General features: G+C 37.5%; 3 protein-coding genes across 3 annotated transcripts; all 3 read right to left on the bottom strand.

Moving 5' to 3' along the window:
* Positions 1–21,094: 21,094 nt before the first annotated feature.
* LOC111188555 (antigen WC1.1-like) lies at positions 21,095–50,453 on the bottom strand. The gene is made up of 40 exons (XM_049474217.1): positions 50,156–50,453; positions 49,058–49,366; positions 46,745–47,062; positions 46,313–46,618; positions 45,913–46,236; positions 45,424–45,735; positions 44,957–45,262; positions 44,729–44,794; positions 43,877–44,185; positions 43,712–43,771; positions 43,458–43,616; positions 43,230–43,328; positions 41,680–41,742; positions 40,798–40,860; positions 40,437–40,499; positions 40,280–40,342; positions 39,967–40,044; positions 39,257–39,319; positions 39,096–39,158; positions 38,934–38,996; positions 38,483–38,595; positions 30,567–30,969; positions 30,148–30,462; positions 29,698–30,021; positions 29,187–29,516; positions 28,666–28,971; positions 28,459–28,524; positions 27,853–28,161; positions 27,690–27,749; positions 27,436–27,594; positions 27,211–27,306; positions 25,313–25,375; positions 24,000–24,062; positions 23,618–23,680; positions 23,473–23,523; positions 23,147–23,224; positions 22,483–22,545; positions 22,321–22,383; positions 22,159–22,221; positions 21,095–21,820 (listed from the first exon to the last, which is right to left on the bottom strand). The coding sequence occupies exons 1-40, from the start codon at positions 50,382–50,384 to the stop codon at positions 21,705–21,707; spliced, it is 6,420 nt and encodes a 2,139-aa protein (XP_049330174.1). The 5' UTR covers positions 50,385–50,453; the 3' UTR covers positions 21,095–21,704.
* Positions 50,454–55,194: 4,741 nt separating this feature from the next.
* Positions 55,195–103,404, bottom strand: tmtc2a (transmembrane O-mannosyltransferase targeting cadherins 2a). The gene is made up of 12 exons (XM_007252413.4): positions 102,968–103,404; positions 69,553–70,138; positions 63,757–64,615; positions 63,535–63,649; positions 62,621–62,706; positions 62,296–62,480; positions 61,243–61,321; positions 59,738–59,859; positions 58,358–58,439; positions 57,165–57,279; positions 56,085–56,148; positions 55,195–55,926 (listed from the first exon to the last, which is right to left on the bottom strand). Exons 1-12 carry the CDS (start codon positions 103,048–103,050, stop codon positions 55,750–55,752), a joined length of 2,553 nt encoding a protein of 850 aa, XP_007252475.3. The 5' UTR covers positions 103,051–103,404; the 3' UTR covers positions 55,195–55,749.
* Positions 103,405–114,902: 11,498 nt separating this feature from the next.
* mettl25 (methyltransferase like 25) lies at positions 114,903–135,935 on the bottom strand. Its single transcript, XM_007252414.4, has 12 exons — positions 134,773–135,935; positions 133,383–133,541; positions 133,132–133,250; positions 131,468–132,088; positions 129,221–129,368; positions 123,730–123,824; positions 123,527–123,556; positions 122,973–123,046; positions 120,852–120,945; positions 120,197–120,271; positions 118,831–118,902; positions 114,903–115,081 (listed from the first exon to the last, which is right to left on the bottom strand). The coding sequence occupies exons 1-12, from the start codon at positions 134,975–134,977 to the stop codon at positions 114,983–114,985; spliced, it is 1,791 nt and encodes a 596-aa protein (XP_007252476.3). The 5' UTR covers positions 134,978–135,935; the 3' UTR covers positions 114,903–114,982.
* Between the last annotated feature and the right edge of the window lie 137 nt (positions 135,936–136,072).

The following is a 136,072-nucleotide window of genomic DNA, read 5'->3' as shown; positions in this document are numbered from 1 at the left end:
TTCTCTCCCAGCATAGGGTGTGTTTTTTTTTCTCATCAGCAGTTCAGCTGTGACTTTTGGAAGAAACCAAAGTCAAGAGGGGGGGGGGGGGGCGGGGCGGGGGTCTGAGATTTAATATAACAATATTATTTTAAAATAACTGTTCATAGTTAATTATTATACTTACTCTGAATTACATAAGCGTGCTAATAAAATATATATATATATATATAAAAAAAATTAAATAAACATTTCGGGCACCGTAGCCCCCACACCTAGTTTTGAATGGTCGTGTCTTCCCCGATTCAGTCAGTAACAACAAGACGGTCGCCCTTTTCTTCTGGATCTTCAGGGAGTATGCAGGAGGTTAAACCCTCGGTGTAATTTTGGGTCAAATAATCTAGTGTTTTTTCACTCTGGTGCTGAAGGTCCGCTGCGCTGCTCTTTATTGTGTTTCCCTTTTACTCTGTTTTCATTAAAAGCCCCTCAGTCTTAAAACAGCGGCAGTAAAACAGGCGGAGCGGTGGGCCTCCAGCAGCAGTAGTGCCGGATTAGAGCGAAGCAGCGCGAAGGGAGCTCTTTCAGTCCCGGTGAGTAATTTAGCTAGCTGGCTGTTTTAGCTCTCGGTGAAGCGCGGTCTTATTATAATACTAAACTACAGCGTGGTGAGACTATTTAAACTGAGTTATGGCGAATAACGCTGTAAGATAGCTTAAAGCTAGCGAGCTACGGTGGAGCTGGCTAAGCTAATTAGCTTAGCCAGCTCCACAGTAGCTCGCTAGCCTTAGCTTCAGTTAGCCCGATTACCTGCAGCAGCTGCCCGTTCAGAAAAAAAAAACACAACCAGCGCTGTTTAAGAGCTGCTTCACGAGCTTCTCTCCCAGCATAGGGTGTGTTTTTTTTTTTTTTTTTCTCATTCAGCAGCTGCTTTTAAACCACGCTGTAGTTCAGTAATAAGATCGCGCTTCACCGAGAGCTGAAACAGCCAGTTAAATTACCTAACAGGACTGAAAGAGCTCTTCTCCGTTCTCCGGTCTAATTTGGTTTATTTAGATTTAAGTTAGCAGTTTGTTCCCTCTAGACAAAAAATAAGAAAAAAAAAAATAAATAAAATATAAAAAAAAAAAATAATAATAATAATAATTAAAAAAAAATAAAATAAGGGGTGCGCAGTCTGCGCATGCGCCAGATTTTGCGGCCGCGCATGCGCAGTGGACCGAATTTTTTGCGGTCTTCTGCGCATGCGCGGCCGCAAAATTTGGCGCATGCGCAGTAGACCGCAAAAAAATCGGTCCACTGCGCATGCGCCAGATTTTGCGGCCGCGCATGCGCAGTGGACCGAATTTTTTGCGGTCTTCTGCGCATGCGCGGCCGCAAAATCTGGCGCATGCGCAGTGGACCGATTTTTTTGCGGTCTACTGCGCATGCGCCAAATTTTGCGGCCGCGCATGCGCAGAAGACCGCAAAAAATTCGGTCCACTGCGCATGCGCGGACTGCGCACCCCTTATTTTATTTTTTTTTAATTATTATTATTATTATTTTTTTTTTTTTATATTATTTTATTTATTTTTTTTTTTCTTATTTTTTGTCTAGAGGGAACAAACTGCTAACTTAAATCTAAATAAACCAAATTAGACCGGAGAACGGAGAAGAGCTCTTTCAGTCCTGTTAGGTAATTTAACTGGCTGTTTCAGCTCTCGGTGAAGCGCGATCTTATTACTGAACTACAGCGTGGTTTAAAAGCAGCTGCTGAATGAGAAAAAAAAAAAAAAAAACACACCCTATGCTGGGAGAGAAGCTCGTGAAGCAGCTCTTAAACAGCGCTGGTTGTGTTTTTTTTTTCTGAACGGGCAGCTGCTGCAGGTAATCGGGCTAACTGAAGCTAAGGCTAGCGAGCTACTGTGGAGCTGGCTAAGCTAATTAGCTTAGCCAGCTCCACCGTAGCTCGCTAGCTTTAAGCTATCTTACAGCGTTATTCGCCATAACTCAGTTTAAATAGTCTCACCACGCTGTAGTTTAGTATTATAATAAGACCGCGCTTCACCGAGAGCTAAAACAGCCAGCTAGCTAAATTACTCACCGGGACTGAAAGAGCTCCCTTCGCGCTGCTTCGCTCTAATCCGGTGTTGTGCCGAAATCCGACTCCCCGCAGAATCCGACTCCCCTTCGCGGGCGCGCGCATGACGTTAACTTGTTGGCGCAACTAAGAGACTCGCGATTTTGGTCACTTCTGTGTGTTAATTACGCTTTATCTTTCATTTTCCTTCACATCAAACAGCACAGTGTAATCAAAAGCCAAACGAGGACTCTCATTGTGATTAGTTTGGGTAAACCAGGTCAGTTTAATATAAGGAACTATACACAATGTTTCTCGCAGCATGCTTTTTAGTCATAAAGATGAGTTTTACATATTAAACACTGTTTTAATCCACAACTGTGAAGTGAAAACACAGCCGACGGTGTGTCATTGCACTATACGCAGACTTTTTTTATTCTAGTTCACACTTTACTGCATAACAAAGTCGCCTGAACCTAAAAATGATAGTAGCAGATTTATGTAAATAGATTTGTTTTGAAATGCTAGTAGCTTTCACATTCACTAGGATAACTTGTTAAAATGATGTTCATCTTTTGCATTAACATATGAATGATTCACTTTTGGTGTCTTATCTTTCCTTGTATAGTAAACAATACATACCAAAGGCTTTATTGGGGGTTGTATAATTTTGGCAGTAGAGTATGTCCTGTGATGGATTTTACTCTTCAACAGAGGGGCTTCAAATGGGGGGAGTATAATTTTGGCAGCATAATATTTTTATGCCTGCCGAAATTAACCCCCACCCCCTATGATCTCAGCTCTGCAGGGTTCTAAATGTCATGTAATTCATTTTACATACATGTCCTGGTGTGTAGAGTATGTCCTGTGATGCATTTCACTCTATCTTTAATAGGGGGGCTTCCAATGGGGGGAGTATAATTTTGGCAGCATCATTTTTATGCCTGCCGAAATCATACTCCCCCTATGATCTCAGCAATGCAGGGTCTCAATGTCCTGTAATTTATTTTACATACATGTCCTGGTGTGTAGAGTATGTCCTGTGATGGATTTCACTCTATCTTTAACAGGGGGGCTTCTAATGGGGGGAGTATAATTTTGGCAGCATTATTTTTATGCCTGCCGAAATCATACTCCCCCTATGATCTCAGCAATGCAGGGTCTCAATGTCCTGTAATTTATTTTACATACATGTCCTGGTATGGAGAGTATGTCCTGTGATGGATTTCACTCTGAGTTTAACAGGGGGGCTTCTAATGGGGGGAGTATAATTTTGGCAGCATTATTTTTTATGCCTGCCGAAATCATACTCCCCCTATGATCTCAGCACTGCAAGGTCTCAATGTCCTGTAATTTATTTTACATACATGTCCTGGTGTGTAGAGTATGTCCTGTGATGCATTTCACTCTATCTTTAACAGGGGGGCTTCTAATGGGGGGAGTATAATTTTGGCAGCATCATTTTTATGCCTGCCGAAATCATACTCCCCCTATGATCTCAGCACTGCAAGGTCTGAAGGTCATGTAATTTATTTTACATACATGTCCTGGTATGGAGAGTATGTCCTGTGATGGATTTCACTCTGAGTTTAACAGGGGGGCTTCTAATGGGGGGAGTATAATTTTGGCAGCATTATTTTTATGCCTGCCGGAATCATACTCCCCCTATGATCTCAGCACTGCAAGGTCTGAAGGTCATGTAATTTATTTTACATACATGTCCTGGTATGGAGAGTATGTTCTGTGATGGATTTCACTCTGAGTTTAACAGGGGGGCTTCTAATGGGGGGAGTATAATTTTGGCAGCATTATTTTTATGCCTGCCGAAATCATACTCCCCCTATGATCTCAGCACTGCAAGGTCTCAATGTCCTGTAATTTATTTTACATACATGTCCTGGTATGGAGAGTATGTCCTGTGATGCATTTCACTCTATCTTTAACAGGGGGGCTTTATTTCGAGAATTGCAATTCTTGGAGTATTATTTGATAATCTGTATGTCTGAATAAGTATGTTTTTATAAATAAAGAATAGTATTTATATACTACAATGTAATATTGTGTTTTTTCAATCATGAGTGTCCTTTAATTAATTACTTTGTATTATTATAACTGTTATTAATTCATATTTTACTTTAATATTTATCTTTTGTATTCCATTGATATATTTACTGACAACAATAACAAATAAATCACGTAAAAAAAAAAATCTGGCTGCAGTAAGTTTCGTGACGTCAGTTGTTGTGATTGATGGGACAGAGCAGAGTGACAGTTTTCAGTTTGTTCAGCTTTTACTTATTTACCTGCGAAGCTATTTTTGTACAATTTCAACAGCTATTCTTTTGTTCATTTATCCGTAATTCGTCTGTTAGTTTTTCCTTAACTTGGAAAATGGATCCCGTTATTTATAAACAGATCGTCGCATATAAAACACATGGTACTTATCCCGTCGGCCTCACAAAAGTGGAAAGAAACACTTTTAGGAAGAAGGCTCACACATATGATATTGAAGGTAAGATGATATTTGCTTCTTTTTGGATTACATTTTGTTCTATATTGGTCTAGAAGGTCTAGAAGGTGATGTGAAGAATCGTCATGTAGGTCCACCATCCTCTTATGATGCGTCTTTCAATATGGCTATGGCTGGGGCCTACAGCTTTATTTTCAGTTTGCCTTTAAAGTGGACCTTACACATTATAGATATTGTATTGACATTATTTTTTAAAACCTTTAAGGGACATGTCTGTCTGGACAGTTGTGTAATACCTTTACCTATATCAGTGGAATCCTCTGGAACAGTTTTCATACATGTTTTATTCTGGAAAATATGGAAATGTGGCTGAACTGACTTTTATATTCCATTTACATCAATTACTTCACAGATGGGGAATTATACTATAGCCGACGCAAAGGGACTTCCTTTGCTTTGAAAACAAAAGTTGTTTGTGGCGCAGAACAAGTAAACAGCATTTTCAAAGATTTTCATGCTAGCAGCATCGGAGCCCACTGTGGGCAAAGAAAGACCAGAGATGTCATCTCCAGGAGGTTTTACTGGCCTGGCATGTCCTCGGACATCGACACATGGGTGGTTATACTTTGTCTTATTTTAATAGCAAATTACTACAAAACTGTAATGTTCAACACAAATACACAAAGTTATTATTTGTTATTATATATACACTGATACACCACATTGTTCCTACACTGTAAACGGAGCTACTGTATCTGATCCACTCATACCAGCCCAACACACAATAACACCAGCGTGTCACTGCAATGCTGAGAATGATCTTGACATTTCATACAGTCATCTTCGACTTGTGAGCAGCTGCTCGGCCATGAAAATGCATTTCATGAAGCCCTTAATTCACAGTTCTGGTGCTGATGTTACATTCAGAGAATGATATAGCTGAGAATAGCATTTAATGTTCTATGCATTTCAGCTCTTGGTGCCTTGCTCTCTTATTTGAGTGATCTTCATAGCTGAGTTGTTGCTCTTAGATGCTACACTATAAAGCATACTTACAATTCACTGGGGCAGAGGAACCAAAGCAAAAAATGTACTGATATTTTCAGATTTAATGTCACAGGTCTCTTCAGTACAACCCATTCTAGTCCTTGTGTTTGTGTAAACAGTACGAGTAGGTGCTTGATTTTATACACCTTTTAGCAATAGGTGGGCTGAAAAACATTAACTCAATAATAATATGAGTATCCACAATAGTTTAGAGGTGTATCATATTTAATGTATTTCCACACTTTCTTATAGTGGGTATAGCCATATAAACATTGTAATTAAATTATCCATTAGAATTCCATGTCATAGCACTGTTCCATGTAATTTGTGAAAGCCAAGCAATTATAAATACCTATGTTAACATTTGAAATGTCTGTATTTTAAATAAGGTGGCACAGTGTGTTCCATGCCAGGCCAGCCAAATCTCCATAAAGCAGGAAGTGGAGTACACACCTATTGTGGTATGACTAATTTTCTGCATGTCCTATTTCACAGGTGTCAAACCTGTCCTCAAAGGGCCGATGTGGCTGCAGGTTTTTGTTTCAATAAAGAAGGATTTCTATCCTGATTAGTTGTCTATAGACTTAGGCTGATTGATTAAATTTGGTGTGCTCTCCTTGCTTGAAAAAAAAAACTGCAGTGCCACTGGCCTATTGCAGACAGGATTGAAACCTATGTCCTGTTCGAATGTCATGTAATGTATTTGTTTTAATAGTAACAACATTAAATACAGATGTTTTACAGTTTTAGAAACTTTCATAAATCACAACAATATAAATTAGACACGGATAAATAATAAAAAAAATTATGTATTTACGTGTTTAGCACATTCATATATGGAATAAAATGCAGCATGCTTTACACTGAAAAAATTGTGATATTTGAAATAAGATCAGCAGATATAATGTTAAATAAAAAGAAACAGTGTTTAGATATGGTCAGATTGATAAGAATAATATAATAAAATTTATGATTATGTTGTCATCATCACAAATGCAATAATTTGTTTTCCTGTCTTATTTCTTTAAGGTAAAGCAGCCATTTGAACTAATTGGGATGGATCTTATTGGCAAACTTACACTGACAGTGGCAACCAGTATATCTGTGTCATAGTTGATTATGTCACCAAATGGCCACAAGCGTACCCAATAAAAAACAAATCTGCTAAAGAAGTCACTGACTGCTTGCTGAAATTTGTGCACCAATTCGAGACACCCAAAAGAGTGCTGACTGACCAGGGTAAGGAGTTTGTAAACGAGGTAAGTGTTCACTATGTTTATATTTTCGAATACTACAATAGTTACCTAAAAACTGTCTGTATTCCTATTATACTAGGGCGATCACGATAACAAAACTTCCAGTTGATATATTGTCCCAGAAATTATTGCGATAACCGATAATATTGTATTTCACAGCACCAGGGAGCATTAAGACAATGTACCAAATTAATAATATAGTAGCATAAAAGTACAATTACACAATTATAAAATGAAATGAACATTCACACATTAGGCTTCCAATATAAAAATATTTTAGTATCATAAATAAATTAAACATAATAGAAGTACAACACATGTAAGTGGACTGTCAGGTTCCGTTGAGAAAATTGCACTAAATACTAAACCGATATTTAAACAAATTCTTTGTTAACAAAAAAGTGCAAAATTATGATATTGTAAGTTTAAGTGGCAACAAATAGAAATTAAGTAACATACAGGCCACGAGAAATGTTTTTATGGACAGAAAAATTGTCCCTTAAAAATGTGCGTAAAATATGTAAAATAAATCCTTATTATTGGTGTGTTAATAATTATTATTTTGTGTGTTTTAATACATATACATACTGTTTATAAATGAAGTCGACATATCAGCTCAGTCACGTTAATGTGATTTCCTCTTACTGACCATAACAAATTCTGGGTTTAGAGTCACAGATCAGATTATATTTACGATATAAATGTCACCAGTCACCTGTGCTGGTAAAGCTGTTTGCTGGAGCGATGAGCTGGGGAGAGGAGTCTGCTTCCCCATGAGGCTCATTCACACAGCCTGATTCAGAAAGGGTAAATAGCTTACTGACTGATCACATATTTTCAGTCTTCTCATGTGTAAAGGTCCAGAAATTTCCTGCATTGCGGCACGGCACATGCAGGAAAGCAACAACAGTTTTTACTTGTGTTGAAACATAAATGATGTCCATGTATCCCTTGATTAAACAGAGCAGAACACGCAAAAATGCACAATGACAAAAAAAGCATTCACTCTAGGCAGTTTATTTGGTACACCATATTCATGACTTATATCCTTTTGATTTTCAGCTCAACAAACATGTCTGTGAAGTTCTGGACATCAAAAGGAGCCTCTGTGCACCCTATCATCCACAGACCAATGGTTTGGTGGAAAGAATGAATGGAGTAATACAGAGGTATGATAGTATTTTTTTTACTTCACTGATAATGATTATTTTTTAATGGCACCAAGTTAGGCTTTGTAATCACTGTAGATTTTGTGTTGTTGCAGTTCTTCTGTTAACTCTTACACTATTTTTCCCCATATAACACAGAATACGTACAAACTAAATTTAATCCTTTTTTTATTGTTATTATTAGAGCCCTTTCCAAGCTGGTTAGCAAAAAGCCAAAAGAATGGGACAAGCACCTTGATGCCGTAATGTTTGGGCTTAGAACAAAGAAGCAGATGACCACAAAATACTCTCCTTACTTTCTTATGTTTGGGAGAGAGGCCCGCTACCCTTCAGAGGTCCCTGAGCAGTACAAGGTATGGACATGACATTTAAATGACCATGTTAAATATCCAAAAACGAATACATATTAAAGTTTTACTTTTTTTAAAACTGTTCCTTCATTTAAAACTATTTTTCAGATTGACAGCACAGTTGAGGAAATGGTGGCATGTGAAGAAGTCACAGAGTCTGCATTAAGGCTGAATGACATTCTCACCCAAGCAAAGGCAAACATTGAAAAAACTCAAGAAAAAATTAAGAAAGGCAAGCAAAAGTCACCACTTCCTAAATTCAGTGTGGGGGGCAGGGTGTGGAGGCTCAATGTCAGAAGCCAGCAAAGGAAAGGATTGTGGCTGTTACATTAATACCATTGCAACCGAACCTCCTTATTTGTGTCTTTAGGCAACAAATTATGCGTCTTTTTTATTTTTTCCATCAGGTCATGAATGCCTACATGCGCCTCATTGTTGAAGATTATAATAGGCAGTCCCCTGACAAAGTTGTGGCGATAGATACATTTGAAATGGCAAACATCTGCAAGCGGGCAAAAGTGAAAGTTAGTGGATTACTTTTTTGTTGTATTTTGTTGTATGTAATAATGAAGTGACTTTATATTTAATGGGTTAATACAATTTTGGATAATCAATAACTATGTTTCACTTTTAGTTGGATCCGTTGATGTACAAATATATCATTGGAATTATCAACCAGAACCACCACTGGACACTGATGGTAACAGTTTCTAAAGCACTAAATGTACAATGTCTAATATTACTTTCTAATGGCCATAGAGTATTTATTGGTTCAATTTAACTATTTCATTTATACATTTTTGACCATTAATAGAATGCTAAAAGTAATTAAGTAAGTAAGTGCATTTTTTAAATTTGAAAACATTTAATGTATTATATGTTCAAGGTTGTGATCCCTTCGGAGAAGAGGGTTCTCTACTTAGATCCTTTAGGAGAAAGTAGAAACAACCTCAAAAGGTGTCAGGAGGTTACAAGGTAGGTCTAGATTTCTGTATGAGAAAAGGGAATACATTAGGTTTCTCTACTTATCAGTGTTGTAATTTCTATTATTTCAGATCTTTCATGAGACAGAGAGGGCTGAATGTTTCAAGGTGGGCATGCAACACAGTCCCACATCCACACCAGAAGGACAGCAGCTCCTGTGGGCCCTTTGTGCTGAAAGTAAGTATTACTATACTGGATAGGTCAAGAGCAATACCTGGTATTCTCAGCACTGTTGTAAATTCAGAAAGGGATGGGGTACCTATCCTTTCCACTTTTTTAAATAAACAAGATAATTTTAGGTGTTGTAGGGTGACAAACGAAGTACACAGCTAAGAGAAGCACTGAGATATCCATTAATTTCAATCTCATGGTTTTCGGTCATGTGGTTGTGGATGCATCCTTCCATCAATCCCTCTTATATGGCTGTCAATTTCACTGAATAATTTAAGACAAAATATACTGTTCTGATGTGTAGTTATAGCTATTAATGACAACAAATAAAGAACCACTTATCTTTTATGGAACAATTTCCATCATTTAAACTTTTTATAGACTATTATTACAGTGTGTTGAATTACTTTAATTAACAGTCCTTACTTCATCCTTCATCATTATTGGGGTCTCATGCAGATCAGAGTTTAGCAGTTATCAGACTTTTAGCGAATCAATGGAAAGCAAAAGCCGTATTTTTATAGGCAACAAAAAAAATCACCTATATACTAAATGCATATAATATTTCCATTTTTGCTGGGAATTACTTTCCTGGTGCTTTGTTTTTGTGTATAAATATGTATTTAAAGACATAAAGCTGTAGAACATAAAAGTGTGTACTCAATTTAATGTGTAGGTTTGAATATTGTGCTGTGTGCAGCTACATTTTTAACCCTCCCACTATTTAGATCAATTTGCACCACTGGTTCTAAGTAATAGTTAAATGAACAAAGTAGAAAAATATGATTAAGTACACTTGTATTACAAAAAATGTTTTATGGCAATTTTAAGTTTTATTTATACACGGTTTATTGTTGTCACTCTATCTATTAGATTACATTGGAAAAAATGCATTGCCGAATGCATCCTGAAGGACAAGCCTATTTCCTTTTCCACAAATGTCAAGGATGTGGAGGACCTAAGAAAGGAAATAGCTATTGTGCTCCTTCAAAGAACTGGTAAGTGTACTTCTATTGCAACTAGTTCAAACTAGTAGCAAGTAGTAATAATTGAAACCACCATTAAAATGTTAAGTCTACAGTTATTCTAAAATTGACTACCCACCTCTTTTGTTCTTTTGTGTTTAATAATGTTTTATAAGATGCCCTGACTGAGCTGTGCCATTTCTGTGGAGAAATGCAAAATGCCCAAGAAGACACTGACTGGGTAAAAGTTCTTAAATACTTTCTTTACAATCAAACTCAGTTTACATGTGACACATTATTCTGATATAAGGTAGTCACAATGCTAATACCAACAATGCTAATACATATGTCTGTATTCAAAATTTTAGATTGGCTGTGAGCTTTGCCCACGGTGGTTTCATTACAGCTGTGTTAAAAAGCCTGCCGGGGACACGGACTACATCTGTACTGCCCCCTTGTCTAATGGTTATTTGAGCATGATTATAGTTCATTTAGAACCCTGCAGTGCTGAGATCACAGGACAAAAATACATCACAGGAGTAAAATACATCACAGGACATACAGGACATACTCTACACACCAGGACATGTATGTAAAATAAATTACATGACTGAGACCTTGCAGTGCTGAGATCATAGGGGGAGTATGATTTCGGCAGGCATAAAAATAATGCTGCCAAAATTATACTCCCCCCATTAGAAGCCCCCCTGTTAAACTCAGAGTGAAATCCATCACAGGACATACTCTACACACCAGGACATGTATGTAAAATAAATTACAGGACATTGAGACCTTGCAGTGCTGAGATCATAGGGGGAGTATGATTTCGGCAGGCATAAAAATGATGCTGCCAAAATTATACTCCCCCCCCCTTAAGAAGCCCCCCGTTAAAGATAGAGTGAAATCCATCACAGGACATACTCTCCATACCAGGACATGTATGTAAAATAAATTACATGACATTGAGACCCTGCATTGCTGAGATCATAGAGGGAGTATGATTTCGGCAGGCATAAAAATAATGCTGCCAAAATTATACTCCCCCCATTAGAAGCCCCCCTGTTAAACTCAGAGTGAAATCCATCACAGAACATACTCTCCATACCAGGACATGTATGTAAAATAAATTACAGGACATTGAGACCCTGCATTGCTGAGATCATAGGGGGAGTATGATTTCGGCAGGCATAAAAATGATGCTGCCAAAATTATACTCCCCCCTTAAGAAGCCCCCTGTTAAAGATAGAGTGAAATGCATCACAGGACATACTCTACACACCAGGACATGTATGTAAAATAAATTACAGGACATTGAGACCCTGCATTGCTGAGATCATAGGGGGAGTATGATTTCGGCAGGCATAAAAATGATGCTGCCAAAATTATACTCCCCCATTAAGAAGCCCCCTGTTAAAGATAGAGTGAAATGCATCACAGGACATACTCTACACACCAGGACATGTATGTAAAATAAATTACAGGACATTGAGACCTTGCAGTGCTGAGATCATAGGGGGAGTATGATTGCGGCAGGCATAAAAATAATGCTGCCAAAATTATACTCCCCCCATTAGAAGCCCCCCTGTTAAACTCAGAGTGAAATGCATCACAGGACATACTCTACACACCAGGACATGTATGTAAAATAAATTACAGGACACTGAGACCCTGCATTGCTGAGATCATAGGGGGAGTATGATTTCGGCAGGCATAAAAATAATGCTGCCAAAATTATACTCCCCCCATTGGAAGCCCCCCTGTTAAAGATAGAGTGAAATGCATCACAGGACATACTCTCCATACCAGGACATGTATGTAAAATAAATTACAGGACATTGAGACCCTGCATTGCTGAGATCATAGGGGGAGTATGATTTCGGCAGGCATAAAAATGATGCTGCCTAAATTATACTCCCCCCTTAAGAAGCCCCCTGTTAAAGATAGAGTGAAATGCATCACAGGACATACTCTACACACCAGGACATGTATGTAAAATAAATTACAGGACATTGAGACCTTGCAGTGCTGAGATCATAGGGGGAGTATGATTGCGGCAGGCATAAAAATAATGCTGCCAAAATTATACTCCCCCCATTAGAAGCCCCCCTGTTAAACTCAGAGTGAAATCCATCACAGGACATACTCTCCATACCAGGACATGTATGTAAAATAAATTACATGACCTTCAGACCTTGCAGTGCTGAGATCATAGGGGGAGTATGATTTCAGCAGGCATAAAAATGATGCTGCCAAAATTATACTCCCCCCTTAAGAAGCCCCCTGTTAAAGATAGAGTGAAATGCATCACAGGACATACTCTACACACCAGGACATGTATGTAAAATAAATTACAGGACATTGAGACCTTGCAGTGCTGAGATCATAGGGGGAGTATGATTTCGGCAGGCATAAAAATAATGCTGCCAAAATTATACTCCCCCCATTAGAAGCCCCCCTGTTAAACTCAGAGTGAAATCCATCACAGGACATACTCTACACACCAGGACATGTATGTAAAATGAATTACATGACATTTAGAACCCTGCAGAGCTGAGATCATAGGGGGTGGGGGTTAATTTCGGCAGGCATAAAAATATTATGCTGCCCCCATTTGAAGCCCCTCTGTTAAAATCCATCACAGGACATACTCTACTGCCAAAATTATACAACCCCCAATAAAGCCTTTGGTATGTATTGTTTACTATACAAGGAAAGATAAGACACCAAAAGTGAATCATTCATATGTTAATGCAAAAGATGAACATCATTTTAACAAGTTATCCTAGTGAATGTGAAAGCTACTAGCATTTCAAAACAAATCTATTTACATAAATCTGCTACTATCATTTTTAGGTTCAGGCGACTTTGTTATGCAGTAAAGTGTGAACTAGAATAAAAAAAGTCTGCGTATAGTGCAATGACACACCGTCGGCTGTGTTTTCACTTCACAGTTGTGGATTAAAACAGTGTTTAATATGTAAAACTCATCTTTATGACTAAAAAGCATGCTGCGAGAAACATTGTGTATAGTTCCTTATATTAAACTGACCTGGTTTACCCAAACTAATCACAATGAGAGTCCTCGTTTGGCTTTTGATTACACTGTGCTGTTTGATGTGAAGGAAAATGAAAGATAAAGCGTAATTAACACACAGAAGTGACCAAAATCGCGAGTCTCTTAGTTGCGCCAACAAGTTAACGTCATGCGCGCGCCCGCGAAGGGGAGTCGGATTCTGCGGGGAGTCGGATTTCGGCACAACACCGGCCTAAACAGCAGCAGCATGTTAATAAACTCACACACGTCGGTGAGAGAATTTACTTAACAGTGATTAAAGAGAAGAGTGAATCTACACTCACACAGATGTGCTTTTGAGGTTTAAGATTTCAGAATCCATTTCTTTAACTCTTATAAACTGGATTTAGCTATAAAGCTATAATGTCATATTCAGGTTTTTACTTTCTGTACTTTAGCTGAACTATAGTTGAAAATCGTAGTCTGGACTGCAGCTAGAGGAGACTGAATTTCTCAGATATTATGATGATGAAAGCTGTTTAGCTAGATGCTTTAAATATATTTATTTTATATTTAAAGCATTTTTACGTTATTAATTATAATTAATAAAGACAGCTGGAAACAGTCACGCAGGTGAATATGTGATAAAGAAAGCCGCCAATAAACTACTGTGTTTATTACAAGCAAGCTCAATGTAAAAAACTACAATGATGAGTCAGTAAAATAATCTATTAATTAACAGATATTTGAATGGATAAACATATAAGAAGTGAAACTTCTTGTTGGTTATTAATATAAATATAAACACTAATCACTTCACCCTCTGTTTAATAAGAAGCAGTTAGTGCACAGTTATAAAATCAGCTTTGTACAAATGACCAATCATCACTAAACACTGTACTTAACTTTGGAACTCTTACAACATACAGTTATTAATAACTGATCATTAAAAAAACTCTTAATTAACTTAATTAACCAGAGAGTGTAATCAATGTTTTGTTAACTTGAGAATTATTTATCATGCTTAATGTAATGTTATTTATCTTGCTTTTTTATCCTTTTAAAATCTATAACTCATCACAGCACTGTAAATGATCAATTTTGTTAAACTTTAGGAAAATCCTAATAAAAAAAAATTATTAATTATTTTTGAAAATGAAATGAAAATAAACACACTCTGTTAGTGATCGTTGGAGGTAAATAAACACAGCAGCACAGTTTAGAGCTGTCACTGATTAAACACACTGACTGAACCTGTTTATTCACAGATAAAGTGAATCAGGTGTGTGAGAGCAGAGATATGACCAGACTGTGCTGGACATCACCAGACCTTCAGACCTAGAATGGAGTAACCGTGATGTAGTGTGTTATCTATTATAATGAGTAATATTAGTTTATTTTTAAGAAGTGAGATCAGCGTACCTGAACAGGTGACTCCAGCATCGTAAGCATGAGAAGTGCAGTATCGTGCAGTCATATCTGAATTAAAATTACATTTATTCAGTGAAGACTCTGATCCTCTACAGTTCACAAATCCCATCAATATGGATCCTGATCCAGGACCAAACTGATTCATATTCAGAGCCTCTCCACAGCCCAGCTCTCTACACACCACTCCAGCATCTGTCAAATCCCAGCTATGATAACACACTGTTCCCCACTGATCATCACGATGAACCTCCACTCTCCCAGCACAGCGACTCCCACCATCCACCAACCTCACACTCACCTCTGTACAACAGAGAGAGAGAGAGAGATTTTTACCAACCATTACATATTTATTTATTAGCTAAACAAATATTTTGTTAACTTTTTTAAATTCTTTCAATAAATAGGAAAATGACTAACAAAATTAATAAATGATAAAAGTTTAATATAAACATACTTGCATACATACAAACGTGAATATATCAGATTTTTGTAAATTTATCTGAATTTATTTCTACATTTTGATCTTATATTCTATAGTTCACTTACCCTTACCAGCTGTGGAGAGTGTGATTGTGGAGGACAGAAGAATGAGAAGCACACAGCTGTCCATCTCCCTCTGACCTGCACACACTCCGTTCAACTCAGCAGCAGAACAAGCTTCACCTCCACTCCCCCAGAGAGACTGAAGAACCTGAGAGAGAGAGAGACAGAGAGAGAGAGAGAGAGAGACCCCACAGCCGCCAATCACACTCACTATGACCTTATTAGAAAGAGGAGAGGAAATCATCAAACATTTTCAGTGACAAATCAGAGGAGGCATTTTTTTATTTCTCCATATTTATCAAAAGTGCGTCAGCACAATCCCTCCTCTCTCTATATAGCTGTGAGAGAGTGTGTGTGTGTGTGTGTGTGTGTGTACAGGAGACTGAATTTAGAGACAGGAAACACTCCAATGTAAAACAGCTTTAATGTTGCACCTGCAGAGAGCTGATCCATACACTGATAAAGATTCTCCTAGCACATATTTACACACACAGTCGTACTGTGAGGGCTCATATAAAATAAACACATATTTACCACTCTTTAAACTTTATGACACATTAAACTAAATAGAATAAGTTTTTTTTTATTAAGGTAGGTGTAGTTTTCTTTATGATTTTGTTATGCAGAGAACGCTGTGAAAGAAAATCAGGATTAATAAAGAAATAGAGAACAAACTATAATTTACATACATAATAAACATACCAATAAAAAAAGTATTTTTAATTATAATAATACATTGTAACACTCATATTTTACATTATAAAGAGTTCTTAATAACGCTGTACAGAATCAGTGTATCAGTAACTGCAGTACTACAAATTCTCCACTAGATGGCAGATAGAGCATTTTTAATGTCTATGTTCAGGCCTGTAAAGTGTCTCTTTATCTTTACTGATCTGCTGATGATACTGATGGTTTCTATCAGATCTACAGAGATGTATCTTGTAGCTCATCTCTCCTCCTGTGTCTTTCAGAACATAATGAATTAGTGTTAGAATGGATTCTACATTATGTTGGATGTGCAGTGCAGGAATGTTGATCTATGTTTGAAGGACTGCAGGTGGCGCTATGGGCCGCTGACGGCTTGTACTCATATAAATACAGTTAATTCTATAAAACTGCTGCTTGTGTTATTCTGCACTACAGTGATGAACTTATGATCTGTGTCCATTTGCACAACTTTGACCTCTGACCTTTCTGATCCACAGGCTGTTTCTGTGCACAGGGTTGCCAAATCCTAATATTTTCTCACTTTTACTTGTATTTTCAGTGAACAAGAAGCTGTTGTGTGTCTAAAGCCCAGGTGTTTTGTGGTTTGTGTGTGAATTTCTGTGTTGATATGAATAAAGGTTTCTGTACATTTAGTTTGTTTAAAAAGTGAGGCCTATGTACATATGCTTTATAGGTTAATGGGCGATGTAGATCTGGCTGAAACTTTGAAATCAACATTGTATTTTTATTAAATATATGTGTGTAAATTGCTTTGTTGATATGAGTAAAAGATCCTGACTTTTAGCTCCACTTAGTTTAGTAAAAACGATATATGCAAAGAATGATGTGGGTAATAACATGTCTTCCAGAGGTTAATCTAGCCGAAATTTTGCTCTGAACATCAGGTTGTTATTATATGTTTGTATGTGATTTTTGTGTTGATATGACCAAAGGATCCTGACTTTTGTACACTTAGTTTGTTAAAAAAAACGAGGCATTTGAACATTTTCTTTATAGGTTAATTGGCACTGTAGAGCCTCCTGAAAGCATATCTGGCTGAAACATTGAAATCTACATCGTATTGTTATTACATATATGTGTGTATATTTCTGTGTTGATGTGAACAAAGGTTTTTGATTTCTGTACATTTAGCTTTGAAAAAATGAGATCTGTGAACATACGCTACACAGGTTACTGGACACTGTAGAGTCTCCCAAAGGTCATTCTTGCTCAAACTTTCCCTTTTCAGTCTAGATTATTTGGTCATTACATGAATGTGTGCAAATATCTGTGTTGATATAACTAAAGCTTCCTAAGCTTTGTACATTTAAGTTAAGTAAAAAACAAATCCTCTCTGCTTATTTTACTATCCTTCTTTCACTTTGTTCTTTAATGGTCAGGACCGCACAGGACCACCACAGAGCAGCTATTATTTGAATATAATGGGTCATTTTCAGCTCTGCACTGCAACTGACCAGGCGGTAATCAGTTAGTGTGTGTTGTGCTGGTACCAGTGGACCAGATACATCACCGTCCCATGATTTTTGGCATGCATGATGTAAATAAGAAAAAGCTAGATGGCCATCATTTTACTAATAAAAGTTTATTATTTTTTAATACAAAGTACAACTACTGAGTTATAATAACAACAATATATACCAATCTAACAATCTATATATTACATATAAAATCAAATACAATATAACTTTAAGTCAGATCACTGTTGTTTGAGTCCAATTTTATGGATTAGTGAGACTAATTTAATGTAATTTAACCATAAATAAAGCCTTGAAACACTCTTTATAAGAGTACTTACATCGGGCCTTAGATCTACTGCACAACTATAATTTCTTTCAGCTGTTTTATTCAGACTGGCCTGCCTGGAGCCAAGATACAGAAGATACTAATAAAAATCTACAGTAGTTTAAGACATGAAAATGAAGCAAATAACTTTCATCATTTTACAAACATAAAATGTTTTGCAGTGTTCTGTTATTTATGGCAGTGACTCCAAACCCTGGGCCTAGAGGCCCCCCTGCCCTGCACATTTTAGTGTTTACCTGCACACAACACACTAATCAGATAATGATCAAGCACTTCCTCCTCTTAAGATCAAGTGTTAAGATTAGAAAACCATTAACATTTGCACAGCAGCGGGTGATCCAGGTCCAGCATTGAAAACCACTGATAAAGCAGGAAAATATTAAAATAACATTAGCTTTATTGTAATAATAACTTTAATTTTGCCCCAAAAATTGTCAGTGCGTCTTATAATCTGGTGCGCCTTATGTATGAATTTTACCAGTCAAAAATTGTACTGTAATGATCAGCAAAGTTATATAGCAAGCTGTATATAACGCTTATAGCGCTGTGCAGGAGTTTCAGTTTAGTTCCCAGCACGGAGCCTAGAGAAGTATTAGCATGAGCCACTAACCGTGCTAAGTGCAAGTCTTTCGCCACTCAGAGGGGAGTATTATGCGCCTGTAGTCCGCTTCTAATGATATGGGGGTTGGGGGGCTGCTGCTGTTCTCCTTCAGTTGTTTACCGACCTGTGTTTCAGAACTTTCGAATCGGACAGTTCTTTGCGCCTGACTCTCTGGCTGAAACTCCTCCCTCTTTGACTAGGTCTGCCTAACAACAGAGCGATCTATATTTTGATTGGCTCAACGACAGTACATTATAATATACAGCCGATGGATTGGCAAGCGTGAGAAGTACCATGTGTGGCGTGTGAGCGTGTGAACTCGCTGAGGTGAGTGTGTCACACGCTCAAAGCGTGAGACTTGAGAACACTGGTTACCACATACCATCATGAGAAAGGTCTGCCATCATCTGCATGATCAGGTGATTTCCACTGTGAGAACGACATATTAAACTATAACTTACTTAAAATTGTTAAATAAATAATCAGTTTTTTGTTAAATAAATAATAATAAGATATAAAAAATACTAATAAAATACAGTAAAATGTAATAAACAAATCAATAACACTTAAATATGTAGAGTCATTTTACAACAATGAATTTGGAGGTGTTGGCACTATGCCAGCCAGCAGGTGGCAGCACCATCAGACAGCAGGTGTCAGATATCAGAAATAAAAAGGGTAAATATTCACTAAAATGAGCTCAGTGTAAATCTCCAGTCTACTCTGGACAGACTTGTTGTCTTTATTTGCACATTAGTGAAAATCCACATGAGTGTAGTGCTGCCTAAATCTGCTCCCCATCCAGACTGTAAGAGGAATAATGCAGAGTTTCTATGAGCTTTACTGAACATCACAGTCTAAACCAGGGGTCCTCAAACTACGGCCCGCGGGCCGCATACGGCCCCCTGCGCTCATTTGACCGGCCCCTTTAGCTCCAACAGCAGTACCTGCTCCCTGGCCCCTCACGCAAGCAGCATTAGCTATACGGGGGGAAAAAAACAGTAAAAAAAAATGACAATTGGCCATCGAGTGTCTCCGTAGACAGATGAAAAAAAACAGAAGGCTATTTCCCACGGTAATCAGACAACATACTACCACTCGCTCTGTGCTGTTCGCATGAGCTCTGAGACTCACATCTGACGGAATGTCGAGGAAAAGAAAAATCGACTCTGAGTGCAGGGTATTTAATCAACAGTGGACCTCTGACTACCTTTTTGTGCAATGTAAAGAAAAGGCTGTTTGTCTCATATGCCAGGAGTCAGTCGCCGTGTTTAAGGAATACAACCTGCGCCGCCATTATGAATCGCGCCATAAAGACAAGTTCGGCTGTCTGACGGGGCAGGTGAGGACAGACAAAATAGCAAAACTGAAACATGTGTTGGAGACTCAGCAAAATTCTTTTATAAAGCAAAAACACCTAAATATATCATCAGTTCGAGCTAGCTTTCAAGTGGCCAAGCTAATAGCTAGCAGTGGAAAGCCGTTCACCGACGGAGAGTTTGTAAAACAGTGCCTGACGGCGGTTGTCAAGGAGGCGGACCTGTTCAGCGCGGTGAGTCTATCCGCACCCACAGTTACACAGAGAGTAGAAGAAATGGGCGACAATTTGCACCTTCAACTGCAAACTCAGACAAAAAGACTTTGCTCCTTTTCACTGGCTCTTGACAAAAGCAACGTATGCGTGACACGGCGCAACTGTTGATTTTCATCCGCGGAATTATGATAAGTTCGAAGTCACAGAGGAGCTTGCTGGACTACAAAGCATCAAGGGAACGACAACAGGAGAGGACATCTACAGGAAAGTTCACCAAACGGTGGCGGATTTAGATCTGGACTGGGCTAAATTAGTGAGTGTTACCACGGATGGTGCGCTTTGAAGTAAAACTGGGTCTCCTCCTTAAACATGTGAAGGAGAAAAAATTCTGCCATTTTCCCACTACACAGAGTAACAAACATGGAACCTGACATTGACAGTCTTGTCAGCCAGAAGCAGGCTCACAGTTCACATTAACTTATGGAAAAGCATGTTGAGGTAGGATAATGGAAATTATTACTTAATAAATCATTAAAATGTCTGCATTGTGAATTACACATATAGCATATATTATGCAACCAGTATCACATGATAAATAGTTTTTAATGTTTATTTTTAGTCCGGCCCCCCAGAAGACTGAAGAACAGTGAGCTGGCCCTTTAGTTTAAAAGTTTGAGGACCCCTGGTCTAAACTCTGACTCCAGAAGCCATGTGGAGTCTGGAGATTTACACTGAGTAACCTGCCTGGAGTCTAGTACTCTAATACTGTAAAACTGAAATTATGCAGATTTTAATAAGTTTAGCTTTATCATTACAACAGGAGATACATCTTAGAAGTGAAGACAAAATAAAAATAACTTTAAAACTTATAATATTGCATGTGTTCATTTGTAATAAAGGGTCTACAGTCTTTAACAATTAAATATTATTTAGACATATTCACATTAGTTTTATCAGAACATTTTATAACAAAACAGAAAAAATGGAAAATTGGAAAATAGCATTATATATATATATTAAAAAAAAGTACAATCCTTAAAATAAACACTTTTCACTGAAGTTCAAGTCACTGTCAAGTATATGTCACAGAACCTTTACATAACTGTACCATATTCTTTTAGGATTGCATTGATAAGTCTTGAAAGCAAGACTTTTATTTTTAGTTTATTTTATCACTATAAACAAATATGCAAATAAAATCAACAGGCACTTATTTTTATGATTAGTTAATTAAATAATTAGAATATTAAGTACATGATAATCACCAATCAATCCTTCAGTTTGTATTTGAGTGTTTGATAAAAAAAAAACACAAAAAGCTGCTGATTTAAAAAATCAACACTGATCAAAAAGTTATCTCTCACCAACAGAGGATCAACAGAGGATCCTCTTAAACTAATTAATTTCTTACCAAAACATATTTCTCTACTTTACCATTATAAACACAAAAAACACTATCAGAGTTTTAAACTATGATTCATTTTGCAGCTTTTAAGGCAACAAAAGTTTTCATAAAGATAAAAACATAAAAATAAACACATTTTAAAAGCTTGAATAAACTAAATATTTTTGCATGTATGAACTTTGATCTATAACAGATCATTTGTTGTGTCTGAAGAGGTTTGAATGTAATTTCCTGAGGAAGGACAGTGGGTGTGGTCTCTCAGTCACATGATTAATCTCTGTCTGAGGCTCCTCCTTCACGTCTTCATAATCTGTGAGATAAAAGAGTCTCAAAATCTCAGATTCTCTTTTACAGAAAAAATACATATATAAGAACAAACCAACATATTTAATCAGATTTTTCTCACTATTAATTAAAACATCATTATAATACTGTGATCTGTTTTGTGTATTAGAGGGTTTTTAGATCCAGTTTAACTCAAATTCTGTTTCTTTAAACATTTTCTTTACTTTTCCTCATTAAAATAATGAAGATCCTGATTTGTAATCATGTGACGTGAGTAAAGTAAACATGTTTTATGTCAATAAAATCACTTAAACCCCTCCACACATCTGTAATGTAGCAGTGAACACAAGCTCCGCCCCTCACCTTTAACTCCTCCCACGTCCTGTTCAGCAGTAATGACATCATCATAGTCCACTGGTGTTTCCCCTGCACCAACATTAGAAGATCCGTTACACCAGGAACTTAATATTTTTCCAGTGTTGAACCTAATTTTAAAATGATTTCTCTACATGAATAAAATCTTACTGGTCATAATGGTGGAGTTTGGTTCAGTGGGAACAGCATCATCATAGTTATCTGACACGTCTTCTGTCAGAATGTAGAGATAAATGTCATTAAATCAGCTTCAGTATCATCAGTGACTGTGTTCATGCTGGAGATTACAGTACTGTTACATTATAAACATACCTGTTACATCAGCTGACTTCTGATCAACACTGATGACATCATCATAATTCTCTGCGGCATCATCTAAAATAAAATACATTTAAAAGACATTTAAAACATATAAATGCACTTTTTGGACAGCTGTGTTTCTAATGAGTTTCAGACAGAACCACTTAACATGGTGATTTATCAACCCTTAGGAGCCCTAAAAAACCTACAGTGTAAAATTTGAGGGTCCCTGAAAAATATTTTTTTAAATACATGTTGGAAAACCTTTGCCTATCTTTGTTACTCCATATTACTCATAATTTAATGGGTATTTATTTCCCTTTCCCATGTTTAAAATTGTGTGTTTAAAAGCTTGTTAAACATGAAAATACAAGTGTAGAAGTGAGATTTGGGGAGTGTTTTAAAGAGCCATTCCAGTGATATCAGCTTCTGTACTAAAGGTTTTACAGATTCTGAGATATCTGAATCACTTGGGTAAGATCATAGTGAATCTCCATTGTTGTTTGGTATTACACACACTGCTGAAATCTGGTCTTGGTCTCGAGAACAGTCTCTACATTCATTTCACTTTTTAGATAAAAAAAGAGCTCTTAGAAATTTACTCAGGATCAGTTCAGTTCAATCTCAGGTAAGTCAGCTGCAGTTTTCACTAACAATGTAAAATGTAAAAACACACCTGCTTCACTATCAGGGATCTGCTCAGCAGTGATGACATCATCATAGCTCTCGGCTAACTCCTCTTTTTCTGCATCACCTGAATCAAATAAAAGCATAAAGTCTATATACACAGATTAATTTAATATAAAGATTAAATGTAAAGAAAAAATCAATGCAACAAATCACTGTTAAATCAATAATTTTAGAATTAAATCAACACTGTTTGTGTTAAATTAACATTTATTTAAAAAAAAAAAAACACAATCTAACTATAAAACACTAGAACATTTAACACTGGGAAATTTAATGTGAGGAGATTTATTATTAACACACTCTTTAGATCACCTGTGATGACATCATCATAGCTCTCTGCTGTATCCTCCTTTTCTGCTTCACCTAAATTAAATTAAATTAAACTGTCTTTATAAACAGAGCACAAAATTTGTACACTACAGATAAAATCAGGAGATTAATTAAGAAAATAACTCACTTATCAGATCACTGATGATGACATCATCATAATATTCTGTCTTTACTCCAATCAAAGACTTTTCTAGAACAAAACGACAGAATCTTTTATTACAATTAATTATATTTGGGGAAAAAAATAAAAATAACGGCTTTATTGTAGTTAATTTTAAATTAAGTAAAAAACATGAAATCAGTGGAAACAGGCTGTTATTAATATGATGCAATTATGAAGAAAGGACGCCTGTTGAAATGAAATTATTCTTATACTGTGTCTACTTTATTTAATCAGATAAATAAAGTAGACACAGTATAAGAATCATTTCATTCTAAAACAGAAGGGAACTACAAACATTATAGAAAAATCACATAAACTCAACCTGGATCAAAAGACTCTTTCTCACCTGAGAGAAGCTCCTCATCCACATCCTCATATCCTGAATGCTGATCTTCAGAGAGGATACTTCCTGTTAGAGGAGATCAGAACAGTCCTGTTCACCTTCATCAAAATCAGCACTGAATCATAAAGGTTTTCAGAGCAGCAGCAGCTCCTGTATTAAACCAGGGCTGTTAAACACAAGACCTTCTGCATCTAAAGCAGTTACTGTCAGTGACATTAGCAGCGTAATATCAGATTTTATGCTTTCTGCTCTGAATTCTTTCTCAGCAGGATAATAAATAAATAAATAAATAACTCAGAATTAAACAGAATGAAACATGTTCAGAATGCAGTCTCTGAGTGTTATGATCTCTGTTAAATGAGCTGATTACAGGTAATAACTCAGTTCAGCCACTAGAGGGCACTCACACACAACACTCAAACACAGGTCCAGAACAAACCAGCACATATGAAGAGTAGCAGCTCTTCTACCAGCCCAGGGGTGGGTAATTAATTTCCCCAATTTGTCCACATTAGAAATAGGAACGATTTAAAAGGGCCAGACTAATATACATATAATTTATAATAACTCTTTTATATAAAATAAAACAGTAAATGAAGCATTACAATGATACAATAAATTATGGTGGATTATACATTTTTAAATAAACATGTAATGTAAATTTGTATGTTTTATTTAGCCTGTTTTGGGCTTGGGCACGTGCATTAAAGTAAGGCTGAATATCTGATATGGAAATGCAGAGGACAGCACACAAGTAATCAAATCTGTTTTATGAACAACTGTATATAGAAGTTTGGTATCCCATTACTTCAAAATGATGCAGTAATGCAGTCACTTGAAACATTTATCTTGAGTACAAGAGAAAGAGATCTTTAAGAATGTAGTGGTGTGATATAATAACCCTTTCATTTTCCTGTTTTTTGCTGAAAACATACAATTAGAAATGATGTTCAAGACTTCAGGTGTATCATTTGATAGCCATTTGATTTGCTTGTTTTATAGGACTCCAACCATTTCAAAAACGTTACACTGTTCTACAGATAAGTAGTTGTGTTTCTGGTGTATATTTGTTGATTATACCGGGTTATATCATTTTTATTCAGCTGTAAAACTCGTTTCTGTTCCATTTTTAGTCTCTGCACGAGAAGCGCGAGCCTCTGTTCCTCCTGGTCCGCTGTGCACGCGGCTACCGTAATACACCGTATAGACGCGCATAAGAGTTTTCGGAGCTTCATATTTGGTATTAAATATGAATGTTGTATTATTATTATAATTATTTTCTAAATAGCTAATGTAACAGAAACTGATCTTCTTACCTGAGAGAAGCTCCTCATCCACATCCTCATATCCTGATTGTTGACCTTCAGAGAGCATTCTTCCTGTTAGAGGAGATCAGAACAGTCTCAAATCACGTTCAGATTACAGAACCTCCCACAAGCCTCTGAATAACAACTTCAGTAATTACACTCACTTTATTTTATTTTAAATATAAATCCATCTGTTCTGTCTGTCTCACTAATCCACATATTGGCCCAACCTTATATGTCACCAGATAAATGAGACTGCACTTCAGGTCATTAATCATAAAAATGTATTTTATTCTTTTTAAATACTTAAAATATGTTCCTGTGACTTTCTAAATGTGGTAGAAATCAGCAATGTAATTCAATCACATAGATTTTCTAATTGGTAGATTATATAAGGGAAAACATGAATTAATAGGTAAATATTCATATATCTGATTTGACTGACAAAATGCTGAGTTTATTACAGAACTAGTATAGATATAGTATAGAACTAGAGCTGTACAGGGGGCTCAGAGAGCAGGGGAGAGTGTTTGATTGTGTTTGTATTTTTTTTTGACAGTGAAGATCATTAAAATAAATTGTAACTATTAATAACATTAAAACTATTTTTGCTTTTTAAAAAAAAAAAACACATCCACACTGGCTCACTCACAAGCTCACTCAATTGTTCACTGTCTGATGTAGACCGTGTCCCAAATCCTGTATTAAGCCCTAGGGGGACACTTCACCTCACTTCTCTTTACCTGTATTGGACACTGCTGCTTAAATGCTAAATACTGCAGTTATATAAGTGAGATTTCACTCCAAATCTAAACTTTTTTTTTTTTTTTCATTTTCTGCTAGGTTGTCTTGATGCAGAATAAAGTAAGGGGCAAATTAAGTGATTATTGTACACTATTGTACACTTAGCAGACACAGGAAAATGAGAGACACTATTGAGCAAATCTGTGTAATGAGACAAAGACTTATTCTCTTATTCAGTTATTCATTCAATCAGTTACCCGTCTTTCACTTACTAAATGTTTCACTCATTCTCTTTCTCATCCTCTTTTTATTCAGTCAGTCACGTTAACCTCTATTATTTAGTCATTCATTCACATCTATGGTATCTATGGCCGAAACACTGTATTGCTGTACTTGTCTGGCTGGTGAATCAGAAGCTGTGCTATTCTGCCACAGTCGAGGCCGTTTTATCTCCCAGTACATCAAACCAGTAGCTCACCCCTCCTTCACTCCCTCACTCACTTATTCAGTCAGTCAGTCATACATTCACTCTTCCATTCAGCAACATATTTACCCACCTGTTCACTGACTTACTCACTTTTTCCTCCTTTGCTAAACATCATCATACACACACGCAAGCATAAACACACACATTCTAACACCCCATGCACCCCATGCTCTTCACCCAACCACCCCCCATGCACACACACATATGTATAATCACTTTATATTTAATAATCACCAACACACACACACAAACATGCACACAGTCTTACTTTATAACCCCCTCCTCACTCTCTCCCTTTCCACCTTCCTGTCTTAACATCACCCCTCTCACACACACACACACACACACACACACCTGCAGCTATGTGGTTTTCTCTGTGTGTCCATAAATGGAAGTTGTACAGGAGTTATAGAGTTTAGCTGCTGCTGCTAATAGATGCTTAGCAGCAGCTACACTACATGTAGATCTACTCTAACTGCACACTTCATTTAATACACATTTCACACTCCTTTCCCTGATACTGTCTTATTACTAATACACTGAGAAATACAATAAACTGAATAAATAATAAATACATATTCATTGCTATAATAGCTTCAGAATATGATGTGTTTATTTTATTTCTTGAAATATAATAATATCTTTAACACAATACACTTTAGCATATATCACTCACTCCGCTGAGTTGAATAATTTCTGGTGGTGACGTATCTGGGGTCGATCTCCTCATAGATGTCCTCAGGCAGAGTCTTCCTCCTCCTCTTAGAGATCACTGTGAGAGAGACAGAGAGAAACATGGAGTCAGTTCAGTAGAAGAGAAGACTGATGACAGATTGAAAGATTAATGATGATTAGATAAAGTACAGAAAGTGGATTTTAGATGATCTCTGAATCTCCCTACCTCTCCTGAGCACTCTGTTCTGATAAAACAGCACAACCAGAAGCACTAAGGCCAGGAAGAGCACAGATCCCAGAACCAGGAGAGACACTGGATAGATGGAGGGAACAGCTGGTGGAGGAGTTTGTGGAGGAGGGTCTGTTCTCTTCACTGTCTGAATAACTGGAAATAAAAACACACAGAACTGAAACTGTGTAGAGCTGAACAGTCTATTTATCTTACATTTAGAATAAGTACCCAAGAGGCAAAAAGAGTACCTGTGGTGGTGGAGGTGGTGGTTGTTGCTATGGGTGTTGTAGTTGTAGGCACGGGTGTGTCTGTAAATATATAATAATAATACTATTAATAATTAATGTACTTCATCAGATTCTAAACACTGAGTTAAAAGTGCTTAAATTGTAGTCATTCGGCTCCTCTGACCTGCACAGGTGACTCCAGCACTGTGGGAACAGTCAGTGTGGTTCTTCAGGGAATGAGGACAGTCCCACAGGTGAATCTCATTCCCTCTACACTTCACTCTGTTCATCCAGATAGTTCCTCCACCAGAACCATCAGCAGCACTTGTATTAGCACTCAGCGCCGGCCCACAACCCAGCTGCCTGCAGACCACCTGAGCATGCCTGATGTCCCACAGATCACCACATACAGACCCTGGTGTTTTATTATAATACACCTCCAGCCATCCAGAGCAGCTTCCCGCTCCTCCCTTCAGTCTAAGAGGCAGGTGATCTGCATCACACACACACACACACATACATGAATTGTCAACAATGCCATATACAGCCCTTTACCAAAATTACATAATCACAAAAAATGTGTTAAAATTAAGGCTGATTAATTGCCTTCCTTGGTGTCCTTTGACCCATTGCTATAGTTCTGGTTTTGATTTTAGTGTTTTGACCATTATAAGTGAAGACCAGAGTATCACATACATAACAGATATAGTACATTAACATTTTATTTTTAATATCTGCAGAAATTGTACAAAAATTGAGCTTAATAGATTATTGAAATGTCAAGCCTTACCTGAACAGAATTTTTGGTAGCGAGATGAAGAGCATATTCTTTGACTCTGAGGCTGGTTTTGGGATGCTGTGACAAAAATGTGTAAACCAAACTCATCACTTCATTTAAGACAGACTGAAAATTATGTTCTAATGGCAACATATTAACTCCCACTTATGCATTAAACTTACATAAATTAAACCATCTCTAATCTGAGTAATTGCCTACCTGAGCAGGTAATCCGAGACACCTCATTATTTTTGTCACATTCGTTTTTATCCCAAAGAGAAGATGGACAGTGCCACAGAGTGGAGTCATGTTTCCTACATTTCACATCATCCAGCCAGTTAGGAGCTGATTCCACTCTTGCCTTGGTAGCTCTCTCACTCCCAGATCTTCCACAGTTCAGCTCTCGACAGATCAGATTCACTGTTTCATCCGTCATCCCATTTACACACACATTCCCCCAGGTTCCATTATAGAACACCTCCAGATTCCCCTCACAGCCCTCAGTCAGGCGAATCTCTTTATACTCTGGTGGGAGAGATTTGATTCTACTGTACATTAAATGAATAGTCATGTACGGTTTAAATTTAAAGGTTTAAATATAAAGTTATTTATAATATTTAAAATGACCACTGTATAAATACTATTGATGAAGTTTAAAATATGCTGTAAGCAACTTTATAACAGATTTCAGTATGAATATGAATCATTTTCAACTATATCTAGTATTCTGAACACGTTACCTGAGCAGACGACTCCTACATCATCCTTGTGTCCACATTCATCCTCTCCACACAGCTGATATCTGCAGTTCCACAGAGACGCCTCGTTCCCCTCACACTCCACCTCATTCAGCCATATGGGTCCAGTTCCAGATCCAAACCGGGCTGGTACTGGAGCACTGAGGGCCACTCCACACTGCAGCTGTCTGCAGACCACCTGCGCATCATCAATATCCCACAATTCATCACTCACTGTCCCCCACGATCCATTGTGGAAAACCTCCAGCCTTCCTGCACAGCCTTCCCCAGAACCAACCAGCCTGATGGAGCTGTGGACCCGGTTAAACTTACCTACACTCACACACACACACACACACACACACACACAAACACATTTTTCACAGAGCAAATAAAAGTTCTAAGACTAAAAATAATTTTTCAAATAACTTCAAGCTCCTGACTGTAAGAATAATGATAATATAAAACAATAATAGCTATATATATTTTGATTCCGATTCAGAATATTTTTTACCAGAGCAGGTGATGTAGAGCTGTTCTGTGGAGCTGCAGTTAACTGCTTGTGAGCTGCTGCAGTTCCTCAGATGAGCTTCACTCCCAGAGAAGTTGAAACCTGTCACATTCATGTAGCTGTGTTCAGGACTGGATGAAGAGGAGCTGGAGATGTTGAGTACAGAACCACAGCCCAGCTGTCTGCAGACCACAGAGGACTCAGACTGACTCCAGGAGTCCAGCAGAACTCTCCTCCAGTCCTGCCTGAAGAACACCTCCACCTCCCCCTCACACTCCATCCCCCCAGACAATCTCACTGCACCCTCATGAGACGCCAGAGAAGAACCTGAAGAGGGACACGATGACTTAACTAATGTATAATTCATTTTATAAACAGTTTTAGATTTACTCTGCCCTATACTATAGTGGAGTATGTGACTCAAAGACGCAGCGTACAAATTGGGGATCTCACCACTGCAGATAAGTCCAACGTCCTGTATATGAGCGCATGCAGTTCGACTCCATGATGAAATGGGACATTTTGACAGGTGTGTTTCATTCCCCTGACAATCAAACACATCAGCCCAGATCCGGCCACTCCCCTCCCCAAACCAGTCTGACCCCAACACAGCCACAGCACTCCCACACTTCAGCTGAGCACAGAGGACACTGGCAGCTCTCATATCCCAGCTTACATCACACACTGTACCCCACTCACTGAGGTACTGGAGCTCCACTCGACCAGAACAGGAGTCTGAGCCGTTCATCAGCCAAGCCTGAGTGTGACCTGAATGAAACATCATATTATAGGAATGATCATAGTGAACTTTTTTTGTTTATTGAAGCTTCAAATAACTTTTTTTAAAGAGAGTTTAAATATTTTTACTGTACCAGAACAGACCAGTCCCACATCATTATCATGGGAGCAGTTGCGTTTGAGTGAAGGTGATTTTGGGCAGAAGTGAATCTGAGATTCGTTTCCTCTACACTGAAGCTCCTCTGACCACACATGACCCTCCCCTCTACCAAAAGCAGCTGCTCCCAGAACCTCCACAGGAGAACCACAGCCCAGCTCTCGACACAAAACTTTTGCATCTTCCTGGTCAAAGTCAGCATCACAAACTGTTTCCCAAGTCTTCACATACACCTCGACTCTTCCAGAGCACAGGTGGAAACCATCAGCAAGTCTAGAAGGCTGACCTGTGTGTGTATTTGAATTATATTTAAACTGTGTACAGCAGAAGAGCAGATATAGAGAAACACATTGGTAGAGTTGTTTGAAATAAAGCTTAGCCTGGGAATAACATGTTAGAAAAGATTTCACTGAATTACAAATGGAATTTAAAAAGAAAATGTGGCGCAAGGCATCCCAGCATGCTGTTGCTAAGCAGTATAATGTGGTCCAGATGACTGCTACTTGGTTGCTTTGATGTACTAACTGGTTGCTTTGTAATTTTCTACATGTCTGCTATGCTGTTTTTTGTGGTCACTATGCTGTTTGGTAAGCTGTTACTGTTCTGTGCCTTGTGACTCTTAGATGATTGATAAGGTGTTGGTGACCAGTTGGTATGTCATGTCTGCCAGCTGCTAGACTGTGCTAGGTTGTGAGGTGGCTGCTCTATGGTCTCTACTGTGTCACAGGTGGTTGCTAGGATCTTGCTAGATGGTTATTGTAAGATCCCACATGGTTACAGGAGTGTTGAAAGTGTAAAAGTATCATGAAAACACAAGACGTGTTCAGGCTTTTCCACAAGATTCAGTCTAGATCATAAGAAGCTGCTGTATTAGACTCTTCATCAGCTTAGATTCACAGAGACTCAGAATTTCCTGCAGCTCTGCATGTTTGGAGCTGCTGCTGTTTTATTGTAAACTGTCACTTTTATTCAGAAAGCAGTTCTGATCTGAGGAACTGATCACAGAACTGATTCCTGCATGTTTATTACAGTCAGGCTTAGAGAAAACTGATCATCTAGATAAGCTCCTGATTTATTCCTGAGTAGACAGACCTAAACAGCAGCAGCATGTTAATAAACTCTCATACATCTATGAGTGAAGTGATTTAATTCACAGTGATTAACGTGCAGAGTGAATCCATACTTACACAGATGTGCTTTAAGGTTCTCTAAGAAACCAGTGCTTTAACTCTAATAGACTGGCGTTATCTATAAAGCTATAATGTCAAATTTAGTTTTTTACTTTTCGTACTTCAACTCTGAACTATAGTTGAGAGTCATAGTCTGGACTGCAGCTAAAGAAGACTGAAATACTCAGATATTATGATGTTTAAAGCTGTTTATCTAGATGCTTTAAATAAATTTCCAAGTGTGATTTGTGTTTTTTTTGGAGAAATGTTGGTTTAATCATGTTGGCATTTGTTTTTTATCTTTATTTAAAATCTAAATAATGCAATAAAATAAGTGCAATTCATTTATTAGAAACATTTTATGTGTATGAGCATCTTAAGCAAGCTTTTTGGTCTTCAATAATTATAAATAAACGATCTAATAAATAGTATTGTATTGGATTAATTATATAAAGAAATGTTATGCTAAACACAGTTACATAATATAAAATAAACACTATTCATTACACTGCACAAAATTCAACCAATTCAGTTTTGAAATATTTAACTATAAGATAAAATATTTCTGTATTTTATTGTTGATTATAGATGATTATTCACTTGTTTTAGCACTATTTAGTTTGTTTAATATATTTACTGTATTTGCTCAAGACGTTTTTAGACAAAAAAATTAAGTATTATGAGAATTAATGTTTTTCGTAGAAGGACTACAATTGGACACACCCAGAGAAATGGCTGCTACTATTTATTATTTATTTTATGTTTATAATCATTTTTGCAATTCAGAGGAGGAACTTGTGTTGAAAAAAGTGAAGGAAATGCACTTGGAGGAGTGCTAGCCAGTCTGCTGTTTTTAATAGGAACAATTGAATTAGTGAACACAACAGTTTTACTAATTAGACTAATCTTTATAATTTACTCTCTGTTCTTTAGTATACATTCAATCACATACTATCATCGAAGAACCAATTTAAAAGATTCAGTTTATAAAATCAAAACTAATAACACTTAAAATATTCATTAAAATGAAGCTGGTGTAGTGGTACTGGTAATATCTGGACAGACTGTTATTCAGGACGTGATGGCTGAGTGCAGTTTACCTGAACAGATAACTCCAGCATCATACCTATGATCACAGTTATGTTTACCCCATCCATTTGATCTACATTTCTTCAGTGTAGACTCTGATCCATTACAGCGCACATCATCCATCCAGATTTGTCCTGATCCTTGTCCAAAATGACCATATTTTGGTGCATTTACAGCCTTTCCACAGCCCAGCTCTCTACACACCACTCCAGCATCTGTCAAATCCCAGTAATCACCACACACTGTTCCCCACTGATCATCATGAAGAACCTCCACTCTCCCAACACAGCGACTCTCACCATCCACCAACCTCACACTGTCTGTACAACAGAGAGAGAGAGAAAGAGAGAGAGAGTATATTCAGTATTGTTGAGAAAACTTTGTTTAGAATTGCCCAAAAAAGTAGTTAAACAACATATTAAACAGCACTGCGTTAATTTCTCCACTTACTGTTCAATCCTTTGTAAAATAGATTGAAATCAGCAGATCAATGATTTAAAATATTGATCAGCATCAGACAGATGTTTAGAATGCATGCTGTATATTTCTGTAATGTTTCAACATCAGCAGATAAGTTCACAATTCATATTACGCGGCATCTTTATTATTTTATTGTATGTAAAATGGATTAACACATAAGATTATTAATGGAAATACTGCTGTATGTTTTTGAGTAAAGAATAAATCTGACTTTACTCTAAAGAACTGTAAAAATAACTGACGTAAAGAAACACTTTCAGGAAAATCGGTCAGACGGACTTTAATCTGTAGTATTTTGAGTTTTGGGTTAAGGATAATCTCATGTTGATGACATTTACTGTTTTCACTGATGAATTTATTTCAATTTAAATCAGAAATGTGAGTTTTTACCTTGTGATGATGAAATAGGCCGCTTTTCTAAAAATGATAAACTGATCTCTGACATTTCTTCATTAAAACTGTGATATAAATTCAACTTTAACACTAATGCTGACACATTTCTTATGATTTCTCTGCTGATACAGATCCTAACATCACATTCTAATATCAAAATATTCCACTTTTCATCTTTGTGTAACATTATTCTATGTTTTAATACAATATTTACTAAAAATGTAGTAAGATCATTTAAACAGAACACATTTTTGTAAAGAGGAACAATGATAATTTTATAGTGAGAGTTTACTTACCAGCTGTGATGAGCGTAACTGTGGAGGACAGAATAATGAGAAGCACACAGCTGTCCATCTCCCTCTGACCTGCACACACTCCGTTCAACTCAGCAGCAGAACAAGCTTCACCTCCACTCCCCCAGAGAGACTGAAGAACCTGAGAGAGAGAGAGAGAGAGAGAAAGAGAGAGAGATAGAAAGAGACCCCACAGCCGCCAATCACACTCACTATGACCTTATTAGAAAGAGGAGAGGAAATCATCAAACATTTTCAGTGACAAATCAGAGGAGGCATTTTTTATTTCTCCATATTTATCAAAAGGGCGTCAGCACTGATCAACACGACCCCTCCTCTCTCTCTAGAGCTCTCTGTGTGTGTGTGTGTGTGTGTGTGTGTGTGTGTGTACAGGAGACTGATTCAGAGAGAGGAAACACTCCAGTGTAAAACAGCTTTAATGTTGCACCTGCAGAGAGCTGATCCATACACTGATAAAGATTCTCCCAGCACATATTTACACACACAGTCGTACTGTAAGGGTTCATATAAAATAAACACATATTTATCACTCTTTAAACTTTATAACACATTAAACTAAATTGAATAAGTTTTTTTTTTATTAAGGTAGGTGTAGCTTTCTTTATGATTTTGTTTTGCAGAGAGCACTGTGAAAGAAAACCAGGATTAATAAAGAAATAGAGAACAAACTATAATTTACATACATAATAAACATACCAATAAAAAAGTATTTTTAATTCTAATAATACATTGTAACACTCATATTTTACATTATTAAGAGTTCTTAATAACGCTGTACAGAATCAGTGTTTCAGTAACTGCAGTACTACAAATTCTCCACTAGATGGCAGATAGAGCATTTCCAATGTCTATGTTCAGGCCTGTAAAGTGTCTCTTTATCTTTACTGATCTGCTGATGATACTGATGTATCTATCAGATCTACAGAGATGTATCTTGTAGCTCATCTCTCCTCCTGTGTCTTTCAGAACATAATGAATTAGTGTTAGAATGGATTCTACATTATGTTGGATGTGCAGTGCAGGAATGTTGATCTATGTTTGAAGGACTGCAGGTGGCGCTATGGGCCGCTGACCGCATGTACTCATATAAATACAGTTAATTCTATAAAACTGCTGCTTGTGTTATTCTGCACTACAGTGATGAACTTATGATCTTTGTCCATTTGCACAACTTTGACCTCTAACCTTTCTGATCCACAAGCTGTTTCTGTGCACAGGGTTGCCAAATCCTAATATTTTCTCACTTTTACTTGTATTTTCAGTGAACAAGAAGCTGTTGTGTGTCTAAAGCCCAGGTGTTTTGTGGTTTGTGTGTGAATTTCTGTGTTGATATGAATAAAGGTTTCTGTACATTTAGTTTGTTTAAAAAGTGAGGCCTATGTACATATGCTTTATAGGTTAATGGGCGATGTAGATCTGGCTGAAACTTTGAAATCAACATTGTATTTTTATTAAATATATGTGTGTAAATTGCTTTGTTGATATGAGCAAAAGATCCTGACTTTTAGCTCCACTTAGTTTAGTAAAAACGATATATGCAAAGAATGATGTGGGTAATAACGTGTCTTCCAGAGGTTAATCTAGCCGAAATTTTGCTCTGAACATCAGGTTGTTATTATATGTTTGTATGTGATTTTTGTGTTGATATGACCAAAGGATCCTGACTTTTGTACACTTAGTTTGTTCAAAAAAATGAGGCATTTGAACATATTCTTTATAGGTTAATTGGCACTGTATAGCCTCCTGAAAGCAGATCTGGCTGAAACATTGAAATCTACATCGTATTGTTATTACATATATGTGTGTATATTTCTGTGTTGATGTGAACAAAGGTTTTTGATTTCTGTACATTTAGCTTTGAAAAAATGAGATCTGTGAACATACGCTACACGGGTTACTGGACACTGTAGAGTCTCCCAAAGGTCATTCTTGCTCAAACTTTCCCTTTTCAGTCTAGATTATTTGGTCATTACATGAATGTGTGCAAATTTCTGTGTTGATATAACTAAAGCTTCCTAACCTTTGTACATTTAAGTTTAGTAAAAAACAAATCCTCTCTGCTTATTTTACTATCCTTCTTTCACTTTGTTCTTTAATGGTCAGGACCCCACAGGACCACCACAGAGCAGCTATTATTTGAATATAATGGGTCATTTTCAGCTCTGCACTGCAACTGACCAGGCGGTAATCAGTTAGTGTGTGTTGTGCTGGTACCAGTGGACCAGATACATCACCGTCCCATGATTTTTGGCATGCATGATGTAAATAAGAAAAAGCTAGATGGCCATCATTTTACTAATAAAAGTTTATTATTTTTTAATACAAAGTACAACTACTGAGTTATAATAACAACAATATATACCAATCTAACAATCTATATATTACATATAAAATCAAATACAATATAACTTTAAGTCAGATCACTGTTGTTTGAGTCCAATTATATGGATTAGTGAGACTAATTTAATGTAATTTAACCATAAATAAAGCCTTGAAACACTCTTTATAAGAGTACTTACATCGGGCCTTAGATCTGCTGCACAACTATAATTTCTTTCAGCTGCTTTATTCAGACTGGCCTGCCTGGAGCCAAGATACAGAAGATACTAATAAAAATCTACAGTAGTTTAAGACATGAAAATGAAGCAAATAACTTTCATCATTTTACAAACATAAAATGTTTTGCAGTGTTCTGTTATTTATGGCAGTGACTCCAAACCCTGGGCCTAGAGGCCCCCCTGCCCTGCACATTTTAGTGTTTACCTGCACACAACACACTAATCAGATAATGATCAAGCACTTCCTCCTCTTAAGATCAAGTGTTAAGATTAGAAAACCATTAACATTTGCACAGCAGTGGGTGATCCAGGTCCAGCATTGAAAACAACTGATAAAGCAGGAAAATATTAAAATAACATTAGCTTTATTGTAATAATAACTTTAATTTTGCCCCAAAAATGGTCAGTGCGTCTTATAATCTGGTGCGCCTTATGTATGAATTTTACCAGTCAAAAATTGTACTGTAATGATCAGCAAAGCCACTCTGCTGAAGTTATATAGCAAGCTGTATATAACGCTTATAGCGCTGTGCAGGAGTTTCAGTTTAGTTCCCAGCACGGAGCCTAGAGAAATATTAGCATGAGCCACTAACCGTGCTAAGTGCTAGTCTTTCGCCACTCAGAGGGGAGTATTATGCGCCTGTTGTCCGCTTCTAATGATATGGGGGTTGGGGGGTTGCTGCCGTTCTCCTTCAGTTGTTTACCGACCTGTGTTTCAGAACTTTCGAATCGGACAGTTCTTTGCGCCTGACTCTCTGGCTGAAACTCCTCCCTCTTTAACTAGGTCTGCCTAACAACAGAGCGATCTATATTTTGATTGGCTCAACAACAGTACATTATAATATACAGCCGATGGATTGGCATGTGTGAGAAGTACCATGTGTGGAGTGTGAGCGTGTGAACTCGCTGAGGTGAGTGTGTCACACGCTCAAAGCGTGAGACTTGAGAACACTGGTTACCACATACCATCATGAAAAAGGTCTGTCATCATCTGCAGGATCAGGTGATTTAGTAACCTGCCTGAAGTCTAGTACTCTAATACTGCAAAACTGAAATTATGCAGATTTTAATAAGTTTAGCTTTATCATTACAACAGGAGATAAATCTTAGAAGTGAAGACAAAATAAAAATAACTTTAAAACTTATAATATTGCATGTGTTCATTTGTAATAAAGGGTCTACAGTCTTAAAAATTAAAAATGCTTTTATCATATTTATTTAGACATATTCACATTAGTTTTATCAGAACATTTTATAACAAAACAGAAAAAATGGAAAATTGGAAAATAGCATTATATATATATAAAAAAAAGTACAATCCTTAAAATAAACACTTTTCACTGAAGTTCAAGTCACTGTCAAGTATATGTCACAGAACCTTTACATAACTGTACCATATTCTTTTAGGATTGCATTGATAAGTCTTGAAAGCAAGACTTTTATTTTTAGTTTATTTTACCACTATAAACAAATATGCAAATAAAATCAACAGGCACTTATTTTTATGATTAGTTAATTAAATAATTAGAATATTAAGTACATGATAATCACCAATCAATCCTTCAGTTTGTATTTGAGTGTTTGATAAAAAAAAAACACAAAAAGCTGCTGATTTAAAAAATCAACACTGATCAAAAAGTTATCTCTCACCAACAGAGGATCAACAGAGGATCCTCTTAAACTAATTAATTTCTTACCAAAACATATTTCTCTACTTTACCATCATAAACACAGAAAACACTAAACTATGTTTTAAACTATGATTCATTTTGCAGCTTTTAAGGCAACAAAGGTTTTCATAAAGATAAAAACATAAAAATAAACACATTTTAAAAGGTTGAATAAACTAAATATTTTTGCATGTATGAACTTTGATCTATAATCAGATCATTTGTTGTGTCTGAAGAGGTTTGAATGTAATTTCCTGAGGAAGGACAGTGGGTGTGGTCTCTCAGTCACATGATTCATCTCTGTCTGAGGCTCCTCCTTCACATCTTCATAATCTGTGAGATAAAAGAGTCTCAAAATCTCAGATTCTCTTTTACAGAAAAAATACATATATAAGAACAAACCAACATATTTAATCAGGTTTTTCTCACTATTAATTAAAACATCATTATAATACTGTGATCTGTTTTGTGTATTAGATGGTTTTTAGATCCAGTTTAACTCAAATTCTGTTTCTTTAAACATTTTCTTTACTTTTCCTCATTAAAATAATGAAGATGCTGATTTGTAATCATGTGACGTGAGTAAAGTAAACATGTTTTATGTCAATAAAATCACTTAAACCCCTCCACACGTCTGTAATGTAGCAGTGAATACAAGCTCCGCCCCTCACCTTTAACTCCTCCCACGTCCTGTTCAGCAGTAATGACATCATCATAGTCCACTGGTGTTTCCCCTGCACCAACATTAGAAGATCCGTTACACCAGGAACTTAATATTTTTACTGTGTTGAAGCTTCATTTAAAATGATTTCTCTACATGAATAAAATCTTACTGGTCATAATGGTGGAGTTTGGTTCAGTGGGAACAGCATCATCATAGTTATCTGACACGTCTTCTGTCAGAATGTAGAGATAATGTCATTAAATCAGCATCAGTATCACAAGTGACTGTGTTCATGCTGGAGATTACAGTACTGTTACATTATAAACATACCTGTTACATCAGCTGACTTCTGATCAACACTGAGGACATCATCATAATTCTCTGCAGCATCATCTAAAATAAAATACATTTAAAAGACATTTAAAACATATAAATGCACTTTTTGGACAGCTGTATTTCTTAGGTGTTTCAGACAGAAACACTTGACATGGTGATTTATTAACCTCTAATGAACTAAAAAAAAACTAACAGTGTAAAACCTGGGGGTCCCTCACAAATACATTATAAATACATGTTAGAAAACCTTTGCTTAGCTTTATTACTCTATATTGCTCAGAATTTAACAATTAATTGTTTAACTTTCTCTTAAAACCCCCATATTTAACACAAAGAGTTCAAAAGCTTATTAAACCTGAAAATAAAAGTCTAGAAGTGAGATTTTGGGAGTGTTGAAGAGCCATTCCAGTGACTTAAGCTTATGTACTAAAGGTTTTACAGATTCTGAGATATCTGAATCACTTGGGTAAGATCATAGTGAATCTCCATTGCTGTTTGGTATTACACACACTGCTGAAATCTGGTCTTGGTCTCGAGAACAGTCTCTATATTCATTTCACTTTTTTGATGAAAAGAGTTTTTAGAAATTTACTCAGGATCAGTTCAGTTCAATCTCAGGTAAGTCAGCTGCAGTTCTCACTAACAACAAATCAAATTCAGCATCAACATCATTCTGAATCTGTAATTTTAAGATATAAACACACCTGCTTCACTATCAGGGATCTGCTCAGCAGTGATAACATCATCATAGCTCTCTGCTAACTCCTCTTTTTCTGCATCACCTGAATCAAATAAAAGCAGAAAGTCTTCATAAGCAGATTAGTTTAATATAAAGATTAAATGTAAAGAAAAAATCAATGCAAAAAAAAATCCTCACTGTTAAATCAATAATTTTAGAATAAAATCAACACTGTTTGTGTTAAATTAAGATTTATTTAACAAAAATGTAATCTAACTATAAAAGATAAACATTAAACACTGGATTATTTAATGTGAGGAGATTCTTTAATAACACACTCTTTAGATCACCTGTGATGACATCATCATAGCTCTCTGCTGTGTCCTCCTTTTCTGCTTCACCTAAATCAAATTAAATTAAACTGTCTTCATAAACAGAGCATAAAATGTGTACACTACAGATAAAATCAGGAGATTAATTAAGAAAATAACTCACTTATCAGATCAGTGGTGATGACATCATCATAATATTCTGTCTTTACTCCAATCAAAGACTTTTCTAGAACAAAACGACATAATCTTTTATTACAATTAATTATGTTTGGGGAAAAAACAAAAATAACAGCTTTATTGTAGTTAATTTTAAATTAAGTAAAAAACATGAAATCAGTGGAAACAGGCTGTTATTAATAGGATGCAACTATGAAGGAAGGATGCCTGTTGAAATGAAATTTAATTTAATCAGATAAATAAAGTAGACACAGTATAAGAATCATTTCATTCTAAAACAGAAAGGAACTACAAACAATATAGAAAAATCACATAAAATCAACCTGGATCAAAAGACTCTTTCTCACCTGAGAGAAGCTCCTCATCCACATCCTCATATCCTGAATGCTGATCTTCAGAGAGGATGCTTCCTGTTAGAGGAGATCAGAACAGTCCTGTTCACCTTCATCAAAATCAGCACTGAATCATAAAGGTTTTCAGAGCAGCAGCAGCTCCTGTATTAAACCAGGGCTGTTAAACACAAGACCTCCTGCATCTAAAGCAGTTACTGTCAGTGACATTAGCAGCTTAATATCAGGTTTTTGCTTTCTGCTCTGAATCCTGGTTTTAATTCTTTTAAAGCAGGATGATTGATTGATAGATAAATAGATAAATACATACATAAAATGAAACATGTTCAGAATGCAGTCTCTGAGTGTTATGATCTCTGTTAAATGAGCTGATTACAGGTAATAACTCAGTTCAGCCACTAGAGGGCACTCACACACAACACTCAAACACAGGTCCAGAACAAACCAGCACATTAAGAACAGCAAGAGTAGCAGCTCTTCTACCAGCCTGATGCTCACTTTATAACTTCAGAATAAGATAATTACAGTAGAGAACATGTTAAATATCATGAAACTTTGAGTCTGAGGAGCTCCTCAGTTTTGAAGAAAATTGACTGTATAATTACAGTATATCATATGTTGTTAATAACAATATTAACAATATTAATTAATCACAATATTAATTTTATAGGTTTGTCCCTCAAAATTATTACATTGGACTGTTTTAGATCCGTGTTTAATGAGTTTAAATATGTATGTTCATGTACCAAAAAAATTCCATGGTTATTTTTATATTTTATTATTATTATTATTATTATTATTATTATTATTATTATTATTATTATTATTATTATTATTATTTTCTAAAAGGCTAATGTAATCAAAAACTGATCCTCTTACCTGAGAAAAGCTCCTCATCCACATCCTCATATCCTGATTGTTGATCTTCAGAGAGTATCCTTTCTGTTAGAGGAGATCAGAACAGTCTCAAATCATGTTCAGATTACAGAACCTCCCACAAGCCTCTGAGTAACTACATTCACTCGCACATTTTATTTTAAATATAAATACATGTGTTCTATTTTTTTCATTATTCCACAACTCCATATAATAGCTCAACCTAATGTGTCACCAGTTATATCAGGCTGCAATTCAGATCATTAAAAAAAAAATGTCTTTTATTGATTTTTAAATGCTTAAAATATGTTCCTGTGACTTTCTAAATGTGGTAGAAATCAGCAATGTAATTCAATCACATAGATTTTCTAATTGGTAGAAAATTATATAAGGGAAAAAATGAATGAATAGGTTGATATTCATATATCTGGTTCGACTGACAAAATAGTATAGAACTAGTATATAAACACTGTACAGGAAGGCTCAGAAAGTATTGTTTGAGTATGTTTGTATATTTTTTTTGACAGTGAGGATCGTTAAAATAAATTGTTAAAATTATTAATAACAAGAAAACAATTTTTGCTATTTTATAAAAAAGCTATTATTGTGTGGGCATCAAAAAAATTTCTGCTAGGTTGTCTTGATGCAAAATAAAGTAAGGGGCACATTAAGTGATTATAGGAGGTGCTTGTGAGCACTCTTTCTGAGAAAACACTCCACAGCCTTGTACACTTAGCAGACACAGGAAAATGAGAGTGATGCGAGTGTGCAAATCCGAGTAATCAGAAAAACACCATCTCTCTAATTCATGTGTTCAATCAGTTACATAAACTTTCACATATTAAAGTTGTTCACTCATTCTCTTTCTCATTCTCTTTTTTATTCAGTCAGTCATGTTTCCCACTATTATTTAGTCACTCATTCACATCTATGGTATCTATGGCCGAAACACTGTAATGGTGTACTTGTTTGGCTAAAGAATCAGAAGCTGTGCTATTCTGCCACAGTCGAGGCTGTTTTATCTCCCAGTACATCAAACCAGTAGCTCACTCCCTCCTTCACTCCCTCACTCACTCATTCAGTCACACATTCACAAACATGCACACAGTCTTACTATATAACCCCCCTTCTCACGTTCTCCCTTTCCATCTTCCTGTCTTAACATCACCCCTCACACACACACACACACACACACACACACACACACACACACACAAACACCTGCAGCTATGTGGTTTTCTCTGTGTGTCCATAAATGGAAGTTGTACAGGAATTATAGAGTTTAGCTGCTGCTGCTAATAGATGCTTATCAGCAGAATCAGCAGCTACACTACATGTAGATCTACTCTAACTGCACACTTTATTTAATACACACTTCACACTCATTTACCTGATACTGTCTTATTATTAATACACTGAGAAATACACTAAAATGAATAAATAATAAATAAATATTAATTGCTGTAATAGCTGTATGAATGTGATGTGTTTATTTTATTTCTTGAAATATAATAATATCTTTTACAAAATAAACTTTAGCATATATCACTCACTCCTCTGAGTTGAATAATTTCTGGTGGTGACGTATCTCGGGTCGATCTCCTCATAGATGTCCTCAGGCAGAGTCTTCCTCCTCCTCCTCTTAGAGTTCACTGTGAGAGAGACAGAGAGAAACATGGAGTCAGTTCAGTAGAAGAGAAGACTGAAGACAGATTGAAAGACTAATGATGATTAGAGAAAATACAGAAAGTGGATTGTAGATGATCTCTGAATCTCCCTACCTCTCCTGAGCACTCTGTTCTGATAAAACAGCACAACCAGAAGCACTAAGGCCAGGAAGAGCACAGATCCCAGAACCAGAAGAGACACTGGATAGATGTAGGGAACAGCTGGTGGAGGAGTTTGTGGAGGAGGGTCTGTTCTCTTCACTGTCTGAACAACTGGAAATAAAAACACTCAGAACTGAAACTGTGTAGAGCTGAACAGTCTATTCATCCAACATTTAGAATAATGACCTAAGAGACAAGAAGAGTACCTGTGGTGGTGGAGGTCGTGGTTGTTGTTATGGGTGTTGTAGTTGTAGGTACGGGTCTGTCTGTAAATACAAAATAATAATAAAATTTAATGTACTTTTCAGCTTTTCAGCAGATTCTCAACAATGAGTTAAGTGTTTATATTGGAGACAGGCAGCTCCTCTGACCTGCACAGGTGACTCCAGCGCTGTGGGAGCAGTCAGTGTGGATCTTCAGGGAATGAGGACAGTCCCACAGGTGAATCTCATTCCCTTTACACTTCACTCTGTTCATCCAGATAGTTCCTCCACCAGAACCAACAGCAGCACTTCTATTAGCACTCAGCGCCGGCCCACAACCCAGCTGCCTGCAGACCACCTGAGCATCCCTGATGTCCCACAGATCACCACATACAGACCCCCACTCAGCATTATGATACACCTCCAGCCATCCAGAACAGCTTCCCTCTCCTCCCCTCAGTTTGAGAGGCAGGTGATCTACAGATAAACATGAAGACAAACATGAACCTACTAGCACCACATCTAATGCCAGTTATGGGCAAAAGATGTACAAACATTGCGCTGTGGAGCTGTGGAACTGTGTTTTCTGGAATTATGGTGCTTCATTTAGTACATTTCTGATAAACTGGGGAGTTGGGGATAAGGTGGGGTGATGATCATTCATCATCCTGACCTCACTTAAGCTTTAGTTGTTTAATGCAATCAAATCCTAACAGCAATGCTCCAAAATCTAGTAGAAAGACTTTCCTGCACAGTTGGGACAGTTACTCCAACAGTAGGAAAAGACCCTTGAAGAGACCGTGCATGATGAGAGACTGTCCCAATGCTGTTCTCCATATATGGTATATATAACCACACTTGCCGTACTTGCAGTACACACACACACACACACACACACACACGTGTAATCTGGATTCAAAGTTTGACATTATGACGGGACTAATTTTGCTAACAGCAACTTTGTATTTTATCACACAAAACAGTCAATAGTTAAAAAGTGTTAAAAGTTATTTTACTTACTTGAGCATTTTTTCTGGTCTGGAGATAGAAAGCATGCTCGATGAGTATTTTGTGGATTTCCATCTTCTGTGACCAGAAAATACATTCGTTTTTTTTCTTAAGTTGAATTCATCTCATATATTTATTTTGTATATTTTTTATCTTTTATTATTTTTAATGCACTTTTTACTAAATATTACTTCCCATTCAAAGAAATTAATTACACATTTGAGAAATAAACAAAAATACCTGAGCATGTAATCTGAGCCACCTCATTGTTACTATTACATGTGTTCTGTCCCCAGGAAGAAGAAGGACAGTGAAAAAGAGTGGAGTCATGTTTCCTACATTTCACATTATCCAACCAGTTAGGAGCTGATTCCACTCTTGCTTTGGCCCAGCTCTCACTTCCAGTTCTTCCACAGTTCAGCTCCTGACAGACTAAACTAACTGTTTCTTCATTCATCCCATTTTCACACACATTCCCCCATGTTCCATTATAGAACACCTCCAGATTCCCCTCACAGCCCTCAGTCAGTCTGATCTCTTTATACTCTGGAGGAAGAATAAAGATTTTGATTCAGAATGGGCGTATTTCTAAATATAAAACATTAATTACATTTATGAGCTACTTCCATTTAAAACATCTAGTACATTTTTAGATTTTATCATAAACAAGAGACTATAGAAGGGCAACCAAAGTAGTTACACTGTACCTGAGCACACGACTCCTACATCATCCTTGTGTCCACATTCATCCTCTCCACACAGCTGATAACTGCAGTTCATTAGAGACGCCTCGTTCCCCTCACACTCCACCTCATTCAGCCATATGGGTCCAGTTCCAGATCCAAACCGGGCTGGTACTGGTACTGGATCACTGAGGGCCACTCCACACTGCAGCTGTCTGCAGACCACCTGCGCATCCTCAATACCCCACAATTCATCACTCACTGTCCCCCATGATCCACTGTGGAAAACCTCCAGCCTTCCTGCACAGTCTCCCCCAGAACCAACCAGCCTGATGGCTAAATTAAAAGACCACAAATAAGTGTATTAAAACATACACTAAAGCAAAAATACTATATTTATTCTAAAATATAATTTTAACACATTTTACGTTTTGTTTACTCTTTTTATTATGAGACTTAGATAAATATTATTTGTGGACTATATTTAATTAGATCAGTTGTTGTAACTTTTACCAGAGCAGGTGATGTAGAGCTGTTCTGTGGAGCTGCAGTTAACTTCTTGTGAGCTGCTGCAGTTCCTCAGATGAGCTTCACTCCCAGAGCAGTTGAAACCCTTCACACACATGTAGCTGTGTTCAGGACTGGATGAAGAGGAGTTGGAGATATTGAGTACAGAACCACAGCCCAGCTGTCTGCAGACCACAGAGACCTCAGACTCACTCCAGGAGTCCAGCAGAACTCTCCTCCAGTCCTGCCTGAAGAACACCTCCACCCCCCCCTCACACTCCATCCCTCCAGACAACCTCACTCCACCCTCATGAGACGCCAGAGAAGAATCTGAAGGGGAAAAAAATCATTTGGCTTAAATTGAAGGGGTTTACTTACTTATATTACTGCAACTGTAATATCTCACCACTGCAGATAACTCCAGCATCCTGTTTATGAGAGCATGCAGTTCGACTCCATGATGTAATGGGACATTTTGACAGGTGTGTTTCGTTCCCCTGACAATCAAACACATCAGCCCAGATCCGGCCACTCCCCTCCCCAAACCAGTCTGACCCCAACACAGCCACAGCACTCCCACACTTCAGCTGAGCACAGAGGACACTGGCAGCTCTCATATCCCAGCTTACATCACACACTGTACCCCACTCACTGAGGTACTGGAGCTCCACTCGCCCAGAACAGGAGTCTGGGCCGTTCACTAGCTGTGAACCTGTATATTAACAAATCGTCAAAAGGTTATCATAATGAAAAGCATAGAACACATTGCATATTAACATTATAGCACATAGCAAACACAATATTAATTTCAATGAAAAGTATACATTTTTATACTGACCAGAACATTTGAGTCCTCTACTGCTGTTTTGGGAGCAATTTGAGTTTTTAAGTGAAGATGAAATTGGACAGAGAGTAATTTCAGATTCGTTTCCTCTACACTGAAGCTCCTTTGACCACACCTGACCCTCCCCTCTACCAAAAGCATCTGCTCCCAGAACCTCCACAGGAGAACCACAGCCCAGCTCTCGACACACAACCTCTGCATCCTGCCGGTCAAAGTCAGCATCACACACTGTGAACCAGGTCTTCACTTGAAGAACCTCCACTCTCCCAGAGCACAGGTGGAAACCATCAGCAAGTCTGGACTTTCTGTGACCTTATGTTTTTATTAAAATAAAAAGAATAGATGTACATAAATTAATTGGGTCAGTTATCTGGGTCTTGGACTAACACATTAAAACAGCTACCTAAAAAGAGAATTAAGTACTTCTTCTTATTATAAATGCTGTCTTGTCTCAGATGGATTCATGTGATTACTTGGCAATTGCTTTGCTGTTCTAACATTTATACTGTTGCTAATTGGTGTTATGGGGTTCCAGGGGACTGATGATTGGTTGCTGTGATGTACTAACTGGTTGCTTTGTAATTTTCTAGATATCTGCTATGCTGTTGTTGTGGTCACTATGCTGTTTAGTAAGCTGTTACTGTTCTGTGTCTTGTGACTGTTAGATGATTGATAAGGTGCTGGTGACCAGTTGGTATGTCATGTCTGCCAGCTGCTAGACTGTGCTAGGTTGTGAGGTGGCTGCTCTATGGTCTCTACTGTGTCACAGGTGGTTGCTAGGATCTTGCTAGATGGTTATTGTAAGATCCCACATGGTTACAGGAGTGTTGAAAGTGTAAAAGTATCGTGAAAACACAGAAGGTGTTCAGGCTTTTCCACAAGATTTAGTCTAGATCATTAGAAGCTGCTGTATTAGACTCTTCATCAGCTGAGATTCACAGAGACTCAGAATCTCCTGCAGCTCTGCATGTTTAGAGCTGCTGCTGTTTTATTCTGAAACTGTTACTTTTATTCAGAAAGCAGTTCTGAACTGAGGAACTGATCACAGAACTGATTCCTGCATGTTTATTACAGTCAGACTTAGAAAAAACTGATAATTTAGATAAGTTCCTGATTTACTCCTGAGAAGACCGGCCTAATCAGCAGCAGCGTGTTAATAAACACACACATCTATGAATGAAGTGATTTAATTCACAGTGATTAAAGTGAATAGTAAATCCACACTTACACAGATGTGCTTTAAGGTTCTCTAAGAAACCAGTGCTTTAATTCTAATAGATTAGAGTTAGCTATAAAGTTATCATGTCAAATTTAGGCTTTTACTTTCTGTACTTTAGCTCTGAACTATAGTCAAGAGTAATAGTCTGGACTGCAGCTAAAGAAGACTGAAATTCTCAAATATTATGATGCTTAAAGCTGTTTATCTAGATGCTTTAAATATAATTCCAAGTGTGTGTATTTTTTTATGTTAGGTCTAATCATGTTGGCATTTGTTTGATGTCTTTACTTAAAATATAAATAATGTAATAAAATAAGTGCAATTAATTTATTAGAAACATTATTTGTGTATTTGCATCTTTAGCAAACTTTTTGGTCTTCAATAGTTATAAATAAACTATCTAATAAATAGTATTGTATTGGATTAATTATATAAAGAAATGTTATGCTAAACACAGGTACATAATATAAAATAAACACTATTCATTACACTGCACAAAATTCTACCAATTCAGTTTTGAAATATTTAACTATAAAATTAAATATTTCTGTATTTTATTGTTGATTACAGATGATTATTCACTTGTTTTAGCACTATTCAGTTTGTTTAATATATTTACTGTATTTGCTCAAGACGTTTTTAGACTAAAAAAATAAGTATTGAGAATTAATGTTTTTTGTAGAAGGATTATAATAAAGAACAAGGACATTCTCAGGGAAATGGCTGATACTATGTATTATTTATTTTATGTTTATAAACATTTTTGCGATTCAGAGGAAGATCTTGTTTTGAAAAGTGAAGGAAATGCACTGTTGTGAGCAGTGCTAGCCAGTCTGGTGTTTTAATAGGAACTAGTGAATTAATGAATAAGACAGTTTCACTAATAAGGCTAATCTTTATAATTTATTCTCTGTTCTTTAGTATAAATTCTCTCAAATACTATCATCGTAGAACCAATTTAAAAGATTCAGTTTATAAAATCGAAAATAATAACACATAAAATATTAATTAAAATGAAGCTGTTGTAATGATACTGGTAATATCTGGACAGACTGTTATTCAGGATGTAATGACTGAGTGTAGTTTACCTGAACAGATAACTCCGGCATCTTCATGATGACCACAGTTTGATCGTCCCCATCCTGCTGATGAACAGTTCTTCAGTGTAGACTCTAATCCACTACAGCGCACATCATCCATCCAGATTGTTCCTGAGCCTGGTCCAAAGTGAGCCCCACTTAGTGCATCTACAGCCTCTCCACAGCCCAGCTCTCTACACACCACTGCAGCATCACTCTTATCCCAGTCATCACTACAGACTGTTCCCCACTGTCCTCTATGAAGAACTTCCACTCTCCCAGCACAGCGACTGCCACCATTTACCAACCTCACACTGTCTGTACCACAGAGAGAGAGAGAATATATACAGTATTGTTAAGAAATTTGTTTATAATTTCCCAAAAAAGAAGTTAAACAATATAGTAAACACCACTGCGTTAATGTTTTCACTTACTGTTCAATCCTTTGTAAAACAGATTGAAATCAGCAGATAAATGACAGATTAGAATGCATGCTGTATATTTCTGTAATGTTTCAACAATTCTTATTTTGGGGCATCTTTATTAATTTATTGTATGTAAAATTAATTAACACATAAGATTATTTACAGAAACATTGCTGTATGTTTTTGAGTAAAGAATCTGACTTTACTCTAAAGAACTGTAAAAATAACTGACGTAAAGAAACACTTTCAGGACAATCGGTCAGACGGACTTTAATCTGTAATATTTTGAGTTTTGGGTTTAGGATAATCTCATGTTGATGACATTCACTGTTTTCACTGATGAACTTATTTCAATTTAAAGCAGAAATGTGAGTTTTGACCTTGTGATGATGAAATATGCCGCTTTTCTAAAAATTATAAACTGATCTCATTTTAAACACATTAAAACTATGATATAAATTCAACTTTAAATTCAACACTAATGTTGACAGATTTCTTATGATTTCTCTGCTGATACAGATCCTAACATCACATTCTAATATCAAAATATTCCACTTTTCATCTTTGTGTAACATTATTCTATGTTTTAATACAATATTTACAAAAAAGAGTAAGATAGTTTAAACAGAACTACATTTTGTAAAGTGTAACACTTATAATTTTATAGTGAGATTTCACTTACCAGCTGTGATGAGCGTAACTGTGGAGGACAAAAGAATGAGAAGCACACAGCTGTCCATCTCCCTCTGACCTGAACACACTCCGTTCAACTCAGCAGCAGAACAAGCTTCACCTCCACTCCCCCAGAGAGACTGAAGAACCTGAGAGAGAGAGAGAGACAGAGAGAGAGAGACCCCACAGCCGCCAATCACACTCACTATGACCTTATTAGAAAGAGGAGAGGAAATCATCAAACATTTTCAGTGACAAATCAGAGGAGGCATTTTTTAATTTCTCCATATTTATCAATAGAGCGTCATCACTGATCAACACGACCCCTCCTCTCTCTCTAGCGCTCTGTGTGTGTGTGTGTGTGTACAGGAGACTGAATTTAGAGGCAGGAAACACTCCAGTGTAAAACAGCTTTAATGTTGCACCTGCAGAGAGCTGATCCACACACTGATAAACATTCTCCCAGCACATATTTACACACACAGTCCTACTGTAAGGGTTCATATAAAATAAACACATACTTAATACTCTTTAAACTTTATAACACATTAAATTGAGTTGAATAAGGTTTATTTTATATTTTAATTAAGGCAGATGTGGTTGTCTATATAATTCTGTCATGCAGAGAGCCTTGTGAAAGAAAACCATGAATAAAAAAGATATACAGAACAAACTATAATTTACATACATACTAAACATAGCAATAAAAAGTATTTTTAATTATAATAATACACTGTAACACTTATATTTTACAACATTGTTAAGAGTTCTTAATAATGCTGTACAGAATCACTTTGTATCAGTAGCTGCAGTACTACTAATTCTCCACTAGATGGCAGATTCTAATGTCTATATTTAAAGTGAGGCCTTTGATCATATGCAACATAGATTATTGGGCTTTGTAGAGTCTTACAAAGAGTAATCCGGCTTAAACTTTACAGTATGTTGTTATAACATATATGTGTCTAAATTTCTGTGGTAACAAACAAAGGTTCCTGGCTTCTGGCCAATTAGTTTTGAAAAAGCCAGGCCTTTAAACATAGACCACATTGTTTATTAGGAGCTGTAGAGGTTACCGAAAGCCGATTTGGTTCAAACTTCACAAACAACATCATATTGTCATTAAATATATATGTGTAAATTTCTGTACTGATATGACAAATGGTTGCTGACTTGTGTCCACTTAGGTTTGAAAAAGTGAAGCCTGTGAATACATGCACAATAGTTTTATGGGTCTTTCAAAAGTTAATCTGGCTCAAACTTTGCAATCAACATCATATTGTCATTACATATATGTGTGCAAATTTTTGCATTAATGTGACCAAATGTTCCTAAGTTCTGTTCATTTAGCTTTGAAAAAGTGAGGCCTTTCAGCATATACAATGTAGATTTATGGGTATTGTAGAGACTCACAAAGTCTGATTTGCCTTAAACTTCTCAAAAACATAACATTTTTATTAAATGTATGTGTGTGTGTGATTTTTTGTGTTAATATGACTAAAGTTTCCGGACCTGTGTCCATTTAGCATTGAAAAAGCGAGGCCTTTGAACTTATGCAACATAGGTTTTTAAGTCCTGTAGAGGCTACCAAAGGCCGATTTGGTTCAAACTTCACAATCAACATCATATAGTCATTATATGTATGTGTGCAAATGTCTTCATTGCTGTGACCAAATGTTCCTAACTTCTGTCCATTTAGCTTTGAAAAAGTGAGGCCTTTCAGCATATACAATGTAGATTTGTGGGTATTGTAGAGACTCACAAAGTCTGATTTGCCTTAAACTTCTCAAAAACATACAATTATCATTAAATGTATGTGTGTGTGATTTTTTGTGTTAATATGACTATAGGTTTCTGACTTGTGTCCATTTAGCATTGAAAAAGCGAGGCTTTTGAACATATGCAACATAGGTTATTAGGCTTTGTAGCATCTTACAGAGAGTAATCTGGCTCAAACTTTACAGTTAAATATAAATCATTTTGTTATAACATATATGTGTCTAAATTTATGTGGTAACATAAACAAAGGTTCCTGGCTTCTGGCCAATTAGTTTTGAAAAAGCGAGGCCTTCGAACTTATGCAACATAGGTTTTTAAGTCCTGTAGAGGTTACCAAAGTCCGATTTGGTTCAAACTTCACAATCAACATCATATTGTCATTACATATATGTGTGCAAATTTCTTTAATGATGTGACCAAATGTTTCTAACTTCTGTCCATTTAGATTTGAAAAAGTGAGGCCTTTTAACATATACAATGTAGATTTGTGGGTATTGTAGAGACTCACAAAGTCTGATTTCCCTTAAACTTCCCAAAAAACATACAATTTTCATTAACTGTATTTGTGTGTGATTTTTTGTGTTAATATAACTAAAGTTTCCGAACATATGTCCATTTAGCATTGAAAAAGCGAGGCTTTTGAACATATGCAACATAGGTTATTGGGCTTTGTAGTATCTTACAGAGAGTAATCTGGCTCAAACTTTACAGTTAAATATAAATCATTTTGTTATAACATAAATGTGTCTAAATTTCTGTGGTAACATGAACAAAGGTTCCTGGCTTCTGGCCAATTAGTTTTGAAAAAGCGAGGCCTTTGAACTTATGCAACATAGATTATTATGTGCTGTAGAGGTTACCGAAGGCCGATTTGGTTCAAAATTCACAATCAACATCATATAGTCATTATATGTATGTGTGTACATTTCTCTGTTGATATAACTAAAGGTTTATGACCTGTGTCCACTTAGTTTAAAAAAGTGAGGTCTAAGTTAGGCCTGCGAATATATGCACAATAGGTTAATGGGTGTTGTAGAGTCTTCCAAAGGCTGATCTGGCCAAAACTATGCAATAGATAGATAGATAGATAGATACTTTATTGATCCCCGGGGGGAAATTCTTGCCGATAAACATCAATAAACATCAATAAACATCATACTGATATTACGTAAATGTGAGCAAATTTCTGCATTGATGTGACAAAATGTTTCTACCTTCTGTCCATTTAGCTTTGGAAAAGCGAGGCCTTCGGACAAGTGCAATGTAGATTAATAGGTGCTGTAGAGCCTTATAAAGTCCGATTTGCCTTAAACTTCCTAATCAACCTCACATTTTAACATACACATTAGAGATTATTAGGCATTATAAAGCCTCCTGAAAGCCAATTTGGCTCAATCTCTGTCATTAAATATTTTTGTGTGATTTTCTGTATTGATATGATTCAAGATTTCTGACTATTGTGTATTTAGCTTTCAAAAAGCGAGGCCTGCATACATACGCGACATATGTGACTGTAGGCTGTAGAGTCTACCAATGGTCAATCTGGCTCAAACTTTGCAATCAACTTTGTATTGTCATTACATATATGTGTGTAAATTTTTGCACTGATATGACAAACGGTTGCTGACTTTGGACATGTGCAATGTAGATCAATGGGTGCTGTAAAGCCTTATAAAGTCCGATTTGCCTTAAACTTTATTATCAACCTCACATTTTCATTAAATGTATGTGTGTGTGATTTTTTGTGTTAATATGACTAAAGGTTCCTGACTTGTGTGCATTTAGCTTTGAAAAAGCGAGGCCTTTTAACATACTCATTAGAGATTATTAGGCTCTATAAAGCCTCCTGAAAGCCAATTTGGCTTAAACTTTGTAATTAACATCATATTGGCATTAAATCTTTTTGTGTGATTTTCTGTATTGATATGATTAAAGATTTCTGTCTATTGTCTATTTAGCTTTGAAAAAAAACACAAGGCCTGCATACATATGCGGCATAGGTTACTGGGGGCTGTAGAGTCTTCCAAAGGTTGATATGGATCAAACTTTGCAATCAACTTTGCATTGTCATTACATATATGTGTGTAAATTTTTGCACTGATATGACAAACGGTTGCTGACTTGTGCCCACTTAGCTTTTAAAAAAAGCGAGGCCTTTGGACATGTGCAATGTAGATCAATGGGTGCTGTAAAGCCTTATAAAGTCCAATTTGCCTTAAACTTCATGATCAACCTCACATTTTTATTTAATGCATGGTTGTGTGATTTTTTGTGTTAATATGACTAAAGGTTCCTGACTTGTGTGCATTTAGCTTTGAAAAAGCGAGGCCTTTTAACATATGAATTAGAGATTATTAAGCACTATAAAGCCTCCTGAAAGCCAATTTGGCTTAAACTTTGTAATTTACATTATATTGCCATTAAATATTTTTGTGTGATTTTCTGTATTGATATGATTAAAGATTTCTGACTTGTGTGCACTTAGCTTTGAAAAAGTGAGGCCTTTGGACATATGAAATGTACATTTATGGGCACTATAGAGACTCACCAATTCCGATTTACCATAATCTTCATGATCAATCTCACGTTTTCATTAAATGTATGTGTGTGTGATTATTTGTGTTAATATGACACAAAAGGTCATAATAAGGTTCCTGACTTGTGTCCATTTAGCTTTGAAAAAGCGAGGCCTTTTAACATACACATTAGAGATTATTAGGCACTATAAAGCCTCCTGAAAACCAATATGGCTCAAACTTTGCAATTAACATTATATTCTCATTGTCATCATATTGCATGTGTCCTAATTATTGTGTTGGTGTGACCAATGATTCTGTCTATTTTTCTTTTTTTTTAAATATGAGGCCTGTGAACGTAGGAAATTTATGAAATGGTGTTTTGCCAGAATTCATTGGATTCACAAACACACAAAGCTAACTGAACTTCAAAACATTTGCCTCTGAAAAAAGAAATGTTTTATGGTCAGATAAAACAAAGATTAAACAAGAAGTGGATTGAAAGCATTAATGCACCCTCTATGAGCTGTTAAGCATGGTGGCGTAAGCATCATTTTTGGAGTTTTTTAAAGCCTAATGCTAATATGATACGATATGATACATGTTCAACAAAACAAAAATCTCAAACCGTTCATTCTTGAACTAGAATCTATCACTTACTGACATGTTTAAAGTGTTATCTGTTGATGATTGACATTTTTGAGAAAGCAACAATTATTTTTTTTTGTTGAAATAACTCAAGCATATAAAAATAACAAAAATAAATTAGCAGTTTATTTGGGACAACAATGTGATAAACAATCGTACAATCATAAACCAATTATGGAATTGTTTAATTGCTGCCACAGTCCTCTTACTCATGTTCAAAAAAAGACTTCAGTTTACATCAGATACAGTTTTAAGTTCGTGAGATAAATGGTCTCTAGAGCCTTTTTTTCCCAGACTTCTGACCAGTAATCACAGTTATGGCACATTTCCCACTGTCATTCCCAGTGGAAGTTCCGTAAGAAGTGAAGTACTGCTGTTTGAAGTACTAACACTTCCAGCACTCCTCTCTCGGTCAGAACGCTGTAATGTGGACGTCCTTCAATCACAGTGGATCAGTTCACACCCAGCATTCACAACCACAGTCCTCAATCTGTCACACTCACACACTCCTGCAGCTGCTTCTGCTCTAAAGCCTGCGCTGCTCAATCTGCCTCCACATCACCACCAACACTGTCCACACCAGAGGAGCTCAAGCCTCATACCCTCATACTCTCACCACAAACTACCTGAGTCTGTAGGATCTTCACCTAAAGCTGAGTTATCAGCCTGTGCTTCTCAAGTCCTGTTTGTGCATGACGTTCCAGAGCTTGCGCAGGTTGGACTGCGTGATCAGATCGTCTGGTTTGAGCTGCAGGGCTCGGAGGTAGTTGGCCTCTGCTTCCTTCAGCTTCCCGTTGAGGTGGAGGATGGCGCCCAGGTTCATCAGAGCAGCAGCATACTGAAGAAGTGCAAAAGACAGAGAAACAGATATGAAAAGAGAGCTACTGACAGTGCATACCTGAATACTGACACAAATGGCTTTAAGTCAAATTACTGATCAGCTTGAATCCACCTGGATGTTTAAGTGATATAAACATACTTTACAAGAATACTTACATCAGGTCTTAGATCTGCTGCCTTCCTATAATACATTTCAGCTGCTTCGTTTAGACTGGCCTGCCTGGAGACAAGATAGAGAAGATACAAATATAAATATTAATAAAAAAATAGTAAATAACTCTCATTACTGTGCAAATAAACATTTTTGCAGCTGTCTATTAGTAATGGAAGTGACAACTCTTTTTCTTTTTCTTTTAACATATCCTTTATTTAACACAAGCAAATTATTTTACTTACTGTATTTTTTCGCACTATAAGGCGAACTTCTTTCATTTTCTCAAAAATCGACAGTGCGGCTTATGTATGGCTTCTACCAGTCAGGTATTAAAGAACATGAAATCCACTCTGCTGAAGTGCAGCATTATAAAGGAGTTTTAGCATTTAGCATTAGCTGCTAACCACAGCACTAGCTCTTTTGCCATTCAGAGGTGAGTATATCAGACTGTAGCCTGCGTGTTAACTGTAAAAACAAGCTATGTGGGGCGAACTGATAGTGCCCTAGGTTACTGGAACACTCAGGGTTCATCAGTCCAGCACTCTTGGGGGGCATTTACTAGTGCTGTAAGTAAACAATTTACAGTAATAAAAAAAACAGTTTTCAGGAGAAAAATCGGTGTAGATTAACATCCAGCACTCAAATGACTTTGATGGCAAATGTTTTTTTAAGTATTACAGTTTTATTTACTTAGGTCCGTCCTCCCCAGCGGCTGGTGTGTAATCTGGTGTGCCTTATGTATGAAAATAGACCAGAAAATAGACGTTTGTTGATAGTGCGCCTTATAATATGGTGAGCCTTATAGTCCGTAAAATGACAAATAATTTCTATGCCGTTTAAAATGAACAGCTAAGACCTGTGATCTTTGTTTTGCTTGGGTTTCCAGAAGATCTGTAAGACACAGGAGGTAGCAGGATCTTTTCATCTGGGGTTCCCTGCTGATGAGCAAACAACTCCACCCTTCCATCAGAGAATTATCTGTGTTCCTACATCTCTCAGAGTGCAGTTTCCTATTGTTATATATACATAGGCTAAATATCTCAATCTCACACACACACACACACACACTCCTACACACACACCTGAGCATATGGGCTGCGCTGAAAACTACGTCAAACTCAGAGCTGTCAAGTTCAGCAGCTTTCTCCGCCATCACAGCAGCTTCTGTTAAACGAGACTGTTCCAGCAGAAACTGACCTGAAGCAGAAAAAAACAAGCAAAGTGCAAATATTACTGCAGCTTAGGCAAAATGTGTGTGTTAAGGGCTTTTTGAGGCCTATACATGTAAAATATATATAAAATAAAGTAAGGATACCAAGTTCACCATTGCATGTACCGTACACAGATGTGTCAATACAAAAAGACAATGTAAAGTTTACTATACGTCCAAAGTTTTAGAACACCCCATATTTTTCACAAGTGCACTGATGATGTTGGTTTTTATCTGTCAGATCTATTCCTGTACCAGACCTTTTTTTTTTTAGCTTTCTTGATGTTCTAGGGGCCTTTTAAAAATGCTGCTCTCTCCCCACATCACTCCTAGGGTGATGTCCACAGCACAGGGCGCCTGTGAGCTGATGTATCGGAGTAGAGTCGCTGCGGTTTCCTCCAAGTGCGCTGGCTGCTCGGTAAAGCTGCATCAGCAGCAGCTCGAAAAGATCTACATGTATCGGAGGAAGCATGTGTTATTCCTCACCCTCCTGGTGTGTTGGGGCATCACTAGTGATAGGGGAAGTCCTAATGAGTGGGTTGGATAATTGGCCGTGTAAATTGGGGAGAAAATGGAAAAAAAAGACTGCACCCATGACACCCTGGCATAATTAATAAAATTTGCACTTAGACTTTTAAACATAATTTTTAAATTTTTTAAATGTCTAGCTATGAGAATAGCAATATAAACTGCCAACTCTGTCTTAATTTCTTAATACTGTAATACTACTGTTCTTTTCCAGCACTGCTTTAAAATAGAAAAGGGTTTTGAATGTTACTTAATTATTTCCATTGTTTGATTTCTTTTCAAGTTGTTAACCAATTACGTTCCCTTTTTTATTTATATGATCTTATGGTTTTAGTTAATTGTTTCCATCCAAATATTTGAGTTCATTGCTTACTATTGTAACATTTGAGGTCACCAGACTTTGTACATTATTTACTTTTCATATTATAAACTGGACTTGAACTGCTTTAAAATTCAATAAATACTAAGAATAATAAAACATGGGAGAGTTCTAAAAGTTTTGACCAGTAGATTTAAGTAAAGATTAAACCCTCCTACCGTAGTGCATGTAACAGTTTCCCTTGGTGGGTTCCAGCTCTGTGGCCTTCAAGAAATAATGCTCTGCCTCTGCTGTTTGACCCTGTTAAAAAGACCACCTGTATTACGAGCTCATCAACACCAAACCCAGCTCACAGTTCTCTGAGTCAGATCAATATGATCATCCTTCAGCTCAAACCTGCATTTAAACAGAACAATTGGCAGCCAAAAACACCTACTAAATCTGTTTTTAGAAAGAAATATGATCTGTGAAAGGGCCAGTAAATATCATTAGCACAGCTGGGTCAGTCTTTTCACTCTAGCTGGCTGACTGCACAGGAGTGCCCGTGTAGAGATGCAGAGTTTACACGTTTCACCTGCTTTTCATTAGTCTTAGCAGCACTCATAAATCAGCTGAAGCTTGGTAGCAAAGCCTTTATTTAGCAGGAAGTCTGACCCTTAAAATACTCTATAAAGCTGATGGCAGCTATAATGCTAAATGAGCATATCTTTTTGTGCACTTCTATTTTTCTAACAGTTTCAATTTTAATAGTTCCAATAGTTTGATTGCTTGCATATTGCACAGACGCTATGCAATATAGGTTGAGAAAATTTGCTGAGTTAATGATTTTCCTTCATTAAGGACTTCTACAATAAAGGCGTAGAAAATATTGATACATCAAGGTATTGTGATAATAGGGTTTGCAATACTAAATCGATTCTTTAATTTTTAGTTAATAGCATGCATGTAACCTTTAGTGACAAACAGAGTTCATTTTGTATTGTGTTTAAAGTGGCAGTCTGTGAGTTTTGAGAACTGAGAGACCTCTTTTTTGACAAAGTGAAATTTCACCAAGCATGCAATAATTTACTTTCAAACATTTGAAATCATTGCTTTACTTAGGTTTTTATGGATATGGTGGTGTTTGTTTAAAATAATAAAATAGTCATAATCAAAAATATCACAATATATTAAATCACAACCCCTATATTATGCTATATATATTGTAACAGCATTAAATGTACGCAATATAATGCAAACAATATAAATTAATTTAAATTACTGGCTGTGGTTCTTTACACAGTGTCAGTTTTATTATAAATAGGCCAATAGAAATGCGTCAAACTGATTTGGAATAATTCTTTTTACAATAATTTTCATTGAAAGCCATTAGATACACTATAATCATATTTGTCCATTAAGCCTCATGCCTATTTCATTCAGATTTGGATTTTTAGAAACAAATCATTGTGGCTTTTGCCATGTTTGCATACTTGTAATCACATGTTTTGCCATGTCCGTAAACTAGGCCCATTAAAACCAGTGGTAACCTCATAAACAGTTTAGAGCTGTTATACATTATAAAGAAGACAGAAAGGAAGACTAATATTCAGACTCACCATAATAGACAGTAGCTTCCCATAGGTCAGGTGGGCAGGAACATGATCTGGTTTAGCCTTAAGCGATTCTCTGTACCAGTGACCTGCTTCTTCAAGTTTATTCAGCCTCATATAGGCCTCACCTGTAAAAATGATACACCAAAGGTCCAGGTTAACCGTAGAATGCCTAAATTATATAAAAAGAAATGGCTCAACTGTTTGTTTATTCTGGTCTCTGGAAATAATAAATATTAGCAAATGTCCAACAGCTGAATTGAGAGTCTTTGTGCATTGTGTCAAAATAGCTGTGGTTAAACCTCAGTTCAGCGACTCTATTTTTGTCTGTTGCAACATCTCAAATAAACACAGTATGCAGAGGAAGGTGAAGGGTGTGATTGGAGATAACCACACCTTCACACTCTTATTCTTAAATGTTTTATACATTTATATATACAGTTATTATTTTACTGTTCACTTTATAATTCACTTAATAACCTTATGATCTCTGCTCTCTCTTTAACTGTCACAATGACAAGGCTTTGGAGGTTGTTTTTACTTTTTCAGGAATCAGGAAGGTCAGAGTGTTTTCATCAACAATGAGAGCTGTGAGGAGAACGTGACCCTGAGTGGCAGAGAAGCTTCACTGCTGTTCTGCTGTTCTGGGACCAGTGCATATGAACTAGGAGACAACAAGCTCTCTGAGTGAAGTGCTGGGAACCTCTCCTCAGATAGCCAGCGCATGCCTGTTCTACATGGCGTAAAGTCACACACAGGCCAGAAGATCTTTGCATCCACTCTTTTCCTCTGTTTCCTCTTCTCACAGACTTTAGGACACTTAAGGACTGTCTGCTGTGTTCATGAAGGACACAGTGCTGAACAACCTCATGATAAGAACCTGTTGCTCAGACAGGCTGGAGCGGATCACGTCATTGGAACTGGACAACAAACTGTTTACTGGACTCTGCTGACGTAATCATATGATAAGTTCTGTCCAATCACATGTCATTTGCAAAATGTATAACTGCTTGGATGAAGTCTGAGGAGTTCTCTCTGTCCCTCGGCTGGCTTTAGTTTCTTTCTCTTTCTTTCTCTTTCTCTCTCTCTCTCTCTTTTTCTTTCTCTCTCTCTCTCTCTCTCTCTCTCTTTCTCTCTCTTTCTCTCTCTCTCTGGGTTGCGAATGTGTTGATCTATCGAGATTGTATTCGTTGATGTACTTTTACTCTTTTCTAATATATATATATTATTTTTTGTTCCTTTTATATATCTGTAATGCTGAAACTATTTTTCAAGTAAACTTTAATATATTTTAAATTCTAAGCTCTGACTCATTGGTCATCATTTCATGTTCTGAAATTTCTCACATCCGAGTTTTATCTAAGTCATGCTGTGGTAAATTACCCTACAAAGGCTTGTCCAGTTTTAGTCTGTGAAACACTGCTTTGTGCAATGCTTCCATATCTACTATCGGTACAGTAGCTTGCAAACATCATGTAGAGATGTGTGGAATGATTCCACAATCAACTCACCCATCATGTTGTAAAGGCTCTGAGGTGCAAACTGGCGAGGCATGATCTTTACAGCTTCTTTATACATGTACAGTGCCTCCTGCACAATTCAATACAGAGGCAAAAGAAAAAAAATCATTACTGTCAGACAAAAACCTTGTATCTCCTTTCTTGATATGAGTCTACCAGTTGTAGGGCAGATTGTATGATGAATGAACAAACAGAAATGTCCCAAAACTACTTTTCATTTTGTTTGCCACTGAGAGTTGAGGATTTTTGTTTTACTGTAAAAATTGAACAGCAAAATGCAATACCTACCGGTATATATCTGCAAATTTCTCTTTCCTGCAGTACAGAATGGCAAATCCTGACATAAAAACACCAGGTGAGGTAATGCAAAGACTTTACCTCAGTCTCTCAAACACAACCTCATTTTGATTGCTTGTTCTTGATTTGCTCACCAAACATCCAAAAAGATTTAGTATTTGGATGTGAAATTTAACTCTTTAATAGATCTGTAGATGACTGCTTTAAACATATAGTAAGTTTTTGCTCTTGGTAATTAAAATGACCTTTTTACTTTATTAAACTATTATTTTATTTAATTTACTTGTACTATAAGTTTCTCTATGACTTGTTCTAATTGATCAAAAAGACCCATATGATGTTTCCGCTTACATGCATTCTTTCTATTCATGTTTTAGGCCATATATTATATATTGTGAGCATAATATGCAAACATAAAAAGCCAGGATATTTAGTTAAAGTTCTATATGTTGAGACTTTTGACTAATACATTGCTTATCTTTGGTACCATATAACGTCACAGCTCAAAAACAGACCAATAGGACAACTTAAAATCCCTAAGATTAAAGGACAGGTGTTTTAGACACTAAAAATAAACACAACTCAACTTTTGAGAGCAAAACAAAAAAGAGAACTTTCCAATTAGGGCATTAAATTACAGAATACATTACCTTTACAATAATAGCTACTATATCACTATTGATATAGCCAAAGCACAGCAGTAGAATCAATTCAGAAGAGTTATGTGGATGCTACATAATACAGTACCTCCTGCTGGCCCTGTTCGTGCAGCAGCTTGCCCAGATTATACAGACAGCTAGTGACTGAGCTCTTGTGAGCGTGGGGGTCTTTAAGGTTTTCATCTGGGATGCCAGCACAGGTCTGAAATGTGCGCTTGGCCTCGTCCACATTTCCTTGAGACACCAGGATGATACCAGTGTTCAGATATGCAGCTGTTAACGAGACATATGACATACAAAAATATATATAATTATGAGTTTGATTGATTAATTTGAAGGAATTAAAAAAACAAAAAGTATAAAAGAGGAAAGTTTAATAGCTAATTAGATTCATGGTTGTTTAAAGATCTTACAGGCCAGGGTAGGCCGGCTCCCAATGGCCAGTTTGTAGTATTGCAGCGCCTCGGAGAAGCGCTCACCCTCCTGCAGCAGCAGACCCCTGAACCACAAGAGGAGAGGCAACTGATGAGTTAAGATCAAGCGCAAAGAATAACTATAGAGATTTTAGTGTAATGGAATCTCAAATATTTTGACCTTAAAAAAATCATATATATATTTTTTTAAAGTTTTGTAACTATCATACGTTAATTTGCAATCTAATATGAATTCCATTACTCTTGTTTAAAAAAAAGTCTCAAATTACTGAATTTAATATGACAAATTTATTAAAGAAGCAGTCCGTACTTTTTGGGGAATTTGGGGATTTAGAGACCTCTCTGGTGAGAAAGTGTAATTACACAGAGAATGTTGAAGATTACTTTTAATGATTAAATTTGATTTTTTTTGTAACTATCATTCTATAACTTACAATCTAATATGGGTCATTAACTTTGGTTAAAAAAAAATCTCAAGTTACTGAATTTAATATGACAAATTCATTAAAGCAGTATCTGTTCCTTTTTGGGGATTATAGCCCTTTCTGATGAGAATGTTACTTTTAATGCAGGCCAACGTAAATAAAATGTTGTGTAAAGTTCTGTGAGCACACGAGTATATATAGTTTTATATTTTTTTTAATTCATAAAATACTATAAAATGTAATAAGCAATTACATCCAACAAACCTACCAGACCACTTTGTTTTTAGAATGAATATATTAGACTTTCAGGGATGTTAATGCCAGGACACTGATACAATAAATTATAATATTCTGTCCCGTCCAAACTCAGGAAAACTACCGTTTTCAATTTAAAAAGAAAAATCTTAGGGACTGATGCTTTAATAAAAACATTTTGTTTTAAACCAAATTGAAAGACAGAGGACTTACAGGTTGTAAAGCATGTCAGCCATGTTTCCACGATAGTATAGGGCATTTCTGTATGCTTCCTCTGCCTCTGACATCTTTCCCTGGTTCTTTAAGACATTGCCAAGGTTACCCCAAGCTAAAAGACATGGACACAGAAATGCACTTTATAAATTACCAGAAAGTGCCCAAGAGGACAAATAGTATAAACTCTGTGTTGAACACCTTCAATTAAAGATCTCTTACCTTTAGCAGGATTGACAGTAATGCCAGATTTGTAGAGAGTCTCCTCATTTTGCCAGTCCTGGTTCCTTCTCACAGTTTTGAGGCTGTAGAGTAGAAGTATGCTGGCAGCACAGCTGAACAGCAGCACTTTGGAGCTCTTTCGTCTTAAAGAAACACATAATGACCTCAGGGCCAGCGTCACGAGAAGGCAGAAGCCCATGCTGGGGATGTACAGCACCCTCTCAGCCACCACAAAGCCCACATAGAAGAACAGGTTGGTCGCAGGAAGGAATGGCAAAGCCAGCAGACTAAGGGAGAAGACCACCATGTTCTCACTGGATGGCTGAGAGGTATGAGTGGGTGAAGAATAGGGCTTGGCACATCCATTCTGAGAGTTTTCAGTACAATTTAATGTGGTAAAACCATTATGGTGGTGGTGGTTGTTGTTGTGATGATAATCACTGTCAATATGGCCATTCATCACTGACTTTCCATTGGTGACATGCAGTTTTCCATTAGACTTGTGGAAGGTGGAAGAATCTTTGTTTCTCAAGCCAGACCAGGCAAGTAAAACCAAACCTGAGTAAAAGGCAACCGAGAACAAGTTCCTCCAATCTGTTATTGTCCTGAGCAGAGGTATGGCATCCATGGACCAATCAAAGCTGAGGGTATTAGGACAGAGCAGGAGCCAGGCATTGGCAGCTGGAAGGTACAGAAAGGTGAGAGCTCTGGTGAGGAGATCAGGGCAATCGGCGGCTGGATTGTCAGAGTTGGAGAAGTTTGGGGGCTTGTTTCCCATCCAGTACAGCCGAGCTGCCAGCAGGACAATTCCCCATCCGGCCAGCCAAGCCAAACTCAGTAGCAGGCTTATGTTCCTCCTCTGGAAAACATGGTGAACAGTAAACACGTGTCAAGAGTTATCCACCAATTCTCTAACAGCACACTCTAAATTTTAAGTGTAATATTTCCACTTTCTGTTTTTTTTATATTTAGGATTGAAGCAGATTCATGTAAAGAGCCATGTTAAGATTTATTTAAGAAGGTAACTGATTTATAGATAGAAAATAACTGCTATTCATTTCATTAAAGCACCAGAATAAATAAACAAGTTTCATTCATATGGCTCTATGAAACACAGAGTTTACAGAGCATTGATTTAACAGGTTTTTTAATCTAAGTGAGTGGGCTTACATGCTCTGTTTTTCATTTCATATGAGACATTATTTTTTTTTGACAAATACTCTTCGTTCATTGAGGCTTTAAACCTTTAATTGCCCAACAAATAATTGTGATAAACCGTATTATTGTCAGACCTTTTTTGCAGCTGATATACTAATAATACTGTAGCAAAATAATGCTTAATGAAGCACTAAGACTAAATACACTAAGCTAATGTTCACAGATCATTCATACCATTTATAAACATGTGCAGTCCAGTTTATTCATAAACCTTTGCAGAAATGGATAAACTGGGGTTATGTTGCACTCCCATTTAGTAAGAGAAGGTTTACAGTCTTACATGCTTACAACTGTGGAACAAAAACACTTTACCTAAATATTACCTATTACTAAGTATACTAAGTATTTGAATGAACTCTAAAGCATGATCTGTGAAACCCATACGAACAAGGAGTTTTTTTTTAATATGAAGGCATTCACATTATATATTTTGGAACAATACAAAGAGAGCACACAACTGCAGTGCCCAACTTCATTTGAGTAGTGTAAAAAAAACCCAGGCATAATTTTACAGCTGAATGCTCCATCGCTGGATAACTGGCACATTATTAATCAAACTGTCTGCTACCTTTAATCTCCTCATCAAAACCTCACTGAGACAAATGAGATTGCATTTTATTGTTGGCACTTTATAAAAGTGAAAGGTCATACTTTGCTTTTGCTGCTGTGCAGTGAAGCAGAGCTTGAGATATTCATCTTTTTAAAAGAATAAAAATAAACATCCTAGAAATGGCAGTAATGCATTGTAATAATAATATAATGTACATACAATGAAGATGACTGCACCCACTGCAAACAGGGACTGTGTCCCAAATCACACAATATCACACTAAATAATGTATTGCATATGCAATAGTGCAACTACATTGAAACTACACTGATTAATGTAGATATTTAAGCGTATAAGGGTGCAGTTCAGGACACAGGCATGTATTTCTCTGGAGGGTGAGCTGTGCTACAACTGCTATACATTGCATTTGATGTGTAAGCATCCTGGAATGCTTTGTAAAGACAGCAGCAAAAGAGCAACATACATGTGCATATTTATTACATACAATGCATTTCTGCTGTTAAACTAACATTATGCTGCATCATGGATTATCTAATGTTGTTTTTGGATTTTTTTTCTGTGTTAACTTAAATAGCCATGTACAAGTGAGAGTTTAATCTATCATCACAGCCTGTTGCTACAGCTTGTAAATTGTTTTAATTATTTTTCTTGCATCACACTGATACAAAAATATATTTGCTAGTGATTATCTCATCTACATATTAACCCAGTGATATAGATAGTAAATGTAGATATTTTTATTAGGAAAGTGAAAATGTTTTAATTACTCACACATACAGACAAAACAATTCCTTTAGAACATTTGATAAATCAATGTTATGTGCAACCCTAATACATATATATAAAAATATATATCCTTGACTTTTAATGTGCTTTTGACCTTTAGATATTCTCCCATCTAATCATCTATTTCAATCATTAGCTCATTATCTATATTTATAGAGTAAATGGGAGGTTTGGCTGCAGCAGTGAAAAACTCCATTTACCTGACTATACCACACTTTGCTGACAGATCAGAAAGCAATTCATTCCCTCAGCTTAGATTATACCTCACTGCAGTCCTATCAGCAGCTAATGGGATGAATAATGGCTCTATCTGCACCATATGCTCGAACAATCAGACTAATCTACATTCATGCATTGTTTTAGACGCTGTGTGCAGTGTGGTGGACTGAAAACTGGCCTAATACTGAAGTTTTCATAAGCGTGGGGAATATCAATGAGGCAATTCAATCTCTTCCTCCGTCTTTTTTCTTTTCATTACTCTAATCAGCAGGCATGTGAATGTGGTGATAGAGAAATGTGGCATGCAAAATTCAAACACTGCTATGTTGCTAAGAAAGCCATTACTGATAATTCTGCAGGACTTCAGAGCTTTGATTGTTTTTCTTCTGGAAATTACAAATGAGAATCTAAGCAACTGGGCAAGCTGAGAATGATGGACACGGAACCTAAAGAGATAAGAGAGGAAGTGAGGGCATATTTTCCTCTCCCGCTAGTTTCCTCAGCGTTGCTTCTGTCTCTCTCTCCCTCTGTTTGTGTTCCCATACTCTCCTGACTGTGTGGAGAGCTATAATCTCAGACGTGAGAGCCGGGACAATCAGGCACGGTGTGAACCTTAAGTTTACGTGCACATGAAATCAGCAGGCACGATAAAGACTCCAGAATTGCTCGCCACTGCTGCAAAGCTGGCATGTATGTGGAGCCTGGTCTGGTGAGATTGCCCCTGGTCCATTGTGTAAAAAAGGGTGGGAGCCACTGCCAAAATATCAGGTTCAAATCAAATAGATAAATGCTGGGAGAGCAAGCTTAACTCCTACAGCAATACAACAGGTACACAGTACAACTGACTGTTAAAATAACTATTAAGTTTAAAGACACTGTAGCGAGTGGGACCCTATGTTATCCAGGACAGTGTTATTAACTCTATGTAACTCAGTGTTAACAACTGTTTACAGGTAAAACAGCTCTCTAAAGTGTTACAGTGTCACTATGAACCAATAAACATATTAAATATTTTTTTTAAAAGGCAGGTACAAGAAAATTATATTATGAAATGATATTTTACAAAACAGGAAATACTCATTTTAAAAACTGGGGCGTCGGGTCACTTTTCACGGGAGTACTTCTTCTGGCCACGTCACGTGTCTTTACGTACTTACGTCACAAGTACAGCCTCTAAAAGAGGATCCGGTTCAGTTTTACTGAACACGAGAAGCTGGTGGAGCAATGGAGACTTCAGAAGGGGAAACTCAGACCTCAGTAGCTCATTCACCCACAATAAAAACAAAATGTGTAGCTGAAGTGAAGTTTCTGACTGACTGAGTGCGCTTCTCTCTTTCTCTCCGACTAACCATACCCTAGAATCGGATTCATTCGCTCTGAAAGGAGACCGCATCACACCCGCCCAGTTTAAAATGATTCTTCCACTTGCTCTGTGCAGTTACCCATTCTCACCAGAGAGGGCCCTAAATCCGCTTTAAGTAAACTCAAATATTAAAAAATATTTTTAGGTTTGGTAATGAAAGTAATAATTGTTCTGGGACATAAGATGCTAAGGATACCTGTTTATAGTATGAAAGGCAATGTCTCACACAAACACTATGGCACTGTCTGCCTTCCTCTGTCTGCATGCCACATCTGTGAGTTGGCTTTCCGTTTCAGCAAAGAGAAGAGGGGGAAACCACAGCTCATTTTCTGATTACCCAGTTGTGAATACACGCTAAACGTTTTTCAAATTGCCCCTTAATGAAAAACAAACAAACACACACATGCACACCAAAGCAGATTAAAGGAAGTGCATTCAGTCAGTGTTGGCCAATCTATGCTCTGGGGAAGGGAAGAGGAATTTAAACACAAAAATACAGGGGGAAAAACACATACACTGGTTTGGAGACAGAGATAGCGAATGGCAAACTGGTTTACTTCAGTCAAGCGGAAGACCTTCCTGCTGCTTGTTGGTTTAAAGTCCCAGTAGATGTAACTGGCAAACACATTTGAGCCACAAGCTCAATCTAATTCAACACACATACCAGAGAGTCTCTGTACTTCAAACACAGCTTCAGATGTCCTGCAGGGCACAGCTAATCCTGTTTACACTGCATCACAGACTAACCCTTTACTCTAAAACTACGGCAGCTTTTCTTACAATATTGACACCAAAGGTGTGTTTACACTTCTAGTTCGGTTCCCTTAGCAGAAAAAAATATTCAGTGTTGCAATTATACAGTGTTGTACAATTATACATGTGTCAAGATCTAGGCCTGTCATGATAACTACATTAATGTGGATGATATATTGTCCCAGAAATAATTAAGATAAAATCTTTTAAGACCATTTCATGCTAATAGTGACAATTAATAAAACAATAATAGGTAATATGATTGAGGTCATGTCCACATATTGTATGATAAGTTAATAATGAAATGAATGTAACAGGCATATCCAGATCTAGGACCAAAACTTTTAATTTATCTCCTGGACTTTCAAATCAGGTTTATTAAATAATTTTCTCTTTATATCAGTATTAAAAACACATTTTAGATATTGTACACGTCAATGTGTTAATTTCCATGGAATGACATAGGTATGTAATGCCATGTAATAGCATTCATATTTGAAACAAACCACACCTAACTATTCTAACTATTATAACAGTTTAACTTTTCTCTGCAAAGCTTCTGTTTTTTTTTAACTGGGATGAAATGGGATTGGCTCTAAGAAACTGCACTAATAAGCCAATCAAATCCAAATATTTGAGTCTCCTTACCAACAGCACACAGGCTAGTGTTCTTCCTTATTTAAAAGATCACAACTTAAGAGATGGCTTGGGAAAGACTACTACTACCTATCTGTATATGGTAACACTTCATGATTAATTTACATACTGTAATCACATGACCTTTAATATATCAGTGTACATTCTCTATAGGAACTTAGTTCTGCACACTTTTTCATTTTATTTCTTTCTTACTTTTGAATAAGACAATGCGCATCACTTTACTCACTTTAAGGAACAGCAGCAGCACCTGACGCAAGCGCATGCGGTGAACCACGCAAATATCGTAGACGGCTGACACGGCCAGAACAGTCACTCCCTGCTCCTTCCACAACATGGCTGCTGCTGCGGCCGCTAAGCTCGCAGCCAGCCACGCCTGAGCCGTCCATCCAAAAAAGTAGCTGTGCCCGGGCCGAACCTTGCAGTGACGGGAGTAGCAAAGCAGAGAAAGTAGAAAGCACAGTGCTGCTCCAACATCTGCACGGCCCACCAGCCCCGCCACTGCCTCTGTGTGTATGGGATGTGAGGCAAAGAGCAGCCCCGCCAGTAAGCTCCATCGACCTCCACCCACTAGGGGGCAACAGAACAGAGTGAACAGGACTGTGACACAGCAATGCAGGGCCACGTTTACCAGGTGATATCCCCAAGGTTCCAGTCCACCCAGAGCATAGTTGAGGCGGAAAGAAAGTGTGCAGAGGGGTCGGAAGGACTTGTGACTGCCGCTGTGGGTCAGAAGCGTGCCCCAGAAGTCGTTGAAGAGGATGTTGGTCCAAGGTGTCTCGGGCAGGAGGTCCGGGTTGGTTTTGATGGCTCGACTAAGGTGGAAAAGAAAAAAGAAAGCACTATTTATTATTTGTTTCACACTTACTTTACTTTGCTGAATATTAACCACAACCACAAGATCTAAAATAACTCTATCAATAAATAATTAAGCCAACTTGAAATGATAAGTGCTTATTACGTGTGATTAAGAGGTAACTCAACTTAGTGTTGTCACTCACATTTTTAGTTCTGTATGTCAGTTTACTTGATACATGCAGCAGCCAAAAGTGCACTAAAAATTTGAATTATTTTTGTCTGTGTGCGGACCACCCACCCACCCTTTCTTGTACCACTCTAGAAATTTGAAAATCTGTGGATAAAAAAGAACAGAAAGATGAAACTACTAAAACTGTGATTTTTATGTATTTTATGTCAACCATCATGGTCAGTAATCTTGGTAAATGAAGGCCTTTCCCAATGCAACATGGGAAGTTCTGGCCTGTGGATGGAAATAAACAGCAAACAGAAAGAGAACACAATCTGAAAAAAAAAATGATTAAGCTATACTGAGTTATCAGTTCTTTTTTATCATTTTTATCAATTGGTCTGTGCTCATGTTTTACAGTGACTACAAACTAATCACCAAAAGACAGTTCTAAAGTAAACTTGAATCAGAAAGTAGACTGTATTCTGCTTCCTTAAGATGATTCCTTCACAAGTGACTTGTACCGTTGAGATTTGATCTGTACAAGAGGTGAAGGAAGACAGCATAAAAAATTCTGTGCCAGGAGTTTTGCTTTTGAGCCTGTACACGCAGGGCCAGAAATGTTGGCTAGTGTTTTCAGTCAATAATAGATGGGGTGAGAAAACATAATACAAGATACAATGTTGGATTGCTGGACAGGAATTCAGGCAGACTGCATAACAATCAGAATGAAGATATTCCACCATAAGGAGTATGTTGTCCAAAATTAGGCAAGATTGATCAATAAAAAAATCCTATTTTAACTGGATAAATTTCTTTTTTTTTTAAAGATTTTATTTCCATCTAGCTCGCCCGTGTTTTTCTCTCTCCTACTCTGAGACAAATATTGGTTTAGTTACCTAAAATTAGTCCCATCCAAGTAAACATCTCTATGATTTTACAGACAAATGTCCCTTCAAATTGAGGAAATAAAAATAATTTGACTGCTGTTAAACTATATTTATTCTGTAAGGGCACATATATGAGATTCTCCAGTAATTATTAGACACTTTTCAAATTGTGCAGCACAAATGAAATTTTTGGAACTAAAATAACTAAAATAAGAGCAGGGGCCTCTTCACCTGTTAGGATGCAACTGCTGTGATAATGTGATCATGTTACAACGTGATGCAAATATTTGGGCTTGAAATTCACTTATCCTCTTGTTTTATTGCTGTCTGGATGCTGGAGTTTTATCACTGAGAAACCATGTAAAATTTCTATTACATACATTCTCCTGATAAACTGATCCAATTCCATCCTGTTTTTCTACTTATATTCCATTCCCTATGGTTGACTCTTTTCAAACACACACATAAACACACAGTGCCAGGTGGATAAGAGTTCCCATGTCACATCATTAACACATAGTCGCATAGAGTACAGAAAAGTCCCAACATGCACTTAAGTCTGGGACAGAGCTCTGGCCTGAACGATCAGCTCCAGCTGAGAGCCGCACACAGCCAACAACTTTACAACTTAAACCTCAAGTCTGGTTGGGACACACAGCTACCTCACGTAGTCATAGTGACATGTCTAAACATCAGACAGTTCAACAGTTCAACATTTCAGTGTGGAAAATGCGTGTTTTCCAGCTACACTGTTTTATGAAATGACAAAGTCAGAATATTCATATATTATTGTGGCAAAATGGTCATGTCATGATTATGAAAAGTGTTCCACTTCAATTCTCTATCACTTGCTCTTGAAACGAGTTGAGTGGAGGACATTGAAATACACAAAACATCCTCAATTATGGTTCTGTTAACGTTAAGTACCTTGCCAAAGAATAAAAAATAAAAACACAAGTAAATGACAATTAATGCTAACACAGCTATAATAAACAGTAATCAAATCATAAATTATACCACATATTCATCATATAATAAACACAATACAATACTGTATTTTAGTATAAAACTGAAGTTGGCAGCAATTTCATTTCGGCTTAATCGAGATCCAAACTGTGATCCAAAGCGTGCTAGCTAACACAGTTACCACAAAAACAATCAAATAAAAAACTACACCTAATTACTCTACATAACTAATCACAAGCTAACATGCTAACTAAATACAATTTAATTAGGGCTGGGGCGACGCGTCGACATAATCGACGTCATCGATTACGAAAATACATCGATTTGCATAACGTGCGTCGGCGCGTCGTAAACATGGCGGCGCCTGTGGAGAGCATTAGAGGTTAGATCGGGCACAAAAATTCCAAACCGACCCAGCCCGAGCCCGTGCACGTTCTGCTCTAGCCCGACCCGACCTGAACCATAAACTGGCTGTTTTCGGGCTGTTTGAATGAGCGAAATATGATCAGAATTATGTTAATTAACACGGTAACATAGAAGCATAGAACTATTATTTAATTAAAATGATTTTTAAGAACAGCTAAACACAGTTCTGCAAGTCAAACGCGGAGGAGTTCACGTGCAAGAGAGAGAGAGAGAGACACACACACACAAACAGAGAGAGAGATTTGCGTGTTCTGGTGAGAGCTACTCACAGGTGAAGGTTTTCTTTTATCTCCTCGTGTTCATATTCTAGTCCCATACATAATTCTACAGCTCCCTCAGTGTTTTCTGTCGTATTTTGCGGCTAGCGCGAGCGCTTACAACTGACACCGCGGACCGCGGGGTGCCGCCGCGCTTGTGCCGAATCCGACTCCCTGCTGAATCCGACTCCCGCTTCGCGGACAGAATCGGCACAACACCCCCGCTGTAGAACTGCGGTAGTGAAAACAGCGCTTATAAATAAATTAGTTTAATTTCACTTTCAGTTTCCATTATTTTCGTTTTTTTTTTTAAATAAAAATATAATTAAAAAACAGACGCCTACATCTCGGACTATTTTCTGGAGCCCGGGTCATGTCTGGTTCGGGCAGAGAATCTAAGCTCTAGAGAGCATGGACTCCGGAGAGCAATCTCCAGCTACAAAAAAAACGCCAGCGGGCATCTAAAGTTTGGGAGCATTTCACGCAAAAGGGCAACAATGTGGTCCTCTGCCATATGTGCAAAAGGAGCACTTGAAGCGCAAACATCCAGGAGCACTATGTCAACAGGGTCACACAGTAAGTTACCGTTTACATCAGGGTCTCCGCGGGTGTCCTTAAAAAGACTTAAGGCTGTCTACCAAAGGTTTTAAACCTGCCACAGGCAGAAATTATACAGTTTTGGTTTATATTTGTGCATGGCATTTCGCAGTTTCCAGAAACAGTAGCATTATTCATAAGTTCAGGTGTTTAGCTAAGCTAGCTGCCTTAAGTTATTTTAGCTAGCGCCGTCGGCGCTGCGGTGTTACACCGTTTTCTGTCACCGTCGGAATTTTGTGACCAGTGCTCACGGTTATGAGCGTTCATTGGCAAAACGGAAGCTTTCTATACCTACACCTTACCCTCAGCCCTAAACTGAACCGTTTTGGCCAGTCGGGGTAAACATTAGAAACGAACACGTTTCGAATCGGCCAGTGCACCGGTCTGCTGAGAACTACTTGCCCGTGGTCACAAAATCTAGCGGTCACAGAAAACAGTGCAACACACGGTTGTGGTGTATGGGAGCTTATCCATTTTTAGCGTTATAGATCTAAACGTGTTGTACATGTAAGTGATTATAAGTGTGGGGTTTGGTTTAGTAGGCTTGTGTTGTTGTTGTTGTTATTATATATAAATATAGTAATTTATCGTTTGCTTTAAAACGATAATTAATCGATAATTAATTATTTAAATATGTTTCTCAATAAATAGATTAGTCGACTAATCGAAAAAAATAATCGTTAGAATAATCGTTTAAAAAATAATCGTTAGGGACAGCCCTAAATTTAATATTACCTTGTTAGCTATATTCCTACAGGCTAATGTATGTACAAGTAATAGGAGATTTTAACCTAGCTAACAACTTCCAATATGCTAGTTATATGCGAAACACATGATTTACCTATACGAAACAGATATCTATTATCCGTATTTTTTTCGCCTTATGTATGAATTTTACCAGTCAGAAGAATTCAAAAGGAGCAGTGAAGCCAAGTACACGCTGAACACTGGAGTACAGCATTATAAAGGAGTTTCAGTGAAGTTTCTCCAGCAGTATTAGCATTAGCCGCTAATCGCAGAGCTAGCTCTTTGACCATTTAGGATGAGAATATCAGACTGTAGCCTGCGTGTTTACCATATTAAAACAAGCTATGTGGGACGCACCGCTAGCTGATAGCACCCTGGCTTACTGGAATACTCAAGGTTCCTCAGTGTAGCGCACTTACTAGCACTAAGCGCTGCTGCTAACCGCATGCAAAATACTGGACATTTTTTGCACTATGCTTACTGTAAATAAATCCGTAGATGATAGTGGATAAATAAATAGTGTTCAGGAGAGAAATCTGTGTAGATTAACATCCAGTGCTTTTTTGACTTTGAGAGGAAATGTTTTTTTTAAGAAATACAGTTTTTTTACTTACTATTGTTGCTTAAAATGCGCCTTATAATCCAGTGCGTATGTATGAAAATAGACCGGAAAATAGATGTTCATTAGTAGTGGGCCTTATAATAAGGTGTGCCTTATAGTCTGTAAAATATGGTAATCTGTTTCTCACAGTTTTACATATACTACTACTAGGGGTGGGCGATATGGCCCTAAAATAATATCACAATATTTTATGCTATTTTCGCGATAACGATACTCTTGGCGATATGACAAAACACTTTTAAAAAACATATTTCAAAAATACAATATACACTGCAAGAAAATAAAAAATATATAATACTGATATAATATAATACTGCACACCCCTAATTGATATTAAAAAAATACAAGAATTTAATCAGATTTATAACAGAAGTCAATTATCCACAATGGCATGATGCTAATAATAATTCACTCCTCCAAATATCTCCATATATCCAGAATTAAAGCAAAATAAATGATACTGGACAGATATAATCGGTCTCTAGTAGATATATAATAGGAAATGGGATACTACCCGAAACTTTAGGCAGAGTAAAAGATTCCAGATAACTGCTTTGCAATGTACTGCTGTCAGGACTACAGTACAATTAGTAGTAATGTATAACGTGCTTTTATTTAAGCTAACTACATTTAAAGAAAGAAAAACATTCTAGTTTTTTTTTCTTCTCACTTCTACATGGAAGTGTTGCATCTCTCTGCAGCGTTCTGCTGCAGACGCAGTAATGTAGCGTCTCGCTGCACTCTAATGTAGCTGTCCTTCTCTCTCCACCCCACTGAGAGTTAAGTAAACTCATCAATGAGCTACTGTCACAGCAGACAACAGGATAATGCATGCGCACCGTTAATGTATTCATCAGTTTAATGTATTCTTTTCATTTCTTGATCGGCGATGGTGTGGGAGGGTAGCTGATTTGCATATTTAAATTGAAATGACTTTCCCCATGCGGGTAGAAAGAGAAGAGAAACCTTCCTGCTTACCACAAAGGGGTGTGAACACTGGCATTTTCACTTAATAACTCAGTATCAGAGGAAAAGATAAATGCTGTGAAAGTTAAAAGCTCAATGGACTGCAGGCAAATATCCCAACATACTGTACAGGGAGATAAGCTCAGAACTGAGCGGAATTCATCACAAAAGCTCAGAACAGCAGCGGTATGCAGCACAGGAACAAAATAAGAATGAATAAGTGCTGTGGGTTGTACCAAGTTATTTGGTGTGCAGTATAAAAAGAGGTCCCTAATATCGACATGTAACAAAAACTTCACCACCCACAAGTACCACTACTATACTGCAATTTTTTTATACTGTATAAGTTGTGAGGTGTTACCTTGATTTGACAAAACAGCCTTTTAATTACTTCTTTCCCAAAATCACTGGCAGAATAATTGGCATGTTCCCGAGATCTCTATTTGCATTTTTAGAATATGTTAATAATCAAGGGAATATAATAATAATAATAATAATAATAATAAGCAAACAAAAACATGATTAAAATTGTTGAAAGGCACATCAATTAGTAAACCATTCACATACCTATGTACACTATAACTATAATAAAAAAGTAGTAGTTATGAATTAATTGTATTTTAGTGCTTTGCAGTCAATTTTTTTATTTAACGGTTATTTAAACATGCAACTTGCTTACATTTTTCACATTTCTCACTTTTCCTCAGATATAATTAAATGCCTTCCTTCCTAAATTTCCAGACATTTTAAGACATTTTTAGCCCTTGAATATGTAAAATTAAATTAAATACATTTTAAGATTTTTTAAAGACCCGTGGGTGCCCTGCATTAACATTTAATGCATTTCTCACAAGTCAGTGCAGAGTTATTTAACATGGCATGGATATGGCAAAATCAAGGGATACAATGCTGGCACCAAGATGTAAGCAGCAGATACTTCTGTAAATTGGATGGGTGGCATCAATGAGCTTCAGATGGCATTGGCCATGACTCTGTTGCTTGTTCACCAGTTGTTTTTCCTTTGTCCACTTTTAGCAGGTACTGATTACTGTCTGATGTTTGGATGTGTCTAATCCATTCATGTAGCCATCGTAATTTGTCTCTTGTCAAAAAGAATCAAATTCTTAAGACTCTTGATAAAGATAATCCGTGTTATACTTCACCTGTCAGTGGTGCTAAGTTATGTCTGACTGCTGTATATGCCCAAGCACTGCGCATTTAATTACGTAATACATACAATACTCCTGCTTTAAAGGAATGGCACAGTTGCAGAGTTTCCCCTGACACACACACACACACACCACTCAGCAGAGCAGACTGAGCCTGAGAACTCAATGCTTTGTTTTCAGCAGGCAGGAAACACAATACTGGGAAAGCTAGAGGCCTACGTCTGCCCTCACGCTATGGCCCCAGCCCTGAGGACACTGTCCAGGTCACTGACTGGTCACCATCAGCTACAGAGTACAGAAATAATCATTCAGTTACAGACACAGACACATTCCTTTTCCAGTTCCAGTTCACTGGGTTCATGCATAGTTTCACTGCTCCTCACAGGACATGAAGTATACTTGATCTTAATTCACTTCCTAATTTACAGCAAATGTGATTTTAACATGAACACACATACAAAACAATACAAAGTAATCTTATTGCTAATTAGCTCACAGATTACATTACTGAGCAGTGATTTACATGGAACCATTAGAATATTGCTTTGTGCATTGTTTTCAGAGTTAATCCCTGGAATTACAGATTGTCACAGAATAAGCCTATAACAATTACCTTCACAACACAGATGTGACTGGGGGCTGTTAGCTAAACCTAGATATAAACAAAGATCACATGTGTTGGTAATCAGCACTGACTTTAGCAGACTTCTGTTACAAACCTGATAGAATTATTGTATTTTTTAATCTCTCATTTGGGGTGAGCTGCTGAGGTGAGTTTAAAGAGACTTCACTCCTTTATTAACATTACTAACATTAGTTAAACTGACATAAGCTGGCTAAGTTTTAGGAAGATACTATACTCTGCATACTCCATTAAAATTAAATTATAGTAACTACAGACCTTATTTTCTTAGACAAACAATCACTTGAGAAAGGTATCTCTTTGGAAAAATAAAGGAGAAAAAAAGTAAAAAATATCCTAAGTACCTATATCCTATATTCTCCTAAAAATAGCATCCAACCTGTATAAAAGCTTCCTAAATTTTAGTTTAATACGGGTACGTCAAACTATCAAAATGCAGTATCAAAAGGAAGTACAAATGGAGGGAATGACAAAAATAGTTGCGACTTACTGACTAATCGAACAAATAATCAGCAGATTAGTCTACAACTAAAATAGTCATTACTTGCAGCCCTATTACAGATACAGGTCACTTTTGTTAATGAATGTGAACCATCGAGAGCAAATCTGATCTGAGCAAAAAAACCTGAATAGATTATTGAGGCTTATAATGTGAACAATCTAGTGATAAGGCAGCATGTTTGATAACACCCAGTCAGTGATTTATGAACTGCAATAAACCCCTTTAAAAATGCAGTCGCTCTCAGAGCTGCTTGCTCTTCTCTGTAAATGTATTGCGTATAGGATTAGAGGCTGCGTGGCCTTATCAAGTAACCCATTAGAACAGTTCTGTAAGCTGAGGTATTAGTCAATATCCTGTTGTGACACCCAACACTTGAGTCTTTTCAAAACATTTAAGCTTCATTGCGAGCTTTGTGTGTCTCTGCTTACCATTTCATCCCGTACACAGAGATAAACTCTGTCAGAGTAAACTAACGTCGTCTCGTAGAATAAGCACATTGAAATACTGCTGAGATCTGAAGTGGCATCAAGAGGGAAATTCTTGATGGCCTATAAACCATTAGTGAACCTCAAGTTTGTCGATACTTCGTTCTTTCGTAACCTTTATACTGTCTCCCCTAATCTAAACAATAAATGGTGCTTAACTTGCACCAACAAATACATTTTATGTCTAAATGTTTGTGGACAACCCTTTTAATAAACATTATTAGCTTGTTTAGTCCCTGTAGAAACTTATTGCCAATAGAATAGTTCTCTATGGAGCAGGTAAACTAAAAGCTATTGGCACCTTTTCTAATGCTAGGAATGGGCTAGAGGGGCATGAAACCCTTCATGCAGTGAATTGATGCGCAGTAGAAAAAATGGGTTCTCTGGAATGAAGGGGCTTCATCCAAAATGTTTGTGATTAGTTAGAGTTAGAGTTGAGGATGATGTGGTAATCATTTAACATCCTGAGCTTCCCTGCCCTGGTAACTAAATGCAATCAAAAGGTTTTTTAACGTACTTTTAAAGAAATGTCAGCATTCAATTGGCAAAATTAAATTATATGATACTAGTGATGTCAATCAATATTTTATGATAATCAGGCAGCATGCTATTTCCCTTAAATCCCTTATTATTGTGGGGGGACAGTAAAAATAGTGTAGTGAGGTTTAGGTCCGGCAGACTGGCATACATTTAAATAGGTAAAGCTGATGTCCTTAAGTTTTGGGATTTAGTGCCCTCTCTGGTAAGAATGGGCGAGCATGCGGAAGAATCATTTTAAACTGGGCGGGTGTGATGCGGTCTCCTTTCACAGCGGATGAATCCGATTCCAGGTTATGTTCAGTCAGAGAAACTGAATGGGCTCAGTCAGAAACTTCACTTCTTAATTTCTTTGTTTTTACTATGAGTAAATAAGCTACTGAAGTCTGAATTTCCCCTTCTGAAGTCTCCATTGCTCCACCAGCTGCTCACGTTCAGTAAAACTGAGGCCAGATCCTCTTTTAGAGGCTGTACGTGTGACATAAGTACATAAAGATGCGTGACGTGGCCAGAGAAACTCCCACGAAAAGCGACCCGACATCCCAGATTTTACAATGAATATATTAGGCTTAGCAGGGATGGTCGTTCCAGCAGACTGGTACCATTAAACACAATATTCTGTCCCTTCTCCACTAAAAAGTGCCTGCACTTTTAGTTTAGAAACAAAATACTACAGACTGCCACTTTAACTCAAAAGGAGCTGCCAGGTCAGTCTGACCCACACACACCAGCCTTATAGCTTCAGCCTCATATTCCCTCATAAAGAGAAGTGTAAACAAGGCGCATCAGTTCGTTTAAACTAATGTATATATTTGCAGCTGGGATTTACTACACTGCTTTATTGGGCTGGTGGGTAGAAATCCACAGTATAAACATTTACATTCTAAAGAGCCTCATATTATATTACAAATGAGTGTAAAATGATCACACACTTTACTGTGTTAGTAGTGTACTGCTAGTCTTGCAGTGCTGGTCTCCAGGTGAAGTAATGCAGTGTATGTCAACAGTGTTCTAGGTGAAGAGATGGATTGTGCACAGGGGAGCATAACTGAAGTGTTAATCCAAAGCTAACAGGATTAGAGGCAGATCACTGAGCCGCTGTGTTTAGGGGCACCGCTGGAGGACACAGGTTCAATCTCTATAAATCCACCTGAATAAACTGAACTGCCAAATGATATCAGTGCACCTGATACATACAGCTCTGGAAAAAATTAAGAGACTACTTCAGTTTCTCTGATTTTGCTATTTTTAGGTATATGTTTGAGTAAAATGAACATTGTTGTTTTATTCTAAGCTACAAACTACATTTCTCCCAAATTAAAAAAAAAATCATTTATTTGCAGAAAATGAGAAATAGCTGAAATAAAAAAAGATGCAGAGCTTTCAAACCTCAAATAATGCAAAGAAAACAAGTTAAAGACCAGATTAATTTGAATTGAATGGCCATTTATCATGTTAACCAGGTCTTTCACAATGATGAAATTTAAATAAACCAACTTCATTCACCACAAAAACACACAAACCCACTTATGGCAAGCACAATTTTCCATTTCATTTGCAGCAACTCTGTTTCAGTAAGCGTGCAGACACACACAGATACACACACACACACACACACACACACACACACGCAGTAAGAAACCATGTTGAGACAGTGCTGGCAATCCAATTTCTTGGGGCTGGCACTTCTATTAAATACCACAATCATAAATACGACAACCATTCAAGAAACTCACGAAACCGGGACACTGTGAGAGATTTATGTTTGATTTTACTCAGTCATACTTCCTAGTTTATGTAAAGTATGATGTCAGATTGCAGGCTTATTCTTTCTCTTGGCCGCAGTATTTGGGTTTGTTTTCTCAGCGTTTGAGTGTGGAGTGATAAAAAGATTATTTAGCCATGAAACAAAAGATTAATGGACAAAGCTAAATACAGTACAGGCCTAGCCAAAGAATGCAGTGATTGGGGAAATCCTGAAAGCAGTCATACTGAAGTTTCAGTAGTTTCACAGCACCACTTCTCTCACTGTGGGTGACAGCTAGTTCCAATGTTTTAATTTTCTTCTGGCTGTACATTAAAGCTTGGGTGAGAATAATAGAAGAACCATAATTCTGGTTTATGATAATCAATTCCTTGTATGTTAATTGCATTACAGTTCTCTCTCTCTCTCTCTCTCTCTCTCTCTCTCTCTCTCTCTCTCTCTCTCTCTCTCTCATACACATCTTAAACCCATTGTACTGTATTTTCACTGCAAGTGTTAAACACTCAGCAGTCTCTCTGCTGTGATAAATACAACATTTTCAAACAGAATTAATCAGATTAGCAAAAGCATGCTTTTTAGATTATGCCCTATAATCAAATTTAAATCAGTTCATTACTGATGCTTTCCTGACAACGCCTTTTGCAAAAAGCACTGTACAAATTAATCTGAACTGAACTGAATGATGCTTTCATTCTGTTTCAGCTAGTTTGTTTGTAAGAAATGAAGCAGTGACTTATTCAAAATGTGATTAAATATGGAAACTCCCTCCTTCTCTCGCTCTGTGAGAGCGCATTAGGCAATCATGCATCTGAGAGCCTCTCTCCACAGCTGAAATATTTACACACAAAGTCTGTAAGTGTTTATGGAGTTGGCTTTCTCCAAACTAGACATTACACACTGCATATAAACACAGGATCAGCAGGGTCAAACTGGAGCCAAATCTCTCTGATTGTGTCTCTGACCCTTCAGAGATTCGATGTAAACTTGACCTATCTATGTAGTGCATACATATATGAACTAGTGAGCAAACATACAGACATACAATTACATATACACATATTGCAAAATATGGGCATTAAACTCAAAACCGTGTTATCAGTACCTGCTGAGCCACCACAAATCAACAAATAAAATTCTCAAATTAAAGTTGAGTCCAGAATCCAGACCTCAACATCACTGAATGAATTTGAGACTACTTGGATAATAGAAAGCAGAAAGTACTTCAACATCTAAGACTACACTTTGTTTTCTCTGCTACTACAAATAAAAATGCAATATTGTAAGCAATAATTAAATAACAAACATTAACATCAATTTCTTGATGTTACCTTATTGCCTGGCCAAAAAAAATCACCACTAAAAAAAGGTCACATAGTCTAATATTTCTTTGGACTGCCTTTAGCATTGATTGTGGCATGCTTTTGTTGTGGCATCATTTAGATAATGTTCTACAATGTCACAAGATTTATTTCAATCCAGTGTTGCATTAATTTGTCAACACAATCTTGCAGCATTGATGATGGTAAAGTCTGACCGCTGCACAAAGCCTTCTCCAGCACATCCCAAAGATTCTCAATGAGGTTAAGGTCTGGACTCTGTGGTGAACAATCCATGTGTGAAAGTGATGATCTCATGCTCCCTGAATCACTCTTTCACGAATCCTGACATTGTCATCTTGGAATATGCTCGTGCCATCAGGGAATAAAAAACCCATTGATGGGTTTATATTCACTATATTCAGGTAGTCAGCAGAATTGATTCTCATTCTTTTAGCAAATACTATTGCTGAACCTAGACCTGCAGACCAACTGCAGCATCAACCCCACATTATTTACTTACTTTAATTCAGGTGGAGACTTTTTTGGCAGTGTATATCAAAAGGAATCAGGAGATTCCTACATATATTCAAACATTGTGGCAATATGGACATGTACATGTGTGTGTGTGAGCGAGAGTCAATACACAGCAATTTAATGTCTAAGAGAGCAGACGACTTTAAAACTTTTGGCAACCGTTGACACATGGTACACAGATTGCAAACCTCTCATTATGTCTTTTTTTATAACAAAGAAAGACCTACAGACCCTTACTTTGATGTTAATTCTCAGAGAGCTTTGTGGAAGCAAACTTTGGCCTTTGAGCTTCACCCTTCCATGTTAGTAAATTATACCATGTGTGTTTAAATGACCCTAGCACATAATACATATCAAAAACCCTGTAACAGCTTGCTGTATTGGGCATATCCACTGAATCTGTGAGGGTCGTGCATTTAATAAAGGCCAAACCAAACTCAGGTCCCAATGATCAAAGCCACCTAGCACAGCTGGCCAGATGCTGGAGCTACCGCTGGCACTAGTGTGAAACTACAGAGGGATCCTGATTTACACTGCATGACTCACTCTAGTTCATTCATGAGCGCGGAGACTGGCCTCTTCCCCTCTCTACCTCAACAGCCAATCAGAGCAGACAGATTTCTTCCGGTGGATTTTTTTGTGTGCGTTTTATTTTTTCTTCAAAGGACCTGGCAGCCTGCGCCTGTGTGGGGAAATGGCTGTCTCCTATTGTCAGGCTGGAGGTTTTTTATCTACTTATAAAGCACACTTCCTGATTAGTTCAAACAACACAGGTGTAAGACACACACACACACACTCATAAATGTAGGACGAACACACATTATTTAGAGGCAAACTCTGAAAGCACAATGCACTATTGATCCAGTTAGTATTTAATCAAGCCTTCCAGCTTCCAGCCTGCATTATTAAATATATGGAAATATATTCATATGCCACTTCTCTTTTTTACATTTTTAGCTGCATTTTGATTTAATAGTATCTTTAATATGAACCAAAAGCCAAGTGGGATTTTACAGACAAAGCACTAAAAAATAAACACAGATAAGGCCTCTCATTTAAACCTAATCTAAAGGACTCAGAGAATCTAATGATCTCTGATGGAGTATTTCTTCTCATTGATGAGGATGGATCTGAGCACCCGCTCATCTCTAATCGATCCAGAGTTACAGCCATCTGTACCAAAACCCTGGAGATGGGACACTAAGGGAATAGCCACAGCCTCAGCACAAAGCAGGACCATTGACTCATGATGGATGACATCAATAACTGGGCCAGTGGCAAGGTTGGCCATAGAAGAAGCAGGAGGTAAAGGAAATCAATTGCTTATCAAATGAATGGTCTTCCATCAGTCAGAAAAATCACCAGACTGTATAAAAAAGCAGCACACCTGGTGATTATAGGATATAATGTTAAGACAAATTGAATTATTGGGAGAAAATAAGAAGGGAATAACACTCAGTTATTTGGCCAGTTTGATTGCATTGAGAATGAAAGGTTGGTAATAGCATTGCTGCTATTAGGAGTTAAATCTGGCCTGCAGTGGAAAGCTGTATTCTCCTTGGCCTAGTTAATCTACAAAATCAGTACGGAAGTACGGAACAGTTCAGAAAATGCTATTTAAATAAAAATACAGTGTTGCTTCCAATTACTTTTGTTTAATTGCAGACAGTCTAAAAGCAAGCTATTTCATGTTTTGCCTGGTCAACATCATGTTGTCCAGGCAAAACATCATGTTGTCATGTTGTTTAATTTTTCATGCATTTCAAAAACTAAATAATGACGTATACAGGTGCTGGTCAACAAATTAGAATAATTTGAAATAGTGCAATCATGAAATTCTTTGAATGCATTTTTTGTGCAGAAAGCAAATCAGGTGTTCACCGCACCTGTCCTACTCGTTAGACTAATCACAGAACTCGTTACCTGGAAAAAAATTTGCTCAGCTGAGCTTTCCAAAAGGCCCATTTAGGCCATTTAACTGTGACACTGTTGTTTTATTGAATTAGAATAATGGAGAAACCGTTTCATTGAATTAGAATAAATGCTCGAATTTTTGTTTTCTGTGAAGAGTGTTCACTGTGCAGTATAAAGTCAGGGTTGAGTAGAATTTCTAAGTTGTAAAATCAATCATGGGTAAGCAGCGCGACCTCTCAACCGGAATAGTGGCTCAAATTCAAGCCCTTCGCCAACAAGGCTTGACCCAAACTAAAATTGCTGAGCAGCTCGGCATCAGCCAGTCTTCCGTCTGCAAAGCTCTCAAGAAAAACTGCAGCAAGCGCACCAACTGTTCCGGCGTCCGAAAAACTTCTCGCGACAACAAGCAGCTGAGAAATATCGCAGTCAGCAACCGGTTCAAGTCCACTTCCGAGCTCACCGACTTGTGGAACAAGCAGACCGGCGCTGACGTCTCCAGATCAACCACTTACCGTCGTCTGCGCGAACTCGGCTTCAAATCTCGCGTTCAGCAGTAAAACCGATGCTGAACAAGAAACAAATGGAGAAACGGCTGAAGAACACGGCGAGTGGACTGCTGAAGACTGGCAGAAAGTGGTCTTCAGTGACGAATCACGCTTCTGCATCTCCTTCGGTGACCAAGGTCCTCGTGTCTGGCGTCGTGGTGGCGAAACCTACAACCACGAGTGCGTGAAAAGATCCGTCAAGTTTCCCCAGAGCGTTATGGTCTGGGGATGCATGTCCGCTCGAGGTGTAGGGAAACTCTGCTTCCTCAAGAAGACGGTCAATGCTGCCGTATATCAAGATGTTCTGGAAACGTTCCTGATTCCGACTGTTGAGGAACAGTTCGGCGAAGAAGACTTCATATTTCAACAGGATCTTGCACCGGCTCATGCGGCAAAGTCGACCAAAGATTGGTTCACTAAAAAACAGCTTGAAGTTTTGGCATGGCCGGCCAACTCGCCTGACCTCAATGTCATTGAAAACCTTTGGGCCATCGTCAAGCGGAAAATTCGCGACAGAAAGCCTACTACGCTGGACCAACTGAAGCAGAACATCGCCACTGCCTGGGAAGCTGTGAGTGCGGAAACTTGCGACAAGCTGGTCAAATCGATGCCGCGGAGACTTCAGGCAGTCATACAAGCCAAGGGGGCAGCCACAAAATACTGAGAAAGTGATGATTGTAATTATAATAAAAATTATTCTAATTCAATGAAACTGTTTCTCCATTATTCTAATTCAATAAAACAACAGTGTCACAGTTAAATGGCCTAAATGGGCCTTTTGGAAAGCTCAGCTGAGCAAATTTTTTTTCCAGGTAACGAGTTCTGTGATTAGTCTAACGAGTAGGACAGGTGCGGTGAACACCTGATTTGCTTTCTGCACAAAAAATGCATTCAAAGAATTTCATGATTGCACTATTTCAAATTATTCTAATTTGTTGACCAGCACCTGTAAAAGCCTGAAGAAGCCGTGTCAAACTATGTGGGCTTAGAGGCATCGTGGGATGGAGTATCAAACAGTAGAAGTGTGTGCTGAGTCAGACAAATCAGTATTACAGACTAAAAACACAATATATAAAAACATTTTTTTAGGCATGTTCATGCAATTTGTTAATAATACAATGCTAAAGCATATGCTGCACTACTATATGCATTACAGGCTGTGGAAGAAGAAGTTGCAGTGATACTTACAATAAATAATATTATTCTTTTAAGTTGTGATATATAATCTTATAAATGCTGTGCTTAATGGCTATGATAATCTGATATGGTGCCACAAACCAGCCAATTACAGCAGAGCTTAACAATTCACAAGCTTACCAAGAAAAAAAATCTGCATGTTTCTTTGAGAGAAAACATAACAGGATTGTAAACATCTAATACAAAACATAAACTTTTTTTACCAGAGGAGTATATGTATTGTGTATGCAGCAAAAAACACTAAGTATAACTTGAAATACTCATCAAATGCATTATATAGCATTTTTTTCAAACCATATTTCTAGTTTAATATAAGGAATATAAAAGGCCATATAGGTGCATGAAAATCATATTGCACACCCCAATGTAATAAGTAGCTGCTTTAAGGTCATTCATCATCACATACAGTAAGTGCAATATCTAGTTTGCAGGCTTGAAAAACCCATACATCATTCTGCAGACAGCAACTGCATGGGGACACAGCTATGCTCTTAAATATGAAGAGCTGTGAAGGAGATAAGAATATTTCAGATTGTAATTTAGCATAGCAATATTCCATAACTGACAGGGACCATGAAAATCCTTTCAAAGATTAAGCAGTGAATAGTAGTGAAGGATTTAAAACCCCAGACAACTCACATTCACACTCCCCACTCCCCCCCGCCCATAACGAAAGCTCGGTGAAGCTAGCCTGCCTGACTCTCGCGCCTGCAACATCTGGAAAAGCGAAAGGTGTAAGTGTTGCTCTGCTCTCCCTAGAGGTGTTCCTAATATGAAATGTATGCAGATATGCTTTACATTGTGGCTAACCTTTTAAACACGTGCAGAACTGAACAGAGCAGAAATATACTTAGCAGGCAATCTCTGGGTCTGGTATTTAGCAATGCTAGTTTTTTATGATATATTAGGCTTCTATAAAAAGCCAGTTAAATAGGATTTATTTGACCACCCAATGGGGCACCTGGCGTCAGTGCCTGGAGCAGCAGGCTGCTGGACCCCCGGTGCAAATTCAAGCTAAAACTGTGTATTATATTGAAAAATCATTGCAGTCACATTCAATAATATTGATCCATTTAAGTATTCTGAGGTGTTGTCTGGCTGGGTAATTACTATTCCTGTAATGCACAGTTAATTAACAGACAAGTTCTCTGTTGTTAATTATTCAGTGATTAACTACAGTCTTGACTTTCTCACTAATTCAAAACTGTGAAATATGTAGTATATAATAAAATAATACTTATTTTAGCATTAGCATCAGCACATGTGTATACTATTTGGTGCCTGAAAAATCCTGTTTGAAAACCAGAGCCAAATTTGACACTTTTTGGGGCCCCATTACTTTACTCCATCTACTACACACTCCATTACTCCTCCTTCATCTCTTTAGTGCTAATTTCCCTCCCTCTTTGACTAAAACAACATGGTTAAAGCTGGTAAGTGCCTTTATCACTATATGGCTCATATTTACACACAAAAGGGGTGAAGTTGTATGCAAAATTAGTGACCATCCACCTGCACAGGTATATATAATTCTGTAAATCTGTACATACAAAGTGTGTAGGGGCCTTTATTAATGTTTAGAGCTAACACAGTTAGTGACTGATAAACTCATGATGTGACTTACATACTAAAATATAATTTCAGGTAACTGCTCTGTTGTTATAGTATTCCATGTTTGTTTTACAACATTGCTACTTAGTAGGTTTCAGTGATTTTGCTAAGTGGTAAATGTGGGCTGTGCCTAAAATGCAAGAAACTCTGATTTGATGCCTTAATGCCCACGCTATCTAATTTAAATACAGTGTAGTGATACGGTCTCTGTATCTGTAATAAAAAAGGAACCAGACATTGTAAAAGTATCTACAACTGTTAGCATTTTAGCCAAATAGAACAGAAGGCTAGATAATTAAACTTCAATTAAGACATGAATGAGTGCCTTCTTGAATTCTTAAATTGCTCAGTGGTTGCTGGGCAGTTGCTATGGTATCCCAGGTGGTTGTTTTGGTGTCCTAGGCGTAAGAAAAAGACAACCAATGTAAATATGGGACTAATATACTTGTTTATATATATATATATATATATATATATATATATATATATATATATATATATATATATATATATATTACAGTATTTCTCTACGTCTTACAGGTACCTAAAATTTAATTTGGAGTAAAAGCAAGCTGCATGACTACTTTAGTACAACACAGAAAAACCAGTTTATTCTACTAATGCCGTGAAAAAGCTAAAAAAAAAATAGCTAGAAAAAACTGAACCAGACATGACATTCTGCTAAACTTTAAAATAGCTGAACTGAAGTACAGCACAGCCTAATAAACAGATAAGAGCATGACAGGTTCTTCATCTCAAGTTGTGCTGCTGCTATAGAGGAACTGATAGCTTATGTGTGATGGCTATCCATGACTGTGTAGGTTTTTTAATATGAGCCGGTACTGTCCAATACTGAAAATAGAGTAAAACTGACTAAAATTTTAAGATCAAGACACCTATCAGAAGTTTTTCTCTTTATCATTTTCCATTTATTACGTTGCTCTCTCTCTTCGTCTTTCTGTCTCTTTTTCAGAGTCTTCTCTTGGCTCCCATCACCTGGACGAGTCAGTCAGACTGGTGGATCAGAGGCCGACAAAAAATGTCCACCTGCTCTAGAAGATGAGAGAGCTAGACTGTGGCAGGCTTGGCCAGAGAAGAAATACAGCTCTCCTGGCTCAGGATACAGAGACTGACCTGCCCCTAGTGCTGTGCAAATCTCCTAATGAGTAACAGCACATTCGAACTGTTACTCCTTCACTGTCTGACCTGTCCAGCCTGGCTTAGACAATAAAAACCAGCCTCAGAAAAGAGCGGAATAAAAATGTAGGAGATAAGAAAATGTATCAGCGAGTGAGATAAAATGAGTGAGAGTGAGAGAAAGCAAGAGACAGAGAGAGAGAGACGGATAGTAAGGGAGAGATCCTATTCATCATATTCTGAAAAGCCTTCATGACAGGTCTGTTTTTTCTCTTTTTGCATCCTCCCTTGCCTTCTTTCAGTGAATGCTTTTAGCAGAATCACCATTTGGCAGTTATTGTATATGGCCAGCTGTGTCCACTGTCCCCTGCCAAGCTCTTTCTTTTTCAACACAGTACCTCCACCCTCGCCACCCGCATAAACACACGCATACACACAAAGACCAGCACTCACAAGGCTTGTCAGAGGTCCAGATCCGAAACGGTTTGAATTAGCATTCATGTAATGTAGCACTCATCTGCCATTTGTTCCAGTACGAAAAATCACATCCAGTCACACCACATCAAGCATAGGGAGAGGATCTGCAAGCAGTCTGGCACAGAAGAGATTACACCATCGGCTTTACTGCCGGAATACGGCAACCATTTCCTCCGTCAAGGGTCCATATCATGTATTTTACCATTTTAAATTATACGGTTAATTTGCGGCATTTGTGGTTGTGTGTTTGTGGTTTTATGCATCAAAAACTGTTGTAAAATATTAACATCAATGTTGTATCAAAAGTCATAGTTCCAAACCGTTCCAAAAATTAAGACTCTATATTGACTTAATTTACCTACAAATGTGATTACTAGGGGTGTCACGATTCTCTAAATCCTCGATTCGATTTCATTTTCGATTTGAGGGTCACGATTCGATTCGATTCTCGATTTTCTTGTTTTTTTTTCTTGTTATTATTTTATGCCTCATAAAATTTAAATAATATATTTATTATTATTATTATTATTATAAATATTATAAATATTATTATTATTATTTATTAAGATATATATGGTAATGCCATCTAGTGACTTTTTTTGGTAGCAACAGTGTGCACTATTAAAACAAGCAGTTTATCAGAGCTGTGTGTGGATGGCTGGTGAAACTGCTCATTACATGAAGCTGCAGTTCTTCATCCAACCACTAGCAGCAGCACAAGCCCCGCTCTCTTCACTCAGTCACTACTTCAGTACAGCCCAGCCACGGGCTACAGAGCTCAGCCAGTCCGTTTTTACTGTTTCTGTAAACAAATAAAGGTTTTAACCCCACTAACCGGATAATACAGCTCACTACAGTTCATCTTTCAGCCCAAGCAGCTAACAGCAGCAGGTTAGAACAGCCGACACGGAGGCACTGCTCGGATTACATTATAAACAGGTCAGTTAGCGCGCTGCTAACCTCAGGATGTTTATAACTACGGAGTTTAGTGGACACACCACGGCCGCCAGGTAAGTCTTTTAAAGGCTACTGAAGACTATTAAAGGCTATTAGAGTGTAACCCCTGGCTCCCAGGGGTTACAAGAGGTTATTGAAAGCATTATTGGGGGGCAGAAATCAGTACAGGCTGGTTAGATAAGTGATGTGGGTATTGTCTTATAAATATTTACACATAACTTATATCTCTCCTGAAAAGCTTTTATTTTAGTCAGAAACACGCTTGTGTTTACTTTATCTGAGAGAAAGATGTTTTTTTAATTCAATGGAAAGCAACAGGTGTAGTCAATTATAAGTTTAAGATTTTTAATCCACCTCACTGTGATCTATAGTCAGTGTTCTCAAGTCACACTGACACACGCATTTCAGCGAGTTCACACGCTCTCACCTGCGCGCACCCACCCCTCCGTTAGATACAGATACAAAACCTGCGCGCCCAACCCCCGCCCCCCCTCCCCCGTTGGACAGATAAAAACAGTGATCACACTCCCGCCGACTGCGCTCATGCAGTGGCTATCTCTATTTAAATGAATAGGATGCGCTGTGTTGGTGCCGCGCCATTTGCGTAGCGCGCTGCGCTATTTGCGTAGCGCGCGCGGGAGGGATCGTCGATCCTCTTTTTGACTTCGATACTCGAGATCGTGACCTCATTTCGATTCGATTTCGATAAAATATCGAGATCGTGACACCCCTAGTGATTACATGATAAGAGTTTTTTAATGCCCAAAACGAGTAACGGTAAACGTTACTTATGGAGATTTCTAGCAACTAGGCAGCATTTAGCTACTTGGCTGTTCATTTCCAGACTTCACTAGCTTTGTTTGACAGCAGTTTAATATGCTATCTGTTAAACTAAGCAGTATACATGGGATGTGTGAAGTTTTAACTCCAACTCTAGGGTGTTTATTTTCGAAGAAGCGGGATTACTTCCATAGTATATTAGACTTAACAAAGGCTAACGCAGCTAACAATTCATAAAGCTAGCTAGCTAACTGTAAACAAATTTATTTAAAAAAATCCACATAAGCTGGAGAGCAGAGTACACATTTTTAAATGGCATAAAGTGAGTTAACGAGGGATTCTTAGCTATGCTTTATTGTACTCTTCCTTCTCTCCTGCCTTGGCTAGTTTACAATCATCCTGAGCTGTACGTAACAGATGATACATAGACTGGTGGAGAAATCAGACACTGTAATAAAGCTACAAATGGACTTCATCAGCTCCACTTAATTTTACAGCCAGAACAAATTATGTGAGAACAACTGTCGAGAATATATTACGTAAAGGACTGCATAAGGTGATTACACAGACTGCCTGTTACAGACTTTCCTTTATATCAGGGTGGCAAAAACCACTACTCTATACTTCTTTGCTAACAACGCTGTCCTACTCTGCTATCTGCTCAGAGATATCGACTTAAGAGAGCAGTGGAGCCTCAGAACAAAGGGAGCGAGGAGACAAAGGCAGAGAGGAGGAGAGAGAGAAAGAGAGACAGGTAATTTTACTACAACCCAATAACAAAGCTCTTCTACTCTCACAATAGAGATGTCAGTCACAGCTGCCTTTCTGCACACTGATACCACGGTTGATAAGTGCTTGCCGAGGCAAAAAGAAAAAAGAAAAAATGAAGGGCTGTGGGGAACAAGGGCTGTAAGATATTGTAGACGCTAGATTGAAATGTCCCAATGAAACATCCAAATGAAATGTGGTGGTCTATAGGAGGTTGAACAGAAAGGTGCGTTTAGAGCATGCTGGGAGGATTTGGGGGGGGTGGATAAAATCTGAAAAAGAGAGATAGGGAAGGAGAAGGAAAAAAAAGAAAATAAAGGAGAGAAAGACAAGGAGATCTAGAACTGATGCAGTTAAAACAGGTTCAAGGTTTCATTCACTAGAGCAGGAAAGTAATCTTCAGCCTCTCTACCAGGCACACATATATCAGCAGAAGCTCAGAGCCTGAAGATTACTCAGTGTGCCTGAATGAAAGACTCAAAATGATTAATTCTATCCATTAATTCACATTCGACAGGCTTTAAAACGTGCACAGGAGTGCTTTAAGTCATCGGCTATGAGCTGCCTCTTTTTGTATTAGAACTGCATAGAGAAGAGTGGAATATTCCATTTGATTTTATTCAAATTATGCTTTTAGCTGCATTGTTTAGAGTGAGGCAAGAACTGAGAAATTGAATGTGATTCTTCTCCTCAAGCTGTATGACAGACAGATACAACTTTATATTATATAAGCCTTTATTTATTCAGCTTAAAGTAGCTTTATTTATTTAAAATGCATTGACACAAGTATTGGAACCTACTCAGTAGCCCTATCTGGAGCAGATTAGTTCTCAAGGGGTCCTGGGGTAATTTTATCTTTCATGGGGGGACCTCTGTGATTTTATTCCCGTCCGGAACGACCATGTAAGTGTTTTTCTCAGACGTCCGTTGAGAAAATTATAGGCAGAATGACCTACTTTTTTCGCTGAAGGTAATATTAATCCCGTCTGGTCGCACATCTCTAAGTTTCGTCACCTCTCGTTTAATACAATAGCTATTTGTCCACTGCCACAAACCAAATTATCATTTGGGCACACATTTCCACAGAGATCAACATAAACACAACAGCAAGTGGAAATGGAGGAGCTACTGAACGCGATGTCATGTGACCGAGAAAGCCAAAAAACTTACTGGTCCTCCTATTTTTTTCTATTGCAGTCTGGATGCTACAGTTTTATAAGTATAAGTGTGAAATATTTTTCAGCATATGCTAATTCTGTGTTCACACTGGCAGGTAATAATTCAGTGTCAATTTTTGTATGTATCTCTGTTCCTCATATCAAACACCCAGCTGGCCATATCCTAAGTTGGCATCTAGACCAGAAAATACATATCTAATGCATTCAAGAATGAGTGAGTGTTTTTGGAGAGCATTCAAAACCTCCACATTCCCTCATATTTCTTCAGAGCAATATTCCCAGCTTTCTGTGAAGTCATAAGAAAGGATGCAAAGTGACTCCCACACACACAACAGGCTGCACCTTCTCCACTCAACCAGAAATTACTGCATTTACATCTGGGTATTTTAAGCGTTTAGAGACTTTGGCTGCGCAGATAACTGTGTTGGACAAGGTTCTTGCCATACTTTGTTCCGGTTCGATGGATGGGCAGAAGCTTAATGAATCTCCACTGGAATCATAAAGCATGTGGGCCTCAGCTTCTGACATTTAAAGCCATTTTTTAAATTTCACCATAAATGAAAAAAAGAGAGTTTTCAATACACTGTGGACAGAACTAGAAGAATCCATATACTGTATATCTGAGTTCAAGCAAAGTGTAGCATAACAGATCCTAAACTGGACTCTAATACTGAATAGTGCATCGAGGCAGAGATGTTATTTTTAAAGAAACCAAAGGTTGAAATGTACTCTAAAATTTACTCTCAACATGATGTCTGTTTATGGAGAATGTTAATCCTTCAACAAATAGCACCAATTTTGCGGAATTATGTGGTAGGGATGTGTTGAGCTTTGTGGAAAAAGCTGTCTTTATGGATTTATCAAATCATAGCACACAGCTTTTCTAAAGTTGCTTAAGACATTCTAAAATGCTGACTCCAAAGTTTGTCTGAAAATTAGTCACGTGGTGCTCTTTTAGAACTGTCTGGTGTGTTTGTGCGCCCAGATGTGAGGTGAATGTCTTCTGGGTGGTCAAGAGATTTAGCCTTATAAGGGGGGGCCACTGTTTGTTCTGTCCAGTGACAGAAGTAAAATAAGACTGCAAGTGTCTGTAAAGGTGAATCTGCTAAAAGTAAAGGTCCAGTTAAATCTCTCCATTTAGCTTGTTTCTGTGCTGTCTCCAATCACGGTAGTTTTTTTGCCATTCTAAGTTTTTTTGCATAACAGTAGTGGATAAAAAGACAACCTTATTTGCAGTTTTTGCTGAAATTTCATAATTGGGCATAACATTAGGTGATCTGGTTAGTGTCGCATTTGGCACATTTTACTGTTAATACATTGAACTTATGAGCACAAACATGATATTGATTGAAATTTCTAAATGTATAATAATATTGACCATGCTAGAAGACAGCATTAAAACAAGCCTAAGAAACAATCTGTTCTTCTCTAATTGAAGATAACACAAAAGCAAGCCGCTGTCTAACACAGTTCAACTTTTCCTGACATCTCAGGAGCACAAGACCACCAGGGTCCCTTATTACACATCATTATTCTGTCAGTCCTTAACGTGCACTAAGCACAGCATGGATGCCACTAAGACAGGGTCACACTGTGACTCAGACATGTCGTCTGAATCCGGGGGCTTTTCATCACTGTCATTCATCAGGCCCGCCCTCTGCCCTGCACACAGCAATCGGTAATCAGAGGTATTTTCTGTCAGAAAGACTGAAGAGAAAAGCACAGGTTTGACATTTGGGTCCCCTCTGTGCCAGAGAGAGGGGGGAAGAAAGGGGGAAAGAGACAGAGAACAGAGGGAAGTTCTGAAAGATGATACACAATACGCATTGATTCCTAAGGGAGGAAAACGGCTGTGTAAGTGTGTGTAATCTCAGACCCGCAAGGTTCAGGTTTCCCCCTACTGGGGCATGTTTTAAACCCGCTCTAAGCAGGCGGATGGCAGATCTTATGAGCAGATCGTTATGCTCACGTTTAAATGCAGTGTAGTAGAAATCCAATCTCAAAAGGTAACTACAGCAGCACAACAGCAGCAAATGACACTGGCAGCGTTGATCAGGGGGTATCGCTGTACTCTTACAATAACACCAGACTGCAGTAGCCAAGTCTTGCTGATGAATTCCAAGAGCATTTGGAAAGCGCAGCTCGCCAACAGCAGCAAATGTTTCCAATGATCCATTTTACTCGTCATTTAAGACCGAGATTTTATCAACTTAGACTGACGTCAACATTCAGCTTTTCACCTCGAGACTAAATCTGAAACTCCACAACCTTTCAACAGTATCTCCTGACCCAGGCCTCTGACAGGATGACTGACGTAGGGGAGTATGTGATTCCAGGTCGCTTTGTTTGAGGGACTTTCTACTTGCCAATAGTTAGCTCACAGCCGGTGGGACAGAGCTGTTCAACTGCATGTTGTGCCACTTAAGACTGACTGGTGAAGTGAAGGCCAGCCAAAGGTTATCCAGTCCTTACTCAGATCTAACACCCAGCCACCCCAACAACCCCAGCTCACACACACCAGTAGGCTATTATGGGTGAAATTGGAGGCCCTAAAAATAATCTGTCCACGCTTACTCACCCATCTGTGTTTGGATACTGAGAGATGCCTAGGCGTGCCTAGGCGGGTCAAAACCCAATCCAGCAACTACTAGGGCTGGGTGATGTGGGCAGTACCTCAAGTTTAAAATGCAAGACAGAAAGGCTTTCAGCTGTAACTTGAAATATTTGTGCACAACTGGGCCACACTAAGGTGCACAGCTTTCGACATGTGCCAAGCCATGTAAAGGCCATGCGGTCACCTCATGTTTACCCCTGCTCCCCTTCCCCCTCCCCCTTGTGCATCTCAGGCAGCAGCAGCTTGTCACTCACACAGACACAGAGACAGCACTGTTCACTCTGTTCAAAATAACAACACTACTTCTATCTACTTCTTGTGTCAAGAACCAAAACATGTGATTGGATATCAGTCCATACAGTGTGGGAGTGTTACCTTGTGTGTCTGATCACCAATATTTATGCCAGCCACATAACGGCCAGTGCATCAAAACAGCACCTTCATACACGCACACATTTTTATTACTTAATTCTCATCTTTCTCCTTTTTATCTTGTATTTCTTCTTGTGGGGGGCTTGAGCTTCACGCATTCCAGCCCAAACCTATGAGTTTGCTTCCCAATTCACCTTCAAGGGCATGGGAAAATACTACCAAAATGTGATTCAAAAGTCAATGTTGTGGGGTTTTAATGAGAAATTATTAAAACAAGGAATTTTAGCTCAGCACAGTTTCTTCTGCATATTCACACAAATGTAATATTGATCAGATTTTTTTTCAACAGTATCAATAAGCTATCAGTAAGACATAATTAATATTGAATCACATCATATTTCTGCCATTACTGGTGATGGTTATTATTTTAAAGAATCAGTGTTGATTTACAGGTTAACTGTCTCACAGCTGCCTGTAATTCCAAACGCATGGAATGGTACAGCGAAGTATAAAGACATATTGCACAAAAGACCAGAATACACAGAGACAAATCAGGTGAACACTGTATATGAAGCTCCTGGCCAACTGATATAACTCAGATGTCACGGATATGATTTGTGCTTCTGTCAGCTCCTGTTATATTTCTGAGGAGAGATGTGACCTTTTCCACAACCTTTTCCCTCATGTGTCCACGCATACAGCAGATTCATTTATCCAGGTGCACTCTGACAAGACAGTCATAAAAGCGTTCCTCTACGCTCCATCACATCTTATACAGCAATTCCACCCCAGCTTAACCTCCTCTTACATTCCTTCATTATCATCCTTCCTTATGCTCCCGGGTTTATACTGAGGGACTGGTACAAATGCTGTAGTGAAGGCGAGCATGAATTCTCCATGAAGTCTCCCACGTCTCAGTCTACAAAACCTGTGCTGAAGTTGTTAACATCCTTTCAAGGATGGCAGTAGAAGAATGAGGCTCATTAAAGCAAATCTGCAAGTTAGCAGGACATCAGAAAAGTGCAGACATTTCTGTCTTTTGTCCTCTCTGCTGGGTGATAATGAGGCAAACGTCCACCAACTAAAGAGCAATCACTGAAGAGAAGACAGTTGTTAAACATTGCTCAAATAAAATAGCACTAAACATTTGAGTCCTTTTTTAAAACATCTACTCACCTGTTCTATTTCTGTCTTTCTCTCTCTATTTATTCCTCTTTCACTATCTCTCTCCCTATGTTTCTAATCATTAATAAACTTAGTGATGTTCTTTGGTGGGCTGTGCAGTTGGGTTTTCTTTCTAAAAGCATTTAACATACACACCTAGCATCCTACCTTCACTGCCCCTCAACATTACAGCTTCATATTTGCTCTTTGTGTGTAAAATTTGTGGATGTATTGACCAGAAGAAATTATCAAAAATGACTTGTAATAAAACATATTTGACATGATTTCTACTGAAAGGTTACATTTTGGATTTTAACCAGATCTGCCAACACCAAGAAGCATATTAAATCTACATTCTTTAAGATTGATGATGAATGGCCAGAAACAAGTGAAATAGATGTGTATGTTATTACATTTAATTGAGTAACTGGTTGATTGATTGATTTATTAAGTAGATCTGTAAGCTAGTCAGATCTGTCAATAAATTGCATTACTACAGATCAGTCAAAATCAAGGAAAGCAGAATTTCTGTGCATTGGCATGCAGTCTTAGATGGATTTTATTGTGGAATCAGAGTGAATCTGAAGGCTTTCTTTCATGTAGAAAGAATCTGTATCTGTGTTTGCTTAAAATTAATTATCTGTTTATCTTGAATGTACTGATATTTAATTATATGCTTATTACATATATATTTTTTCTTTATAATATCCAAATAAAATGTATTACATTTGTCTAGACCACTCAACGTATAAGATGTCAAAAGACAATTTATCACCTCTTTCATTTTCTCTGGATAAATATTTCTTCAAATCAATCAGCATGTTAATCTGTGCTACCCGTCACGATCATGCAGTTAGACCGCTGTGCTGCAGAGAGGTAACAGCATGTGCAGCTCACAGGAGCGTGCTCTCTGACACTGCTCATCAATCAAACAATAAGCTCCACACCCACTCACCCTCAAACACACACACACAGTTCTCCTCCATGGACAAGCCATTTTTTATATGCAGCAAAAGTGGTCTTATGATGTGCATAAATATTTGAATACACATATTGTGAGACAGGGGGCACTGAGATTACAAATATGTGATATCAGACACTGACATGAACTGAAATGCTTCAGTATTCTATTATCAATTGCTTTTTGCAATTTCAAATGATGTTGTAAAGCTTTACAGCCAAAGGCAAAAACATAAAGCATCCCAGCTTAAGTTGTTGAAAGGCTTTTAATGGTGGGGTGGGTGTAGGTAAATTTTGAAGGAATTAATAAAATGAGTTAAAACTATATAACATCAGTTATTTTTTCAGATTTTTTCATAGGCCTGTATTACAGTTTCAATTTGGTATGTGTAATGGGGACAAAATGCAATATGTAATAGCCCAGTATCAAAGTGAAATACACTAAATTAAGATCCTAAATTTGGTTTACACTCGCCAAAGTTTTAATTTTTTTCCAGGCTAAGAAGTAGTTTGGATGTGTGCATTCACTGTGGACCTCTACCTAACTTTACCTCGCCTCCAGCCTAGCTATGTCACCACAGTCTGCAGTGTGAAGATTTTCCTTTAGTGCTGCACCAAGTAGTGCAGTTTGAGTATGGTGTTATTTATGTTCTTGCAGCTCTTTTTATCTGTTTATTGTAAAGAAATAAAATCGTGATAGCAATAAAATTATTATTATTAATTATTAAACAGCCCTAATGTGTGGTTTACGTTAAAGTGAATACCATGTTTACACCTGGTCAACTTGTATCCTATTTATTTATTATACTATGGTGCAACACAACACAAACAGCATTGTAAAAAAAGCCAAGAAAAATGAGCAGGAAAATGAGAGCCATCCTGTCACATACCTTAACCCCTGCTGTTTGTATCTGAGTGGATCTGTGCCTTGCGTTTTTCTTATTTTTCCACAAAAGAGAGGAATCTTGCCCCCCGGAGCTCCATTATGATGGGGTCACAAGTTTTGAGGGCATGGTGTGATGGGTGACACATGCTCGCTGACATTTGACACCAAGGCACAAAAGAGGGACAGCATGTCCTTTTAGTATTGCTCTCATGTTAAGGGTCACCTCGTCTCGTCTGTTTCTGCTCAGTCTTATGAACCAAACTCCTCTGTGGCGGCACACAGCATCCAGATCTCCACCACAGCGGTTAATCCGTCAGAGACACCAATCATGAGCCATCATAGCTCCACCAATCCACTGACTGAACTGTTTCCCCATAAAACTGACCACAAATAGTGGGCGTCTGCATCTAGTGTGGTCTACTGATTTAAGACCATATGTGTGTGTGTTCTGACAACTAGTGTTTATCACAAAAAAAGATGTGGGAGTCAATTGCAAGTCAAGTTGAAATCTCAAGCAGGACATGGTAATTGTTCATTCCTTTAGTGGCTTAGAGCTGGAATCATGGAAACAGCGATTAAGCATGCATACTCGTATGGCATGCAGCATTAATAGCTTTTCAGTTTTTTATTGATATTAAGATTGGCAAATGGTGTACACATGAACTCTCGTCTCATTCCCAGGAAAAACACTTGACGTGATTGAGAAAACAGACACGGCGAAGGATCCCAATGTAATGGAGCCTCTGGACTTCAACTGAACCACACACTCCAGCGACGGTCGGTACACAACCACAAGCATGGGCAAAAACAGACCCTGGAGGACGGCTTTTAACCACTGGAAGCCATTCAATATTCTCTCTCATCATCATGTCTGCAGCCTGTGCTACACACTCATACACACTCGTACACACACATACACTCACATACACACCCCGGGGACAAGGCAGAGGGCAGGACACCGTTGACCTTTTTTTAAAAGGCTGATTTGATAAATGACTCCGAGGTGCCAATTGGCTGATAGGGTGTGCTGTGGTCAGGCAAATGCACTTGCTGCACACCAGTGCACACACACACATACACACACTACCTCACACACAACCTCATAGACAAATCAGCACTCTGATTCAAAGGTCATCCACTCTAATTTAACACCAAAGGACAGACAATATTGGGACAATCCAACCACCTTTAAAACACCACACTCTTAAATACTCTTAAATGTGTTTTGGTTGTTTACTTGGTGCCATATATGAACATCATTATCATAAATTGAGCGGTGAAATTGTTTAATAAAAAAGAGAGACTGAAACAAACAAAAAAGCAAACAAAGAAAAGAAAGATAAAAATTCACATTTTCTACACTATCTTGTACAGTTGAGAAGTACAGCACTAATAGTGAACCTAACTGAGTTTAATAGTAACAGAATGTCTATTCTATTCAGCATCAGTGTTCCGCTGGGCTTCAGTTCACAGCCTGCAGATAAATCTTCAAACAGAATTTAAAACAGCTGGAGCAGGTCTTCACTCAGGCTGGTCAGTTTCCTGACCGGTGTGTACGCGAGACTCGCCGTTTCGCGGTTCGTTTCTTCCCAACGAACCTCAAAACAGACACCCCGGGGGGTGTTGTAGAGCCGGGCCACCTCCTCCAAACACAAATTATTTTTAATGACTTCCATAAGAAATACCACAGAGCGGAGGAAGCTCGTATAGCTGAATGTATGTGCAGCTTTACTGCCTAGCAGAAACAACAAAGTGCCAAAACCTGAGGAACGAGTCTGCGCTGAGGAGGCGTGCTGTGATTCATCTGACAACGAAAATCCACCATGAACAAAACAACAACAACAAAAACAACCTCAATAACTCACAATGTCTAAATAAGGTCTGTCTAAGGTATGTTCCTGTCAGGTGATGCTTAAAATAATGTAGGTTACTTAGCTGTATAACTTAGTTAGCTAGGGTAGCGTTTCTGAGTGATTTTGTATACTTCTATGGATATTTTTCACAAAAAGTCTTTGCGAGCATTTACAATAACATTTACATTTACGGTACTCCTATTAGAGTAATGGGACAGTGTAGTGTTAGGAGTCTTGCCCAAGGACTCTTAGTGGTGTAGCGCAGCATTCAGGTATCCAGACCTGGAATTGAACCCTAGTCTCCCACATGGTAGCTCACTGGCAGGCAGTTCACCACACCAACATGTGTGAGCAGATACATGACACACTTGTTGGCTCACTAACAAGCTAATCTAGGTTAGTTAGCTTAACCACTTAAGACTCTTAATAATGGACATCATGTAGATTCTATTTGAAAAAAAAAAAACAGCCAGTGAACCAGTAAATTAGCCCCGCCCACTGCAATGGACAAAAAAAATACAAAATCAGGAACATTAGGGTATATTAGCACTACAGAACAAATCATTACTCATCTGTACAACTTATTTAATGTATGGTAAATAGTTAAAAATAATTACAAATATATTAATATGACGGGTTTAAATGCTGATTGATGGAAAATAAATAGTAGGATCAATATCTAGAAGAATCTGACAGTACAAATAAATGTGTGAAAACACTACATTGCAAATCATTTTGCAAATTTAATTTATGAGTTGTTATATATGTATTAACTGCTTATTAATGGGTTCTTAAGCATTTACAACCTAATTAAAAACCATTCATAAACCATGTATAAAGGTAGTCTTATTTTAAAGGGGTATCTTTATTTTTAGATTTTATATCAGGATAGTAATGTTTTATTTTGTGTGCATTAAAGACAGAAAACAGCATTCATATACAGCTCTGGAAAAAATAAGAGTTTTTATTTTATTTTACCAAACTGAAAAACTCTGGAATATAATCAAGAGGAAGATGGACGATCACAGCCATCAAACCAAGCTGAACTGCTTGAATTTTTGCACCAGGAGTTAAGGCATAAAGTTATCCAAAAGCAGTGTGTAAGACTGGTGGAGGAGAACATGATGCCAAGATGCATGAAAACTGTGATTAAAAAACAGGGTTATTCCATCAAATATTGATTTCTGAACTGTTAAACCTTTCTGAATATGAACTTGCTTTCTTTGTCATCTTTGTCATTAGATGAGGTCTGAAAGCTCTGTATCTCTTGTTATTTCAGACATTTCTCATTTTCTTATTTACCTATAATTAGCAAAATCAAAGAGACTGATTCAGAAACTAAAGAGGTCTCTTAATTTTTTTCCAGAGCTGTAGATAATTTTTCTATCCTTGGAACATAATTCAGGTCTGGAAGGGTTAAAATGCACCCCGAAACACTTACTTACACAACTAACGTGTGCGTTACAAACAACCGACAACAGAGAGTGGCAACTACGAAGCCAGACCCAGCGTACTAAAGTAGCGTTAAACATCCTCACAGCTAGTTACGCTAACTTAGTTGTTTAGTTAGCTAGGTAAACTAGTTTGCTAATAACGTTACTTTTAAAGCTACAGGCGTTGGATTTATCTCTCTTTTTACCCTCTTTTAGAGACACTAGTGAGACACACTGACAACTATCACCACCACAGTGACACTGACTAATGTACTGACTAACTTAGTAGTTAGGTCAGCTAAAGCTAACCAGCTAACCTAGTTAGATAGTTAATTAGCTAGTTAGTTAGCTTAGCTAACCTGCAGTATTAACCGCGCATTAACTATGTTAAGTATTAACTTGTTACCTGTCATCGTAGCAGAAATCCGCGTCCAGCGTGTTCACATAGAGCAGCAGAGCCACAGCACCGCACAGCAGCTCCGCGATCATCTCTCATCAGCACAGCAGCACAAACACGGAGGAAGGTGGGTGGGTAGCTGGGTTATAGCAGCGCGGTGTGGGGGATCACTTCTCCAGCCTGTCTGCTGCTGTCCTCATTGTTTCCCCAGTAAATAAAGAAAGAGAGAGAGAAATTCTGATAATCTCCCTCCAGCGAACAGGTGGAGTTTCGAAGCAGAGGAGTCGAGCATTTGAGTGAACGAGTGTGTGAATTAAAGAGGGAGAGAAAGAGAGGGAGAGAGCTGTCAGACAGCACAGGCAGGGAGGCGTTGCTGAACTCCTGTTCAGATGCTGGGTCTCTGTGTCTCTGGGAGCCGTTGGTAACCTCCTCGTCCCCGCTGCTGCCCGCGTGCGCTGATTAAAAACCTGCACATGCGCAGTAGCGCGCCTGCTCCCCAGCGCGCAGGTCAGTCGGGAGGGATGGGCGGTAGTATTATTTTATTCCGTTTGATCTGGGTTGTTGTTGTTGTTGTTGTTGTTTTTTTATGTCAATATAAGGAGTCACTGAAGTATAATGATAAAACTACAGCCTACTGTTTAAAGAATCTTAAACTGGTGGTCTCCTTCCGTTAAAATCCACGTTTTCTTGTTCTTTGTGAAATACAATAAGTTAGGTCTTTCTGAGTTGTATATGCATGCTGCACATTTAACTTTTCTTCAACCTCCATTGTCTGCAGTAGCTAAGAATAGAAATTTTCAGAAAAACGAGTCTATGAGGAAGAGTTCTGTGTCTACGTCAACCCTTGAAATAGTATTTACGGCCACATGAAAATATAACAATGCCACTAATGCAACTAACAAAATGAGACGAGCAAATAAAACAATTCTATATATACAATTATATATAAAGTAAAAAAGTCCACAATACAAAATACAGTAATTTCTTTTTATAGGGAAAGATGAAAAAGATAGCAAAGATGATGGAACTACTGTGATTATGTAAAATAAATGATAGAGAAGCCCAGGGATGGGAATTAATTATTTCTTCATATCTTTAAAAGCACCAAACAGCCCATGGAGGTCAGCACAGTCTATTGTATAGAGGAGGAAAACATTATTATTTTTTTAGGCCAGATATTTTCTCTCATTTGTTCTGCATGCTAATATGTAGTAATTGACTTTTTTTACGAGTAAAACTAAACAACATACAAAGTTTTTTTTTTTTTAAAGAGAAAGTTAGAGAGGCAGAGATGGAGAGACAGCAAGACAGAGAGACATAAATGAGGGAGAGGAATGGAAAGAAGGAAAGTGAGAGAAGGAGAGAATAATGAGATCTTCGCACTGTGTGGTGAGATATAATCCATGTGTGTGTCAGTTTGAAAATGTTGTGCAGCCCCACTGTGGACCAGCTGGGCCACAACCTGTTCTCTGTGTTTGTGTGTGTGTGCGCACGTGTGTGAATTCACATGAATAGAAGAAAAGGGAAAAACAGATGGTGCAAAATCAGAAAGTGTATGATAAGAACCCTTGTCCTACTCGTGACCCGGTCCTTCACCTCAAACCTCTGACCCTTGACTTTCATTCCCATTAGAGTGTTGTTTCAATAACCCAAGCCATTGAGGACGTGCTTCCTGATCTGGTAAATCTCTGTGTACAGTCTTGACACATGAACAAGCTGTTAGAAGAATAATACAGATGCACTGGATGCTGTAAAATGGAGGGAACTATTAAATGAACCATAAATATACAAATAAGAGCACATTTAGAAAGTTGCATTTAGTTTATTATCCATTACAAGCTCAAGAAGTTTCCTGTGGGTTCAGGCTTCTGTTGCTCTGCTCTTAAACATAATGTATGTTATAGCTTGTTTTTAATAAGTTTCTGGATCACAAACACTACTCCATCACTCCAGAGATGGGCACTCAATTGATCTACAGCTTGGCAAAGGGGATGTTAACCTCAAGGTCAGGTTTGGCTGCTCTAGAGAATTGTGTTCCTATTGCTATTGTAAGTTGTCTCTTTGCAACTGAACACCTGTTTTAGTGATTGCCTGCTACAAAAATCCAGCTCAAGACCAGGTGGTCAACCCAAAAAAAAACATATATACATGCTGGTACACTAGCATAGGGTACGTATAATTATTATCGTAATATAACAGCAAAGTTGTGACAAATTGTGATGCTCTTCTGGGCTTAGCATGCCAGAAACTGCTACTTGTGTTACTTGTGTTAATGTTACTTGTGTATCATAGTGAGTTGGACAACTTTCACAATACCTGTGTAATGCTGCGTAACCTGAGTCATGTTCATGTAAAGTACTGTAATATTACTCTCCTGCATCAGTCCACAAGCTTCTTTCACTGCAAGTCAGGTTAGGTCAAAAGGTATTTATTGTCATTACATCTGAGTCCTCCGGAACCATGGTGCAACATGGAACAACAATAAAATAGACAAACCTAAAGTGCAAACATGTAACGTATGTGCAACATGCCAATTCTGTGTCTCTCAGTTTGTAAAATGCATGTTAAAAGTGTGTCCTGTATGATTGGCTCAAAAAACCCATTCCGCTACCCAACTATAGAGGGAGGCCAGGAGCAAAGTGTGACAAAGTGGACTTACAGGGCATCGACCCAACTTTTGGTTTCTTAGGGATGCAGTCTAAACATCTAAATAATGAAAAAGTTTATCTGTAATTCTGGCCTCATTAACAGTCCCATTAAAGCTAAAGAACACTGCACTCATCTGTAGGATATGCATGTGGGGCCGGCCGGCATTTGAAAGTGGATGTTATGTCACCGGTCATGATCATTGTGCTGTCCACTGTAGGTGTTAATGCATTCTATGTTCTAATTTTTGTACACAAGTTACACTGTGGATTGAGAAATGTTTTGTACCCACACAACTTATAGAAGGAAATAGAATGATTCATTCATCTGCCACCCACTATCAGACTTGCTCAAATTCTGATAATTCATGTTGTCCTACCACAAGCCTTGATAAATGTGCGTACTGCTATTCCTTGATATTTGTTGTGTCACTGTAGTAGTAATAATAACAACAATATAATAATACATTAGAGAAAAGACTTTTGCAGATTGAAACCTCCATTGAAAGTCTAATAATCTGCCTGCTTGCAGTACCTGAAGCTGAACCTGGAGACACGAACATTAAGAAAGGAAAATGACTGGTGTCTTAATTAATCAGTTGCACGGACCTGCAGTTTCAGCTTGCGTATAATGAGCAGCTATTACTGATTTCCATATATTTTTCATTTGGTGTGGTGTTTTCCACGAAGGCTGATGAATGTCGCGCAGGAAGCCATAAATCATAATCAGGAGTGACGCACTTCCAGCCACTCCCAGTCCAAAATAGCACTACTTCCATTCAAGCCAATTTAAAACCAGTTAAGGTCAAGCTTATAAAAACAGCCAAATATCAGGCAACTGTGATAAGAGACAAAGACAAAAAATCAGTGTCAGTTATTATCTCCAATCACACGAGGAACGGAACGTTATTGCGCGACTTGCTTGGCACCCCAACACACCTATTCCTCCTCTAAATTCTTCTCCCTGTCGTTTTTCTTCCCTCCTTTTTTCCTGATTACACAAAATGATGTGTTGTTCTTCATTCATCACTGAAGCATGCCAGAGCGACTTTTTCAAACAGAGGAGAATTTATGGCTGCGTGTTTGGAGCCTTCATAGCTGTCAGACAGATATGTGTTTGAACTGCACTGCCTTTAATCATGGAATAATAGTAACCGTCGACTGATTACGCTGCAAGTAAACCATTTAGAGCAGCCACCACTAGCACCTAACAGATGACTGGGTTTCATACGAAGCCTTCAGATTCAGATTCAGCTACAGGTGCTGAGGCTTGTCTTTTCAACCAAAAAGTGAGTAGCTAATTAAGGAGCTAAAGGTGAAGTGAGGATTTATTTAAAGCCAGCATGAAACATATTTTCCATCAGTACAGTAATGTAAAGTGATCAGTCATAACATTAAAACCACCTGCCTAACATCATGTTGCCAAAACTCACTCTGCTCTGATATGATGAGGCATGGACTCCTTTAAGATATCTGAAGTTGTCCTGTGGTGTTTGTCAGCAAGACACGAGCAGCAGATCACTTAAAGTTTTTCTAAATTGAGGATTGTATTTGCTTTGGCATAGTTACAATATTTTTTGCACTATAAGGTGCATTTAAAATCCATTAATTATACCACAAATCATCAATGAATTCTACCAGTCAGGTTGTAAGGTGTAGTAAAGCTACTCCACTGAAGTACAGCATTTTACAGGAGTTTCAGTTAAGTTTCTCCAGCACTAAGCAGTATTAGCATTAGCCGCTAAGCTCAGCACTAGCACATTTGCCATTCAGAGGTGAGTATATCGGACTGTGTTAAAACTAGCTACACAGGATGAACAGCTAACTGTTAGCGCACTGGCTTATCAGAACACTCAGGGCTCCTTAGTGTTTTGCTGTAAATACAGTAAATAGTTTAGTATATGGAAGTGACACACTGAACCTCAGACACTGTTGTGTTCTCTTTCAAACACGAAACCCCTTTCAACTAATATGAGCTGTAAATCATGCCACTTTGTTTTTGTTACATAACAGACTTGACATTTTGTTTTGGAGGTGGGGGGTTTTGGTGTTTGTTTAGTTGTGTTAGCTCCACTGGCTGGCTGAGTGTTATACACTCTTTTAATGTTGTGGTAGAGGGTGAATAAGGGTCTTCTACCTGTATTTTGATAAGAGAACTACTGTTTATTAGGAGATTGTTCACACTCTCTCCTGTTTTAAATAAAGTTTGTTAAATAAGACTAAGGCCTGGTCTCATTACTCTGCCCCCAGTGATGCTACAATACATTTCAGTCCTAGAATATAGCTGGCATGCTATTTGTCTGGGTCAATTAGGTTAGTATTCTATTTTTCAGTCAATCTGGTTTTAAGTTTTTGTCTAGTCTATTATCTTGCTCAGAAATGTCAAAGAACAAATTACTTATGAATCCAAACAAACTCCAAACATTCTCACATTACTAACTGAATCGCTCAGTAATGATGAACAGTCTGCTACTGATTTATCACTTCTTTCTTCCAGCCTTGAATAAAGCAGGCTATAAGATAATGTTCAGCTCTTATGAACAGTGCCATACACTTTTATTGGCAGGCGTTTTGCCAGTGCTACAGTGTAATAAAACAGCAGACTGAAATATGGAATTAATTCCATCAGTGTTCTGCAAACAATTTATATCCGCTATCTACACAAACAATAGCTGTGTGACTGGAAAAATCTGACGTGGAAAAATTTTGGATTGGAAACAGGATGATGCTTGTCCACAGTGCAGAGCAATCTTAGTGATTATTATTATTAATCCTTTCAGAACTGTATGGGATAGGGTTCTGCTGTCTGTCAGCAGGATAAACTGGATCAAACCTGATAGTAGAAAACATACAGGCAGAGTGTGTCAAGATCAGATTTTAGCTAAATGTGTTGAGAAGACAATTAACTAATTACTAATAATTATAATGATTTAATTTGGGTAAACAACTGTAATTAAGTAATTGGTAACATCGTAAAGGTTTAAATAGCAGTTTTCCAGAAAGTTTGTTACTTGCCACTATCTGTATGAAAACGAAACCGCTACTTCTAGGTGGTTGCTGTGGTTTTTGCTATAGTGTTTGCCATATGGTTCCTATGTTGTTGCCAAATAATCGCTATGCAGTTGTTATAATATCCAAGGTGGTGCTATGGTGTCACAGGTGGTTGCTCAGGTGTTGCCAAGTGGTTGCTGTGATTCTTTTATGAGTGGATCAGACACAGCAGTGCTGCTGGAATTTTTTAAACACCCCAATGTCACTGCAGGAATGAGAATAGTCCTGTGGGCATCTTGTGATTATACCAATGATAAAGAACAAGAAGAAGACCAAACAAACTGTGCAGCAAAATATTAGATGTAAAGAGACTTTATATCTACAGGGTGGAGCAGCTAGGTATGAGTGTTTAACAGAGTAAACGAGTGAGTGAATAAGTGAACACAGTGTTTAAAAACTGTTTTATCTACTTCTACACACTGCAAAGCTGAGAATGCTCTACTGCTCTACTTCTCTGTAGTGGTTCTTTGTATTGCTGAACACAAAAAGAACAATATATATAATGTATACAGGGAACCCGAAGAACTACAGTCTGTAATTTATACAACTATAAAATGTAATGAATGCAGAATAATATGGTTATAATATTCTGTCTGAACTATGTAAAGTACGCCGTATTAAGTAAAGAGATGCTGAGATAAGTCAGTTAGATTCATTTGGACAAAGGCCTCAAACATACAGGTATACTCTTGTTTAGCCCTCTATAGACTAGATCCAGCCCTGCCTATTCCTAAACAAGAAAGTCCACCTTAGAGAAAAAGATGAACAGATAATAAATCATGCTGTTCTTGTTTCTGTCGTCTGAGGGGGAGCAGTTGTGTTGAATTTGCTGTTCACACACTGGACGGGTGATTGCTTTCAGATGGAACTTATCATGGATCTTTAGGGACAGGCAGGGGGTGTGTATGCGGTGTGTTGTGTGTGTGTGTGTGTGTGTGTAAGGGAATTTGTAAATAGCCTCTGCCTAACATCCCTGCATCCTGTTTGGCCCCTCTGATGATGGGTCATTGATGGAAAAGATAAATCGCACCTCTCCTTCCTTCCAGCTTCCCTCCTTCTCCCTCTCATTCCCATGCAGTGCCTTTTCAAAGCCCTGATGCCTGATAAGGAGCTACACAGTTCCTCTAGACTTCCGCCTCCTCTGGTTCCTCCGGCCGGAAGTTTAACTGGTCACAACCCTCCCCTACTATCCAGCTCCCCCACAGTCCTGCATAAAGCCATAGAGGCTAATTAGACCACACAGTGCAGTGACCACAATGTCAAAGCTTGTGCTATTTGTAGCCCTTAAACTACAGGAATATTTAAGACGTATTATTAAAGCATGGGTCGGTTACTTGGACAGGAATTCATTTTATTCCTGGACTACAGCGGGTTTCCAAATGGGTATTTTCCATTGATTCACATTGAATGTAATCCAGAACTTGGCTTAATCTGTGTCCAGTTTGTTTCATCTTTATATAGAAGCATTGCCGATCGAATGGAGATCTGAAGGTCAGCGTAACCAATGCAAAGTGTCAGCTAGAGGAAAATAAACCCCTAATTTCTGGCATGTGTAACAGGAGAACTATTCTCTGGGGTGATCTCTGAAGCTTAATTCAGTGCATTCAGGCTGAGTTAGAGTGGTGTTTGGAATTCAGAACTAATCACCTGACATTATACAAACCCAAATCCTCACTGCAATGTCCTAACATGTTATTAAAGTTGTATTATACACCTTCCTTAGTACAAATAAATGCACTGTGGGGCGCATGGTTGTAGCGGCTGGCTGCTATGCCAGGAGGCAGACTAAGTGGCGTCTATGTATATATGTCTATGATCAGAATCAGTAAATTGATGGCGGCGCCTGGAGATGTGTCTATAGCTACGGGTTGTAAACAGTGGTTTTAATAAGCTTCTTGTGTACTTTTTAAGTTATTAATGCCTCATTTTAAATATCAGGGCTTTCTGGATTCTACCAAAGAGGTAGAGCTACTTTGAGCCTGAATAAGTAAGTAAAAAGTGATTTACCAGGGGCAAGTGGATGCCCTGAAGTGCCCGTTGTTAAGAGTGCTGGGCAAAAAGCACAAAATTTGTGGATCTCGGAAAACTGCGGGAGAGCAGAGGTGTGCTATTTAACAAAGGTTAATTCTGCACACTAAGAAAAGTAAGTACAGTTTTGTACTTAAAAGAGTACAAAGCTTGTCGCTGGAGCTGTACCTTTTATTGAGGTACAAAAAAGTACCTTTCAGTGAAATTCCTTTTTTGTACCCATGCTTTTTGCGCCAGTAAAGATTATAAACATTATCATCAACTAACTATGGCTTAAAAACTTGATGATCCAAAATTGTCTGGCTTCAAATAAAAATGTGCAATTTAAATATATATTATTTATTAGTACAGTGATACAGAATACTGAATGTACCTTTTGGCTGGTTAAATGGTACAAATTTGTACTTATTGCTGTTAGAAACTACTTTGTACTTCAGAGGGAACAAATATGATCCTGTAAAGACCAGTATTGTACCTTTGAGGGTACAATTATGAAGAGTGTACCTTTGAGTACAAAAAAGTACTCATATCGTACCTTTGTTTTTTTGAGTGTATTTACCATGTTTTACTACATTAAAAGTTAATTTTACTCTGGTGTTCTCTTTTAATACTTAATTGGCACAGCACTAAGTTGATTTTTATAGCTATACAGCTGTAAGGCCTTAAAATAATTACCTTATAGCTGATCATATGTCACTGGGGGTGCTGGTTTATAAAGGTTAAGCACATTAATCTTGCAATTTGGATGATGGCCACTGTTTTGGAAAAGGAAATCAGCAGTGTTTAAGTGAGGAACTGAAATGTAAACATGTTATTTTCTTCTCCTCACAGAATTCATGTGGGATGCAGGACAGTCAGAGTGATGACAGAGTAGCATTACACTCTTTCCATGTCCTCTCCGGCTTCCTAAAGACCCTTCCTCTTATTCCCCAAACACAAACCAAGAAAAATGACTGAGAAGAGTGAGTGCATTTCCCATCGCTGAGCTATTTCCAGTCTTAAGAGATTCTGCAGATTGCATCATAACATCATATCCTGGGCGTGTTCCTCATACTAATTTAGCCACAGTGCAGGAAAGGGGACCAGAGCGCCAGTGTTTCAGGATGCCATTGAGTTCGTACATGGTTAAGTGCTCATATGCGTGACAAAGGGAGAGCCTCATACGCACAAATACTTGGCACAGTGCACGAATCCTCAAGACAGGACAACAGGATATGAATAATGCAGCTTATTTTATGTTTTGCTGGATGCGTTCAGTGAGAACGAGCCCAGACATCCTGAAGAACAGACAGGCTTTCCACAGCACAGGTGTGATGTGTCAAAACTGAGCAGTAGTCAAGGCCTTTCCTCAGTGCAGGCGTCCCATTGAGGCCAATACAGTATCTCTTTCTGTTCCATGCTCTCACTTCTGAGGTCTGGGGTGCTCGTTGACAGATGTGTCAGCTTTAGCCAGCTCTTCAACGTGATAAATGAGGGTGATGATCGTGATTCAGAAGCAGAGGAAACAGAAGGAGTCATCAAGGACAATATCAGCACGTAGTACAAAGGCCAACAGCCACCAGTGCATTCACTTAGAGTATATACAGTACAGCGCAGATAGTCTAAGTTCAGACAAGAGCATTTTTAAAAAACAATCTCCCAAAAGCATGTTAGGATTAAGTGTTACGTTCATTCTAACTGGTAGAGAGAAAGAGTATCTATGTTTTTTTTTCTATAAACTACGGACAACATTTCTCCCAAATTCCCCAAAATATTGTCATTTAGAGCATTCATTTGCAGAAAATGAGAAATGACTGAAATAACAAAAAAGATGCAGAGCTTTCAGACCTCAAATAATGCAAAGAAGTTTTCATGCATCTTGGAATGTTCTCCTCCACCACTCTTACACACTGCTTTTGGATAACTTTATGCCACTCCTTGTGCAAAAAATCAAGCAGCTCAGTTTGGTTTGATGGCTTGTGATCATCCATCTTCATTAAAGAAACTCATCATTTTTAAGTGGTCTCTTATTTTTTTCCAGAGCTGTATATAATTTATTCATAATTTTATACAACGTTTTACTGATAAAGAAACAGCAAGAACCAATTTCAACTTGCAATCCTCAAACCCTCATCCTTTACTAAATTAATTGTGAAATATACATAAACATGCCTTTGGAAAATAGCATAGTTAAAATAATATTTTTGGGGGGGGAGTTTTCTGCCAAATGGCAGCAGCAGCGTGTGACTATGGAATAGCAATCTGTAATATATACAGTGTTTATAGAGGAGTTCCTGCCACAGGAAAAGCTATTCATCATCTAGGCATGACAATAGCATGAGCCAAATTTGTCGAAATGCTTTAAAATTACAGAAAGGCGTATGAAAATTAATATAGTTATTAAAATGCAAAAGCAAAACTCCAAATTAGAATGTAAAAATGAAGTAACAAAAAAATCAAGTGACTTCAGTGACAATGTGTTAATGTTCAGCTCCATTGTTACATGCTGAAACCATATGTAACTATATATCTATTTATTTTTTTAAGTCGTGACTTTTGCACTTACTGTCCCAACTATTTTTTGCAATGTGTCGCAGGCCTGAATTGCAAGACCCCAAATTATCAATGCTCTCTGGGCACCACAGTGATGGCTGCCCACTGATTTGTGCTCACTGGTGCGTATGTTTGTGTTCAATACACAGATGAGTAAAATATAGAGGCCACATTTCTTCTGTTTCCAACACAAGTATAGTGAATGTTGTCTCGTTTCAAAATTATTATCTACTACCATCTATGCTGTTCCTGCAACAATTAAACAAACCAAAAAACAGAGAGAATGTTGTTGGTTTGTTTTGATGCATTTTGATAGGCTTTGATTTTTCCCTGTGTGAAAATAAACCAAACTAAGCGGGAAAATGCTCCAAATTAAAAATACAGTTAATTGTTTTAGATTAGATCAAATAAACAATAGGTGTAAACAAGCATTTTTTTAATTAAGTACCGGTACTTACCATGTAGGGTTTTTTTTTACTTTGTTGATGAAAAGGTTGAAAGTTTAAAAAACAGATAAATTCTCAAAAATGGTAGCAAAATTAGTCATGTTTAACTAAAACCTTCTGTTTTTAATGGATAAGAATAAAAGGGACTTTTAAATCTTTTTAAAGCCATTTTAAGCCATTTAATCTTTTTTGTCATCATCCAGAGAAAGGTCTTATGAATTGTCAGCAGCCACTAATATGCATATTAATAACCAAGCAGTTATCACTGAACCGTCTTTTTTAGCGCTGAAGCCTCCATTACTCAGGCACTCAGGCACAGATCATGAGGGATGACAGGGATGAATATAAAAATAACTGAGCAAGGAATAGTAGTAGCACGTGCCTCGACTCTGCACTGTAATAAAGATCGACAGAGGTGTATTCATGTTGATGACTCATGTAGGTCAACTCAGCACCCTCCATGGGGAGCTGAGATATATGGGTTATTAATAAGTTTGAATGGGAGATAGGTAAACAGTGCTCTGCATGCCTTTAAAGTTAAACAAGAGCTGAGCTAGTAATTAACATTAATGATCAGGTAAACAAGTGAAGCTAAATAACAGCTGTGGGTGACTTTTGTTTAAGCATAATGCAAAGAAGTATAGACCAGCATTTTCAATGCATAACCCAATTCCCTGGTTCTACTGTACTTGTGCAGCTTTGTAAAGCCTAAAATCAGCTTTTCTGCCTTCGGCTGATCGGATTTGTGTGTTTGAACACAGTGTTGGCACGACTGCTTACACACAGAACATACATGCGGTTCAAGCAGGAACTACACATTGTTGTGGACGTGGGGTGGTTTAGATTATAAGCAAAATATCAGATACGTATCAGACATGCGATCACGTGTATTAATGCTTCACATATGTGAAATGCGCTCTGACTGCGTGTCTAAACGCAGCCTTCGTGTAGGCTCTTGGGAAGTCACATTCTCACATCCTGATCTGTGTTTAGGGAATAATGTGCTTCCATCTGATTCTCCTCATCTACACTCATTACGGTGCGCTGGTGTTTAATCCTGTTTAGCTCTAATTTAATTCAGTCAGTTATTCTGAGATAAAAAGACCCCAGATGAGTCAGAATGGAACGAAAACCACATCACTTGTTTGTGATTTATAATCCTCATTACAAATTACGCAGCTATAGATGCAGATGTGGAAAAAGTGTACGGTTTGATATGGTAAATGAAACACAAAGACTCATACGTATATAAAATGAGCAATTTAATTTAAAAGCCTAAAATAATAAAAAAAAGCAAAGCTGTGGTAAAAAATCTTTGAAATTCATGATGCTCCATGTTTCTTTATTCCGACGACAGCGTAACATCTGGGTGACAGAAGTGGGTTGAAGAGCTGCACCAGGGCGGAGTAAGAGACGCTCTCCTGCCAAAAACATTTAGGAGTTAATAGGGTATTCTCATTTTAGAAGATACATATTGATATTATAGGGCCATATAAAGTACTGTACCAAAAAAAAAACTAAACATGGTTACAGATAAAAATGTAAAAATGTAGATAAATAGCTTGATAAAGCTATGAAGTATCGATAAGACTACAAACACCTTTTTTAATTTTAAGTAAAAATAAATGTGCTAAACAGAAGAGACAGTTCCGTATATTGTAGCTGCATGTAAAAACCTTTTATCTCTATTTTTTTTTTAAATATAATATGAATCTAGCAGTTTTCCATTACATTGTGTCACAATGAATTAATCAATAGAAACACTCCAAAATGACTGGAAATCAAATCTTACAATAACTTATAATGACTTGAAACGTTTTCTTATTTTGTATTTAATAGTTGCTTTAATGTGTCAATATGTTAATGTTTACTTGCTGACTAACATATTAGCAGAAATATATATTTTTTCCTAATATAAATATAAATAATAATATAAATGCAGTATGGATATGGAAATTAGCTCTACAACATGCAGATAAAATGTAATTTGTGTCATTATTTTTACTTTTAAAACAACCAATTTATTGTGACACAAACTTTCATAAACAGTTTTAAATGTTTATTCTACAAAGTGCTTGTGTCGTATGATATCATTTCTTTTCAACATGTGCGCTATGTTTGTTGGTATAATAATAATAATAATAATAATATAATAATAATAATAATAATAATAATAATAATAATAATAATTGCTACCTATATAATAAGAAAACAATATTTTAAAGTATTCAAAAAGTGATTTTAAATCACAGGTTAAGAAGCTGTAGTTCATCATTTGATATCTGACAGATTACTACCCATTGTCTTCTTAACACATTTCCTAAATATAGCTTATATTAGCACAATCATTCTGATTGAGTGCAATCACTGCTCTATTCACCAGCTAAAGAGCTCATGTAGTTAGGTATGACATTCAGCTGAGATAAAACCAAGCTGCTTCAGCCATAATCCATATAATACAGCCCCCCACAATTACTCACCAAAGCGCACATTCATATTTCCAGCAGACGCAGAGCTCACAGATTAATGATTTATACAAGCAGAAATGCCACGAGGTCTGGTGTGACTCTAATTTCCATATGTGCACTGGGAGCTCACATGTCTGTCATCGAGAACCTTTAATGAGGAACAAGCCCTTTTAATGTCTAACAAAGGCATACCGCAGAGATCTGCACGGCAAACATATCAGCGAGGTTTATACGACCGCCGGGTGAACGCAATAAGACCATATATTAATGATCCCCGGAGAATCCGGCAGCCTGCGATCCTCACTTATAATCAGATTTCCTTTAACTCTTCTGTTTTCTATGTAAATGGCCTCACGGCTGGCTTAACCACACGTTCCTGACTGACACTGTTGTGTGGGTGGGGGTTTTATGTTCAAAGTGTGTTATGGTAGAGGGGAAACGGAGGTGTAACTCTAAACTGCTCTCTAAACTCCTGTAGGATAAATAGACGTGTGGAATGGGCCGAGCCGGTGCCAGCTGTGCAGCAGAACTGATCCATGGTCTTGTAATAATATATGTGAAATCAGGGTCAACTTGTTCACCTAACTGATTAAGATCTCTTAACAGTTTGTAACCCTAGAATGGAAAATTTATCTATCTATTTATTTTGGCAAAGTTAAATAATGAGAGTTCTGGAATGTGAAAGTGACAGAATGTGAATCTTAAACAAGGTTCTGTCTCTTTCAAAATCAAAACATACTAAACACAATAGAACTGTAAAACAGGCCAATTACAAAATCCCCAAGACTGTTATGTAACAGTCTGGACTTACAGTTTTAACCCCTAAAAGTTATATACACCCAGTCCACACGCCAAAGCTGATGGCTAGTGGTGGGTGTATGGGTGGAGGCTGGAAAAAAACAGGCTTAAGGCTTAAGCTAATGCTGACTAAAGGCAAGTCACACATTGCGCAGGCCTAGTGAGCAATCTGTTGTCCTCCCTGGGTTCTTATTTGGATAAAGTGCAGTCTAAGCATGAGCATTATTGTTAATAAGGCCCAAAAATATGGGATAAAGCCTGTAAACAGGCTGGTTAAACAACATATGAGCATTTTAGACCCCAAACAAACAGTCACATACTTACTTCCTACACATAAAAAAAAAACTTTTTTAAAAAACAATTTTATGCCACTTTAAGTCCCCTACACACTGAAAACCTGTGGTATGTCTGAGCAAACTGGAGTAAAATAGGATGTGGCATCTTTAGTGTGAATGGCCAACATCATGTATTAAAATACACTGCCTGGCCAAAAAAAAGGTCACATACTCTAATATTTGGTTGGACCACCTTTAGCTTTGATTGTGGCACGCGTGTACTTTTTATTGTTCCAATAAGATTCTGCGAAGTCACAAGATTTATTTCAATCAATTTTGCTTATTTTTTTCACCAGGATCTTGTACTGATGATGTTCTGAAATTATCAATGAGGTTAAGGTCTGGACTCTGTGGTGAACTCTCTCAATCCATGTGTGAAAATGATGATCTCATGCTCCCTGAACCCTGAACTCTTTCACAATTCCAGCCCAATGAATCCTGGCATTGCCATCTCGGAATATGTTTGTGCCATCAGGAAAGAAAAAAATCCATTGATGGAATAACCTGGTCTATATTCAGTTTATTCAGGTGGCCAGCTGACCTCCTTCTTTCAGCACATACTGTTGCTGAACCTATACCTGACCAACTGCAGCAACTCCAGATCATTTATTTACTTAAATCCAGGTGGCAACTTTTTTCTTGACCAGGCAGTATATATTATTGTGGAAATGCAACTCGGTTTGAAGTGATACCCATTAAAACAAAAAATATTACAGAAACGCTTTGGTTTGAGGGGGAAGGATTTTTTGAGCAGGTAAATTCCCAGGTTAACTTTCGACTTGACTGATTTGGTTTCACACTGAACAAACCTCTTCCTATTTAATTAGTTTTACATCTTCCGATGTAAAAGTAAGAGTGCATGTGTGGCCTGAGATATATAATGAGATCACTAACTAACCACAGCGAGAGCTATTTGCCATATTTATAAGAACATAAGTCAGAAGCCTCTAGTTTGGAAAATCATGAATAAGCACTTAATAATTTGTTACATCTTGGGAAAATACAAGTATTACCCTGTAACAGCTTTCAGCAGCTTTCAGAAACAGGCTTAGGAATGGAAAACAGCACATTCTGTCATCGAGAAACATGAAACAGTGTTTTAAGTTCGTCTTGTGATTACAGACATATGTGGTGTAATCCTGAAGCATGTAGATTCAGCCTGAAACAAAGACCCTCCCCAACAGTGCAAGTGAAGCTTACAAAGACCTCTTTTTTCCTCTAATTACAAGAGGATTAAGAAGCCTTGTAGTGTTATATTACACAGGCGGACACACAGAGCCAGCACTTGGGGAGAAAACTTCATTGTGGTGCTGAAACAGATCCCTCTGTGACAATGCCCCAGACTGGCTAAGGACCCAAAAGCAATGGACCAGCAGAGAGGAGGACAGGAAAATTATGGCCCCACGCCCCCAAACTCATCACAGAGTGAATGGGTGTCTCTGTTTAGCCTGTGCAGAAACAAAAACCCTAACAGTGGCTGTAAATCTGTAAATGGGCAGGGTAATTTAAACAGATCTCAGTGGCTCTGTCTCTCTGTGGTCTGTGCCCTCAGAACAAGAGATTCATTACCTGCTCCTTCAAGTAGCACAATCGGTCCAGCAGGATGAGACCTTCTATACAGGGAGCCAATGTCACTTTCAGCTGAGAGAGAAAACAAGCATAAACCTGAGTCAAATATAGCAACATGAATTTACTGCCCATTATAATATACAACATAGAATATCTACAGTGATTATATTTTGGTTTTATATGTGCACTGTGTTCAAGTGTTCATTTAACTTCACTGATTTATTATGGCATTCATATGGGCCTTCACTGTATATAAAAAACAGTAACTTACCAAGACCAAGACAATATTTGTATTAAATAATACAAAAATGTAACAAAATAAATAATATAACAGTTTTGTAATGCTGCAAAAGTATAACAAAAAAAAGAAGATTTAGATTTAGATTTATTGCATGCATTATGTTGATCACATTATTACTATATAAAAATATACAGTGTATAATACAATGTGGCACACCCCTACCATAAACAGTTTAAAACCATTTATCTAGGCTGTGATATTGTTGTGAGATATAACCAAAAATCATGTCCCAATAAAGATATGTATTACAATATAGCACATTTACTGTATATTTTTATATATATTAACTAACCACACAAAAGTCTTATTTTTCTTCTTACATATTGAATTCCACTCAACAAGTAAAAGTATGTTTTCATATTTTATTATATTTCTCATTTTACTGAGCAACTCTGGGCAAATTGTTAATTAAACATAAAATATGAAGTTGTAACATACTTTTCACTTTTTTCAATTTTTAACTGAAATAAAACAACTTAGTTTCCTAACTTTTATATCAGTGTTTCTCTGTCTATGAAGAAATACATAAGGAATCATGTAGTAACTTAAAAGTGTTGAACCAACCAAAATACTCTCGATTTCTGAGGCTGATAACTCTTATGAACTCATCCTGTGCAGTATAGGTAATTCTTGGACTTTCTTTCCTGAGGCAGTGCTGATGAGTGCCAGTTTCATCATAATGTTTTTGACTATCTTTGCGACCGCACTTGAGGACACTTTCGAAGTATTAGAAAACTTTCGGACTGACTGACTTTTATTTAATTTTTTTTTTATACTAAGTTGAGTAATTCTTGTCATAATATGAATTAGAACATTACTCAAATATAGCTATTCACTGTATACCAACTACCTCAAACACATGCACTCAAACACATTAAGAGGCAAGAAATTAAAGTAATTAATTCTTAAAAACTGAAATCTAATTAGAACTAGTTCCTACACTCATTTTGTTTTCAATGAAGGCATTCAGGGTTACTTTTCACATCTTGGTTGCAGTGAAAGAGAAAGAAACATGATATAATACACATCCTTATACAGTTTAGAGCAAACAGATACTGAGCTTACCATGTTAAACGCCACCATCTCATTCATCCTAGGGCTGTACAGGTCATGGTAACTCTGGATCTCACTGTCTGAGAGCTGCAGATAAAGAAGAGGAGGTAATAAAAAAAGACAAAAGACTATTCACAAAACAATGGATCAACACTAAACCACAATCATTAAATGATGCTTATCCATCGCCCTCAGCTGTATCTGTGATCTGTGAGTTTTCCCAGCATTAGACACACTAAAGCTAGTATTCATAATGGGTTATAGTAATACAGTGTAAGAGATATCTGACACAAGATCTCACTGAGGGAAACATGAGGTTTTCAGATGAAGAGAATATAAACTACGTTGATTGCATAAACCCTGTCATAATCTCGGATAAACACAACAAGTTGGATTTTATTTGAGTCATTTCATTTAAGACTACAGTCTGTACGTATAGAGTTAGAAACTGCTATTGCTATATGGACAGTGGAGCTGATAAAGTAGACAGTGAGTGTAGAAACAAAGAGGTGGTTTTAATATTATGGCTGTTAATATATTCTGATTATTTCAAGCCGCATACTGAAACCAAATAAGACTTACAGTATGACTTGTGTGTCAGCAGAAAGGACAGGAAAATAAACAGCTTGTTCCTGTCCTTCACATCTTCAGTGTTACCATTCCTCACCTTTGATTCGTCCAGATCTAATTTCCTGAGTGCTCTTCTCACGTAGTCCACGAATGAGGAGGCTTTTGAATAAACATTTCCAACACGCTTCTCACTGCCAAGGAGAAAAGAAAGAAGTAATCAAACAACAGACTTCTTGAAATCAGCAAATAATAACATGACTTGCAACACCAAATCCGAAAAAGCAAAAAAAAAAGAAAACTTTGGCCAAATCGCAGAATCAATGGGACTGTTTTATTACACCTATAACACTATAGCAGTATTAATGCAAAAATTACATTGAGTGCAACATATGCAACATATTTTCCAGAGATATCCATGCACTTTTCAACAAGACAATGCAAAACCAGTACTGGGTACTGTTCAGTCTGACCTGTTCCCTTTAGAGTTGTGGAAAGAAAATAAATACTTTACAATCCAAATTAGCTTTGGAATGTGTTGCAGGGCTGAAATGCAGGAATAGATGTTTATTGATGAATGAACAAAGTTGACCAGACAAACAGATTAGGCCACATCTTACACTCTGTAAGGCGCATTGCAATGCTCACTGCTATCTTACACCCCATGACTGGTCTGTTTTCCTATTTTCCAAAAACACCCTGACACACCCTAAATCAAGCTGCGTGGTGCATGGTTGACAGTTCGCCTGCAGATTACTAAAACACAGCCTATTGTCTACATTGAAATAAAAGTCAAATTAAATAAAACTTTTCCTTATTTTTTCTTTGTGTTTATACATTAACAAATGAAATAAAGTCGATTGATGTTTGATTTGGAGTTGTACAAACCATTATTAGTTATAGGTTATTATTTTAGGGGTGAGCGGGGGTGTAGCATGCTGGGTGCACCTATAGAAATGGACTCTGATGATTGACTGTTGTCATGGTTCATTTCAGTCAGTGGACCACCTATGTTTTCTGCTGCCAAAATAAAAAAAACACGCCAGAAATTTACCTGAACACACCTCACTTCCAGACCACCACGCTCATCAGCGTAGATTTATTCCATAGCAAGGCATAAAAAATAGACTGTTGATGGGGTGTAAGACAGCAAAGAGCATCGCGACATGCTTTGCGCAGGGTGTATGATTGGGCCCATAGTGTAGTAACACACTGAAAGAGTCAGAAATGAGATCACACAAAACTCAAGGCCTGAGTTCTATTTTCAGTCTCACAGCTTGCAGTCAGAAGCATCAGTCAACACTGAATCAGGGCTCACACTGTGCTGTGAGGTCAGTATCAAATATCTGGAGTGTTCAGGCCTCCCTCAGTGCCCCCCCACTGCTTCCTAAAGCTCACTGCATCCTAAAGCAAAACACTGATGTGCTGGCAGGGATGCTGCGGAGATGTGTGAACTGATCTGGGGCAACCAGGACTGGCCTCCAGAGACCCCAGTAGGAAAGGGTGTTTCTGTTACTGAAAATAAAAACTGCCTTTGAGTTTGAATGACAGGCTAATGACAGCTGGAAAATAGGTTGGAACACAAATGCGAATTGGAAAGTGATGCAATGTAGCATTACACGAGCAGATGCATGGAACATTACTATGACTAAGAATCATAACCCACTTTATAGAACTATGAACAGCTGCCATTTTTGCAGTTTAATCTACTTTCCATATATAAAATACACTTTTCTCTATTCTCTAATAACATGATGGAAAATTGATGTTGTTACCTTTAATTAATATGTAACTAATGTAATCTTACAAGGTGCATAGGTTCTCACAAATTCCAAGATTATTGTTTATTATGCATTATTATGATTATTGTGCATTATGGGATTATATTAGTAGTGACAGATGAATGATGTGTAACATATTAGACGCACAGCTTTTTTATGCATTATAATCAAAATTAATAATGAACAAAAACATGGCTATAATTTGTTATAGATTCTTTATAAATATTTATAGCCATGTTTATAATGCCTTAAGAATGCATTATAATGCGTTATGAGTATGTTCATAGAGTCTAATAGACATGAAATTAGTTGTGTTACCAATGGATCCTTAAGAAAGTTTCTTATAACACACACCTTATTTTGTATTTTGATAAAAAAAAAAATTGTTTATTAATAATAATAATAATAAAAAAATTAAATAAATAATAATAATAGGTTACCTTTTATGGGCGTCATAGTGATCCCGAAGAATAACATGAAGGACTGCCCTATAGAAAAGCGATTCCATAGGAAGCTGGAACAAATGGAAAAAAAATCAAGGATAATTTATCTGATATTAAATAACTGATATTTAAATGATCCCACATGCTGAAATGTCCACATCTGTTTACGACCATAGACATTTTCAATCAGACATTACCTCACTTAACACCTCTGCTCCAATCAGATCACACATTACCTTTCACATGATAAGTCTGAGACATTAATACATCCATATACTCACACACAAACATGTGTATGTACTGCATGAATGCGCACACATGCATGCTCAACAAAAAGAAGAAAGTCTAATGTAAAAATCAGCGATATCAGTACATCTAACTGCAGTTATATAAATAATCATATTCATAATTCCTGAAATGGCAGCATTATTATTCAGCATAGTCTTTATATTACTGTCAGCTGTACAAACAGCTCTCGCACAAAAGCTCTCTCTATATGCAAATCCAGGATATTGAACAGACGCATGAATACGACTTAATCAGTCACTCACCCCGCCTCCGACCGACACCCTCTCCAGAGCCTGTGAACAACAGGAGTGAGAATAATGAGCTGGAGCAGACCTACAGATCCACGGCCTGTGATATAAAGCCAGTGGTGCTGAGACTTAAAAATCAATTTAATGGACCATATGTAACAAAATCAAAAGCAAACGTTTAAGCAAAGACAATAATCTGCTTTTTTCCCCTGCCTTACCAGACATGCCGACATCCTGGCATTCCGCCCACAGAAGCATGCCTGCTCTCTCAGATACTGACTCATGGGAAATCCATACACTCCAGCCTCACACTCTGCTCAGGATAAATAGAAGGGAGTGATGAAAAATAGTATGGATAAATATTATTATATTAAACAACAGCTTGTAGACCTCACTGCTGAAAGATGTGTTGCAACTAATAAATGAATGAATGAATTATACAGCATGGGAAGTTGTGAGTTGCCGTGATTTTACAACTTGGACTTATATATATACACATACACAATGTAAGATGTAAAGTAAAAACTCTTAACTGTGGTAAATTAAAAAGCTAAAAAAATGTATCCTGCTTTTGTTGGAACAACAGTCTCTACTGTCCAGGAAAGGCTTTTCACTTACCGGTAACTCTAGAGCATTGCTGTGAAGATCTGATTGAATTTAGTGACAGCAGCATTAGTAAATGTACACATCAATGCAAGCTAATTCCAACTGGTTAATTTACTTCTTTTGTAAATATATATTTGTATTGTTTTTTTTTTTCCTTTTTTCCCCTAAAAAGGTCAGAAAATCAAACAAGATAAAGATTTATACACAACATACATATATATATATATATATATATATATATATATATATATATATATATATATATATATATATATATATATATATATATATATATATATAAGCATACATATACCTACATATCTTTTTACACACACGCACTTGTACATACATACCTACAATCCTACACTCACACACAACTATACATGAATACAGATAAACACTGATTATAATACTCTACATACTACTATGATACATATACCCAATCTGCAGTCTATTTCAGGATAACTAATCTTTTAAGAAAAGTTATTGTAAAGGATAACTTTTCGTTAAAGCTAATGCTAATTCTGGGGCGGCATTAGCATTAGCTGCTAACCCCCCTTAGCATTAGCTCTTTCACCTTTCAGAGGTCAGTATATTGGAACGTAGCCTACATGTTTACAGTGTAAAACAAGCTATGTGGGATGAACCACTGGATAAACACTTGGTGTAGCGCTGTCGGGCGGCATTAATAGCGGGATAGTGGATAGACCGAAAAATAGACATTCATTGATAGTGTGCCTTTTAATCCGTGCAAAAAATATGGTAATAAATTCAGAAAATCAATAAAATGTTGTATAATATCTACTTGATGAAAAATACCCAAACTTTGATTAAGATTAAACATTCAAAGAACAGCATGATTGTTCCAGTTTTAATAACCTGGAGCAGATACAGAATATAATGTGTGTGTGTGTGTACTAGCATATTTTTCCTTGACTTTCACTGTGGCTCTGTCTATCAAATTTTAAAAACTGATATTAATCATTTCATAACACTATTTTCATCACGATTCACCGCTGTTTCACCGTTTCACCATTCTGTTGGAGCAGAAGCCTGCGGACCACATGTTCAAGTCAGGCTGCCAATCAGAAGAGCTCGAGCTGGAGTGTTTAGGCCTTATTCCTAATGCAACAAAAGCTCTGTTTACACCAACCACCACGCTAATCCAAACCCTGCCAGGCTGAACAAGAGCCAGAGCCGAGCACAAACCCCGAGTGTGTGAAAGAGTGTCTGAAAAACACAGAGCGTCATGCTTTAGGGGACACAAACACCAGCGCTTTCTTTCACTCAGGGACGCGATAGCGTGCGAGTGCTCACACTGAGTGAGGATACACAGTCACTGTGGGGTCTCAAACTGGACACTCTCCACTGTGCGACTGCACGTGTGTTTAACACTCTGTTCAATTTTAGACGATAACGTCATCATTCAACACTTTCAATTGTGTGAAAATCTGGCAGCAGGCCAACTCAAAAGGGGCTTCTCGAGTTGATATGAGAGAAGAATCTGAGCTGAAAATAATACCAGTTGCTTTTTGCTCCTGAGCAGCCTCATTAATTCTGCTGTGCTCTCGTTTGCTGTTGCTGTTGGCTCTTCTCAGGCGTAGCGGCTCTGCTCTGATTGGGGGTAAGTGGTGTTAGTAGGGATGAAGCTTCTGAACTCCCTCAGTGAAGGATGGCTTTACTAAAAGCTCTTATGTCATCCTTATTCTGTGACTCAGAAGCAAACAGCGTGCCTGCCCAGATGCAGATTAATTCACATTGAGGACTAGCAGGGAATTCCAATTAAGGGGGAGTGACACAAGAAAAACATATACAGTACCACAAAATTTGAAGCCATGTATATGTTTATGAGATAAGATTAAGTCCAGGCTATGACATTTTATTTTTTTAAATAATAGTAAATTTAAAACATTTGTATTAATTAATCATATACTCTGTTGAGTTTCATTCATCCATAAACCAAATAAAAAAAATCAATCACACACAGATTGTAAGTTGCATAGGAAGTGTGATAGAACAATATGGTAATTTTTTTATATATCGATATTTACAATATATACTGCCCTAATTAGGTCTGTCACAATAATTATATAATTTACTATACAAAATATGGATATTCTATAAACATAATTATTTTTACAATTTTAGCTAGTGTTTACTTAGTGAGAAAAGCCTATAGATTTGAATGAGCGGGTATGTTGCCTTTTGGTTTTTAAAACAGCGGATTTGTTTCATAAAGTTTTTTTTAAATGGCATTGCTCCTTACGTATTGTATTAAATAATTTGTGTATTATTATGTGAGCATATTATCAATATATCAATAAGAAAATAAACAGCATACACAACTATAAAAGAGAATAAAATGGATTTTCGCAATTTTTCAGGTACATCATCCAGTGAAAATCATACTATAGTCTACATTTTCTTGTTTTTTATATATTTTTTTTTTATAAATTAAATTTTTTTATATACTATAAACTCTGTGTTGCTTTACATTCCAGACATTGTCATGATTTATCGCATAATTTTACAGTTTTAAATGGCATAATTACAAATTATAAATACAACCATTTCCTCATGCATTGCTTAGAATTACACAAGCTGTGTTTCTGGTACTGTGTTCTTAGAGACAGACGTAAGATAAATGAGCTCTGTTCTGATTGGCTGTTCTATATGTTGCCTCAGTCAAACAAAAAAACACAGAGCTAAAACACTCCTGAGAAGTGCAGTATTGAGCACTAGAACACTAGCAAGCAGATGTTAGCCAGTTACATACTGATGTCTGTATCTCATCAAAGCTGGACAGTGCATGAGTCTGACTGGACAGGCTGATCTGCTTACTGTAAAGCTGGCGAAATACTGGTGGGTCAACATTTAAATTTCTAAATTAGCTACAATAGATATGTTTAATGTCTAAGGCTTAAAAAGGCTAGGGTACTACATCATAATGAAGTGTACTACATAATAATAATAGTGTACTACATCAGGATACTAGTGTGTACCATATAACAAAACCAGTTTATTGCATTATAATACAGTATACTACATCACAATACAGCTTAAGCATTGTCACACTGCCCACTTTAAATGCATAGTTGCTGTGATAATTGTCATTAGTAATGCAGTGTGCAGATAGCAGTAGATAGTAATAAATAGCACCTCAAATAAATGTTATCCTTCCTGGAGAACTACTGTTAAAACTGTTAAGTCTTGCATCCAGCACTTCACCATATTATATTATAGCTTGATTTGACTCCAGTAGTGATCTGCTTAACATCCATAATGCTATAAGAACCTTTTATGAGTTAAACAGAAATTAAAATGTTCTTGTGCTGTACTGGAAAAAAGTTTAACCTGATTCACAGCAATTGTGGGGTCAAAAACATCACATTTATGCTCATAAAACGCTGTTTAGATTCTATAAGTCAGTTTTCCAGTGTCTCCTCTCTTCCCCCTAAGTGATTCTGAAGGAAGCACCATTTTTTGGCGGTCTACCAGTACGGTCTGGTATTTCTATTGCCTGTCATGTGTAATGTATTGGGTCCTTTAAGGGCGTTTATACTTCTTTGCTTGGCTGGGAAAATAAGTAATAATCCCTCCCCCACGGTCTACAGGAAAGTGACAAATGAGCCACTGGTGTGGGACAGGCTCATAAAGTATGAGAGAGAGCGCTGCTGAATAGCCTCCACCAGCTACGCTCTCCAAGTCCCACTGAGTGACTCTATATGCTCAGGAGTGTGTGTGTGTGTGTATGTGTGTGAATGTGTGTATGTGTGTGTTAGAAACCATATGTTCTCTCAGGGATAGCTGGAAGTCTTTAGGGAGGTAGCATGCTGAGAAAGATGTGATATCATGGCTCTACACTGGCACAGACCTAAGCTTTTCTTTAATACATAGCGGAAAAAAACACACACACGCATTTGCATATCATATCATATGTGAAATGGGTAACTAACAGCAATCATACAGTGCAGCTAACAATCATGAGTTCAACGAATAACACATATATTCAGTTACGTTTACCAGGTTAAGGATTTTTATCCAGACAAGCAAATCTGATTTAACTCAACAACTTAACAATTTAACTGATCTTAACAATCTGATCAAGATTTAATGTGAAAAATCCTACTTCTGCCAGTTTTGCAGTAGAAATATTTTAGTTTAATTTTCCATAGTGCTGGGATGAATAACTAAAAATTTAAATCAATTGTTATTATTTTTGATCCTTAAACTATATAAACTGCTCAGTTATCTCAACATCTGAGTTAATCTTTAAGCCATTTGAAACATTTGCATCAGTACCTTTTTAAGGGGACAGTACTTTAACCATGGGGAAACTAATAACCAAATTACAAACAATTTATTAACAGAATATAAAAAAATGGCCAGTCAATAAGCACAAATTACCTACTTTTCAGCTTAGGAAAACAACTTTTTTTTTTTAGATAATCTTTGGGATTTTCCAGCAAGCAGTCTCCACAGTTCACTCAGAATTTAAAAAAATAATTTCGGCCTTAAAATTTGAAGCATTTTCTGCTTTTTACCATTTGGTGATGTTAACGTCTGGACTCTGGTGTACTCGGTCTACTGTTCTAAGTCTTAGCTTAAATATTTTGATTCCTTTTCACAATAAGAGCTTCTCAATCTGCTCCACACCCTTTCGTGCCCCTTTAATAAGTTTCTAAACATAAGTTTTGGAAAGTCCTGTTATTTTCTACTTTTAACTTTCTTTTTCTTTATAAAACTGGTTTATCAAATTACTTTAGAGCTGAACTATTACACTGCCTTAGAAGTATCTCCTAAAAAATTAATACCTTTCACTTTTGCACAGGACTGTACATCTTTATGCCTGTTTTATGAATATAGGGCAACATTTCCATGAGACTGTATATGAGATATAAGTTAGGGTGACACCTCTATTTCCCACTGATTACAGCAGTTAAACACCACTTTAGACCTCTTGGTCAGCCAATAGAATGACGTGTCCCTCATTATTACTTAATCTGCGGTGAAAGTGACTCAGCTCCTGCAGTAACTGTTCAGTTCTTTTTTACTGAAAACAGCTTTGGGGTGTATACGCTGGGTTTCTGGGTGTGCACTCACCGTGTCCGTCCTGATCAAACTGCTCAGACAGGAGGTGGTAGCAGCAGCCCACGCTGCAAACGGCCTGAAGCTCCGGCTTGGCCACGAACATCCGCAGGGTGCTGGGAGCCAGGTCTCCACACGTATGGAGCCCAACCATGACTGCATCCTGGGCCAGAGAGAGAGAGAGAGGGAGCGAAAGAAAGAAAGAAAGAGAGAACAATTTGCTGAAATCATTCTGGCAGCATGCAGTTTAACGTATGCATCCACTTTGCCTCTCACAGACTGCTGGCACAGATCACGCTCATCATACGCATCCAACATCACAATGGAACCATCTCATGCACCAACAATGCCATTCCCAATACCAAGCCTAATTTCCTATAATCAGCATAATTAACATGATTGGAATAATTATTGCTATCTTGCCGTCACATCAGAAAAACGAAGCAGCTTCAAGATGCTCTCCATTAGAACCCCATGCCTGCTGTGCTCTCCTGTTACTCTTCAGGCCCAGCTAAATAAGTGGAGTACATGTGAAGCCAAGACTCATAAGATTCCATTCAAACATTACTTTCGGTAAAGCACCTATTTAAAAAGAACATAAACACTGGGAATGACTCCCAGTTCTACAGGAGAATTAGTAGCTAATACAGAAGCAACTGGCCTAATAGGTTGTTATTCACACATCAGCCTGAGTCACCAGAGAAAAATTGCATTAAATGCACCGCGCCACGCTTTGCCAAGCCGAACTGTGGCTACATTTCATTGAATTTTCAAGTCACAGATCAAATATTATTGTATTATTTAGTATAATAATGAAAAAACTCTATGTGTTGTGCTCTAGCACATTAAGGAATAAAACAATGCTGTAAAATGGGTCCTGGACCACTGGCTCAAGTCTCTTTCACTGTGCAACCGGCTTTAGGGACTAACCAGTACGTCATTTGGTTGACACAATTGGTTGATTTTAAACATTAACTGATTTTTAAATGTTTTAAACAGAAAGCGAAAATATGTAATTTTTTTGGATTAAATGCGTTTAAAAACTGCGAGGTACTATCTTATGAGTGAGGTTAAACACTGATGAGTCTGGCTGAAGCCTAGTTTATGTGCTAATATATATCTACACATGGATGGGAAATTTCATTTCTGAAATAGTATGACTATTTTACATTTTCTTGAGCCAGAGCATCACTTGTGTACCAGGGATACATCATAATAGGCATTGCTATCGCCCCCCGTGGACAGCACAGTGTGTGGTAATGATTGTAACCTGTTGTATCTGTCTATAATTGTCTATGAAGTGAACAGAAATGCAACTCTGACAGAGGCTTGACACGCATATCATCCAGGCCGTTGCAGCCTTCATTAACAATACTAGTTCCTATTTCATGAGATGTGGCATGTCATACATAATGACTTGAAGCTTTGGCACACAATGCATTTCAATAGAAAAAAAAATGACAATGTGCATTGTGGTAACATACAATTCAATGTTCTTTTGAATTGGAATGTTATGCAGTTGCATTGTCTGAACACCAGAGGTCACAATCCTGCTAGTGCAGGCCAAAGAACCAGTGTGCGTAAGCAAAGGACGGAGAATATGTCAGTCATTTTTGATTAAAGCCAATCACACAAGTGCTTTTTTCCGCTATATGAGAGGCATAGTCGCTGCACAACTTTTGGCTCTATATTCTTTGACTCTCGTGGGCTGGGAGAGATGACAGTTTCTCCACCCAGAGCTCACAAGCAAAAAGGAACGACCGAGTTCCAGTAATGTAGTGGTACATTGAAAAGTATTGTGTTTAAATTTAAAATGCAGCCAAATTCAAATAAAAAGTAAAAGATACACAAAAGCGTTGTTATTTTCCGCTTAGGCAATGATATATTCACTATAGCTTGCCTTAATAACCAAGTGATTAATTCATTGTTCACACTTAGGACCATACCGGGATTTCTTTGTTTATACACTTAAGAAATAAAAAAAAAGAAGAGAAAGTCTCCTTACTTTTTTACATAATTCCAAATTTGTTCCAAATTTTGTGAGAAAATTCAGTTGTGAATCCAGAATCGTGAATCAAATAAGTCACACAGTGCGGCAGCCGGATTCATTTTCCACCTAAGGGCTGAGCTGCGTTCAACGCAACGCAACCCAGCATGCACCAAGGCATGTGGTGTCTCTCTTCATTTAAACAAATTGGATGCATCAAGGCTTAAATGCTAGTGCACATGTACTGTAAGTGATGCAATTATCCTGATCCTCACCTCCAGCTCTGTAATCAGTGTCCTGAGTTCAGTCTCTGCTGTAACATATGAAGTCAGTGGGGAAAACAGGGTGCTGCTGTCAGTGTTTCCCCTCCCATTCCGTGCCTTCCTCTCCAGGTTATCCCTCTTCCTCCTCTCCCTCTCCTCCACACTCAGCTCGCTGGGGGGAACACGGGGAGAGGCCTGCTCCACAATGTCTGCAGACAACGCAGCAAAGAAACTGTTCTCTGAATCAGCGTCTGCTGAGTCTGGTCCATTTGAGACTGAGAAATTGTCAGTGACCAGCTCTGAGGAAGCAGCAAAAAGACTCTCCACACTGGTGTTCCTCTCATTTTCACTCTCCTCCACTCCTCTACCATCCAGGTCTGAAGAATCTGTGTGTGGCTGACTAGTTCTCTCGTCTTCTTTGGTCTCTATATCTGTGTCTTTAGGTGAGGCGTCCTGGTTCTTCATGGCTTTGCTGTGTCTCTGATAGGCTCTGGAAAACTTCTTGAGCTTCCTGTTCCTCTCCTGAGCACCATGCGTGTTGATGCTGGAACAGTCGATGCCGAACACCTGCAGGTCGTACTGCATGGAGAGGAACGAGCACAGGTAACCTTTACCTGAACCCACGTCTATAACCTGAAAGTAAGAGAGAGAGAGATAAAGAGAGAAAAAAGTTAAAAGATTGCGTATGTAAAGTAAGTGGTGATTTAAAGACCTAAAGCTGTGGTCACACTAATCTCTCACCTCAATATTTTCAGCAGGTAACATTTACACACATTCTGTGTGACCACAGCTTCACACCGAGTTTGGTTAACACCTGAAAATGAACAGACCTCTGTATGGGCTAAGACTTGAACTGTTTAGCCTTGTACCCACATTATTTTAAGTGTGATGCTGCATACTCTTAATTTTCAGAACTTTAGAATTCAGGATGGCTGCACCACACATCAACAGTATTAAAAGCATTAGTGTTATAAAGTTTATTATCGTTTATGTCTTTTTGTGTATCTATTATATTAAATGATGTCAACTGCTAAAAAAAAATCAAATTATGAAAGAATTTGTGTTAGAAAACTCCAAAGTCTACAGCTATCTATGTTCAATTAGGTAAAGAAAACTGAAAGTGCATTTTCTATTTAATATACTTATTGAGAATACACATTAAATATACTTTCTTTGTATTTTTTTAAATTAAATGTATTTTAAGCAATATCTTTAAATTAAACTTTATGCTGACAGAAAATTTATATAGTGGCATTAAATACTGCTTAAAGTGCACTTTAGTGTGTTTTTTTTTTGTCCATTGTCATTAAGATGTACACAATATGTGCATAAATACGCAAAGTGGTACATCTACAATATACTTCAAGTATATTTAAAAATTATGTTTAAAACACATTTACTCAAATTTACTTAATTTTGGAAAAGTCATACCAAAAAAAACAAACAAATGCTTTTATGTTGTATGTAAATACAGCTTAATTACAACTGAAATATACTTAAGTTGCCATTAGTTGTTCCAAAAAAATATATTTTGTATGTAATTTAAGTATGTATTAACATTAATGCTAAAATTATGTACTTTTCCATGGTTATTATACTTCGTAATCATATCAAATACGTTTCAAAGTAGTTAATAAATGAGATACCTATTAATTAATTAACACAATAATAAGCACCTGCTTGACTCCACAGCATTTGGCCAGACTTGCCACCACTTCAGACATAGCTGGAACCTCATGAGCCTTCTTAGAGTTCATAAACTCATCAGGTACCAGGGGTTTACTGCACGTCTCATCTGAAACAGACACAAAAATAAATAACAACATAACAAAACAACTTAAACTGAAACAGTCATGTACTAATAAATATTAAGCATTAAAACTATTTATAAAAATATTTAAATTAATCAATAGTTGAAAATGCTTACTTTCTGCACACATTTCCCTCAGAGTCTCCAACACTGCCTCACGCTGCACAAACACCCCCAGGCCTGGCAGAGAGTGAGCTCTGGTAGCCCTCAGTAGAGCCTCTACATCCACCAACTTTCTGGTAACGTTACAGAATCCAAAGCTCTCATCTTCACTCACTGTAAAACAAAAAAAAGATTATATAACTAAACATTAGATCAATCCAAGAACTGGTACATCACAAAATAACACTAATGAATTTAGGAGGGAAGTGTGAAGTGCTGTAAGATTTTGTGGAAAAACACTGCACTGACTTTGGACTTGATAATAAAACACAGTGGATCAACACCAGCAGATCACATGTCTCTCCAAACCTTCACTGACCATCAATAAATTGTCCATTTCATTTGAAAATCAAGGGACCAGAGTCTGGAGTGGAGAGGAACACAGTGCAGTCATGTCATCTGCTGGTGTTGATCCACTGTGTTAAATCAGGGCCAAAGTCAGTATAGTGTTTTCCTAGAAATTCTTACAGCACTTCATGCTTCCCTCTGCTGACAACTTTTATGAAGATGCAGATTTCATTTCCCAGCAGGACTTGGCACACTGCTCACACTGCCAAAAGTACCAATTGGTCTTATATAATATTCACATTTTATGAGACACTGATTTTTGGGTTTTAATTGGCTGTAAACCATAATTATCAACAACATTAGAAATTAGAACTTAAAATAAATCACTCTGTGTGAAATATATGAATATAATATAATAGTTTCATTTTTTTCACATTTCACATTTTCACAATTATATACACAGCTCTGGAAAAAATAAGAGACCACTTAAAATGAAGTTTTTTTTTAACCTTTCTTTATCAAATTGATATGATTAAGAGGAATATGGATAATCACAAGCCATCCAACCAAGCTGAACTGCTTGAATTTCTGCACCAGAAGTGGCATAAAGTTATCCAAAAGTAGTGTGTAAGGTGGAGGAGAACATGCCAAGATGCATGAAAAATCGGGGTTATTCCACCAAATATTGATTTCTGAACTCTTTTTGGAATATTTATCAATTATTAAAAGCTTTATTAATATGAACTTGTTTTCTTTGCATTATTTGAGTTCTGAAAGCTTTTGTTATTTCAGCCTTTTTCTGATTTTTTTTGCAAATTAATGCTCTAAATGACAATATTTTATTTGGAATGTTCATTTTACTCACATATATACACCTATAAATAGCAAAATCAGAGAATCTAATTCCGAATCTGAAGTGGTCTCTTAATTTTAATTTTCTAGAGGTGTGTATTTAGTCTTTGGTTGAATCCCAATTTGCCTATCTCGGCTATTTCTTACCCTATGTAGTGAGTGATTTGGGATGTGGCCGCAGTCTCTGTACAGGAGTGTATCTTACCCTCTGACTCCCCCGCGCGGTCAGCAGCGGAACTCACAGCCCTCAAAACCTCCTCTGGACTCACAGCCATGAACAGCCCCCAAACTCCGCGCGTGTAAAAGTCCACCGTGTGCGCGTTCGCGATGCTTAAAGACACGGACAGAAACCGGCGAACCGCGTCTATCTTCCTCTTTAATTCCTCGGCAGAGAGAGCAGAACCCGCCATAATACAACAACAGGGATAAAGAACCGCTGCTGACAACTCACATTCACACACACACGGAGCGGGGGAGTGACGTAGAGCCTTCCAGGCATAGCTAGCCGCTCACAGAGACACGCTGTTTAAACCGAGATCAGTAAGAAAGCGCTATTAACACCCATCACTGCACCCAACAACTGTCTCACAGCGCAAATTCAACTATTATTAAATGAACTTGGGATTAGGGCTCAATTTTGATACAACAAACACGAAATATGTGGATATTTAATAAAGCAAAGATCGTATAGCGAGGAGAACACCCAGTTAAAAATCTCCGCGTGGTTTATCACACCACTAGAGGGCGCTTCTATATAAGTAAAAAAATGAATGGGTTCAAATGGAGCGATTACGCAAAATCAAGTCAATAAGGTTTTTTTTTTGTCACTAAAAAAAATTGCAACAAAGCTTAAAAAGAACTAAAATATTAAAATAAATACAGTAAATACATTATTCTAGGGGGTTAAAACAGCTTCCAGAGGTTATAATCATTTGAAACCAGTAAGCCCTTCCTGTACTTTAAGTTAAATCTCTGATTTTATATCTTACATTTGGAAGCAGAAGCCTAGGCAGCATATGTGGATAGGCTAAAATAAGCTAAATCACTGTATCAGGTAAAGTTAAAAAAAATTAAGGTCATGTACCTGATTTTGTTTTATTTTAAAGTATCAGAATAACTTGACTGCTTTTTTTCCTTATTCTTGAAATAAGGTGAAAATTCAAAGTGAGACTGAATAAGTTGCCGTTCCTAAAATAAGTAAAATAATCGTTTAAAAATATATTTTTATTTAAATTAAAAATGTACTATTTTTCTCAACACAGAGCATATCAAATGTTTCAGTACCGCAGACAACCGCAGACAATTTTGGTCCTTTAAAACCTTTTAAACTCAGTGCTCTGACTCCACCAACCAGTCAACCAGTCAGCTCACATTAGCAGTAAAGGCGCTAGCATTACTGCTAATGTGAGCTGACATAAAAACTGTTTACTGTAGAAAAAGTGAAATATACTGGTCTGTCTTACTCGCGTTTTTAGCAAAATTCTTTATTCTACTTTTTAAATGTA

Source organism: Astyanax mexicanus, chromosome 2 (assembly GCF_023375975.1).
Source record: "Astyanax mexicanus isolate ESR-SI-001 chromosome 2, AstMex3_surface, whole genome shotgun sequence".
Lineage (NCBI taxonomy): Eukaryota > Metazoa > Chordata > Actinopteri > Characiformes > Acestrorhamphidae > Astyanax > Astyanax mexicanus.
The sequence above is the reverse complement of the archived record's forward strand: the minus strand, read 5'-3'. Positions and strand labels throughout refer to the sequence as shown.

Excerpts from the sequence above, each read along its gene's own strand:
- LOC111188555 (XM_049474217.1), bottom strand. The coding sequence starts at position 50,384 with ATGATTTCCTCTCCTCTTTCTAATAAGGTCATAGTGAGTGTGATTGGC. Across the intron at positions 39,159-39,256 it reads GAAGTCAGCTGATGTAACAG|AAGACGTGTCAGATAACTAT; the intron begins GTATGTTTATAA and ends ACATTCTGACAG. Across the intron at positions 23,225-23,472 it reads CTATGATGATGTCATCACAG|GTGATGCAGAAAAAGAGGAG; the intron begins GTGATCTAAAGA and ends TATTTGATTCAG.
- mettl25 (XM_007252414.4), bottom strand. The coding sequence starts at position 134,977 with ATGGCGGGTTCTGCTCTCTCTGCCGAGGAATTAAAGAGGAAGATAGAC. Across the intron at positions 133,542-134,772 it reads CCGCGCGGGGGAGTCAGAGG|TGAGTGAAGATGAGAGCTTT; the intron begins GTAAGATACACT and ends TTTGTTTTACAG. Across the intron at positions 123,557-123,729 it reads CCAGGATGTCGGCATGTCTG|GCTCTGGAGAGGGTGTCGGT; the intron begins GTAAGGCAGGGG and ends TGTTGTTCACAG.
- tmtc2a (XM_007252413.4), bottom strand. The coding sequence starts at position 103,050 with ATGATCGCGGAGCTGCTGTGCGGTGCTGTGGCTCTGCTGCTCTATGTG. Across the intron at positions 70,139-102,967 it reads GATTTCTGCTACGATGACAG|TCGAGCCATCAAAACCAACC; the intron begins GTAACAAGTTAA and ends TTTCCACCTTAG. Across the intron at positions 64,616-69,552 it reads TGCTGCTGCTGTTCCTTAAA|AGGAGGAACATAAGCCTGCT; the intron begins GTGAGTAAAGTG and ends CATGTTTTCCAG.